The sequence below is a fragment of the Eptesicus fuscus genome, chromosome 11 (assembly GCF_027574615.1).
Source record: "Eptesicus fuscus isolate TK198812 chromosome 11, DD_ASM_mEF_20220401, whole genome shotgun sequence".
Classification (NCBI taxonomy): Eukaryota; Metazoa; Chordata; class Mammalia; order Chiroptera; family Vespertilionidae; genus Eptesicus; species Eptesicus fuscus.
The window spans coordinates 18,822,560-18,945,522 of record NC_072483.1 but is presented as its reverse complement, the minus strand read 5'-3'; the positions used below and the strand labels follow the sequence as shown (position 1 = coordinate 18,945,522).

Sequence of the window (122,963 nt, the reverse complement as noted above, 5' to 3'; positions counted from 1 at the left end):
GGTCACATAATTTCATGAACTCACATTTATAAATTGGTGGCAATTTAAAGTCAATATAAAGTTTTATTTACTGCTTATACATCAAATGATTTTTCATGGAGAATGAGCTCTATTTCTTAAAAGAAAATGACATTCCTCTCAAGAGCAATGATATCCAGTCATCCTATAAGCAATAGCATTCAAGCAGCAGTTAACATATTATCTGTCTTGATCTGGTCTTAAAATACCATCCTCCAGGAAAAACTGCTGATTCCAGGCTGGGTCAGAAAAAGTACAAGTTGACAAGCTGAGCCCAGAACATCCTGTTTTGCCAGAAAGTATGGAAGTACTCAAAGAATGAGGAGGATAGGTTCAAAGGATATAAACCAAACCAGCTTCAAGATCTACCATAGGCCTAATGTAGGACAATCTTAGCAGCAATAAAACAAGACAAACAAACAAACAAACAAAACCCAATGAGAGTATAAAATTATACCCTGTTGAATAAAATAGGAATCTAAGACTCCTTGCTGATATAATTAAAATAAATGAATAAACAGATAAATGGGAATCAGAGAAAATTCTTTCTCACAGCTAAATGCTAATCAGCAAATGTAAAAAATATGAAACTAGATAATAACCATTTGCCAATCATGGCAGTAGTAGTTAATATAAGCAGGAATATCAACGAATGCCAAACCTGGTCAGCGGAGGTTTGGCATAATATAGCAGTATCTTCCCACAAAATGCTAATAAAACACAAAGAAAAGTGGTCATTTTGAAAGGTGAGAAACCTACCAGATACCATATTGACCAGGTAATCAAGGTTAGCATCAGCAGTGATTCGATGGGTGAACGTTGTAAGTCTCCTGATTTTATGTACTGAAAAGAACACAGATTTATTTCTATAATAGCCTGTCTAGAATTCATGGCCTAAGTTTGGACTCTCTCTGCCCCTTCTGTTATGTCTCTCTGACTTCATCTTCTCCCATGTTACTCATATTGAGCTGGAGATAGTTCTCTTAAGGGCTCATGAGATTATATTGGGCCCCTTGGATAGTCTAGGACCATCTCCTTATTTAAGGACCATACCACTAATCAAATCTAAAAATAGAACATATGCACATGGATTAGAGTGTAAGCATCTTTTTGGAGCTATTATTTTACTACTACATAAATTATATCCTATCTAATAAAAGGGTAATATGCAAATTAAATATCACTCCGTCACAAAGATGGCGGTACCCACAGCCACAATATGGTGACATCCAGTCCTCTCAGCCCTGCTGGAGTCCCCCAGTCCTGGGGGAGTAGGGGGAGGTGGCTGCTGAGAGTGGGCAGCATGAGTGGCCTGGTGGAATGCTTGCTTTGTCGCCGTGGCAAGCGTTCTGAGCCTGGCTGCTGATGGGCCTCTGGCCAGGCCGGGGCGCAGAACACTTGCATAAGAAGAGAAGGAACCGGTGAGCTGAGCAGAGTAGAGTGGCCCCTGACTCCCAGGCAAGGTCAAGTCTGGGCAACCAGAGGGTGGAGGGGTGGAGGATAGTGTGACAGGAGGGGCTGGTGGCAGAGGCACAGGGGTGAAAGCCGGCTGAGAAAGAGGAAGGAAGCCCTTTATTGGAGTTCCTGAGAACAGGGAGGGAAGTTTGCATTTCCCAGCCGAGGATGGGCCTCTGGCCCGGCCGGGGCATGGAATGCTTGCCTCCTTGCTCTAGCAAGGAGGCAAGCGTTCTGCGCCCATCCGTGGATGGGCTGATGGGCCACAGAGAGCCTCTGGGCAGTGGGCACGGAGTGGCCAGGCCCCGCAGAGAGCTACTGGCGCACAAATTCGTGCGCAGGGCTACTAGTATATATATATACACTGAGTGGCCAGATTATTATGACTCTGAACGCATAATAATCTGGCCACTCAGTGTATATCCTATATAATAAAAGGTTAATATGCAAATTGTCCCCTCGACCAGGAGTTCGACCAGCAGGCAGGCCGGCCAACCGCCAATATCCCCTCCCCCTCGCCAGGCTGGCCGGACCCCACCCATGAACCCATGCACGAATTCATGCACTGGGCCTCTAATATATATATATATATATATATATATATATATATATATATATATATATATATACTGAGTGGCCAGATTATTATGTGTTCAGAGATCATAATAATCTGGCCACTCAGTGTATATTTGTTGCAGACTACATTATTGGCCTCAATTCTTCATCTTTCCCCATGGTTATTATACCTTCTGTCATTGACTTTGGTATTCCTCCTGAAAAGGCAGAATATATCTTTGCATCCCTTGACCTTGGGCTCAGCCAACATGAATTACTTTGTTTAATAGAGTCATAAATGATGCAAGACTAAGCCTTAATAAATTTTGAGTGTTTCCATTGTTCTCTTATTCCTCTCAAATCACCATGAGAAGAACATCCCTCTTTAGTTCCTGATTCAAGAAAGATGAGGGACACATGCAAAAAAAGCCACCACAACTGAGCCCAGGCAAGATCAGCTGATTGCCAGCTGACCCACAGACAAATAAGCAATAATAAGAGATAGTTGTTTTATGCCGCTGAATTGGAAGATGATTTGGAGGGATGGTAGCTAACACTACAGTGAGATAAATGCTAGCCTACACAAAGTAAAAGGAAAAGTTAAATAACAGAAAATATTATAAGAATTCATCCAGAATCCTTTCAAAGACAAAAGAGAAGTCAGCAGCAACAAGATGCAGTTAAAAGACATGGAGGGTAGAATGAAGGGTAGTATAATGTACGACCAAGAGTAGGTACAGAAAAAAAGAATAAGAGGAGTTATTAACAAGAATACTTACAGAGATAAGTAGATGAGAATTAGACATAATTTAGGAAAGACATGAATCCTCAGTATGTTGAGTTTAAAAAAATAAAATTAAATTTATACCTGGACATATAAAAAATCCACAAATAACAAATAAAAAAAAAAAGACTGTACACTTTAGGAATGAGAAGAGAAATTATTGTAATGGAACAATTATTCTCACAGCAGAGGTCTCATCAGCAACAAAAAACAATGGAGCAATATCTTTAAATGGTTGAGAAAATAAATTTAAACCTCTAATTTTATAATTGGATAAATTATCACTGCTGACTGAGCTCAATATAAAGATAATTTTAAACATACAAATACTAGGAAAATTAAGAAACCTGTTAAAGAATACACTTCAGAAAGAGGAAAAGTGAAAATAAAGAGAATATCCTACCTAATAAAAAGGCAATATGCAAATAGACCAAACGGCAGAACAACCAGAAAAACCAAACTGAGCAATCAGTCGCTATGACATGCGCTGACCACCAGGGGGTGTGTGTGGAACATGGCGGGCATTGGCCACAGTGGGATGGTGGAGTAGGTAAGCGGGGCTGCCAGACCAAGGTGGGGCGCCAGTTGCTGTCATAGGGGTGAGCCTCTGGTGGTTACTGAAAATTCTTTGCTCCTGCGCGCCGCGGTCCCTCCCGGAACTAACACCTGCTACTGGTGCCAGCCCCGCTTGCACCCGCTACTGGCACCAGAGCCACTGCTTGCACCCGCTACTAGTGCCCAGCACCAGTCCAATCACTCAGCGCCATCACGTGTGAGCGGCGGCTACAGGCCCTGATCATCCCTGAGGGCTTCTCCACCTCCCCCTGCTCCTGAGGTGCGATCGGGGCAGCAGTCGTCGCTTGCACCCTCTGATGGCGCAGAGCGATTGGGGCCTGCACCAGCGGTGGGTGCGAGCGAGGCTGGTGCTGTCAGTGCGTGGGAATGGCAGTGGCGGGAGTGGGGCTGCCAGCAGACAGGTGACGGGGGGGGGGGGGGGGGGGGGGCGTGATGGGAAGGGCTGGGCGGGTCACAGAGGATGGGCCGAGACCTGCCCCTGTGCCTATTGCAGCCTTGCGGCCCACAGCTCCTTTCAAGGTGCACAGATTCGTGCTCTGGGCTCCTAGTGTAAGATATAAGAAGTAATAGTGAGCCAAATATTGATAAAATTAAGTAATATATTTAAAATGTAATTTAACATTAGCTATAACACTTTTCAATGCATAAAAATAGATAAAGTCATCCTTTACCCATTACCAAGCAACATCTGAAAAAATGTTCAACATCACTGTTTAGGAAAATGAAAATTAAAACATATTAACATACCATTTTATATGCCCCAGATGGAAAAGGTTTTAAGTATCTAATATTATAGTCACACAATAAGGAACTCATAAGCTGCTAGTGGTAGCGTCCACTGTTACAACCCCTTTGGAAAACTGGCATTATCTAGGAAAATCAAAGATGCACATGCCCTGCACCCCTGCAGTTCCACTTCTAAAAGTCTTATGTTATTTGCTTTACCTTTCTTTTAGGCATAGTAGAAAAATCTTCCAAATATGCTCCAGGAGAAAAATATACAAAAATGTCACTACTTCGCTGAATTTAATAGCAAAATATGGAAACAAGCTAAATGGCCATTCAGAAGAGAATGGATAAATCAGCATTAGTGTACTCATACAATACAGCATTATGCAGTGTGAAAATCAATGAACTAAAATTACATTGATCAACATAAATATATCTCAAAAAATATAAGGTTGAGCAAACAGCAAATTGCAGAATAATGCATAAAGTATGAAATTATTTATGTAAAGTTTAAAAACATAAAACAGTAGAATATATTTTAATAAATGTATATAGATGCAATGATAGTATAATATATATAGTATATATGTATATAGTATATATGTATATATATATATTATAAACACCAAATATAGGCTATGTATATATATATTATAAACAACAAATATAGGCTAGTGATTAACTCAGAAGATGGGGGACAAAGAATTGGTTTGCAACAAAGAACATAAGGGGCTTCCAATGTTAAAAAAAATAAGTCAAGTAAAAAAATCTTCTGGAGTAAATATGAAAAATTATTACAATTTGATAAAGCTGGGTGCTATACACAGAAATGCTATATTATTTGCTTTAGCTTTATGGATTTCTCTAATACGCTGTAACAAAAATATCTGAACATTTTCTCAAAAGACCATTTGGCTTATTTCGGCAGAGAATGAGAGGCGGTCCGGGAGGGTATTTTAGTGCATTAGCCCTCCCTAGGGTGGATGCATTTGCAGGGGACAACTGAAGGGAGCAAGGCTGCATTTACAGTGATAAAACACTAATGGACAGACAGCAGGCTCGCCAGCCCCTGATGGTTTACCAGGGAGGCTGAGTGGGGACAGGATTTCCTCCTACCCACAACTCTCTCCAGCAAGACTTCCCGCTCTGCCCATGGGTAAGTCTGAACTAACCACAACAGTTGTCAACTTCAATAACATTTAAAACCATTTCAAGGCTTAGAGAAACACTGCTGTCTTGAAAAGAGTACATGCTTAGGAGGCAGAAAGACCTGGGTTCAAATACTGCTCTGAGAATTACTTAGCAGGCCCCTTACTCTCCTGAACTTTCAGAATTCTCATCCTTGAAATGAAGTTTTCATGACTTCACTTGCAGGGTATAGAGAGGAATTAATGAAATCACATCTCTAAAATATACAGCACCTACTAGGCACTCAACATGTGAGGGTCTTAAACTGCCTGCAAGCAATATTGACGTAAACAAAGACAAAATGCTTCAGAAACCAGATATATCATTTGTGGGATGGGGAGAAATGTGTTTCCTAATGGAGGAAATACAAATCTTTACAACCTAAACTATCAAATTGCATATGTATTTCAATAAGTTACATGGCATTTCTCAGTATCAATTCCCTCATCTGGAAAATAGGAATAAAAACATGTAACTTGCAGGGTTATCGGGAGACTTGGAGGCTCCGAATATTAACGTGCTAGGCACAAAAAGGCACTCAGCCATGCAATAAACAGTACCAGCTATTATTATTGCTGTTGTCAATGTTATTATTCTCTGAAAACTGAGAGAGAAGAACAAACTGAAGTTTGTGATCACAGAGTGAGGAATTAATTATGATTTTTGAAACCACTAAAACCCTTGTTCCATATAACATGTCTTTGCACAGCTTTCAGGAGAATTAAAACATTTCATCCTCAACAAAGCTTTGCATAACTAAAACCCCTATACCTTTCACAGAATGATTGGCAGACTTACTTCTTGGCAAAAAGTGAATTAAAAGACACTATATGTGCTTAGGTCTTAAGTCTTCATTGCTTTCAACAAATATATTCATAATAAAAAAAATTGAGATTTTCAGTGGAGACACATGCTTAAAAAAGTATTAGAATTCATATTGTATACTTAATTTACCATCTTTCTTTATATGATCCTTTCTAAAATTTTCCAATCTCAGGAACCATCCAAAACTACAGGTTATATTTGTTCTCCAAGTATAGTCTCCATAGGAGCAGCACCTGGGCACTTGTTAGAAATGCAAATTCTAGGGCTTCATCCCAGGCCTGCTGAGTAAAAACCTCCTGGGGTGGAGCCAGCAATGTGGCACAGCCTTCCAGGTGATTATGACACAGACTAGAGCTGAAAGCACTGGCTTACATAACAGGAGAGCCTCAGTTTCCAAATCCTGAGGAGAACAGCCCAGTGTTACGTGCAGTGCCCTGACCACGTCTGCCAGAGGCGTGCTGTGCAAGGAACTCATGAGGATTAGACCTGGATTAGACCTCTGAGCTCCCTCGCATCATTGGTGCTACAAATGAGGGTCTCTGTACTCACGTGCTTCAAAGCACAGAGCAGGGCATTCCACATGATCACCTTTCTAGTCCTAAGTTCCATGACAGACAACCCACATGGCCTGGGGAAACCCTCAAATGAACACTGTTATCTTACCAAACGTTTTCCTATAAGAATTGATGAATAAGGCTGAGTTGGGCTGCATGCTCTTACAAGTCCACATGGTTTGAATTTAACATATTCATTCAAACTAAATAAAAGCCTCAAGTAGAGAAATAACCCTGCCAGTGTCTCAAGTAATCAGAGACAAACATGAGATTCTCAAAAGACAAAGATCTGTTTCCATGCTCTTTGACATGGTTTTGAAGGGTGAGGCTTAAGTAGACAGACTTGTATGTGCCCTGACAGTAAGATTCTATCAAGTTCAAGGATTCTGTGCCTCTATTGAGAATCAGTTGACGATCATATACATGCACCCCCTTATTCAGACTTACTACAGGGAAACTTCTTAAAGAGCTGCGATTAATTTCTCAGTATCAATTCCCTCATCAAATATTTTACCATTTCAAACTCTGAACCCAGACATATATTCATCTGTTTCTAAACTGGCCACTAAAGTCTTCCTCTGAAAGGCATGGTGCCACTGCCAGGACTATCCATCCCCTTTGATCCAGGAGACAGAAAGCATCCCCCCTCCCTCCCCCCTAAATATTCTCTCTCAACCTATAATCCCTACACAACAAAAAGAGGTTTCTGATGACTCCAAAGGTTGCCTTCCAGAGAGTTCTAGATGGTGCTAAAATTAAGCAATCCTCAATGCATATTCATTTTCACCTTGGAAGGTCCACTCTCAGGTTCCAGGGACCGAACCTGACTTACTCATTCTGCGCATTTTCTCACTTCTCCATGACTTGAGCAGCAGCAGAGTGTTTTCCCAATAGGGGGCAGGTTTGCTTACCAGAGGGCTTGTTCCAAACCAAAGAGATTCTGTTTATTTCCATCCATAGTAACATGTGTTCACAATCCATCTTCATTCCTATATTTAATTCAGCAGTAAAAATCTTCCTCATGGGGGTGGGAGGGACCATAAGAAGATTGTATCAGATAGATGCCCTTTCAGATGTGTCTCCTGTGGCCAGAGCTAAGCTTTACCTACACTCTGAATAACCCATAAGGTTACATATAGATCCAGTAGGATGTATACAAATTGAAATCTTAACTTTTCACCAGCATTTATTGGTATTACTGTTGGTATTTATTGCATATCAATAGAGTCCTAGGAAAGAGAGTTGCCAGGAAACCTTAACACTGTCCTAAAGTTGCCACGGAATCTGTATATCATAAAACTCATCCAGTGCTTCAGTGTGTGATTTCCTTCCCCACATACCAAGCGCTGGACATACTCTCACAGAACTCTACATCATAGGAGTAAAACAGTAATATCCTAGTAGGGCAATTTTCAATGTATAATTATGATGATGCCTTTGTTGCTTGCACTCTGTCTGAATTACCAAGTAAGGTTAAAATGGAATCACGAAGTACTTCTTAATAAAACAAGGGCATCTATAAACGATTCTCATGTTGATTACTTAGCATCAGCTTAATAACTAAAGAAAATCAGGCAGGCACTGGGGTGTTGCTCCTGCTTCTTGCAGTATAGGTATATTTTATTATCGAATTACTGCTGCAGGAAGTGTTTTCATTTCTTTAATGAACAAAATGATCGCACTACCTAGTTATGGCTCCTTTCCCACACGACAATAAGCATAAAAGAGAATCCTGAGAGCACCTTTCAGACATTTGTCTCAGCAGCTGGAGGCTCCTTGGCCACCATGCTTATATCCCCATCAGAAGAGGCAACGGCACGGGAAGCTCTTTCTCTGAAGCCCACATCGCTGTGGATGGGTCTATGTGTGGCAACTAAGGCCTCGTTTTATTAGAAAGGCTTTCCACTTGTGAATTTTTCCCTGGTGATAAGCATCATCATTAATAAAAACTGAAATTTCCTAGTAGTTCTCGGGAATCTAGCCAGTATTCCCTGGGCCATGATGTGGGACAGTGACAAGAAGACATCTGACTACCTCCTACATTCACCAAAGTTCCCTCATTAGGCCAGCCACACCATGGCCAGTATTGAGGATGGTTCAAATACTCCTTTAGTATGCACACATATCCTAAGATTGTATAATATCCCAAGAAATGAGTAGGAACATTCAACTTAAGCTCCCAAATGTTCAGTAATAACTTTTGATGATACCCTTCTCTTCCTTAACATAGCTATAAAACAGTATTTGAATTTTCAGTATAGTCATTTTCTTTAGAAGCATGGTAAATTCATACTCGCCGACAACCTAAATCTATTCTAAAAGAACCAACAAACACATCTTGCCTTTGTGTACAAGCACAACGCCTTTCCTAAACTAAAGTTCATAGTAGGTTAGCACACCATTCCATTATGTAATTGCTTATAAAAGTGCCTTTCTGATTTTATTTCCTCCTAATGTGAAACCCCAGAAAATAAAAAAGAATTTGTAGTGAAACAATGATTTTTTTTTTCCTACCTGGTTCAATTATGCTTTTGTGATTAAAGCTTTGTATGGGGGAAAAATGAACCTGTACACAAAATCTTGTTAGAGAGCTTATTTAAAATCTGTATGCCTCTTTCTGCCACACTAAGAAATATGTTTCCCCAGATGCTGCAAACTTTAAAAGAAATTCCTCTTTCTCTATTTGTGGCTTCTAGTCCTTCCCTGGAGCAGAATTTGGTACCAATGCCAAGTCTTAAATTCTTGAACTACTTCTTTCACTAAACATAATAATTCCCACTGTTACACCTTTGATTGAGCCCTTCATCTCTTCCAGAATTCTCCCTTCACTGCCACCCACCTATTCAAATCCCCCAATCCTCCCACCTCCTCCTGGGTGACTTGCCCAGCTGATCCAATGCTCAAGGGACTTTCTCTTTCCTGCTGTTTCTTGTATCTATGAATAGAGTCAGCATCCTGTTTTCCCTCCCAGATCCGTAACCTTTCCTTTTTTCCCTCTGCCCTGGATCATGTCTGATGTTGGAGTTGACAAGTATGTCTGGGTCCAAGTTCAAATTATCTAGAAGCAAATGCTGAAATGGCATTGGGGGAGAAGACATTTACCTGTGAAAGAAAAAGGGAGGAAGTGGAATTAGGCAGAGAGAAATAAAACTGGTATTCAGGCTTGACAAAGTCTTGGCCCACACATCTGGGGGCTTTGGAGGGAACGCTGCTGTTAGAGCTGTGTTACCTGGAGCCTAGATGACCAGTCCTTTGTATGTTCTCCTAGCTCAGTCACCAGATGTGGGCTGCCACAGACTGGTCATGACCTCAGCCTCTCGGTAGCTGAGACAAATGGAAGGAGCTGACATTTGAAGGCGATCTGCTGGTCACACTTCCTACAGCTAGTTGTTCCCTGAAGGAAGGCTCATCTCCATGTTTGCCTAAGTAGTCATCACCTATTTGGGCTCAGATTTAATCCTGGACCTTCTCCTGCAAACTACCTTTCACCAGTCCCAAATTCCTTAAGTTTGGCCAATAGCAGGCAATTAGAGAGCAAGAACAAAGAGAAGCCAGGGTATTCTTTCCCTGTCACTCTGTTTGAGTGGCCTCACCTCCCTGCTTCCAGCTCCTGCTGGAATGCCTGCCCTCTGTAGATCGAGCATCTAATATGCAGGCCAGCCATAATTCTACCTTCCACCAAGTGGGCCCAGATCTGGGCTCTGGCAGTAACTCTCCCCCAACCTTGTTTCTCAAGACTATGGAATGGTCGTAGCTTCCAACTGACACTTCATAGTTATCACATTGTCCATTGGTCAGCTACTCAGCTCTTATCATCTGTGTTACCACCTCCCTGTGTTAAACTCTGTGTTTGAAATATCAAGAATGGTTTTTGTTTGCCTGACTGAACCCTAATACAACTCTGTCAGAAACAAAATCATATGCAGATACCCAACATTTAAAAAAGATCAGAGTGCCCTGCCTGACCAGCGTGGCTCAGTGGTTGAGCATCGACCTATGAACAAGGAGGTCCGGTTCAATTCCCAGTCAGGGCACATGCTTGGGTTGTGGGCTCGATCCCCAGTGTGGGGCACGCAAGAGGAAGCTGATCAATGATTCTCTCTCATCATTGATGTTTCTATCTCTCTATCCCTCTCCCTTCTCTTCTGAAATCAATAAAAATATATTTTAAAAAATAGTACATACATACATACAAACATACATAAAAAAGATCAGAGTCATGGAGATTTGGCCAATGGGGTTGAAAGCACTGTCCCAGTTAGGACTCTGGCCTCTCAGAGTACGGTCTGCAATCCACAATAGATGGCCCTCAATTACCACTTTACACATTGCCCCCACAGCTGGGGACAGTGCATGGCTGTTGGATCATGGAATCATGCAAACTGGAGAAAATCCCCAGAGCTCAAGGACAAAAGGATTACCCAAGAACCCAACCATGTGCAAAAGCACAGATAAGTAGCCCCCTCAGAACTGCCAGAGTGCCCTATTTTGGGTTCCTTCTCATCTGCTCAGTACAGAGAAACCACCTTACTAACACATGTACCTTTATCTGCACACCAGGTGATAAGTTCCTGCACATGCATCATCTTTAGAGATCTGCAATAATAGATGCATGCCTCCACATGGCACTGGGTTGCCACTGGTTTTTCATGTATCTGTCTCTCCCATTGGAGCATGTCAATAATTGTCTTATTTATCAAACTCCACTTGTAAGAAAGTGGATGGCATACAGCTAATTCTCATTATTTTCTCTTGAATGTTACATACGTTTTAGTATTTTTTAATACTAAATGTTTTTAGTATTTTTCTCCATTTTTTAATTTTTGGTTTTCCTATGCATGTGGGATAGTTATGATGCAGGACACTCATTAATATGATTCCATTATAAGGGATAAGCATGATAATATAAGTATCATCAGAGAGAATTTTAGATGAAGCAAGAATTCCTCTTGGGATATGTAAGAAATGTGATGTTTAAACAGACTTGATAAAATTCTAACTTGTCCCCCAATAGGCACCAATAAGTGTAACAATAGGCCATTACCTTACTTCAAAAGCATGATTACCCTTGACAACGGAAGTATAAACAGTTCTTTTAAATCTGTTAAGTTAAATGAAATAAAAGAAAGCAATATCTTAGTGAGAAGCAAAGGAAAAAAGCAAAACAAAAGAAACCACTTGGTATGAGTGAACAGTTATTTTGCTCAACTTCAAAATTCCAATAACAGTTTTTTTGAAAGGGGGACTATGCCAATGAGTACCTGATTAGAGACTATTATTCAGAAACATAAAAAGGATGTTTATGGAACAATTTACAGCACATGAAGGATTGTGCATGACACTTTCACATATATTTCTTGTTCAATTCCTAAAATAAGTCTGTGAAATATACTATCACCCCTTTCTTTCCTGGAGAAAAAAACAGAGACCTGTAAAGATTAAATCAAATAGTGAAGGGCGGGGTCAGGATTCAAAACTAAAGCAATCTGATGTCAAATACCCATATTTCTTCACCACTACTGCTCTGTGATTCGGGTGAAATTATCATTCCCTTTGTGAAAATATTTTATTATTTTCAGAAACATTTTCCCAAAGAGAAGAGAAATTGACACTGTGCTGTAATTCCACATGTCAATTTTAGGAACACAGCTCAGCTTTTAGTCTCCTAATAATACTGAAGTAGAACGTGAGGGTTTCATTTATGATATTTTTCACTGAAATCACCTCAGAATAATTTTTCTAATTATTGCCTCCTTTCTAAGATAATATCTGTTAAATGCATGCCTATCTGTGAACTGATACTCATCCACTTATTAAAATTAACCTATCTTTGACCCTGATAATGGGACCAGATTGATATAGTTGAGATTAATGAGTCAATTATTTTTGGACAAGGTACAAGGCACACAAAGTGTTTCACACTGTTAGTTCCTCATAGTTTTTTTACTTCCAGTGTAGCTTTTGAGATCCATAAAAATAATCTGGTATGGGTATTCCTTTTCCCAACTTAACAATGATGAATACTGCTATTTTCCCAAAAACACAGCAATCATTTGGATAAAAAGAAAAGTGATAAAGCAAGAGTGCAAGCTATTATTTAAAAACAATTGTCTTTAAATCCTTCTTTTCGACAAATTCATGCTTCTGTAGACAGCTTCCTCAGAGTATCATTTTTAGAGTTCAATTAGCCTGCAAAAATGACTTATGTCCCATATTGGTAAAGCAGGAGACACTGACAAATTAGCAACAGACTAACATAGGAAAACATTAGAAATCTCTAGAATCTTTGAGAAAACTTTATCATGATAATAAGTATCAGCATCTATACCAATCTGCCTGCACAAACTGATCCTTTCACTTCTTTATTTTCTTTGTAAGGAGTCAGGGTCCATACAGTTGCAAGAGTAAGGAAGGTTTTGTTGGCATGGTTCTTTTTTAAAAAGAATATATTTTCTCCATTTATATGATTTTCCTATCACCCATCCACTGACAATTTCCAAATGTGTTTCTCTCACTTTGATTGCTAACCTGAGATCCAGATTCATATATTCAACCCCAACTGTGTAACCTGTAGATGTCCTTCTGTCCCCACTGAAAGTTCACCCAGAACAATCAAGCCAAGACTTGGCTTTCTGTGTGTCAAGAGCCTACTTGGATGATCATTTCTCCTGTCCCTATTTTTAGATATTGTCGCATTTATATAACAAATGCTCATTAGATTTAAATTTAAATTATATTAAACATATAAATTTAAAATATTTTAAAGCCGACTATGGAGTCAGAATGGGTTCAGTTCTTGGCTCTGACATTTCCAATTGTATGACTTTGGCCAAGGCATCTAACTCCTTAGAGCTCAGGTTTCTGGTATGTAGACTTTAAGACAGTAATGATTCTTATCTCATAGGACCATTGAATAATGAAAGTGCGTGGCCCATAGCATGTGCTCAATAAATGCTACTTGCAGTGATGATAGCATAGGAAGCTCTTCTGGCTCTGCTCCCTTTTCTTTGTAGCACCACCAACTATCCAATCAAACAAACCCAAAGCTCTAGTCATTCCATATTTTCTCATTTCCACAGCCCCAATATCCATCCTATGCTATCACTTTATTATTGCATGCCTCTTTACTCTATACTCAAGTTCCCTGGAATACAAGTCAGATGATAGCCCCCCTGTGTTTAAAATCCTGGAATAGCCTTGGTCTTTAGGATAAAGTTCAAACTCTTTTACAAGATATCCAAGGCCATTGGTGATCTGAACCCTGTTTACTCTGATAGCCTCATTTCTTGTCAATTCCTCAGAATTCCTGTGCCTTAACTATATAAATTTACTTAGAGTCCCTGAAACTCACCATGTTTGCCTCAATGACTTGTGGTCTGTCTACCTGACAAGTTGTTCTTCAACCCCCACCTCAGTGGTAAACTTCCTCAAGGAGTCTTCCCTGATCTGACCTGCAACTGTCCAATAAAATTGGCAATTCCATATTCCATACTCTGTGTGTATTCTTATATGTACATTTACAGTACTGTCAATCTGCCTTATAATTATTTTTTATCTGCCTATTTCCTTTACTAGACTGGGTTTTCCTTAAATCTAAAATCCATGTCTTTTCCTTTTAATATCCCCAGACCATAATATAATATCAGGTACACTGTCGGCACTCAATAAATGCTTATTAAACACATGACCTTAAAATAAGATACATATATGACATATATACATACATATGAGGTGCCATTTTAAAGCCCATTGACTCAACTCAGGTACATGCATCTGTCTAGACCTGTTTGATTTCATTGATGGATATCATGAAATTAGCAAGAACGACATAAACAGGTGAGATCTAGATGCTTATCAGGCCCCATAGAACCAGCAGAAAAAAAGATAAATATAAAACATTTTAATGCAATAATATTATCAATGTGGTAAAGAGAGGCATTGATCTTTTCTTTGAAAGTCTTTTCCCTTTACACTCTACACTTTGAAAGTCAAGTATGTCCTAAGAAGAAAGGGGAAGGTTTTGCCTAGAGGAAGAATGTCAATGCTAAATATTGAGTCTCAAAGCTTATATTAATTAGTCCATAGTGAGACAATAATCTTGAAGGTCACAGTTTAGCAAAATAAACGTAAAGTTCTGAGTTTCTTTATTATCATTATGCTCTTTTGATTGCCTCTTAAATCAGTTGTGTCTCTATTCTAAAAGGATCAGAACATTGTTGCATATTCATAACAACAGAGATTGGGACATAGAGAGAGAGTTTAAATAATCACAAGGTGAAAAGTAGAGAATGGGTCAAGATATCAAGGAAGAGAGATGAACTTAATCATATCATTTATCCATTCACTCAAATAGATGCCAGATATCACTGCTGGAGAAACACAGAATACCATGTTCAAATGGAGCTTCCGTACTTTCCAAGAAGCCAATGAGCAAACAAATGAAATAACCAATATTATTTCAGGTAAGAAGAAGTACTATAAAATATTAAGCAACAATGGAGAGTGACAAGGTTGCTATTTTTAGTCAAAGAACAGAGTTCTGAATGAGATGAGGAAGGAAGACTGCAGGTACCTGGGGGAAAAGAAAGGAGTTCTGAATGATGGGAGGGAATAAGCAATACACATATCTGAAGGAAGTGCATTGCAAGCAGTGGGAACAGAGGCCCTGAGGAGGAGAGTTGATGAACAAGATAAGGGGCCAGTATAGTTAGAGCAAAGTGAATGAGGTGGAAGCAGAAGAGAAGTGGTAGAAAATGAATAAGGAGCAATAGTCAATGACCAGACCATGGTGGACCTTGAAGGCCATGGTAAAGACTTGAAATTACTTCTCAGTAGAGCAGAAAGCCTTTGAAAGATAGGGGCAACAGGATTAGTTTTATATTTTTGATGGTTTACTCTGAATAAGAGGGTAGATACTAACCACCATCAGGCTAACAGTAGACACAAAGAGATATTTAAAAAAGTTGAAGCCAGCCCAATTTCGGAAGAGCTGCTGGGATTTGTTTTGGAATATATGTGGGATATATCTGGAGAGTATAGGACTTGCTAATGGATTGAATGTGAAATGGATAAGAAAGACAAACTTCAAGACTAATCCCTCGGTTTTTTGTCCTGGGCAACTGCTTAAATGATAATGCCAATTGAGTTGGAGAAGACAAGAGAGGAACAAGGTAGGGAGGGATATGTGTGTAGCAAGAGGCAAAGTTGGTGTGAGATGAATTTACACTTCTAAGCAGACATCTCTCTCTCTCTCTCTCTCTCTCTCTCTCTCTCTCTCTATATATATATATATATATATATATATATATATATATATATATATATAAAAGCCAAGTGACGGGAATGACTGGAACAACCAGAACGACCGGTTGTTATGATACACACTGCGGCCAGCCAACAGGCCCGATCAGGGCGGGGCAGGCTGGCCAACCTCCCGCGTCCCCTCCCTGGGCCAGCCTGGCCCCAATTGGCCCTAATTGGGGTGGGGCCAGCTGGACCCCACCTGATCATCTGATCACGCGGACCCTCCCCCTGGCTGGCAGGACCCCATCAGCTGATCAGGCCAGGCCCCGGGCAGGGATGGAGAACAGAGGATGGGTGGTGGCAGATGCGGCCCTTTCTCTTGGGGGCCAAGGGCCGGCTTCCCCTTTGGAGCTGGCGGCCAACCTCCCATGGTCCCTTCCTTCATTCCTCCCCCAGCCAGCAGGCCCCATCCCTCCCTCCCAGCCAGCAGGCCCTGGTGGCAGTGCGGCAGTGAGGGAAGGAGGAGGGGGGGGGTTGGGGAACTGTGCAGTGGAGGGGCACCAAGGGCGGCATTGGCATCCAGCATCCATTCCTTCTGTGCCCAGCCCGGTGACCATCGCCTCCTCTCCCGACCCCATCAGGGCCTTCAGGCCTCAATCGGCTGCCGGCCAGGCCTAGAAACCCTACCTGTGCACGAATTTTGTGCACCGGGCCTCTAGCATACAATAAATCTTCTGCTAGGGCTGGAAATAAAAAGAAAATAGACATATTCACCATATAGATGGCATAAAGCCATGAGCTTGGATTAAATCACCTAAGTTGTGAGAGTGTTTGGATAAAAGGAGTAGTCCAAGAACTGAGTCCTCGAGCACCCAACATTCAGAGGCCAACAAATGATGGGATCTAGAAAAAATGATGGAGAAAGCACAACCTTGGAGGATTTTAGGTGGCAAGGTGGTTTTACCAATTGTTATACTATATAAATTGTTAATGCACAAAACTAATGAATCTCCTTCCTGCTAACCACAGAACTGAACAATATGAGATTTAAAATATTGTGCATGTGTGGGTGTGTGCACACACACACCTCCTCACAGTAAAGATGAAAAAAAGCTTTTAAATTCTATCATCTCAACTCAGGAAAAGGTTGTATATGTACCCACTCAAAAAAAAAAAAAAAGATGAAATTGATATCTTTATCCAACTTGTAGCTGAAGCTCAGCATCGGTGAAATTTTTGTTTGTGATTACACCCATAGGATGTTTGTACAGCAGCTCACATACATATTTTTGAATAAATATGTTTTGAATAATGTAATAACATTTCCAAAATGGCCTACACTGTTTTGCCTAGCAGTTCCTTTATCTGTGAAATTAACTTCAAATTCTTTAATTTCATATTTGGAAACAGACACCAGCTGAAAGCTCTTCCCACACGCAGTGATCGCCTTTTTAATAATGCAGGCTGCTGTTTTCTGAAACAAAGATTAAAGAGTACAGTCAGAAACTTCCTAAATAACTTTGATGAGATTAGTTTAATTTCTTCCCCCAAAGCAAAGATAAACAGACATTAATTCTCAGTCATTCTATGTTCTCAAACTACTGTGTTCTTTTATCAAGAGCAAGGGCAGAGACAGTCCTTTATCAAACATCTCAAATGCGTCCCAGGCTCTCATTTTGATCATGGAACATTCAGAAAGTATAGCATGTTCTTCAGAAAGAAAAAAGTGCACCTGTCTTTTATTTCACCATTGTTTGTGGGGAAACAAAAAGTCTGAGATAATACTTTGGATATTCTCCATGCCTAAGCATAAAAATGTTAAAAGAAATTACTGATAATGGGGTGACCTCCCCAAGAAGACCCAGGATGCCATTCAAAAGGTTGTCCACAGAGTGAAGAGGGGAAAGGGCACACAGGTCTTTTTGCCCAAGAGCCTCCTCCACTCCTGACATCAATAGAGGGACAGATGTGACAGCCAGAGCCTTCTCAGGGTGACAGAACTTAATGCATTCTCGTTCTACATCGTGGTAATTTACATCATCAATATTCCTAACTTAAAAGTTTCTCGACACTCGATCACATCTCCTGAGAAGTAAGCTAGCATGAATAATCCTATTTCAGTAACTAAAGAATATATGGTTTAGCAGTCACTACAGAATTATACCTCAACTCAATTAAAGAGCTCAAAATATTACTCTCTTTCTATGAATGATGCTGACACACAAGGACAGCATCTCCTCTCACATGTTTACAACAAACATTTTTGTTTCATTTTGTTTTGTTTCCTAACTTTTAAAGCGCCTTATTTGGAATACTGGTTTTTGTATGGAGACCCAGCCAGGATCAGAGTGCGGGGAGCAGTTTCCTGTGGGCTCAGGGTGTCTCGGCTTTTGCTCTCCTGCTCAGAGGCATCTGGCTACCCTCAAGTCACTTAATCTATAAAATACAGGCAGTAGCAACTTCTTATTGATTTTACGAGGATAAAATGAGACAATGGGTATATTTGAATATTTATTTACTAGTATACTCAACCTTATTTTATTAATGATTTAAAACATTTGATTGCTTTATAAAATACAGAAGGTAACATAAATGTGTCAGAAGCCACCAATTTGGTCTTCTTTTAATAAACCATGGAGTCCAAGCAATACAACACCCCATAGAATATATTGGTTTCTACACTCATAGAAATAAACTTATAACCTCCAATCCTAAATACCTCCAGCATAAAACTCTGAGAACTCCACAAATATTTCATACAGTCAACCTCCATGTGTTTCTTCAGAAAATAATGCTAATGACAAAACAAGAAAGCAAAGACAAGCATTGTTCCACTCACTTTTGCCTAGATATGTGTGGCTTTATTAAGGAATGGTATCTACCACTTGGAGGATTTCACTATCAATTTTAACCTGGAATGATGTCTGTGAAACACACACACACACACACACACACACACACACAGACACACACACACACACACACACACACACACACACCATTTATAAAGCAACTCTGAACTTGGAAAGGAGCAGGAAAGATCCAGGCCACTGAGATCCATATCTTGCATATTAAAGCAAAGAGTCTGTGTAACAACAGCCAAGGCTGAGATTCAAACCATTACCAACAACAGGATGAATGCAGAAGAGAGCAGGGTCTTTGGTGGTGTCTAATGTACTAGACAACGACTCTTTATCGCTTGGATTATGAGATGTTTCAGCAGGCTGGGACAGAGACTTTTATGAACCAACAAGGAAACACTTCAATATTTTGACAAGCAGCATGGCCATCCTGCTGTGTACCAGCTACATATTAGCCATGGGACAACTCAGCAGAAACAAGGTCTGGCTATACCAGTGAGTTCCAAAATTCCAGGATAAATGTCACAAAAACCTGTAGGGATCTGAAGGGTATGTCACACCTTTTAGACAAAGAGTAAAAACATGGTAATTTTTTATTATTTTAATATTAGTGAATTTTATACTTTTTATGAATCAAACTAGAGGCCTGATGCACGAAATTTGTGCAAAAGTAGGCCTTCTTTCCCTGGCTGCTGGCACTGGCTTCCCTCCAGCACCTGAGACCCGGGCTTCCCTTGTAGCCCCGGCTTCATCCGGAAGGTCATCTGGAAGGACGCCTGGTCTAATTAGAATATTACGCTTTTATTATTATAGATGACTTTCCATGTCTCAAGAAACTTTCCTCCCATCTGATCTCAAACTCTTTTCTTTCCTGCCCTCATCAAAGACTGAGCAAATGGATCTGTTACACATGAGAAAAGATAAGTGCTTCGTGATGGTCTAAATTATTCTACTTCACCTTTTGCACTATGCTTGAGTGAAAAACACTTCCTTCTATGAGCCAGACTCTAAATAAGCAATTTGAATTAGATACACAAAAGCAATTTGACTTGGATACACAAAAGCAAAATTATGACACAGGATATTCCTAACAACAGTCACTGCAAAGACCGTTTTGTTATGAGGCTCACACTTGATGCTTCATGAGCATCCAGCCAAGAGTACCTCTAATTATTGTCTTAAAACTAAAATGAAAAAAGATGGGTCATTAAGAGGTTATTAAAAAGTGATGGTTAAGTGAAATAAGCCAGTCAGTGAAAGATACATACCACATGATCTCACTCATTTATGGATAATAAAGAATATTACAAACTGTTGAACAAAAATAGAGGCAAAGAAGCATCAAACAGACTGTCCAACTACAGCGGGAAGGTAGGGGATGGTTGGGGAGCTAAGAGATCAACCGAAGGACTTGTATGCATGCATGTAAACACCACCAACAGAATCAAGACACTGGGGGCAGGGGGGGGGGGGGGACAAGGGCAAGTGCTGGGGGGTAGGGGAGGCAGGGGGAGGAGGTCAGGGGGGGAGAAAGAGACATATGTACTACTATTTGTAATACCTTAAACAATAAAATTTAAAAATAAATAAATAAATATTGGTTAAATAAGTGGAAAAATAAGTGATGGTTTTATTTGGAAAATCCACCAATTCTTAACTAGTTACCAATGTTCCCAGATACAAAGCAAAGGCAAAAGCAAGATTAAAGTTATATCTGGAGGATGGACAGTGGGCACACTTGAAGAGACAGCGTGGTGGAGAAAGAGTGCATCCCAAGTCTGCTACTTGCTGGGCAACCTTGAGCAAGTTACTTAACTTCCAGAGCTACTGTCTCTCAACTATAGAGTGGGGAGACTGCGGCTATAAAGTGGGGAGACTGCAGCTATAAAGTGGGGAGACTGCGACCATAAGGATTTAGCTAGCATAGCACCTGCGATATGCTAGATGCAAGACAAATGACAGCCATATTTTTAAAATGGTATGTGAAAGATTGGAGACTGGGACGGCCACTGGGGACAGAGCCATCCCACCCACTGTGGCCAAATTAGTAATACAAAAAAAAAAAATTATAAGCATGGCTTCATCCTCACCAGCCCTTGAATCCCGTTGAGGAAGTAGAGCATTTGCAAAAACAATAAGCTAGAACATTTGCTCAGTGCTAAATGAGTGGAGCAGACAATTATTTCAGGAGGCACAGAAAGAAAGAGATCCAAAGTGCTATGGGGATCATGGAGAAGACCCACAAGGAAGGCTGTGTCAGACTTTACAGAAGGAAAAGCTTTTATTCAAGAGAGCAAGGGCAGAAAAGGGGGATGGCATATCAAGGGACACCTGCCAATCTAAGCAGTGATATCTGATAGAGCCTCAAGTTCTCCTAAAGCCTCTGAAACATTTGACTCTAACTACCGAACCTTTCTCTTTGGGACAACTTTGGTTATTTTTTTATTATTTTTTGTTATCTTAATGTTACCCTGTGTCATGCCTACCAACAGCTGATGTTCAGGAATTACTAATCAAGTCTGTACTACAAGGAAAAATAGTGAAGAGATATGTCTTTATGATAAAGAGATGCCTTTAACAAGTATTTTGGGGAACTCCTCTTTGCATGGAACTTCAAGCATGCAGTGTCCACTCACAGGCTAGCTATTCTACCAAAGACATGGAGATGAACAGAGGAGTGCGCAAAGGAGCCGAAGGCAGCTGACAGGGTCGAAGCTCAAGCTCCGTTGTTTCATGGCTAGATGGCCTTTGCCTGATCCTTTTGCACTTCAGTTTCATCCTTCATAAAGAGAATATAAACATCTGCCTACCTATAGGATTGTGCGTTGTAAGGATCAAATGTAAAGATGAGTGAAAATATAAAAATACTAGAGGCCCAGTGCATGAAAATTCATGCACTGGAGGAGGGTGTCCCTCAGCTTACTCTGCCCCCTCTCACAGTCCAGTAGCCCTCGGGGTGGGAGGCGACCCGGCAATCAGGGGAAGGCGATGCCCCCATCACACCTCTGCTGCTGCCATTGCTGGCAGCGCAAGCCTTGGCTGACCCTGGTTACCTGAGCCTCGGACAGCTGCCATCTGAGGCTTGCCTGCGCCTCGGACCAGCCCTGGGAGGCTGGGGGGCTGAGGGAACTGGGCGCCGTTCTTGTGGTTGTGGGTGCTGCCATCTTTGAGGGCGTGGCAGTCAATTAGCATATTCCCTCCTTATTGACTGTGGACACTGCCATATTTGAGGGCAGGGCAGTCAATTAGCATATCCCCTCCTTATTGGCTGTGGGCACCGCCATCTTTGCAATGGTGTGAGGGTCAATTAGCATATTCCCTCTTTATTAGATAGGATTAGTTACTAAATATGTCTCTTTTTCATCTTTAGTTAAGATCCTGATTTCTTCTTAAAAGATATTATTAGGAAATAGCATCTTGAGTTGCCTCTGATTAGAAAAATATTTTTAAAACTCCTTTGGAAAAGAGGACATGCCTAGAAAGAACTATTTTGCAGGCCTAGAAGTTGCAGTACAATCCAAATAAGGCAAATGAGGCAATACGGGGCACAGTTCCAAAGACTGAAAGGAAAAATGCTGACTAGTTTTATTGATAGCAATTACCAGTTGATGATTGTTTTATGTATTTATAATTGCGCCACATATGTCATTTTCTGCTAAGTAATGTGGCTCCTTTCTTTTTTAAAAACAATCTAAAAAATGAATCAATGGGTATTTATGAATCACTTACATAAAATGTAACTTCTAATTTTGAGAGATCTATAATCAAAGGGGCATAAAAATTAGCAAACATTAAACAAAGAGCAATTCTGGACAAAGACTAAGTAAGTGACAAATTGTATATTGAGCTAAATTCAATGATAATAATACAGCCAATGAAACATATTTGGGGGGGGGGGGAAGCCATTGTTGATTTCAAATACTTAAGTAAAGGTGTTTAGGAAGGAAATGAGGTTTTGGAAACTGGGAGAACATGAGGAACCAAAGGTCTGGAAGGGTAAAGAGAAGAAAACGTTCACATTCACAGTAAAATTTGACATTGATGAAAGAAAACATTAGAGTATATTATTGAAACTCTATTTCCAAAACCTTTAAGGTTAGTGACACTCAAAACACCTTCCCACACTCTCTGTGTAAGCTGAATAATAGAGGAAGAAGCAAAGAATCCCCGAGAGGAAATAAAAATGAAATCTGAGACTTGGATAAACATAATCAGAAGATCCCTGACCTATTTGTTTGATTAAGTTTCCCATTTCATCCCTTTTCAATGGAAAGATATGTTCATTACAATATGCAGCTAATTTTCTCTCTTTTAACTTAATGTACTAAAACAGTTTTACATACAAAATTTCATTTGTCAAATGCCAAACATCTGCACCCTTGATTACAGCCCTGCTATTAAGACCCTGGATTTTCAAGGTACCATATGTCACAGTATTTACTTTCAGTGCAATCTTTGTCTATGCACATCCAGGTGTGTGTGTGTGTGTGTACACATGCGCACGTGTGAGCTCTCACACATGGGTGCACAAAAAATAAAATGACATCTGGTGCTTAGAAAAAGAAAAGGAGGAAAGGACCAAGAGGAAAGGCAGTGAGATTTGTGTGAAAATAAACTAAGCCACACACACAACCATTCACAGTTACAGACTGTGATACCCAGTGGAGTCACAATGCATGGCTTGTATAATAAATGTATAAAACTGAGAAAAGGAGGGAAGAGTAAAGGGGATTTTAAAGGGATGTTTTCATGTATAATCATTCTATAAATAAATGTTAAAGTAGCAAGGCATAAAGTAATTAGGTATGATGTATATGCTTCAAATAAAAATAAATTCTAAATAATGGTTTTCACCAAATATATAACCCATCTCTCTCACCTGACTTTGTCCGCACACCCATATGATCCCCCAGGATCTTCCTGGCTTTCCCCATCCCTATTAATTTCAATTCCCAGCATGTGTGCCTCATCCTATTAATGAGAGCTTATTTTTTTCCCCTCTAAATTTAAATGAAACAACCCCACAAAGAACAATGAGCCTGGAGTCAGGGGACCCAAGTGATGGCCACAGCTTTTCTTCTAATTAGTCAGGCAACCTAGTCCCACTTACCATGCACCTGCCTCATGGAAGGCAAAAGCCTCTCCTCTCCAGGTCTCACGCTCTGATCTGAAGGGTGAAGAGTTGAAGACTGCTCTCTCTCAGGCTCCATAAAGCTCCTGCAGAGACGGGGGTGCAAGTCAATGGTGCTACTTCCACTCCTCACCTGTCCCCACAAACTCCATATCTAAAGAGACTGAAGGAGAAAGCCAAGAAAAGCGGCAGCATGTGTAAAAGAATATGGCTGAACTTCCACATTTACTTATGAGCAAAGGTAAACCAATCCTCAAGTCTTGGTTCAAAACCTGCTTTGTGATCAGAATTACTTTGGGCATGTGGAGACTTCTTAAAGCTTAAGATGTGTTTCTAGTTCTCAGAGAATTTACCATATGTCCATATATGACTTCCTATCTAGTTAGAAGAACACCCCAATATACATGAAAAAAAGAGAACAAGGGAAGACTCACACTTAAGTGATGAACATTAGGGTAACCGAGAAACTGGAAAACTATATGGCATGAATACCTAATGAACACTTCATAGAGGAAGTAAGATTCTGTTCATTCAACAAATATTTACTGAGTGCACACTCTGTGTCAGGTGCAGAAATAGGCATAGCTCCTGCTCTCATGGAGCTTACAATCTAGTGGGGAATAGTCATTAATAGGAGGGGTCATGCTGCTATGTCAGACATAAAAGGGGAGGGAATCTAGTAAAGAAATTCAAAGGGAACTTCCAGAAGTGACACTCATGCTAAAAATCTAGTCAAAAAGGCATTAACCAGGTTGAATAGAATAGGCAAAGGATATAGCAAGCTGGGGGTATAGCATGTGCAAAGGCCCTATGGCAAGTTAGTGCTCAGCAGGTCCTAGGAACTGCAAAAAAGCCAGGTGGCTAGCCCTAACTGGTTTGGCACAGTGGATAGAGTGTCATCCTGCGGACTGAAGGGTCCCAGGTTTGATTCTGGTCAAGGGCATGTACCTTGGTTGCGGGCACATCCCCAGTAGGGAGTGTGCAGGAGGCAGCTGGTCAATGTTTCTAACTCTCTATCCTTCTCCCTTCCACTATGTAAAAAATCAATAAGAATAGTCTACCTAATAATAGACAAATATGCAAATTGACCATACCTCCGACACACCCACAAGCCACGCCCACCATCCAATCAGAGCGAGCATGCAAATTAACCCAAACCAAGATGGCTACAGCCACAGAGAGCAAGGTTTCCTAGGTAGCAGAGGAAGCCAAGCTTTCCGCCTGCTCTTGCCCGCCTAAGCCTCCACTCTTGCTACAAAGTTTCAATTATAGAAGGTAAACAAATTCAAACAAATGGCGGCAGAATGGAGCTTGAGAGAGCAGGCCAGGGTTGCCGCTGGCAACAGGGGAAGCAAAGCTTTCTGCACACCCTGGCCAGGCCCACCCGCTTAAGGCAACAAAGTTTCAATTATAACCCCAACACAAATGGCTGCCAGCCTCAGAAGGAGCCCCAGGCTTGGCTCTGCTCCAGGCTACAAAGTTTCAATTGTAGAAGGAAAATAAATTCCAGATACCAGGGCCTCCTCTTGGGTTGCCAGGGGGCGTGGCCAGCCTGCAAACCACCACAGGCCCCTCTCTCCGGCCGCCCCACGCCCCAAGGGAACCCCCACCTGATCCGGGACATCCTTCAGGGCAAACCAGCTGGCCCCCACCCCTGTACCAGTCCTCTATCCTATCTAATAAAAGAGTAATATACAGATTGATCATCACTGCAACACACAATATAGCTGCCCCCATGTGGTCAAAGATCCTGCCCTTATGTGGACACAAGATGGCCACCACAAGATGGCCAGCAGGAGAGGGCAGTTGGGAGGCACCCAGCCTGCAAGGGAGGGCAGTTGTGAAGGACCAGGCCTGCAAGGGAGGGCAGTTGGAGGTGATCAACCCTGCAGGAGAGGGCAGTTAGGGGTGACCAGGCCGGCAGAGGAGGGAAGTTGGTGGCAAACAGGCTGGCAGCAGAGTGGTTAGGTGGTGATCAGGCTGGCAGGCAGAAGCGGTTAGGGGCAATCAGGAAGGCAGGCAGGCAAGCAGTTGGGAGCCAGCTGCCCTGGATTGTGAGAGGGATGTCCAACTGCCCATTTAGGCCCGATCCCACTGGACATCCCTAAACGGGCAGTTGGACATCCCTCGAGGGGTCCCATATTGGAGAGGGTACAGGCTGGGCTGAGGGACAACCCCCCTCCATGCACGAATTTCGTGCACCGGGCCTCTAGTGTGTGTGTGTGTGTGTGTGTGTGTGTGTGTGTGTGTGTATGTGTGTATTTTTTTTAAGCCATGTGGCTAGTGTGCAAATAGCAAGGAGTGCAAGATGATGCGTCAGAGGAAGTCAAGACCAGGCATGCTGGGCTCTGTAGGCCATGTTAGCAGTTTCACTTTGAAATAATAACATCTTCAGATGCACATTTCTGGTAACTATATAGGTAAAGGAATAGAGCAAGACAAGAATGGATATAGGTAGATATTGTAAACATCATTGCAATAGACCAGATGAGAAGTGATAACATGCTGGACTAGGGTGGTGGCTGTGGAGATGGAAGAGGTAAAGATGACCAAATTTGCTGATGGATATTAAGAAAGGGGAGTGATCAAGGATAACTCTATGTTTCTGATTTGCATAAATGAATGAATGATTGTGCCATTAATTGAGAAGGGAACACAGGAAGGGTTGTTTTGAAAACAGGATGGTAAGTGCCAAGTGCTCTTGAGAGTTAAGTAAGATGAGGACTTTAGCTTAAAAACATGAAGGTGACCTTAGCAATCTGAGGTGGAGTGAGAGGTCAGGTGACAGATGAGTGTACACTTAGAGAAGAGCTGAAGATCAAGAAGTAAAGACAATAGAGTAAAAGTATATGTCAACCTTCACTCATCTGTTAGCATCGTCATGGTTGCTATGTTATGTTCACCAGTACAACACATAAGAACCAACATACACTCAAAAAAAACACACACACAACTCACATCACTTACTAGAAATTGGTGCAACCTTCCCTAAATAGTTAAAAAGGTTAAAAAATGGCTAGATTTAATTTCTGTAATCTGAAATAAAACAGAGTATAAAATGATTTCCTTATTTTATTCACTTGTGCTATCTCTATCTCTATCTCTATCTCTATCTCTATCTCTATCTCTATCTCTATCTCTATCTCTATCTCTATCTCTATCTCCCTATTTCTCCCTCTCATCTTCTTCCTTTCTCTGTAACTGTCTGGAAATATCTTATTTCTATTGGCAACTAATACAACTTGTAAATATCAACTCAAGAAATGTATCTGTATCTTATACTAATGGAAGTCATTCATGACATACTTTTGTTTTTTAATCCTCAGCTGAGGATATTTTTTTAAATTTATTTTTAGAGAGAGTGGAAAGGAAGGAGGAAGGGGAAGAGAAAGAGAGAAACATTGATGTGACACATAGATCGGTTGCCTCCTGCAAGAGCCCTGACCAGAGCCAGGGATCAAACCTGCAACTCAGGTATGTGCCCTTGACTGGGAATTGAACCTGAGACCCTTCAGTGCTTGGGCCAATGCTCTACCTACTGAGCCACACCAGCCAGGGCATGATACACTCTTGACACACCTTCTGGTTTGGTTTTCACTCCAGCACCTGAGGCTGTGCGGCCCTTTCTGGTACTCGTCACCCTCATCACCCTCCTGTCTGCCTCCACTAAACTGCACACACACCAGCAACAGAGGCTGGCCCTCTGAGGAAGGTTCTTTCCTCCCATAAAACTTCACTTTCATCCCTTAGCATATAGATGAATTGTTGACAATCGCCTGGCCTGGAGAACTACACTTTTATTTTTCTCTTCTTGCTGCTTAAGGCCACACGATTCTTGTTCTGTTTGTCCCAAACACTTTAGAAATATTACCAGTCTTTCTTTTCAGGATGTTGACCCACATAAGTCTGGACATCAGAATCCTATATAATAAAAAGGCTAATATGCAAATTGTCCCCATGGGCGGGAGTTCTACCGACTGGGAGTTAGACGTGCACTGGCCATCAGGGGGCGGTGTGGAACATGGCGGGCATCAGTGATGCAGTGCTGGCAGCGGGCAGCAGTGGAGGTGCTGCTGGCCCCAATGGGCCCCAACAAAAGCGGGACCGCGGCGGGATGGTGGAGCAGGTGAGTGGGCGGCTCCAGGCCAAGGCAGGTGCAAGTGGGGGCCCCAATTGCCCCACTGGTTGCCCCACAGATCAGCCCTGATTGCCAGCCAGGCCTAGGAATCCTACCCATGCATAGATTTTGTGCACCGGGCCTCTAGTAGTATAAGTAAGAGTTTTCTAAATATATTTTATATTGTGATACTTTATTAGGCTATGTATTCCAACTTGATGAGAGACACAGCTGCTCCTCCTGAAAAATTGAGTCAAAAATCCTGGAGAAGTCTGGAGCCGACCTAACATTGCAAGAGGGATTCCTGACTTCTCATGATTCTCTCAGCTATGATTATGATAAGGTCAAATCTGCTTGTTAATCAGAGAAACTGTATTAACTACACTACTATTTAGCATGTTCTTGTGCTGCTTTTTGAAATTCCAGGTTTCTATTTATCAGCCCAACCCTTTTGATAAGAAAACTCAGAAACTCTGTCCTCAAAGAGATGAGGATATAAATATATAAACTAACCAATGGCTCAATAAGTCTACTCAGATGTAGGGACTATGCTCCAGGCTCTTACTAAATACCTCATTCTTTTCCCTTCATTGGTCTTGGGGCAATGGAGACATCATCCAGTACAGAGAAGATAGGGAGTGTAATGTGATTTTGAGGACTAGCAGGAAAGTCTTTTTGTTCACTGATTTTAGAAAAGGAGAAAGAGAAGTGAGAATGAGAGAGAGAGAGAGAAAGAGAGAGAGAGAGAGAGAGAGAGAGAGAGAAATTTGGTTGTTCTACTTATTTATGCATTCATTGGTTGATTCTTGTATGTGCCCTGACCAGGGATTGAACTCAAAACCTTGGTGCATTAGGAAGATGCTCTAACCAATTGAGCAACCCAGCCAGAGTGGAACATCTTATTGCTAAAAATTAAAAAAAAAAATTCTTCTTCTATTTATTGGTTGCATCTGAGGTTCCATCACCTCCCTCTTTGAAAGATTTTATCACTATTACAATGCAAACTAACACATTTTGCCAGGCATCATGAGTGAAGAATTTAACAGCAGACTTTGCTAGGTCTAAAGGCTCTCTTACCTCCCAGAGGAAGCAAGATGGGACCGTCTGATATAGAAAGGAAGAGTGGAAGAAAGAGGCTGAAAGTGAAAAACAATCTGAGCCTCACCCATTCTGACCAGCCCTACTGAAGGTCCTTGGTAATCAAACCTCTCTTTAGCAGTAATCCACAGATGAACGAGAAACCGTGGGCTCAGCACTGAGCATGATCCTCTGAGGAGGAGAGGTTGGGTCGGATTCACCTTTAGTTTGCTTGGGAGCTACAGTGTATGTGGGAACTATAATGAACACACAAAGCAGTTTTAAACTACAGATGACCATACCAAATTTTCTCAATTATAATCCTAGGGAGCTGGCTTCTTAACCCCGTGGTTGGCAAACTGCGGCTCACGAGCCACATGTGGCTCTTTGGCCCCTTGAGTGTGGCTCTTCCACAAAATACCACGGCCTGGCCGAGTCTATTTTGAAGAAGTGGTGTTAGAAGTTTAAGTTTAAAAAATTTGGCTCTCAAAAGAAATTTCACTCATTGTACTGTTGATATTTGGCTCTGTTGACTAATGAGTTTGCCGACCACTGTCTTAACCTAAGGAAATTTAGTAAATAGAGCCTCCTTCTTTCATATCTTCCATTTCCTGAAATCTATTACATTGGAGTTCATTCAAATGATTATGAATTATGCTGTATTTCAGAAAGTCTACTGCAGAGTGTTTAAATTCATAACTAAAAGGATGACACTGACACTTATTTATAAGAAGTCCTTTCACAACCTGTGTCCTGACATTGGAGAACCTGAGAGAGGCAGAAGAATGCCCCCAGTCCCCAAGGTGTCCACGTCCCAATCCTCGGAATCTGTGAATGTTTAGTTTCCTTACACGGCACCGCCGCTGTCAGGATGGTGAGGTGGAGAGATTATTCTGGATTATCAAGGTGGAGCCAATCTAATCATGAGCCGTTAACAGCAGACACTTTGCTGGATGGGTTCAAGAGGTGAGAGGGAAGATGGGAGAGAGATCGGAAACATTACAGGTGCTGGGCTGCTGTTGCTGGACTTGAAGGTAAAGGAAAAGGGCAGCGCCTGGCAGTGGGGAGACCCCGGGGCCTCAAGGAAGGAATGCAGCCTTCCTTGATTTTAGCCCAGAGAAACCCAGGGCAGACTTTCAGGCTACAGGTCAGTAAGATAACAAATTTGTTCACTTTAAGCCATTGAGTTTGGGATAAAGTTTGTATAACATCCATAGAAAAATCACTTGTTTTTCTTTCTCTTCTGTCCACTGTAAAATGGCCAAACTGTCTTTTCATTTTTCTTTTAAATTGTTGCAAAAATTAAAAGACAAATAGTAGACAAAGATCTTTAAAGAAAAAAAGCTGAGTAGGAAGAAATAACATTTAAAAATTTTCTTCAATGCACTTGCTTTCCCTAAACCTTATAGGATCCAGTCAATCAGAAAATAAGCCAGAAACCTAATCTAGTTTAGCAGTTTCATGGCATCCCCAGGTAATCACAGGCAATCTTTCAGATTGATCATAATATGCAACTAGTTGAGTTATAGAGACACATATATTTTCAGTTCTTTGGCAAATCTAAAAACTCCCTTAGAAAAATACAGTAATAAAATATTCTCAAAGTCAGGATGCAGATCTCCAACTGCTGGCAAGTTAATGAGATGCATAGCTGGGGACTTAACATGCATCTCAAGCGCTGGCTCTGCATAAGAAACACAGTTGATTTTGATCTCATCACCTTATCCATTTTTTACAGAAACATCTATCAGCAAAGAGGAGACACACCATGTATTAAAAGTTTCCACATCCACCCTTAGCTATCAGAAACAGGACAGCAGGCCATGTATTAGAGTTTGCAAACCTTATAAAACATTTTTCAAGTAACATATTTAATCAGTCAAACACTGATTATATTTGGTACACTCAAAATACTGAAGCCCCACCACACAAAATGATTTGTCAACACTCTAGGAATAGCCCTTTAAAAGAAATTACTTTGGGGTTTATATATTACATGGGTACAAAAATAAACTTCAAGCTCACATAACAGGAAATCATCTGGTGGACATGAACATAAAACAAATCTTAGCCTCATATAATCCTATCTAATAAAAGGGTGATATGCAAATTAACCATCACTCTGTCACAACGATGGCAGCGCCTATAGCCACAAGATGGTGGCACCCAGTCCTCTCAGCCCCACTGGAGTCCCCCAGTCCCGGGGGGGTGGCCACTGAGATGGGCAGCATGAGAGGCCTGGCGGAATGCTTGCTTTGTTGCCGCAGCGATGAGGCAAGCTTTCCGCGCCTGGCCGCAGATGGGCCTCTGGGTCGCGGAGAGCCTCTGGGCAGAGGGCGTGGAGTGGCCAGGCCCTGCAGAGAGCTACTGGCACACGGATTCATGCACAGGGCTACTGGTATTAAATAATTAGAAATTACTTATATGCAACAAAGAATAAAAATGCCAAAACTAATATTTATATAGTTTCTTTAAAGAAAAGCAGGAAAGGGACAAAACATGTCCAAAACAACTTTCTACATTCAAATTTTGGCTACACTACATATTACATACTTTGTATTATGGGAAACTTTCTTAACTTCTTTTGTAAAAAGGAAAGTAATATAAAGGGAGCCACTTTAAAATGGAGTCAGAATCGCCATCCCAAAGAACTGCCATGCAGATCTATGTGAAACCTTCTCATTTATATTGTGTCATCAAAATACAAAAAGGACTGGTTAATTGCACTGTGGTTAACAGCAGCAGCACAATGATAAAAATCTATATTCCTATCTTCTCTGACACCCTGGAGCAGGAGTGAGGTGGACAGTGTAGAGGGGACCAGATGAAACAATCCCCCTGGCATCATCAGGCTAAATAGAGCTGAAAGTGACACCTATTCCTGGCTGTTCCCCCTAATGTGGTTCTGCCTTCACCTCTGGCCCCTCCTTCTCTTCCACAGCTCCACCACACACACACACACACACACACACACACACACACACACACACACAAAACAGTATTTTTTCTTTGTTTTCTTTCTCTAAAACACACAAAAAATACTAAGCTCAGCACATTGTTATGAAGAATAAAGGAGATGATAGGTGCAAAATGTTCAGCCCAATGCCTGAGCCACAGTAAGCATTTAACACACCTTAAGAATTATTTTCATCACTATGACCATCATCATCATGGTAGGAATAACCTACCACAAAATCTGCCAGAGAACCCAGTCAATAGGTCAATGTTCATCAGATCTATTGCTTTCCATGTGTTGGTCAATTTCTTATACCAATAGAGACAATTCAAAAGAAGGGACTTACTCAGACATTCTTTCTTAATTCAGTAAAGAATCACAGAGGAATCCCTTTGGGATAGAAATCTTAAAAGCAAGTACACATTGATAGGTTACAAACCCTGACAAAAGGAGGAGAAAAACCAGGAAGACAAGAGAAAACTTTAGAAAAAAAAAAGATTGCCCAAGTAATAAATTGGCTAAAATGAGAACTTTGTGAAAGGTAAAGAGCACATGGAATGTCATGAAAAGTAAAAGTTAGGCCAGGTTTTACAAAAAAAGTACATGTATGTAGATTTAAGTTTCAAAAATTCAAAAGAAAGTTACTGGGAAAAGACAGAAGACCTTCTAAAGCAGAGAGACATGAGAGGAAAGGTAAACTGATAATTGTAAGGAGGCAAGCTTGTATTTTCAATTATACGTTTAAAAGAAGTCTGCTGGGACTGCTGTAATAGAGAAAGAAAAAAGCACATAGGCATAAAGAATTAAAATGGCAATAAATAAGTACCTATCAATAATAAACCTTAAATGCAAATGGATTAAATGCTCCAATCAAAAGGCATAGGGTAGCTGAATGGATATGAAAACATGACCCATATATATGCTTTCTACAAGAGACCCACCTCAAGACAAAAGACACACACAGGATGAGAGTGAAGGGATGGACAAAAATTTTCCATGCAAATGAAAATGAAAAAAAGCTGGGGTAGCAATACTCATATCTGACAAAATAGACTTCAAAATAAAGGCTATTATAAGAGACAATAAAGGTCACTACATAATTCTAAAGGGATTTATCTAACAAGAGGATATAACCCTGGTAAACATATATGCACCCAATATAGGAGCACCTAAATATATAAAAAACACTTCTGGAGGGCTTTAAGGGAGAGATCAACAGCAATAAGGTCATAATAGGGGACTTTAACACCCCACTGACTTCACTGAATAGAACTTCCAGACAAAAAATTAACAAGGAAACAGTGACTCTTAAGGACATACTGGATAAGATAGATTTAGTTGACATTCATAGAACATTTCACCCCAAAGCTGTAGAATATACATTCTTCTTAAGTGCACATGGGTATTTCTCAAAGATAAACCAAATGTTAGGACACAAAACAAGTCTCTACAAGTTCAAGAAGATTGAAATTATATCAAGCATCTTCTCATATCACAATGGAATGAAATTATAAATTAACTCTAGTGAAAATACTCAAAACATTCAAATATATAGAGCCTAAATAGCATGTTATTAAACAATGAATGGGTTACCAATGAGATCAAGAAAGAAATGAAAAACTTCCTAGAAACAAATGAAAATGAACACACAACCCAAAATCTCTGGGGCACAGCAAAAGCAGTCCTGAGAGGGAAGTTCATAGTACTTCAGGCCTATCTCAAAAAGCAATAATAATAATAATAAAATAATAATAATAATAATAAACTATTCAATCCTACAACTTAAAGAATTGGAAAGAGAATAACAAGAAAAACCCAGAGTATATAGGAGGAAGGAAATAATAAAGATTAGAGCAGAAATAAATGATATAGAAACTAAAAAAACAAAAAAACAAATGAACAAACAAACAAAAGATCAATGAAACCAGGAGCTGGTTCTTTGAAAAGACAAACAAGATTGATGAACCATTAGCCAGAGTCATCAAGAAACAAAGAGAGAGGACCCAAGTAAATAAAATCAGAAACAAAAGCAGTGAAATAACAACTGACACCACAGCAATACAAAGGATTATAAGAAAATACTATGAGTCAGTATATGCCAAAAGGCTGGATAACGTGGATGAAATAGATAAATTCCTAGAAAAATACAATCTTCTAAAACTGGATCAGGAAGAATCAGAAAACCTGAATAGACAGAACAATAACTTGATGAAATTGTAGCATTAGTCAAAAAACTCCCAGCAAACAAAAAACAAAAGCCCTGGTCCAGATGGCTTCACAGGGGAGTTTTATCAAACATTCAAAGAACTAATACCTATCATCCTCAAATTATTTTAAACACACACACACACACACACACACACACACACACACACACAAAACAAACAAACAAAAAGAACAAGAGAAAGGAACACTTCCAAGTTCTTTTTATGAGGCCAGCATTATCCTATTTCCAAAAACAGATAAAGACACTACAAAGAAAGAGAATTACAGGCCAATATCACTGATGAACTTAGATGCTAAAATCCTCAACCAAATGTCAGTAAATCGGCTCCAGCAATAAATATATTAAAAAGATCATATACCATGACCAAGTGGGATTTATTCCAGAGATGCAAGGCTAGTACAATAGTCACAAATCAAAAAAAATGTGATATATCAGATAAAAATTTGAAAGACAAAAATCACATGATCATATTAATAGACACACAAAAAAGCATTCAACAAAATCCAACACCCATTTTTTAAAAATATATTTTATTGATTTTTTACAGAGAGGAAGGGAGAGGGATAGAGTGCTAGAAACATCGATGAGAGAGAAACATCAATCAGCTGCCTCCTGCACACCTCCCACTGGGGATGTGCCCGCAATCAAGGTACATGCCCTTGACCAGAATCAAACCTGGGATCTTTCAGTCCACAGGCCAATGCTCTATCCACTGAGCCAAACCGGTTAGGGCACCAACACCCATTTTTGATAACAACTCTCAGCAAAGTGGGAATAAAGGGATCATACCTTAACTTAATAAAAGCCTTATATGACAAACCTACAGCCAACATCATACTCAATGGGCAAAAACTAAAACCATTTCCCCTAAAAACAGGAACAAGACAGGGATGACAGCTTTCACAATTCTTATTTAAAACACGTTAAGCGCCATGTCAGTCACTGGTGTCTGACACTATACTTTCCATCCGGAAGACAAAACAGGCTGGGTACTTAATGTGTTAACACTAGAGGCTCAGTGCATGAAATTTGTGCAAGGGGTTTGGCCCTCACAGCCCCAGATGCCTCGGCTGGCCCTTACAGCCCCTTGCAGCCCCGGCCGGCCCTCACAGCCCCTTAAAGCCCCGGCCGGCCCTCACAGCTCCTGGCTGCCTTGGCCGGCCCTCACAGCCCTTCACAGTCTCTGCTGGCCCTCACAGCCCCGGCTTCATCCGGAAGGTCATCTGAATGGTTGTTCTGCTGTTCAGTCTAATTAGCATATTAGCTCTTTATTATATAGGATAGTACTGGAAGTGCTAGCCACAGGGCTCAGACAAGAAGAAAACATAAAAGGCATCCAAATTGGAGAGGAAGTAAAACTCTCATTATTCGCAGATTACATCATATTGTACATAGAAAACACTGAAGAATCCACCAAAAAATAATAGATTTAATAAATGAATTTTACAATGTAGCAGGATACAAAATTAACACCCATAAATCAATGGCATTTTTATACGGTAACTAGAGGCCCAGTGCACGAATTCGTGTACTGGTGGGGTCCCTTTGCCTGGCCTGTGGGGAACAGTGAACCTCCGCGCCACCACAGCCCGGCCTTACCCACCAGCTCATCGGGCTCCAGCCCGCTGTCCACGTCAATCCCACGCAGCATGTAGTAGTACATGAAGTGGCAGGCGGCTTGGGAGGAGCCCGAGCTTGGGCTGGGCACCACAATGCTTCTGTTCATCCAGGCCCTGCTGCGCCTGTCATTGTTGCTGCTTGGGCATATGGGGAGGGTTTGTGGGAGAAGCTCGCGCTGCCACAGCTGCACTCACCAGCCATTAGCCCAGCGTCTGGCACCTGTCTGTCAGCTGAGTGGCGCTCCTGCTCTGGGAGCACACTAACCACCAGGGGGCAGCTCCTTCATTGAGCATCTGCCCCCTGGTGGTCAGTGTATGTCATAGCTACTGGACAGTCATCAGGTTGTCCGGTTGCTTAGACTTTTATATATATAGATAGATAATGAATTCTCAGAAAAAGAAACTAAACAAACAATCCCATTTACCATTGTAACAAAAAAGAAATTTAAAATACTTAGGAATAAACTTAACCAAGGAGGTAAAAGACTTTACTCTGAATACTACAGGACATTGAAAAATAAGGTAGAGGAAGATATAAACAAGGGGAAGAATATACCATGCTCATGGATTGCTAATATTAACATCGTTAAGATGTCCATACTACCCAAATCAATCTATAGATTCAATGCAATCCATATTAAAATACCAAGGGCATATTTCACAGATATAGAACAAATACTCCAAAAATCTATATAGAACCAAAAAAGACCCTGAATAGCCTCAGCAATCTTGAGAAAGAAGAACAAAGTTAAAGGGATCACAATACCAGATATCAAGTTATACTACAAAGCCACTGCAATCAAAACAGCTTAATACTGGCACAAGAACAGGCATACGGATCAATGGAACAGAACAGATACTCCAGAAGTAGACCCAAGCCATTATACTCAATTAATATTTGACAAAGGAGGCAAGATCATACACTGGAGTCAAGACAGTCTTTTCAATAAATGGTGTTGGGAAAATTGGAGAGATACATGCAAAAAAAAAAAAAATGAAACTAGATCACCAACTTACACCATACACAAGAATTAACTCAAAATGGATAAAAGACTTAAATGTAAGTTGTGAAACCATAAAAATCCCAGAAGAAACCATAAGCAGCAAAATCTCAGACATCTCTCATAGCAATATGTTTGCGGATACATCTCCTAGGGCAAAGGAAACTAAGGAGAAAATAAACAAATGGGACTGCATCAAAATAAAAAGCTTTTGCACAGCAAAAGAAACCTTCAACAAAATGAAAAGAGAGCCCACTGTATGGGAGAACATATTTGGCATTGATACATCTGGTAAAGGTTTAATATCCAAAATACATAAGGAAATCATACAACTTAACCAAAGGAAGACAAACAATCCAATTAAAAAATGGACAAAGGACCTAAATAGACACTTAACCAAAGTGGACATACAGATGGCCAAGAGACATATGAAAAAATGCTCAAAGTCACTGACCATCAGAGAGATGCAAATTAAAACAACAATGAGGTATCACCTCACACCTGTCAGAATGGCTACCATCAAGAAATCAACCAATGACAAGGATGTGGAGAAAAGGGAACCCTAGTACACTGCTCTTGGGAATGCAGACTGGTGTAACCATTATGAAAAACAGCATGGAGTTTCCTCAAAAAATTAAATTTGAAACTGCTATTTGATCCAGTGACCCCACTTCTAGGAATATATCCTAAGAAACCCGAAAGACCAATCAGAAAGAATATATGCACCCCTAGCAGCACAATTTACAATAGCTAAGATCTGGAAATAGCCCAAGTGCCCATCAGTAGATGAGTGGATAAGAAATCTGTGGTACATTTATATCATGGAATACTATGCAGCTGTAAAAAGAAGGATCTCTTACCCATTGAGACAGCATGGAGGGACTTGAAGAGCATTATGCTAAGCGAAGTAAGCCAATCAGAGAAACACAAGTATCACATGATTTGACTCATATGTGGAATCTAATGAACAAAATAAACGAATGAACGAAATAGATTCAGAGACATAGAAGCATGGAATAGACTGTTGAATCTCAGAGGAAAGGCAGGGGTGAGTGGGTGGGAAGAGATCAAATAAAGAACTTGTATGCATATATACATAACCCATGGACACAGACAATTGGGTGGTGAAGGCCTGAGATAGGGGGTGAGAGGGCTAGAAGGGGTCAATGGGGGAAAAGGGTGACATATGTAATACTTTCAACAATAAAGATTTAAAAATAAATAAAAGAAGTCTGCTTTCTGCTAACCACAGCAAGTACTGTCTGTCACGAGAAAAAAGAGCAGGGAACCAGAATTCAGAGAGAACTTACTGAAATGTACTTTAGCTGCTGGATATCTTCAAATGAGCAGTCTTAATGGCCCACATTGGAGGAAAGTTGTGTAATTTCTAAATGTTATTACTAAGAGCCTCATTCTCCTTGGCTATCCATTATCCCTGCCTTTGTCTTTGAAAAGCCATCTTATACTAGGATATCCTAAAAGGTAATGCATCTCTTCCAGATGGTACACATCTCTTCCATATTAAATAACCAACCAACTAACAGAAAATGTGTTGTGCCCATTACTCTAAATACTATCCAAATCATAAAACAAGGTGCTTATTGATCATATTGCCTTATAATTAGATCCCAAACATCTTCAAGGTAAGATCCCCAACAATATTCCATAAAATGAAATGGAATTTACATGTTTCCCTAGAATAAAGTTTAATGAATGTCCAGGGCTAAATCTAGCTAACTCTCTAGGGCAGTAAGGACATCAGAATCACCTGGGGTGCTTTAAAAAGACTACACTCCCCATCCCATGGAATCCTGAGACAGGCATCTCCCTTTTAAACACTCTCTGTGGTGATGTTTAGAAATAGTAACCATATGCGTGGGCCATCTTCTACTCGCTCCTTCTTTGGGACACTTCCTCCTTTTTTAGACACTAGAGACCTGATGTACGAAATTCATGCAAGAGTAGACCTTCCTTCCCCCGGCTGCTGGCTCCTGCTTCCCTCTGGTACCTGGGACCCGGGCTTCCCTCCGGCCACCGGCAGACACCCAGGACCTGGGCTTTCCTTGCAGCCCCGGCTTCATCTGGAAGGTCATCCAGAAGGACATCCGGAAGGACGTAGGGTCTAATTAGCATATTACACTTTATTACTATAGATACTTATGCATATTTTAAGACAGGGCTTATGAGCAACAGACTTTGAACCAGGCAGAGCTAGAGTCAAAATCTCGCTATAGAATGTAATGGCCAAGTCACCTCCCTAAGTCAGTTTCTTCATCTGTAAAATGGGAATAGCGATCATTTCACAAATTTGTTCTGTTGATCTGAAGACCAAATGACTTGATGTTTCAGATGTTGAAAGAGTGCCTGGCCCTCATGCATCCTTTGCTGAAGGACAGTTAGCAGTCCCAGGTGGGAGCAGCAGCCGAAGTCATCCTGTGGGTGGGGATGTGACAGCTCCTAGGACAGAGTGCCCTGGGCTTTTGTATGTCAGCACACACACCTACACAAACAGCCTAAGGAATCTTTTGTGAAATTAAATTATCTTAAAGTGGGCTCAGTGGAGGCAGGCCTTTCGGGGGTTTTTAGCACTAGTCTTCCTAACGCTGACAAGGGAACTCACCAAGATGGCAGCGCACTGGTCTCAGCATCATTCAGGGAAATGCAGGAGGAGAGAGGGTTAAACAGCCTCTTTGTAACTCCCAGTTTGTCCTCCAATTATGCCCTGGTTACCTTGTCTTGTCTAGTGTGAACACGGCTCACTCTCCCTCTTCAGAGGGGCTTGAAATTGAGTGATGTACCTCGATTCATGATCCAGAGCCAAGCCATCTCATTATGTTGCTGGTCACTCATGTCTTGATATAATTTCCTGTGTTCTCTGTAGACAGTGCACATTTATTGAACTCTTATCTGGTCCCATGCACACTGCAAGGCTGCGCCCTGCTTAGGTTTGCAAGGGAGCAAAGAGATTCACAATCAAAGGTGGGCTGTGGCAGGCATCACTGCAAGAAGGTTATAAAAAGGCATAAAGGCTCCCCTAGAGGTCACTGAGTTTGGAGCCAGGGCAGAGCACCTGCACTGCCTGTGCTGAGAAGCCCCAGGCAGGAGGAACTCACAGCAGACCACAATCAAGAGGAGCAAGGAGACCCTGCAGAAGTCACGGCCATGTACCTTCAGCATCAGCCAGAGAAGCACGTGGTAGCAGAGAAAAGGAACCTCCTCCAGTTAGTCCAGCTGCTGTGCTTGTCACTCACATAGAGGCCTCTTTACCCACCTGTACCCTACACCCACCCAGCCACCAGCTGCTTAGGAGAATGGGCCTGGAGGAGAGAGGGTGGGAGGAGAGAAGAGAGTCCATGTGAGCCAGTCCCAGCAGACACATTCCAGATGAGCTAGGACCAGGAGGCTCGGAACTATTTGCACAGGGAGGAGTTTAGAGTTCCAAACTGATTATAAATGAATATCGATTATGACAAATTGTCAGGGGGCGGGGGGTGGGGGGGTGGGCATGGAGAAGCCACTAATCGGCAACTCTACATCTCCTTTCTTTCTTTCCCTCAGCAAGTACATGGAATATGGGATCTTAAAAAGTCAACCTGATATAAATTACTGGGTCCAATCCCGAGTAAACCCCTAAGGAGTGAAGGGAGAAGAGGAAGGGAAGAGTGTTTGGTCACAGACAAGGTCTGGATCACAAATCCACCCCCCGAGGTCAGGCCATTCCCACCCTAGGACACAGGGAGAGAATGAGTAAGTGCTGATTCTCTCTAGAAGTAGGTTAAGGTCCTAATTGTAAGAAAAGGAAGAAGGCGTACTGAGCAGAAAAACAACAACATACAGCATGGGGCAAAAGTGGGTTTTTAGTTATGGGTATGCAAGACAGAGTTTGGTTTTGTATTACTATTTATTAATTATTGTATTATTTTCCATACAAACAACTGTAAGCCTAATTTTTCCCCATCCTGGATGTATATTATTAGTGCATTGATATAATTATACATTGTATCCTTAAAAATAATAATAATAATCTTGACTTTCAAAGCCCATAATAAGTGACAATTTGACTGAGATTATTTTGCCCATCATTTTGTTTTTAAGGACACTAACTTGGATCCTTGTGTTCCCCGTGATGACACTCGAAGATTGAGAAGAAATAAGCAAAAGCAAAACAAAGTATTAAGCACACAGCTTCACAGTGCTTCTTGTGTTCATTAAATCTGCTTCCACCCGTGCATAAATACCTAATTCTTCACTGAGATGCTAGGATATCAAGAGCATAAAAGCTTGATAGCACCTAAAATGGCAATTCTCCTTTACGACAGCATCTTTTATTAGAGCTACAAGCAGCCAAATCCAGTCCCCTAAAAATCAACTTATTTGAAAGCCAATGGACATTGCTAAATGGAAAAAAAAAAAAGTAGCAATGAGGAATCAGTGGCATTTTACTATACCATTGACCTTAACATTCTGGTTAAACAATTTCACATAGAGGCTGAAAAACTAAATTAAAACATAAAAATTTTTTTAAGCTAAAAGAAGCAAGGAACTACAGCTATGCCCAAATCCATTCTGGATTCTTAATAATGCTGAACATAATTCAACTGTTTTCTAAGACTAATCATATTTTCTCTTTTTAAAACAAATTTGACAAGTAACACCAGACAAGACTTTCATATTTCTAAAAGTTCTACTCTTAAAGGGAAGCCTCCAAAATTATAGACTAACCCAGATGTATTCATCCAAATTAGATCAGTACTTTACTTATGATCATTGTTTTGGAGTTTAGGTAAGATTAACCAATAATAGAATCTTTTATGTGTATCTTTACAAAAAGAGAGAAAAGTTAAAAGATTTTCATTCCTAGGACCTCCTCTAACCTCTGTTGCCTAAATGCAAATGGAGACAATCATCTTAAATATTTTTAGAATGAATCTCAGTATTATAACCACTTACAAAATATACCAAAAATTACTGTTTTCCCATTGTACCAGCAAGTCAATGGAAAATAGTGAAATAAAGATTGTCATTCATCATAACAATAGATACATTTTTGGATATACTATTTATGAGAAATGTGCCAATTCTATATTTAAAAACTTATAAAACTTTTCTCAGATATAGGGATGTAGATCTATAAACAAACAAACAAACTTTGCATTCATGCACCTTCCCAGTGAAAATGTAAATTTGTACAACTTTTCTGGATGGCAATTGACATTACACATTAAATCTTACAAATGTGCATACCCTTTAAGCAAAGAACCCTGTATAAAAATCAATTCTAAGGAAATGATCAGAAATGTAACTAAGGATCAAGGTTGTTTATCTCAGTATTATTAATAATAGCAAAACAAAACAAAAATATAAAATTTTTAAGGAGAATTGATTAAACTATTTTCATTCATGCAATGGAACCCTACGCAGCTATTAAAATCCTTGTGTTCAAGCATATGAAATAGCCTTAAACAATAAACTATCAAACCAAGACACCAAACTGAAAAGGAAAAATATTTCATAAGATGCATGTAATAGACACAACATTATCAAAAGATATCTTTCAAGGTTTTCAATCCCCAAATCTGTAAGCATCCCATAAAATACAATCAGATATCTATAATAATAAAAGCACAATACGCTAATTAGACCGGATGTCCTTCTGGATGACCTTCCGGACCAAGCCAGGGCTGCGAGGGAAGCCCAGGGTCCCGGGTGCCAGAGGGAAGCCGGTGCTGGCAGCCAGAGGAAGGAAGGCCTACTCTTGCACAAATTTCCTGCATCAGGCCTCTAGTAATGAAATAATGTTAGCAATCTCTTCACTCAATCCCTGAATGAACTCTAAAGAGCATGGTGCAGAGAAATGCTTTCTTAATGTTCCAAATAATCCCAAAACCAAATTCTGACCTCTCTCCCCTGATCCTCTCTCCCTGGCTTTCCTCAGGGCATTCCCTCATCTCACTTCTTCAAAACTTACCTGTGTGTGTCTGGCATGCCCAGGATCTTTCAACTACATTCATAACCTAATTTGTTTTCATTTCTTTAAGTAGAGTTTTCTAAACTTCGGCCATTTGTTTACTAAGTTCGAAATATTTACCAAACTTACATATTATCTGTTACTCTCTATTTTTCTTTATACCAACTCATGGTTTTATGTAAATACTTTAATCTCATATCACCCATGAAATCAAAAGTTTGATGTGGTAACTGTTTTTTTTTATTATATCTTAAAATAAATATATTGATCACAGGAAAATAAGCCTCTAATAAAATATCTCATATGTTCCCATCATTGCTATTGATTCCAATGGGAAACTCCAACTTAATGAGCACTAATACACTAAGTGGCCAGATTATTATGATCTCTGAACGCATAATAATCTGGCCACTCAGTGTATTTGTATCTCAAATGGGTACCAAAAGTATTCTAGACTTTTGCTGGAGATCAACCACCTATTTGCCCTGGGCTTTCTATCAGCCAGTGCAAAGGGGAAAACTGATCAAATGCACAATTTATAGTTTCTTGGATATCAAATAAATGAGGTACTCAAGAGAAGTACACTGAGTGGCCAGATTATTACGCGTTCAGAGATCATAATAATCTGGCCACTCAGTGTAGATGAGCTGCATATAGTTTAACGGGGTTCATCAGGAGAAGCAATGTCTTAATCCACATTAGTGTCCCTGAAGGCTGGAGCAGGCAGCTTTTAGAAAAGGCCAAAAGTTTAACATCCTTTTACCTGTCTGGCTTACGTAAGTCAATTCTTCTGTAGGTCAATGAATACTATGCTTCCTCTTCCCCAAATCCAAGACACAACCCCTTTTATTTATGAAATAAAATATGTACTTAAAATAATGCAGATATACTTTCCTTTAGATCAAGAGTTGGCAAACTTTTCCTATAAAGAGCAAACTAGTAAACATTTTTGAGTTTATAGGCAAAACAGTCTGTCACAACTGCACGACTCTATCACTACAAAAGTAGTCACAGAAGATACACAAATAAATGAGCTGAATGTAGCTGTGTCCCCATAAAACTATTCATAGACACTGAAGTTTGAATATGAGATAGTCAAACTTTTGATTTATTTTCAACTATAAAATACTTTCTTAGCTCAAGAGCCATACAAATATAGATGGAAGACTAGATTTGGCTCACAGGCCACGGTTTGCCACCCCTTGCTTAGACCATCGGGCTTGGCAATCTTACTGCTCATGTAACTGGAAGCCAAAGGCTAAGTGTCAGTAATAATATTCCTGGAGGTTTCTTTGTATATACAAAATATTATTTATCAAGGCAAAAAGAACATGTATTTTATCCAAAATTTTTTTTTGAAAAAAGACTTATAAGAAGAACTATAATTGGTATCATTTAATCACACATACATAATCACCAGCGAGGCCTTTCTGAAACTAAATGAATGTACATTGATAATAAAGCTTTAACTTCCTCTCCTCTTCCCATTAAAAGCCTATTTTCATTTTATATGGGAATTTTGGCATCTTCATCTAGGAATAAATCAATGTAGGCAGTTCATGTAATTGCTATTCAATAATTACTCTAAGGGAATTCTAATTCAGTTCAAAGTTCAAAGAAAAATGGAAGTCAATGTTCCTGACTGGCAGTTCTAGAAAGCTTATACAACTGAACACTGGGAGGTACTGAGAAATTCAAGGGCCTGCTATAGCCCAAGTCGGAAAGCCTGAGGTCACAGTCCCCTCTGCACACACCAAGCTCAGACAGCAAATCACCCCGTCACCTGCTGAGCCGGAGATCTTTATGTATAAAATGAGGATCACTTAACTCACAAACTTTCCTGAGAATCAAAGGGGGAAAGCCCTCTATAAACTGAGGAGGTTAATGTGAAAATTAAGGAAATCCAAAAGAGAACTTTGGTAGTATTGGGAAGCATTGAAATAAGCTAATCATACTCATTACATAATATAACAAGCAATCTCACTTTGAAGGATATGGCCATCATTTCACTCTATGTCTGGAAACAACAAAAAAGTCATTCTGTGAAGCTTACAAAAAATTATAGAATAACACTTAAATTAAATCATGACATTTTCATAAATATTATTCTTAATGTTGTAGTTCATGTTCAAAGTTGTATAAGTTCAAATTTGAAAGCAGGAGTTAAAAACCTTCAACTGTCTCCAAACTAATACCAGTGTAAATATAGTCGAGCCGTTTGTCAATTCTGTGTGTGTGTTTAAGTCATCTCAAAAAACAGTCGATTCATTTTTCCTTCTCTTGGGAAGTGAGAGGTATCCATCATTAATTTTCCAACCAATGTGAGCTTTGTTATCACGCTGTGGAGCTAATCCAAAGGGTTTGAATGCGCAGCAGTCTCCAGTGAATCACAGCAGGTCTGAGGGCAGGTTAAATGGCTTTAATTAAGAGTAATAATAAAAAAGAAAAATCATTTGACACATAGGTCAATATTTTCTTCAAATCCAATGTAGGCATACTGTGAAAAGTTCATTGCATATTCATCAAAAAGAAGCAAGTGTAAGGCTTCAGAAAGGAAATTAATTAAAAAGAAAAAGACTAATTAAACAGAAGAAAAAGTGGTACACAAGACATACTTTTATCCAATCATAGTATTATTTGATCTTGAAAACCAACTGATTTAATAAGAGATGGGGGATTTAACTTGACAACTGGTACTGCTCTTTTGCATCCTCAGGTATATGGGAACCCATTCATATTCACCCAATACAGACTGCTTGTGTGAACTTTCAAAAAAACTGTACTATTAGAGCAAAACGTAACATAGTCCAAAAAACAATGGTACCCTAAATGAGAAGATTCAAGTGTGAAGGCTAATTCTGTAATTTATTAGTAGGATAACTTAGGGAGTGTGTGGTAGTGACATTAAAGCTAAACAGGCCTGAGGCTGAATTCCACTCTACCACCTATCTGTGTGACCTCCAGCAAACTGCTTCAAGTTTCTCAGCTTCGGTGTCTTCATCTAAGAACTGAAGATACTTACGCCTACTTCTTTGAGTTGCTCTGATGAACAAATAGAATAATGTATGCATTTAGCACTGTGCCTGGCACACAGAAACTTCTCAATACATAATAGTTGGTATTATTAATATTAACATCATGATAGTTTTGCTCAAATTCTGGGTTTTAGCTTACAGCTCTTTCACCAACATCTTATTAGAATCATAAGCTACAGCATAAAAATGTGCTTTTTATATTATAAATACAATATATTAATGTAAATTATTAAGGTTCGGGTCAAGTTAGTACTGTAAATTTGTTATATTCTTTTCAGATAATTCACTAATGTGTTATTAAAATTTTTCATTACCAACATTATGCAAATAACATGATAAGGTGTTGGCCAATTAAACAAGAAAGAAAAAATCACCATTGTAGGCTGAAATAAAAAGTGTGCTCAAAATGTTCTCCAGCAACCTTTGAAGGGCTCTAGAATGAGATTTCAAATTATTGATATTTTAAAACAAAGCTAGATTATATTTAGAATGAATAAATCACTTATATATGATTCATAAGATTCTAAAATGTTCAAAAATATTACTCTAATGAAGTAATTTCCTTCATATAGCCCATAATAATTCATCTTATGTTAGTTGAGAGGGGAGTAGGAAGTAAACTCTCAACTGCAAAGCCAAGTCCTGGCTCCTCACAGAGGAGGGTCTCTGATTTCCTTCTCTATTGTGCTCCCTGCTATTGGTCATCCCTGACATGGCCTGGACAAGATATCTATCTTCCTTTGGTTAAGAGTTAGAATTCATTTTCAAAAAGTTACTGAGTAGATGTAAGGAGTAATACTTTTCCCATTTGTAGACCCTCAGGCCTTAGAATACATGCACAGTACATGGAGGGTAATTGATTGCCAAGCGAGATAGATAGTGGAGGAATGAGAGTAAGGACTCACAGCTCTCTTACTATGGAGTTTTGCCCCCTGACTTCTTGGGATGATTTATTATCTAGATCACAGAATGCTCAGTAACTGCCATCGGGTTTCCTCTTCAGATTAAATACATTAATTCTACCGCTCATGAGAATTGTTTTTTTGTGAAAATTTCTTTTCCACAGCTCCTTTTCAGCTCATTAGCTTATCATTATTGTTAAAACACTTTATTTTGAGAATGTGGGATATTTACACACTAGGTTTGAACTTAAGAACAGCATTTCGGTGGCTGAATCTAACCATTAGACATGGTTTGCTTCGTCTAAAGCAATTGGTCTGAACAATGTGTAGAATCTTTTAAAATTGGTTTCCATTATCTAAAAACTGGGAGATGTTACAGAAGACTTGTAATTTCTGGCTTCTGTTGGAATGTCTCCAAATGGTCACTCAGGGACAGCATTTGTACGTGGTGACCACCAGCGTGTGCTCAGCAGTGGCCACCCTCAGCGGACGGCTGCATGCTCTCCAGGCTCCCACAGGCCTCCACACTCATCACTGTTGCATGGCTGATATCTGTTGGTATTGGGTGTTGACTCTTCTGCTCTAAAGAATAAATTCGTCCAAGACTGTGCTTTACAGATGAGACTTGGTTCCAATTCCTATCTAAATGAACACAAAATTAATTATGGATAGATCGTGCTGACAGACTCACATGCCACACTCATTATTGGCACTCAACATGTTGGTTTAGAAAGGAGTTGATGGATAGGATCCAGCTCAACAGAGGAGACCTGAGTAGCAAATGAGACTCACTAGGAATTGCTGCCTCTCCAACTTCTGTTGCCATGGTTCCTGTCACCTCATGTTCATGCACTAGTCAAGCATGATACCCCCCTGAAGAAACTCAATCCATGCCAGGAGCACTGCCAACCCAAGGGTTACAACAATATGATCACATTTATTCCTGTATCTTTCGAGCAGGTTTGGCACGGTGCCAATGTCTGATCTGCAGGAACATGTCTGAAGGATCAGACCATGTTGATCTACGTTAGTAAAAATGGCATACAAACCAACTAGAGGACATGGTCCCAGAGGATACCAGTGGGAAACATCCACGGCAGTGCCCACGACACTGCCAGGAGACCCAAAAGGGCAAGGCTGCCTTTGTGAAGGAACCCAGTGTAAGCACCATCCAACACCCAGCTTGATGAAGACATTCTCAGAGAAACCACCGCTTTTCAGCAGCAGCAGAACACACCATGCCTCTTTTTATGGTTTGGTTTTTGAACAAGATATATCTGCCGGCCGGGTTTGCAGTAGGGAGCAGGAGATTAACTACCAGACGAGCTTGGAAACTGGCATAGGTGGCTGGCTCTCTCCTTTTATATTTAGTGACCGCTTTTATAGTCGTATAGAGATGTTTTTCAGGAGATTTCACTCCTATGTACTCATGGAGAGAAGCCTGCAACAAATGACTCGCTGTGTTTTCCTCCTTCCCTGACAGGAGCAATTTCTTTGAAAGACTGCTCTCTGGAAAGTTCGAAGTTCAGCACAGCCCTCTGCGGCCGCTCTGCTCTCCAGGAACAGCTTTCATGGGCTGTGAACTCAGGCAGCAGCACCTGACCGTACAGGTGAAAGCTAAAGGAGGAAGGCTCCCGTCACACTCTTCTCTGCACGTCAACTACCCAGAGTCTGCGAAATGAAATCCGAGCACTGCTTACCCCAAGCACAGGCAGCACACCCTGCTTCTGCAGGAGTTACAAAGGCCACCCCTTACCGTCTGGGAGGAGGCATTGCAAAAAGGGCGTGGGGTGTCTTCCTCGCAGCTGCTGAGCCACAAAGTAAAAGGCTTAGTGTGAGGAATGCAGCTGGACTCCCAGCTCAACCTGCCTACTCTATGGTACCTTGGGCAGGGCACTAACTACACAACTGTGCTTCCTGGCATTCTCCTCATATGCCTCCACCACCACCCCAGACCGAGCACCAGAAGCTTTCCCCCAGACTACAGCAGTAGCCTCCTATCTGGTCCCTCGTCTTTGTTCCTCACTAACTCAGAGGTTTATCCACACACAAAGAGGAGACGAAATTTTCGATCAAATCACATCATTCCCAGGCTCAAAATTCTCCTCTGACTTTAAGTCTCATTTGAAATAAATCCATGACCAGAGTCTCCAACTTTGCTATTCATTATGTGGTCCATGGACCAGCAGCAGTGATATCACCCAGGTGCCCATTAGAAAGGAATAATCTTAGGTCCCAGCCCAGACCTTCTGAATCAGAACCTGTATTTCAACAAGATGCCCAGGCACATTCAAGTGTGAAAAACATTGATCTACAGAAACCAACAAGACCCAGCTCAACCTGCTCTCCAACTTCATGTCCTACCACCTTCACTTACTCAGCTCTAGCCACACTGCACTCCTCATTGCTCCTCAAACATGGCAAACACCCCGCCACTTCTGGGCATCTGTTTTCACTCTCCTCTCTGCCTGGGATGCTCAACCCTCTGCACATTTGTCTACCTCAATCCTCTGCACATCTGTCTACCTCATTCCCTCAGCACTTCCTGATACCTGCTCACAGTCATCTTCTGAGTGAGCCTTTCTCTGATAACCCCTCTCCACTCAAAGCTCCAGGGTTCTCTAAATTCCTAGACTCTGCTTTGGTCACAGCATTTATCACTACTTTATATTGTATTATGTTGCATTATATATGTTATGTTATATATTTATATGAAAAATTGCTCTCCCCCCCCCACAAATATAATTTCTATAACCACAAGGATCTTGTCATTTTTTTTCACTGCTCTATCCACAAGTCCCAATATACAATAGATATTCAATAAATATTTGATGAGTCAGTGACTATATGAAACTAGTGTTTCTAATGAACATTGGCTTAGTCAGGTATCCAAACTAGTTTTTTTAGACCTTGAAAAGGGACCTTAGGCACTTCTGACTTCTGAAAGAAAATTAGCTACAGTTGACAAGTAACCTGGTCAAACTTCAACACAAGGACACAGTTCTTAAAAAGGCCAGATGACCCTAGGTCATCTTAACTGTGGTCAGAAGCTATAGAATGGTTAAAAATGGGAAATACATGTGTTTAAATTTAGATATTTCTAGAAATAAAAAGAATTGGTAATACCAAGTGCTAGTGAGGATATGGAGCAATTAGAACTTGCATTCATCGCTGGTGGGAATGCAAAATGGTACAGCCTCTCTGATCACACACCTAGATATTTACCCAACTGATTGAACACATGTGTCCTAGGGACCAAGTATTATTCTCACATTTTACATAAGAAGACATAACAATTATATAAACTGTCTAGTGCCATGCAGCTGGGAAGTACTGGAGGCGGAATTCAAACCTATTGTTTTTCTGACTCCACAATCCATGCTCCATCCAGTAGATCATTCTAATGCCATAGTATAATTCCTAAAAATTCTAAAATACCATAGACTGAAAACAGCACACAAACAAACAAAAATATCTTGACTCCACAATTCTGAAAAAGTAGCTCCAAAATTATAACCTCCAAGAGAATGAGTCAACTCTGGCAATGCCGTAGCCAACTCAACATCTGTCTGGCCATATTTAGCAGACACCAGAGTCGTCCTGGGCCTGAATCTCCCTGGGGGCCTCTCACCCTCTCAGTGGCACCAGCAGTAAATGACAGAAGCATTCCAAGGCGCTGGCAGGCACGGGTAGCATACTGGAATTGGATAATCTGAGGAGAGTTCAATAAAGGTGTTATTTGCAAAGCTGTTGTCTGGTTATGAAGAAGCCACGAAGACTAATGCAGTGCCCAGAACTAGCAACAGCCAAATTACCCCCAACCTCAACCTAAAGACCACAGGACAGGGCCATTACCAAAGCCCAAGAGAAAGAGCGGGGTGAAGAAGGCCACTGAAAGGAATTATAGACTCCACAGGGAGGAAGCCAGAGGACTAAAGGCTCAAACCTCACTTTTCTCCCACCCCAGTTGTCCCCTATTAGCCAAACCTAGTCAGAAGCCTATGGACAAAGAAGACTAAAAAAGCAACCAGTGTGATTTTGTCTCCTGAAGTTCATAGCATCACAGCAGGATAAACAAAAAGGGGGAATGGGTCTGGAGGGGCAGACAACAGCTCTCCCACACACACGGGAAATTGGTTAGCTGCTCTACCTGCACACACAACTGACTCCGTGCTGAACTTAGGAAAGCTCTTCTCTCTGCTACCATTTTAAGAGTCAGAGCTGTCTGTTTAAACTCGCAAAACAGATCACCTGTCCCACCCCAGTGATCAGGTCACAAAAATGCTGTTTTAATATATTTCCCCCTCTGTTTCTAATTCAAAGGAACCTAAAAATATTCAAGTTTGATCACCATATTGTTTAACTGTTGCATATACAAGAGTCTATTCCAACAGAAATTCTGCAGCTGAAGGGAGCTGATAAGAGACATTGCTTGCTAATTGATCCATTCCCCCAAGATAAGGACTGAATGGAATCGCTTGCACTGAAAGCATTTTTCTAGGGAAAGGGAAAGAACAGCAGTCATGGCCTGAGTCCTTGATGATTTAGGTCCGTGTACCGGTTCGCTATGTGGACATGTGGATGCCACGCAATTCGAATTTGCTTGTTTAGCCACCAGCCTGAAAAGGGCCCTGGGTTGCCCACTCCTGGACCACTATTTGCATCAGTTGACTGTAGGAGGTACATCTCCCTAGATCAGAAAGTAAATCTGGAGTAGCCTAAAGTGCTGGCCCTGACTCAAGGACCCACGAAAATTTCTGACAGCACCATGACCTATCAGTCTTAATAATTAAACAAGTTTCTTTTTAAAAAACAGGTACCCAAACAGAAAGTACTTTCAATGTATTTTTAAGGTACCCAAACTAAAGGGTGACTTCAAGGAAAGGAATGCCAATTACAGCAGAGCTGCGGGTTGTCTGTAGGAAAGATGAGGCTGTGGACACCAGCTGAAGCTTTCAAAGAATGCCCACAATCTTAGCACTCTGCACTGTAACATTATCGAAAGACCTCCAGCTAACCTTTGATATTCATGTGGATCCTCATGGCCTTAAATTTAATAAGGCACCAGGTCTATTTTCCTCAGCATTAATATATTTAAGGATACATCTCAAGTGAAAAGCAGAGAGAGAGTGTGTCTGGTGGTGGTACAACCATCCATAACACTGGTGCTCAGGGGCCAAGGAATAAAGAGATGAACTGACAACGAACTTCAACCTCTACACACACACATTAGTTCATTATGCCCTTGCAACAATTCTACAAGGAAGGTCTTTGCAGATGAGGAAACTGAATATAAAAAGGTAATTGAATTACTGAAGATTACACAGTTATAAATGGGTAAACTAGTGGTCACATGCCCTACTAAGCTTTGTATAGGAGCATTTAATCTCATTTTTATTCTTTACTGAATGCTCAGGTACAACATTTCATCTGCATTTTTCTATCAAACAGCCACTGTTGACATTTAACCACACTCAAAGTCTTCTACACATGGTCCTGTGGAAAATACTTCTCTTAGAATTGCATGTGGACATACGTTCACCTTTAAAAGTTGACATGTTCCCTCCTTCTTGATAACCAGAATTTTGCAATCCACCATAACATGCCTCAGCCTAGGTTTGACTGCCAGGATCCAATTTAAAACTCATTCACAATAGCGCCATTAGGGTTTTGGTAGAGAATTTGTTTTTTCTTTCTCTTTATGGTCTCATATGTTTATTTTATATCAATTTGTTACATACTTACTAAAAATTTGGACAGAACAAATCAGTCTTTTAATATATGTTTTATATTTAGGAAATATGATTTGACCCATAACATTATCTAAATCCATGAAGTAGGAATCCATAACATTGAGAACATTACCAGATAGGTTATCAAAAGTTTTTATAAATAAGTACCTTTTTTCCTTATTTTTCTATGGCTCATAAAAGTTAAGAGCATAGATTTACTCTCTGAAAAACAACAGTATTGAATCTGTTGTTAGATATTAGCTCTATTTGTGCAGGACAAATTTTTCCTAGCATGCCCATTATTAGGTGATAATAAAGATCTAAATAATAATAAAGGCATTAATAATTTATTTGGTTATACAGCAGTGTCCCTCTAAGTGAAGCGGAAGGGCTCACGTTTCTAAACCACTCTGTTGCAGTTCAGCTGGTGAATTAAATATTTAGGGGGCTGCTTAATATTTCATTATAGACAAATCATAGTGGGTTTGACACACTCTTGGGTACAAAAACGGTGATCAAGTACCACATGTATATAAAAATTTAATTCATAAATCATTTTAAAAGGCATTACAGTCAACAGTACATGTGTAGCAGTGGTTAAAGACCACAACACTAGTTATCATAAGGCAATTACAGCATTTTCTTTGTGGAATATTGTGTTATCCTCTCAGGAGAAACGACCTTACGATAAGCAGACTTTACTCCTGCTCTGTGCATTACTGAAATCAAGAGAAACGATGCTCACTGCTCCTGTCACAAAGGAAGTCAGTACTTCAGCCAAGATAATTTGGCTTTCTTGCTAGTGCATAGCTTTCCTGTTTGCCTTCACTGTACATATATTGCTAAATCTATTTTGAAATGAAAGAAACTTAATTCTCCAAGGATTAATGAGATTCTATTGCCTCTGGCTATTCTCACTTCTTTTCCCACATGGTACATTTCTATCAGCTTTGAAACTCTCTGGTGATGGTAATTGGCAACTTACCCCTTTAGTGCTCCCCTTATATTTAAAGTGTTTTTCTCATTACTAGCTATATTTTATTCTGTCCCTAATAATTGAGAAGAATAATCCATCTCTACCCAGTTATAATGACTTAGGGGTTTATAAGGAATTGCTTATTAAACAATTATTAACTGTTTGGGAAACCACACATGCATTTGGTTACTGTAACATCCACTCATAATGATACAAGCAGCTCCCTAAATATGCATAAGCCATTTCTCTACAATATAACTACCATGTCTACATTATGCCACCACAATGAAATAATGCTCTGGTTTAAGTTACTATCATTTCCTTCCCTGAAGTCTCCTCTTAGTTCTAGCCCTCCATATCACAGCATGTACTGAAAATTACTGCCTCGTTTTAGCCATTCAAATCTACACAATCACAGCCCAGCCCTCAGACAACTCCACTCACTGCCTTGCCAATTGCATTAGAATACTATTCAAACCATCCTCCCTGCTTTCAAAATGCTCGCTTACACATGTTAGAGCCTTCTTAATAGGCTCTTCCTTTGCTTAACTGACATTTTTCTTCTCCTAATAAAGATGCCAACCAAAGAACATTGAGACAGAGAGCAGAAGGAGGAAGAGCACACTCTGTGAACCTTACCTGAAGAGGTGATCTAAACTACCTCCAGCTGAAATCCACCTTATGAAAAGCTAGAGAAGAAACCAAGCTAGCCAGCCCCATCATTCCTCTTCCTTAAAATTGGTTTTATTCCAACGTGTCCATCCAATGCAATCAAATAATTCTCGGTACAACCAAGTCTACAGAATGGAAATAGAACTTTGGGAGTCCTCATTTTTTTCTTATCTGTAAAACTAGAGGCCTGGTGCACAAAATTCATGCACAAGGGAGGGGTGTCCCTCAGCCCAGCCTCCACCCTTTCCAATCTGGGACCCCTCAAGGGATGTGGGACATCCCTCTCACAATCCAGGATTGCTGGCTCCCAACTGCTCACCTGCCTGCCTTCCTGATTGCCCCTAACCACTTTTGCCTTCCAGCCTGATCACCCCCTAACCACTGCCCTGCCAGCCTGATTGATGTCTAACTGCTCCCCTGCCAGCCTGTTTGCCCCCAACTTCCCTCCTCTGCCTACCTGGTCACCCCTAACTGCCCTCCCCTGCAGGCTTGATTGCCCCCAACTGCCCTCCCTTGCAGGCCTGGTCCCTACCAAATGCTCTCCCCTGCTGGCCATCTTGTGGTGGCCATCTTGTGTCCACATGGGGGCAGCTATCTTGATCTTGTGTGTTGGAGTGATGGTCAATCTGCATATTACTCTTTTATTAGGATAGAGGCCTGGTTCATGGGTGGGGGCCAGCTGGTTTGCCCTGAAGGGTGTCCCGGATCAGGGTGGGGATTCCCTTGGGGCGTGGGGCAGCCTGGGCTAGGGGCCTGTGGTGGTTTGCAGGCTGGCCACACTGCCTGGTGACCCAAGGGGAGGCCGTGGTATCTGGGATATATTTATCTTCTACAATTGAAACTTTGTAGCCTGGAGCAAAGCCAAGCCTTCTGCTCACTCTGTGGCTGCCACCATTTCTGTTTGGATTTGTTTACCTTCTATAATTGAAACTTTGTAGCCTTAAGCAGAGGCCTGGGCCGGCCAGGGCAGGTTGAAAGCTTGGATTCCTCTGTCACTGGGGGCAACCCTAGCCTGCTCTTTCCAGCTCCGTGGCTGCCACCATTTTTCTTGGGATTTATCTTCTATAATTGAAACTTTGTATTCTTGAGTGGAGGCCTGGGCCCACCAGGGTGTGTCGAAAGCTTGGCTTCCTCTATTGCTAGGGAAACCCAAGCCTCCCTCCTGCTCTCTGTGGTGGCAGCCACCTTGGTTGGGGTTTATTTGAATATTGCTCCTGATTGGCTTGTGGGCGTGGCTTGTGGGCGTGGCTTGTGGGTGTAGTGGAGTTAGGGTCAATTTGCATATTACTCTTTTATTAGGTAGGGTGAGAAATCTGATCTAAAAAGGTTATTTGTGCCCATTTCTCCATCAGTCATGACAGACCGCTACAGGGTACATCATTTGTCAGAATAAACTTATCTGCCTTCCAAGTGATAAATTATACTGGGGGGCAGAGCCATGTAAACCAACAAGATTCAAGCCCATTCCAAGAATGAACATGTGTACAGAGGATGAGGAAGAACTAGGAGAAAAAAAAATTCCAGGTCTACTGGGAAAGTTAGGAAAGACTTCACGAGTGAGGTGGCTCTAGGTGTGTTTTAAAGGATGAGTCGGAGTTTACGTACCAGAAAAACAGGGTAAGCTTATTGTAAGCTGAGGGAACTGCATTGGTCAAAATATTAAAGACTTCAAGATTCTAGTGGATGCATAGAGCTACAAAAGTTCTGTGCTATTGGAGATGATATAAAGTTCAGGATAAGAAAATTTAGAAGGTTGATATGTCTCTATCTTTATCTTTCTGTCTCTTTCTCTTTCCCTCCCTCTCTCTGTCCTACCTCTTTCTCTCAGTGGATGCCTATAGGGGCTTAGCCTATCATCCCAAATGTTAAGGTGAAAAAAATACGGAAGCTCACACAAATCTGATTCCAGTTTTAAAATAGCTCATCTTGCAAACATTTTGATACAGTTTTGATTAGCTAGTTATTAACAACTAGAGGTCCAGTGCACAAAATTCTTGCATGAGGGTGTGTGTGTGTGTGTGTGTGTCCCTCAGCCCACCCTGAACTCTCTCCAATCTGGGACCCCTCGAGGGATATCCGACTGCCTGTTTAGGCCTGATCCCAGTGAGACTGGGCCTAAACGAGCAGTCGGACATCCCTCTCACAATCCAGGATGCTGACTCCCAACAGCTCACCTGCCTGCCTGCCTGATTGCCCCTAACTGCTTCTGCCTGACAGCCTGATCACCCCTGCTGGCTCCCAACCACTCCCCTGCCAGCCTGATTGATGTGTAACTGCTTCCCTGCTGGCCTGATTGCCCCTAACTGCCCTCCCCTGCAAGCCTGGTCCCCCCAAGTGCCCTCCCCTGCAGGCCTGGTCCCCCCACTTCCCTCCCCTGCAGGCCTGGTCCCCCCCAACTGCCCTTACCTGCAGGCCTGATCGCCCACAACTGCCCTCCCCTGCAGGCCATCTTGTGTCCACATGGAGGCAGCCATCTTTGACCACATGGGAGCGGCTATCTTGTGTGTTGGAGTGACAGTCAATTTGCATATTACCTCTTTATTAGACAGGATAGGAAAGGAGCAAAAGGGAGGCTAGACATTACAGGCATGTCATTTGGGCAGCTTCACCAGGACGCTACAACTTTGCACTCCCCATGCAGCTAGCAGCCCATTCCCCACAGGTCACTGGGGGGAGGGGACCAACACACAGGAGATAGATGCTTGTGCCGTGAAGTAGGGGTGGCATAGGGAAGGTGCTTGGCTATCAGTAAGACCTGGGGTCAGAGATAGTTGGCCAGAATGGGTGTGGCCACTGCAAGCCCATGAAAATTTGAGAATACATAATCCCTAAGCAGAGAAATCCTCTCTCTTGTGATGTTTGGCTTTTGTTGCTCTTTAGGTCTTGGCCCATGGGGCTCTCTCATCCCTGCTTCCTTGCATTCACCCATGTTCCTCCACAGCCATGTCACCCTGTGAACCCCACATTCAATGGACTGATGGACTGCAATGGGGAACATAAACTAAACTAACCTGATGCTGGACTGGAGTATGAAGGCATGGAATGAAACCTCTGAACACTGACTCTATTGAAACTACAGCTGCACTTCTTTTATGGCAGGGCTGAGGGAGAGGGGACCTTAAAAACTCGGGGATTTAATTCCACACAAATAAAACTCATTCCTTCTCCAATGCAAGTCTCCGAATATTCCTTTTCTTGGTATATCACAAGAATTCCACTCCCACAGGCAAAAGTTAGGGATGAGGACCCACCCATTTCCACCGGCAACAATTTTATTTCCAAAATACAATTTCAGCAGGTTTGATACCAGTTGAACAAGATATTACTCTAAGCAGATTCACATAGCTGTGTAATTAACAGATGAAAACACCCACTTTTTCTCTTGATTACAGGTTTTAAATTTTCTATTCTGATTTGGCAGCAATAAGTCACACAATACTATAACCCACTTTGTGGGGGATATACCACAAAAATAATCACCTACTGATAGATACTGAATATAAGGCACAGAAAGATAAAATAAACCATGAGATACTGGAGATGGGTTTCAAATTCAGTCAAAGCCAACAATCTACATTCTTAATATGATATTTATAGAAGGTAGCCACACAAAAAATAGTTATTGTAAAAATAGTTGAACCTGATGCAAATAAAATGGATGGACAATATTTTGGAATAAAAAATACATTTAAGACTATACCACATAAAAGATTATAGAACCTAATATAATATCAAAAATTATGTGCAAGTTCAGTACAAATAGGTTAGATTTCTTAAATCATCCTATAATAAAAGCCTAATATGCAAATTGTTCCCTCAGGCATTTGTTCAACCAGGAGTTCAACTGGGAGATCAGGAGTTTGACCGCTCGCTATGATGTGCGCTGACCACCAGGGGATGGCAACCAACCTCCCACGGCACCTGGGCGGGGGTGGAGGGTGCAACCTCTCACCAGCTATCTGGGGGCAGTGGTGACAGGGACGGAGGTGCAGTGAGAATGCAGGGTGTCCGCCAAGCTCGCTCTCAATCCACCTGCTAGCCTCCCCGCGGGATGCCAGGGCTCGCGCGACAAGGAAGCCCCCATGCTCAGGTGCCGGGCGCCTGCGAGGAGCCGCCCCGCATCCATGTAGCCTCTTCTGTGTGAACTGGGCACAGCCTCCGGAACCACAGGGACCAGTCGGGCTCCCCATGGGTTAGTGCAGGAGCCGGTCTACAGGCCAGTCGGGAGAGAGCATGCTGCCTGCCTGGCTACCATGCAGTGCTGCTGGGCGGCCCAGAGGCCCATGCTGCTCCCCGACCCATGGTGTCCAGCTACGTTCACTGCATCTCCGCATCTCTGTGTGCAGACTGGAGCACCATGACTCAGGCAGAGGAGGGCGCGCAGGGGCCCGGGGCCCAGGTGCTGATCAGGGCCCAGAGGTCAGCTGGGACCTGTCCTTCCATGCCAGATGCTCACACTTCAATCACCAGCCAGGCCTAGGGACCACACCCATGCACAAATTTTGTGCACAGACTTCTAGTGGTACATAAAATTGTTTTTCAAATGAAATCAAATTTCTATATACCAGCACTTATCAGAATATCTTGGTGGATATATATTTCAAAGAAACTCTATTTTTAAAAGCTTTCTTCTTTTAAATACATTTTTAAAATAATACTTAGTTATTTTATTTGCACACTCAATCATGTTCATGCTTTTCAGGGCAGAGGTGAAATCAAAGTGACTCATCTTGGAATCTAGAACAATGGAGACACCCTCCTGTGTAAAGAGATAAATTAAATAGAATGGGCCTCTTAAGAATAACTTACTTTGGGATATAAAAATTTCTGTTGATGCCTTTAAAAAAGCAATATTCCTATTTATGAAGGTTCTGTATTTCTTTCAAAGTAACACTGATCCAGAAGAAGTACTCCACAGTGACAAGAAGAGTATGTATAATATACAAATAAAAATGTGTTTGGATATGTTGGTGTTTGTGTATGGTGTGTGTGCATTCAGAGAAATTAAAAAGTGACTTTGAAAAATCAAATGCTGATTGACTGGAAAGGAGGTAATGCCTTACAATATATCTGAACTGACCTGAATTAAATTACAGACATGCTTGGAACACAGGTCAGTGAATTTGAAGGTGAAATCAGGCTACACACACACAAAAAAAGCAATTCATGGAAGCTATTGATGAATAAATCAAGGACTTTTTTTTTTGTCACTGCGCTAAAATAAATAGGCCCTAGTTAATGGTTCCAACTGTTCAAAAGGAAACATTTGTAACATTTATAAAACTTAAATGTTAAAATTATTTTTTCAATCTCCTAAAACACTTCCAAAACATATTTTGTACTAAGAAATTGGACTATTATAGTGTAGGTCAAGGATGACATTACAGTAAAATCCCAGAGCCAGCCCGTGTCTTTCTTGCTATATGTAAATAAATCCTTTTTCTTATTCAGCTAACAGGTAAGTGTTGAGCACTATCCTACATGAGAAGTTTAGATGGAAGATATTCTTTTGTTTGGTAAAGAAGCGTAGGAAAAATACTTCCTTCATCAAGGAAGCTTGTAAAAGGGAACTTTAGACAAACCCCCCAAAATCTCTGATTCACATTGAAAGTAGCTATAAGGAAGCCTAGTAGGGCAAGATGTCAAACACTGAGAAGTGAAACTCTAGGTCAGTGGTCGGCAAACTCATTAGTCAACAGAGCGGCAAACCGCGGCTCGCGAGCCGCATGTGGCTCGCGAGCCGCAGTTTGCCAACCTATACAACCATCCTAAAAGTACAAGTCAGGGTGTGTCATTTATGATGGAGAAAAGTTAAAGGGACTGCATAGAGCAGATAATTATGGAACCATGTGCGGACCCTGGACTGATCTCAAAAGTAGCAATAGGTGGTGTTTGCAGATACTTCACTTTTGTTTCCTTATGATTCTAGTAGTTCCTTCCTGGAAAGGTTTGCATGTTTTGACATGGCATTGATTCCTGCTGGGAACTGGATCTTCAACAGAAGACTATATGGTTATCTTATTCACACTGACCTGAGAGGTTCTACTTGGAAACTAGTTGTACCCAAGTCCCATAGAAATCTTTTAAGAGTGGATTGTAAGAGGTGAGGACTATCTGTAGGTGGCAATAGAGAGGTATTTAATTATAGAATATAATTCAAGCTCTTCAGTGATTAATTATTACTAAATTATAAAATTGAAATATCCCCAGTACTTTAAAATTTATACTGCCAAAATTCTGGGATTTTTGAGATTTTAATACGTATCCATGACATTATAGTCCATTTTTTAATGATGACTTTTATCACATACCTTAAAGTTAATATTCTATCAAGACCAAGGTTATGAACTTGTCTTTTTCCTTGAAGAGTTTCCATTTTGAATGTTAGGGTTTTTTAAATAGCAATTTAAAATTATACATGGAACTTGCTCTACTTCTATATCTTGGACATTTATGAAGAAACCCTAGTTAAATTTGGGAAGTATTTGGCAGAATATAACATTGTCAATTTTACTGGTCAAAATATTAAGATACCATATTTGATGACCTGCCAAAAATGGAAATGAAGATTCATTTGTTTTTATCACACACAAGAGAAAGAATCTCAGTAATAAGTGAAGTGTCTGGGACATTTTTTGTAGAAATCAAATTTTGTTCACTGAAGAGCCTTTGAAGAATAATGGAGTGATTACTCCTGTATGTTACTGACCTTCAGATACTGGAACAGGTTGTTAAGAGAGGATGAGAAATTTTATTCCTGGGAAATTATGCCAGTCTTTATTGGCTGGTTTGGATACTCATCACTTCCCTTCACTCCCAAGTCAAGGGAAAGATTTAAACGACCACTTTCTTTAGCCCTCTCAAGGCCATGAATCCCTAAGATGCACAAATTAATTATATAACCTCTCTGCATTTTGGATTAATGGACTTAAAAACAATTGTTGAGCACATAAGTCTTTCCGTAGGCAACTTCATGATGAACAACCTTAGGGCAGCCATCATTCTAGTGAAGACTCAATAGTGTAGATGAAGCATCAGAGTACTAGTAAAGGCCACAGAGTAGGGCTTATTAAAAATGGGCCTGTTCATGTATTGCAGATGAATAGGCCATTGATTACACATAATGATTGTTCATGATCGTTTTGAGACTGGTCAGATAGAATGCAATACAATTCTGCACACATTTTAATAATTTTTATTGAGTGACAGCACTTCTATTTTCCTGAACCTTTAGGGGGACAGTTCATGGTTTTCTTTTTAGTTAGCCTAGTCCAGTGGTCGGAAAACTCATTAGTCAACAGAGCGGCAAACTGCGGCTCGCGAGCCGCAGTTTGCCGACCACTGGTATAGGACATGGACACTTGTTGAGGTCCTGCTGCAGCTACTATAACAAAGGATAATTTTCAAAAATAACATTTAAAAAAAACACACATATAAAAAGCTTTTGGAGAAATGAAGTCTAGATGAACTAAAATTACAGAAATGGAAGGACACTTTCCAGGTGAGAAGACAGTAAATGAGGGTACGATATTATGCGTGTATTCAATATACAAATGAGACTGGTAATCAAAAGAACTAGAAGCAGATTCATGTGCGATCCAGGTATTAGAGTTAGCATATGAGAACTTTAAAAAATGCATGTAAAGGCAGGATAACAGCTCCCCCAAAGACGACCATGGCCTAATCCCCTGAACTGGTGAATATGTTATCAAACATGGCAAACTTAAGGATCTTAAAACAGGAATATTATCCTAGAACGTCCAGGCGGCCTAATATAATCAGAAGTGTCTTTATAAGCAAAAGGGGGATTCAGAAGAGTCAGCAGCAGACTGGCAATTGCTGGCCTTAAATATGGAGATGGGCCATGAGCCAAGGAATGTGGACAGCCTCCAGAAGCTGGAAAAGGCAGGGAAATGGATTTTTCGCTAGAGACTCCAGCAGTAATGCAGCCCTGCCAACACCTTTATTTTAGTCCATTGAGACCTATTTTGAACTTCTAACCTCTAGAACTGTAAGAAAATAGATTTGTGCTTGTTTCAAGTCAATAAGTTTATGGTAAATATTTTCAGCAGCATTAGGACACTAAAATAGTTGGTTATAAGAGAAACATCTTAAATATAAATATATGGATAAGTCAAAAGTAAAAGATAGTAAGAGATAATGTCAAGCAAATACTAAAAGAAGCAAGTATGGCTATATTAATACTAGACAAATTAGACTATTTCACAAGATGTTTTAAAGCAAATAAATGGGGACATTTCATAAACATAAAAGTGCCAGTTAAAACCGGAAGACATAGCAGTCCTAAATATCTAAACTCAAGGAAAAACAAAAATTATATAAGGAGCTAGACAAACCCACTATATAAGGAGCTAGACAAATCCAGTTTATCTATTGGAGAATTTAACAATCTTCCCTCAATAACTGAAAGAAGTGCAGACAAAATCAGTAAGGGTGTACAAGACATAACATCACAATGAAGTAAACTGATCTAATCAAAAGTTTATAGAATAATGCCCAGCAACTGCAGAATACACATTCTTTTCAGTGCACATTGAACTGCAAAGGAGATCATACATTGGGTCATAAAGCAAAACTCAACAAGTCCCAAGGAATTAAATCATATAGACAATGTGTTCTGATCCTAGAGGAAATAATTTAGAAATAAAAAGAAGAAAGATAACTAGAAAACTCCATCAACTGTTTCAAAATTAATAGGAAAAAGTAGAGATGAGAAAATATTTTTAAGTGAAAGATAATGAAAATGTAACCTATCTAAACTTACGCTAGGCAACTAAAATAGTATTTAGAGGAAATTTTTAACTACATGTATATATTACATAGCATAAAGATGGAAAATCCATTATTTAAGCTTACCAAAAATAACAAAAAATTAAAATTGAACAAAGTATAAAAAAGGAAATAAGAAAGATAAGACAAAAATTAGTGAACCAGAAAGAAGATATACAGAAGTCAATAGATCCCAAAAGCTGCTTAATGTAAAAGATTTGTAAAATTGATATACTTAGCAAGACTGAATGAGAAAAAAAGAGAAAATACAAAACACCTAGCAGGAATTAATGAGAGGTATCACTACAGACAAAAAGATAAGTAAATATTACAAACAAATTTATAGCAATAAACTTGTCAACCTAAATGAAAAGGAAAAATTAAAAGTGAAAAATACAAATCACCAAAATGTATGGAAACATAAATGAAAATCTGAATCCATAATTAAAAGCCTTTCCACAAAAGCCCAGAGGCTTTACTAATAAATGCCTTCAAACATCTCAGGAGTATACAATACCAAACTTAAATATATTCCTTTATGGAATAAATAAAGTAGAAATAATTTTCCATTTATTTTATGAGGCTATGATAATTTCCATACTGAAACTCAAGAAGGATAGTACAAGAAAAAAAATTACAAACCATTATCCTGCATAAACATACATACAAAATTTTAGTAAATTAACAATATATAAAATAGGTGATCTAACATTTCATTCCACAAATGTAAGATTGGTTTAATATTCAAAAATCAATCAATGGAGCATGAGAAATATGACAAAATTTGTGAATGGCACTGCATCAAATGTAAATAATTCCCTTTTCAAAAGACACTGTTAATCAAAGGAAAGACAAACTGGACAGTAGAAAAAATACATATTTTATAGTTTTCTACCCAGGATTTATAAAGAGCCCTTTTAAGTCAATAATAAGAATACAAAAAAAAAAAAAAAACCAAAAACCCTCAGTTTTTAAATGTGCCAACTTTTAAGACACTGCTAAACACTCTTCCAAAGTAGCAGTACCACTTTACATTCTCAACTTTTAACAAACACTTCACAAAGAAGATATAATAGGAAATAAGCACATGAAAAGATGCTTAACTTCATTAGTCATCAGGAAAATTTAAATCAAAACCAAGCGAAATGCCACCACATACCCATAAGAATAGCTAAAGTTGAAATGATAGGCATTATCAGGTATTAGCAAGGATGTGAAGAAACTGGAAACCCCACATATTACTGATGAGAATGTAAAGTGGTACTGCTACTTTGGGAGAGTGTTTAGCAGTGTCTTAAAAGTTAAACATATACTACTACACAGCACAAGAATTCCACTCATATATTAATTATTAACTTAATGAATTGAAAACATGCCCACAAAAAAGACTTGTACCCAAATATTAATAGCAGCAGTATTCATGATAGTTAAAAAAGAGAAATAATTTAAATGTTAAAATAATAATTAAAATGTGGTATATAATCTAATAATAGACAAATATGCAAATTGACCGCACCTTCGCTACACCTAAGCCACGCCCACCAGCCAAGCCACGCCCACCAACCAATCAGGACGAGTATGCAAATTGCCCCAACAAAGATGGCGGCTGATTTGCATATCAAGACAGTGTCGAAAGAAGCCAAGAGCTGCAAAGGGGAGTAAAGCTTCGAAGAAGCAAGCAAGCCAGGGGGGCGGGGGGAGGAAAAGGGAGGAGCGAAGTCAGGGCCGTGGGCGAAGGGAAACGAAGGCGGGCTGGAGGAGAAGGCAGGGCCGGCGGCAAGGGCGGAGCGGAGGCGGGGCCGGGGGCGAAGGGAAACGCGGGCGGGCTGGAGGAGAAGGCGGGGCCGGTGACAAGGGCGGGGCGGAGGCGGGGCCGGGGGCGAAGGGAAACACAGGCGGGCTGGAGAAGGCGAGGTGGGCGGCAAGGGCGGGGTGGAGGCGGGGCCGGGGGCGAAGGGAAAAGCAGGCGGGCCGGAGGAGAAGGCGAGGCGGGCGGCAAGGGCGGGGCGGAGGCGGGCGACAATGGCGGAGCAAAGGGAAACGCGGGCGGGCTGGAGGAGAAGGCGGGGCGGGCGGCAAGGGCGGGGCGGAGGCGGGCGACAATGGCGGAGCAAAGGGAAATGCGGGCGGGCTGGAGGAGAAGGTGAGGCGGGTGATAAAGGCGGAGCGGAGGCGGGGCCGGGGGCAAAGGGAAATGCGGGAGGGCCGGAGGAGAAGGCGAGGCAGGCGGCAAGGGAGGAACGGAGGCGGGGTAGAGTGCAGCAGGAAATCCCATTGCAGGAATTTTCCTGCAACGGGAAAGCTAGTATCAATATAATGAAATACTACTCAGCAATAAAAGGCATTAACTATTGAACATGAATTTCAAAAATATCTTGGTAAGAATAAAGGAGCCTAACAGGCAATAGTATGCTTGTATGATTCTATTTATACTAGTGGCCCAGTGCACAAAATTAGTGCACGGGGGAGGGGGTGTCCCTCAGCCCGGCCTGCACCCTCTCTAATTTGGGACCCCTAGGGGATGTCCAACTGCCGGTTTCGGACATCCCTCTTGCAATCCAGAACCGCTGGCTCCTAACCACTCACCTGCCTGCCTGCTTGATCGCCCCTAACCACTCTGCCTGCTTGCCTGCTCGACCCCAACTACTGCCCCCCAGCATTCTTGCCCCAACTGCCTCCCCTTGCAGGCTTGATCGCTCCCAACTGCCCCCCCCACTGGCCTGATTGCCCCCAACTGCCTCCACCCCACCGGCCTGCTCACCCCCAACTGCCTCCCCTCACTGGCCTGCTTGCCCCCAACTGCCCCCCACTGCTGGCCTGATCACCCCCAACTGCCCTCCCATCCTGGCCTGATCGCCCCTAACTGCCTTTGCCTTGGCCCCACCACCATGGCTTTGTCTGGAAGGACGTCCAGAAAGTCTCCCGGTCTAATTAGCATATTATCCTTTTATTAGTATAGATAAAATTTCTAAGATAGACAATATAACTATGGAGATATAAAAAATATCAATGGTTGCTTACCTTTGGAATGGGGATTTATTAAAAATAAACAGATACTTTTTAAAAAAGAAACTATTTTTTAGAGGAATTTTGGGTTCACAGCAAACTTGAGAGGAAAGTACCAAGAATCCCCATAGACTCCCTGCCTCCACACATGCACAGCCCCTCCCACCACATCACATTACCAACATCCCTCACCACAGGGACTCATTTGTCACAATGGATGAACTTACATTCACATGTCATTATCACCCAAAATCCATACATTACATTGGAGTTCGTTTTTATAAACTCTATGGGTTTTGACAAATGTGTGGTGACATATATCCTGCATTATAATATCATACACAAGAGTTACACTACCCTAAAAATCCTATGCTCTGCCTCTTCATACTTCCCTCTCCTAACTCCTGACAACCACTGATCTTATTACCACCCCATATCAGAATGTCATAGAGTTGGAATCATACAGTATATAGCCTTCACAGCTTGGCTTCTTTCACTTAGTAGTATGCATTTAAGTTCCTCACAGAAGAATATTTGAGAAATGATGGAGGTGTTCTAACCCTACGTCCTGACATGAAAAAGTGTTCAGCATCATTAGCCATCAGGAAAATGCAAGTCCAAGACATAAGATACCACTTCATACCCAGTAGGATCAAAATGACAGATAATAACAAAGATTGGCGAGCACATGAAAAAATTAAAACCTGATGCACTGCTAGTGGGAATGCAATGTCGTGTTTTGGAAAACAGTCTGGCAGTTTGAATGGATAAAGGTACAGTTAGTTACCCTATGATCCAGCAACTCTACTCCTAGGAATACCCAAGAGAAATTCAAAAGGCCACACAAAACCTTGTATATTGATGTTCATAGCAGCATTACTACGCATAAGAGTTAAAAAATAAAAACACCTAAATGGCCACTAACTGACTAATAAAATGTGGTATATCCATCCAAAGGGATATTACAAATGAATACTGATAGATCTTGATGAACATGGATGGATAAACCTTGAAAGACTGTGCTAAGTGAAAGAAACCAGACATAAAAGATAATATACTGAATGGTTTATTTACATAAAATTTTCAGAATAGGAAAACCTATAGTGAAAGAATGTAGATTAGGGTTGCCAAGGGCAAAGACAGGAGAAGATGGAGAAGGAGAGGAGTTGATAAAAACTGAGAAATTAATGGAAATAGTTAATTCTTCGGGGGATCATGAAAATTCTCTAAAATTTATTGTGGTGATGGCTACACAACTCTCTATACTAAAAACCACTGATTGGTACACTTAAATGGGTTAATTATATGGTATATGAATTGCATCTCAATAAATTTGTTATATTTTATTTTATTTTTTTAAATATATTTTATTGATTTTTTACAGAGAGGAAGGGAGAGGGATAGAGAGTTAGAAACATCAATGAGAGAGAGACATCAATCAGCTGCCTCCTGCACACCCCCTACTGGGGATGTGCCCGCAACCAAGGTACATGCCCTTGACCGGAATCGAACCTGGAACCCTTCAGTCTGTAGGCCGACGCTCTATCCACTGAGCCAAACCAACCAGGGCAAATTTGTTATATTTTAAAAATAAAGAATCAACCTATTGTTTTGATAAAGTTAAAAATAAAACAACTAGCTTGTAGAGATGGTTGTATAATTATTCATCACCAGGTTTCTTTGTCCAAGAGCAGGAAGAGAAATGCCCAGGCATTGCTACATCTTCTGATTTTGTGATTTTGATTCTCTACAGTGCTTAATGTCTCCCTCTTTCTTCCTTTTTCCTATTACTGCCCAGTCTCCAATGGATGTCCCCACCCAGGCCAGGCCAAGCCATGCCCTTCTCCACCAGATGTAATGCCTCCTTGAGACAGCCCTGTCTGTTCAAATAAACACTCATTGCTTCTTTTTAATTTCCCAGTTGCCAACACTAATCTACCAAGGCTTTAGAGCTCCTCTTAAAATCTCCAGTTTAGGTGGTACTTCCACTTTGGCCAGTGAGTTTGTCTTTTCCATCAACCCTCCTATTTACCTTCTTTTCTTTTCTGAGTTTTCTCTGCTGGACTTGGGTGTTTCTCTAATCAGAGGTAATTTGAAGTTTGTAGTATCTTAGGTCTCTTTTTAAAGAGTATTCTTTCTTTGGTAGATGTGTAGGTAGATTTGGAATTACCTAAATACCATTATCCAATGGGATCCTAGAAGTCCTACAAAACATGTTTACTCATGGTAGAGATAGTGTAAATTACAGCCCTTGAAATCTCCAAGGACCTTCATTGTTTTAAGGAGAAAATGTTTAAACACAGACAGTAGGAAACCAGATACAAGGCAATATATAATTGAAGTTCTATTACCTACAAAAATTGTAAATGTTATAGAAATTTGGAATAAAAGTAAAGATAACAGTGAAATAAATTATTGATAAGAACTTCAGAAAGAAGGTAGGATTTTATTTTAATGAAAAACAGAATTTGTTATAGAATTAAAATCAATACTATAACAATAGTTCCATAAAAGTAGCCAGATATTATTTTAACAATTTGAGAAATTAAATAGGTGTTATTTTCTCCCACATTTTTTTCTCTTATTCTCTATTTTTTCCCCCATTCAGTCTGTGGGATTTATTGCCTGTGGGGAAGCGTAATTCATTAAAAGTGAGGTAGAAAGACAAACTGAATTTCTTTTTTTTTAAATCTTTATAGTTATAAGTATTACATATGTCCCCATTGACCCTTTCTAGCCTGCCCCTACTCCCCACCCCACAAATTGAGTTTCAAAAGCCTGGTCTCCAAAGAAACCCAGGGCAAGTAGTATGGATCATACACACACACACACACACACACACACACACACACACACGCACGCACACACCCCACTAGGAAAGAGTCCTGGGCACTAGGGGGTGGCAGAGAGTTAGACAGGAAGGCAGGAAGGGTGAGCTTAGAATATGGTAAGTTCCTGAGATCAAAGCCCCTCCTCTTCTCCAGACCATGAAAGATCCCCAGATAGATGCATAGGATACCTCTGCAGAGGGCTCCATGCTTTCTGTTACTTGAAATGGGAGGATTCATGGCTCATACAATGTCACATGCTGTAAAATGGAATAAAATAAGGTTATATATTTTTTCATTCTCCAAACTATCCCCTCCACAAAGATGTTATAATGTTCATTTTTACATTGTTGTTGTTTAGATGCAGAAGCCAATTTTGAAAATAATATGGGTTTCATAATGTTGTATTAATTTTCCCTACTCCCCCATAATAAAATGAATTACTCTCTCCTCTATATACCAATTACATATAAAGCTATCTCCTGTTTTTTAAGTGTCTATCTCCTGTTTTAGGTTGTAAGCCTCTAGAGGGTAGGGGACAAGTCTCTTAATCTTTATATCACCAGCTTAGCACAGGGACCAACACACAGGAGTTGCTCAGTGACCTGAATGAAAATCATTTATTCAAATTAAAACTAAGTAGTGATTATCACTTCTTTAGAACTGGAAAATTTGTGTATGTGTGTGTGTGTTTTATGTTAAAAGATTACTTTTTACTGAGGACTGAAGTGTGGGAGGAAATGGCCTAGAAGCAATTCAAAGGCTATCAAAACTTTTAAAACCAAATTGTCACTTTAATTATTAAATCTTCATAATAATAACCCTTAAAGTAGTGATTTAAAACATCCTTACACCTCCAAGAACCTATTTTGTACTGAATATGCAAACCTAGCAGTCATTTCATTTAATAACTACATAAGTCCTAATCAGCTGCATACTAATGAAGTTAATCTGAAGGCTATATTTCAATTATAAATTATAGAGCCTGAATTAAATCTATCTGGAAATGTCCAATATCTGGCAAAATAATCTGCTGAGAAAAATATTATCTTGAAGATCAAACTTCACTAAACTAAGTGAGGTGAAAAGTGATGTCTCTGATTCCTAATTTTTATTTAACTCTCCTTATGCAAAATAATGATTTATAACCACCTAGTAGATAACTTGACTAATATAAGGCATGCCGCACAGATTGGCATGTTCAAAATGAGCCATAGAACCTAAGATCCCTGAGGTTTGTAATTACAGCACACACTTCAGCAGAAGTATTTATCCTGCTTCAGTTCTGAGAAATTAATTTGAATTGAAGAGAGATTGGTTTTTCCTCTCAATTCATAGCTTTCACAGTTTACTCTGAGCATGTTTTCTCTTAAAGAAAAAAAATCAAATATAAAGGCATTTCTTTCTAAGCTGAGTATGACAGACATCAGCTGACATTTATACTTAAGTTGAAAATTAATTTGTACGACTATAAAAGCAGCAGATTGTGTTATTTCATAATGTGACACTGCAATTCAAATAACTCTCTCAAATAGCATATCTGAAAGAAAAATAATTAAAAAGTCTCAGCTCACTTTTAGTTAATTGTTCGAACAGATCACTAGACCTAACCTCAGAGTTGAATAATGTTCCAATCAGAGAGAGTTATTTCTCATTCTTGCAATCAGCTGCTATTTGCAGTGCGAGACATGACTCTGGCAGTTTACGGTATCTCCCAGTGGGCACTTGAAGCCCATTCTGGCTTGGCAGCTTACTTCATTAAGTCACAGAGCTGAATGGAAAAGCCAGGTGCCTTCAAATCAACTATGTAAAGTGGATGCTCACTGACTTTAAAATTCTCAGCCTTACACTGTGATTTGTGTCAGCACAATCCTGTATTATATTCATGCAGGTCTTTCTCCTCTGAAGCAGTCAGTGTAGGCTAAGTTAGGTTGCAATAACAAGAAACCAAAATTTTAGTGGCTTCCAACCACAAACAGGTTCATTTCTCAAAGATGCTACACATTCATCACAGATCTAAGAGCCAGGTTGAAAGAGCCACTGCTATGTAAGACACCCAAGACTCAGGGAAGAGAAAGAAAAATAGTGTTGGTTGAACCACACAATGGTTCCTAAAACTTCAACTTGAAAATAATGAAACGGGAATTTTTAGGGGTGAAAAAGACAGGTTTAGGAAATTTTGGAAATTAAGGGGACCATGGAGGAAGCACTGGGCTGCAGAGCAGCAAAAGGTATATTTCCATAGAATAGGGAAGCTGAAAAGCTGCAACAGATACACTTCCATGGAATGAGGGAGCTGGGAACAGCAGAAGGTCTATATTTACAAAATAAAGAGAAGGAAGCCCTTCATCCAGAAGAAGAAGAAAGCCCCAAGGGAATAGGAAAACAATAAAGAAGGAGGGGAGGAAAACCTCAGGTGTCCCAAGTGAGGTTCACCTTTGAGCCCAGGAGTTACTATAGTAACCAGCCTCAGGGAATAGTGACCAATCAGAGGGAATATCAAGGCACAAAGGTCTACAGCCTTTATAAGCCACTAGAGGCCTGGTGCACAAAATTCATGCACGGGGGTGGGGGGGGGATGGGGTGTGTGTCCCTCAGCCCAGCCTGCACCCTCTCCAATCTGGGACCCCTCGAGGGATGTCCGACTGCCCATTTAGGCCTGATCCCACCTCTCACTTGCTTGCCTGCCTGATTGCCCCTAACCGCTTCTGCCTGCCAGCCTGATCACCTCCTAACCACTCCCCGGCCAGCCTGATTGATGCCTAACTGCTCCCCTTCCGACCTGATTGCCCCTAACTGTCCTCCCCTGCTGGCCTGGTCACCCCTAACTGCCCTCCCTGCTGGCCTGATCGCCCCCAACTGCTCTCCCTTGCAGGTCTAGTCCCTCCCAGCAGTCCTCCCCTGCTGGCCTGATCACCTACAACTGCCCTCCCATACCGGCCATCTTGTGGCAACCATCTTGTGTCCACATGGGAGCAGCCATTTTTGACCACATGGGGGTGGCCATCTTGTGTGTTGGAGTGATGGTCAATTTGCATACTACTCTTTTATTAGATAGGATAGGTAAAAGGAACTCAGTGGGACCCTTTCCCCTCCCCACGTGGTAGTCCATTCTGTGGGACTCTTTCTCTCTCCCCATGTGGGAGTCTGTACTTGTTCTTCAATAAATCTCCACCTTTGATATACGACCCTCTGTCCTTGGATTCATTCTTCAACTCTAGCGGACAAAGTGTGCAGGAACCAGTCTGCCCAGGGGAACACCACGTGTTCCAGTCCAAAAATTCCGTATCAATAGGACTTATAATTTCATTGGCCAAGGCATGTCACTTGGTCAAACTATGTGTAAGAAGCCGCTGGAACAAGGAACAGCAATGGTTTATAATCCTATCTAATAAAGAGGGAATATGCTAATTGACCCTCATGCCATCACAAAGATGGAGGTGCCCACAGCCAATAAGGAGGGAATATGCTAATTGCTGCCCCGCCCTCAAAGATGGTGGTGCCCACAGCCATAAGATGCCAGCGCCCAGTCCCCTCAGCCCCACCGCGGGGCGGCAGGCGCGCAGCAAGGCTGGGCCCACCCCCAGGCGGACCCAGCTGCTCCGTGCACCTGCCTCCGGAGTCCCCCACTCCCCTCAGCACCCCAGCCACCCAGGGCTGGCCCGAGGTGCAGGCAAGCCTCGGATGGTGGCTGCCCAGCCACCCAGGGCCTCCCAAGGCTCAGGTAACCAGGGTCAGCCGAGGCTTGTGCTGCCGGCAGTGGCAGCAGCAGAGGTGTGATGGGGCATTGCCTTCCTCTGATTGCTGGGTCACCTCCCACCCCTGAGGGCTCCTGGACTGAGAGAGAGGGCAGGCCGGGCTGAGGGACCCCCCTCCAGTGCATGAATTTTCATGCACCAGGCCTCTAGTAATATAAATAATAATAAGGAAATAATACACTAATATATTTATCATACCTTCTAAAACCATCACCTTTATAATTCTGAAGGAAAACATTAATTTCTACTCCAACTCTCCAAGGGATTTTGAACCCTGTCATCAAAGGCAACAAACAGAACAGCCAACAGGTTCCTCTTCTAAACTTCTACTCCAGGAACATTTTATAAAGTAGTCTGTTCCTAAAAACTAGACTTTGAAACTCTTTAAGAATCCAACACCACCTAATTCTCACAGCAGCCTGCATGTGGTCATTGTGCTAGAGCAGAGGGTAATTTACTCCTGGCAAACAGAAAAGGATAATTTACATCTGAAGAGCTGAAAAGAGAAGACTATGAACAAATTGTCAGAGTTCATAAAAATCTGGAACTTAAAAGTGTACTATGCAGATACTTTTTAAAATGTATTCCAACTCAAGACTTTTCCTTGAAAAAAACAAAAAGTCATCCAATTTCAATTTTACAAGCACCTTACATATAATTTTTAGGGTGCCTTAAATACTTTGAATATATTAGACTATGAATTCCATCATTCTCTAAACTTACACCCTCCCCTTATACTCATCCGAGGCACAATCTCAGCCTCATTCTTATTTAAAAGAACCCCTATATATATACGCCTAACCAGTGGTCACGGGCAACAGGGGGGTGGGGGCATACGTGGGGAGGGTTTTGGGATAGGAATGGGGGGATGAGGACAAATGAGTGATACCTTAATCAATAAAGAAATTTATAAAAATAAAATAAAATAAAAAACCCTATACTTTCTTCTGAATTTTGGGCTCAATGCTTGACACTTCTGACAATCATGTGTTGTCCTGGCCACCAAGATACATCTCATCTAAAGACTACTGAGATCTGACCACCTTCCTAAATTAAACAGAAAAAAGCTTAGGTAGCTACTTTTTAATTAATATTTGTCATGTCAATCTCAATCTCTATAACATGCCTAGTCATTTCTTCTTATTCAAAATACCTTTATTCAGTATGATTGATGCTAAAACTCTTAGGTGAATGGATGACGGGGAATTAGACGTTCATGTAATGTGAAAATAACCCCATACACATTGCTAATTAGACAGGGGGAAACATATAGTTGTACTATGGAAGTATCAAGAATCACCACTCTAATCCAACCTTAATTTTAGAATTGCTAAAATTATGTCTTTTGATACCATGCAATCTGAAGCATCGCCAATGAAGCAAAGTTAAACAACAATAAACACTTTAGACAAAATGTCCCATTAAAAACCTGGAGAACAAGCTAAACAACACCTTAAAGAATCAATTAGACACACCTAGAAGGTGAGAAATTTCAATAAGCCAATGACATTAAAAATAGATGCTCTTAGATGACATAACAAACAGAAAGAATATGTGATCCTCTTTTGGATGCTGACTGGGATAACCAGCAATAAAACACTTTGGGGACAACTGGAAAAATTAAAACATTCTTTGGTTCTGAATGAGATAAAAATTAACTTATAAATTTATATTATACATATATGTATATGTACAGAGAGAAATTAAGTGAATATACACAATGACATGTTAAAAGTAGTCATCTCTACATGTTGGGGTGAGTGGATGGGAAGAAATTTACCAAAGAACTTATGTGCATATATGTGTAACCCATGAACATAGACAATAGTGTGGTGAAGGCCCTGAGGGGTCTGCGGTGGAGGGAGGTCAATGGGGAAAAAAGGCTGGACATCTTTAATACTTTCAACAACAAAGATAAATTTTAAAAAATATTTTGGATTATAGTCTGCAGTTGGCTTTCTTGACTGATCACTGGGTTTGGCACTTGACCTAATCTGCTACATTTAATTTTTATAATAACTATATAAACAGAATATTATAATTCTTCTTTCACAGGTGGGAAAATAGGCTCCCAAGAGTAACATATCATGCTTTAAGAAAGTGCATTGGGAGATATGTCAGCAAAAATATTGCTATGAGATATGTCTGAGATTTTACTGCCTATGTTTTCTTCTAGCATTTTTATGGTTTCACAACTTACATTTAAGCCACTTAACCATTTTGAGTTTATTCTTGGGTATGGTGTAGGTTGGTGGTCCAGTTTCATTTTTTTGCATGTACCTGTCCAATTTTCCCAACACCATTTATTGAAGAGAATGTCTTTACTCCATTGTATGCTCTTGCCTCCTTTGTCATATATTAATTGACTATAAAGACATAGATTTGTTTCTGGGCTCTCTGTTCTGTTCTACTAATTTATATGCCTGTTCTTATTCTAGTACCAGGCTGTTTTGATGACAATGGCTTTGCAGTATATCTTGATATCTGGTATTGTGATGCCTATAATTTTGTTCTTCTTTCTCAAGATTGCTGAGGTTATTCAGGGTCTTTTTAGGTTCCACATAAAATTTTGGAATATTTGTTCTAGATCTGTGAAATATGCCATATTTTTGCCAATATATCTCCTAGGAAAAGGTAAACAAAGAAAAAAATAAACAAATGGGACTATATCAAATTAAAAACCTTCTGCACAGCAAAAGAAACCATCAACAAAATGAAAATGGAACCCACTTTATGGGAGAACATATTTGTCAATGATACATCTGATAAGGGGTTAATTTCCAAGATATATAAAGAACTTACGCAACTCAACACCAAGAAGACAAATAATCCAATTAAAAATGGGCAAAGGACCTAGACACTTCTCCAAAGAGGACATACAGATGGCCAATAAACATATGAAAAAATGCTCAACGTCACTAATCAGCAGAGAGATGCAAATTAAAATTACAATGAGATATCTCATACCTGCCAGAATGGCTACTACCAATAAATCAATAAACAGCAAGTGCTAGCCAGGATGTGGAGAAAGGAAACTCTTCGCACTGTTGGTGGGAATAGTGATCGGTGTAGCCACTGTGGGAAACATTATAAAGTTTCCACAAAAAATTAAAAGTGCGACTGCCTTTTGACCCAGAGATCTCACTTCTGGAAATATATCCAAAGAAATCCGAAACACTAATTCAAAGAATATATTCACCCCTATCTTCTTAGCAGCTTTATTCACAATAGCCAAGATCTGAAAACAGCCCAAGTAGATAAAAATGCTGTGGTACACAATGGCATACTACATGCAACGGCATGGAGGGACCTGGAGGACATTATACTAAGTGAAATAAGCCAGTCAGAGAAAAACAAATACCATATGATCTCACCCATATGTGGGATCTAATGACCATGAAATAGAAACAGGAGCATGGATATGTGGAACAGACTGATAGCTATCAGAGGAGTGGGGAGTGGGGAGAGACTGGATGAAAGAAGGTGAAGAAATTAACCAAAAACCCCATAATCCAAAGACACGGATAACAGTGTGGTGATGGCCAGAGGGAAGGAAGGGTGAGGGCAGGGGGGAGGGGTGTAAGGTGGGCAAAGGAGAGGGAAATGAGGACATCTATAATAGTGTCAACAATAAAAATAAAGTTTAAAAAAAGTACACTGAGGCCCAGCCGGTGTTGCTCAGTGGTTGGGCATCGACCCATGAACCAGGAGGTCTCCACAGTTCAATTCTTGGTCAGGGCATGTGCTTGGGTTGTGGGCTCGATCCCAGTGAGCATTGTGCTGGAGGTAGCTGATCAATGATTCTCTCATCATTGGTGTTTCTATTTTTCTGTTCCTCTCTCTTCCTCTCTCTAAAATCAATTTAAAAAGGCTTTTTTTTTTTTTTAAAGTGCACTGGGTGTTAACTGAGGCTCCCTCACCCAAGCTTTATTGAATTTCTTACTTGGGATTGTAAGACCTTTTCTCCCAGTCCCAAGGCCTTCTACTGAATTGCTCATTGCCTTAAGGGACAATGAGAGAATCAGGAAACAGAAATCTCAAATCTTTGATTTTTAGGCTTAAAAATTGGCCTTATATGTTTGTTCAGGAAAATAAAAAAGGATGAAACATTTAAAGGGAAACAGAACAGTTAGATACAGTTTGGGTTCCTACGAAATGGGGTAGAAGAGAATAGTAAGTCCCTCTGAAGTCAGGTCCTGCTTTCCTTCTGGGGCCCTGGGCAATGGCAAGTGGTCCCTACCCCCACATTTCACTGTCCCCATGGTGCCAGGGCCCAGAAGTCCGGGTAGCAATGGCAGCAAGGGACTAGGCAAAGAAGCTAATGTGCCTCATGGAGTTCTGCATGAACCGATGAAACAGGGAGCAGGCACCACCTTCATGACCAAGAGGGGCAAGGCTGGGACAGGAAGGGCAAGACAGCAGACACGAAGGGCCTCCCCCAGTGATAGAGGATGCTGTGTGGAGGGCAGGAAGACCTGATCAAGAGAGAGCAGGTGGGAACGGGAATATTCTGCAGAGGCCAGTATGAGGAAGGCCTAACAATGCCCAAGGACCAGCAAAGGGTTCACATCTCAGAAGATGCCAGCTCAGCCCATGACAGACCCCCGAGGGCCAGGTACCTATCCCACAACAGGTACCATCCAGGGGAGAAAAGTAAGAGAAATATTCGGAATTGAATGAGGGGGAAAAAAAAAACAGACACAAGGAAGTTAACCCATAATTCTGCTATTAGGCTGAAAGGCTTCTGAAAATAGAGATTGTCACACAAGAGTAAAATAAAAAAAAAATCTACTTATTTGCACTTTTAACTCTGTGGCTTAAACATAATATAGCTAGTGGAATTTATCCTCATTTACAGAGCCAGTGGATGGCAGGGTAACATGCCTTGTAAATTGCACTTCACAGAGCTACTAACAGAGGAAAGGCTATCAAATAATTCACCGTGATGCCAATTTTATAGACCAAGAATAAAAAAGGTATCTTGCTTATAAGGCCTTGGAAATTCAGAACTAAATGTTAGTTCTAAAATAGAACTACAGAACATGTAGAAAGAAATTCAATAATTTTTGAAATTTAAGATGCATTTATTAAAATTAAATTGCATTTTTTATTTCAATAATAACTCCCCCTTTTAAGGGAGAATTATCAATGACTTTTAAAGCCTCTGCTTTGTGCATTTTACATTTCTTCCTATATTTACAAAAGCAAAGAATGGAGCCTACAAAGTAAGTATAGTCTTTTCACTGGCCTGGGCCTTCAATATCTTACTAAAAAAATATGTTCCTAGCCATTTCTGCAGTGTATGGCATTGTTGTGCTAAATAATACAAGGAATGAGCTAAATAAAAAGGCAACCCAAATAGGATGTTCTCATTCTCAGGGAAAATCTGTGCTCAAAATCATTATTTGTAAAAGCGCCATTTTGATTACTTTTGTTTTGCCCTGGAGAATACTTTAATATGCAGCTGGAAATATAATTTCTGGAGGACAATATTGCCAAAAACTGCAAGGAAAATAATTCGGGGTAAAGGTGAGAGGCACTGTATTGCTGCTGTGATTTGAAGCTAGAGAGAGACTTGAGTTTTTAACAAATATTTTGCATTACGACTCATTAGGAACAAAATTTCATCCTGACAGACATTGTTTCCCTCTGGTTAGCTGGATCTCTGTGGCCCACGCTTCACATGTTAATGTGAGCAATCTCTTAACCAGTAAGTTTTCTCAAGGAAACTCTAATAGTAAAGTCCTAACCGCTGTGTATTTCTCGGAATGAATTGATGGAGAAGCCTTTCACCAAGTGATCCGTAGGCAGCACTGATACCACTGACTGACTGATTTGGTGAAAAGGGGGTAGTGATGAAACAGTGGGTCCACGCCAACCATTTGCCCTCTTGCTCACCACCTCAGCCCTGCTCCGCTCTGTGGGGCAGGGAGCTGATTCCTGCAAACTGCACTCCAGGATTCCCTGGCCAACTGGCTCTGCTTAAATTCTTTTTTTAAAAGATATTTTTATTGATTTCAGAGAAGAAGGGAGAAGGAGAGAGAGATAGAAACATCAATGATAAGAGAGAATCATTGATTGGCTGCCTCCTGCACGCCTCCTACTGGGGATTGAGCCCACAACCCAGGCACGTGCCCTTGACCAGAATCAAACCTGGGACCCTTCAGTCACCAGGTCAACGCTCTATCCACTGAGCCAAACCAGCCAGGGCTGGTTAAATTCTTACGAGAGAGGCACTGGCAGGAGATGGGGGTAGGACTGGAGAAACTGGGTATTTTTTTTACCCCCAACACCACTTGGGCAGCATTTTCATCAATGGCTATGACTTCTGTGGTTGCAGGTGCTTCTGGGTGGCTCTGCCCAGGCTCCATTGAGACCACTTCACACAGCGGTCCCTCCAGCCCCACAGTGGGCAGCAGCTTCCTGCTACAGGCAAGCTCTGAACTGCTTCACCATCGCTTGTTTCTGATTTCAATAAAAATTGTATATATTTGAGGGCTACAACATGATTATTTCATGTACGTATACATAGTATAATGATTACTACAGTCAGGCTAATTAACATATCTTCTCACAGTGACTGTGTGTATCTGATGAGAGCACCTGAAACCTCCCTCCTCAAATTCCCAGTATTCAATACAGTCTCATTAACTACAGTCATCATGCTGCTCATTAGACCTCTAGACTTATTCACCCATTATCCATCTCCTCACTTCCCCCACCTTGCTGCCCCTGGTAACCATGGTTCTACTCTCTGCTTCTACATATTTGACTTTTCTAGATTCCAATATAAGTGAGATATGCAGTTTCTTTCTCTGTCTGGCTTGTTACAGTTAACATATTATCTCCCAGGTTCATCCATGTTGTTTCAATGGCAGAATCGCCCTTCTTAAGGTGGAATAATATTTCATTTTGTACACATACCACAATTTCTTTATCCATCCATGCATGGACAGACATTTAGGTTATTTTAGCTTTAAAAAGCACCCTCGGAATGAATGCCTATCTTTAATTCCCTCCACTGAACAACCTGGCAAGAGCTCTGATTTTCCAGCTCAATTCTGCCTGATACAGGGACCATGTGTATAATTAAGAAACTATCCCAAAATTTTTCTCTCTATGTAGAAAAACACACTAAGCCCTAGTCAGCCATAAACCTTTCACTCATAGCGTATGCCCCAGGCATGAGCGTCCTGAGAAAGTGGAAGATGAGAGGAAAAGATTCACTCATTCCCTCATCAGGTGCCTACCACTGACCAGGCGACATGCTAGGTGACAGGCTGCAAAGATGAACGTGAGCAGGCCCTGCCTTTCTAGTGCCCAATCTGATGGGGAATATAGGCATTCATGGAAAATAACACAAATAAGTGCAAGTTTAAGTTTACAACAGTGCACAGTGCGTTCCGTTTTAATAGTTGTTTAAAATTGTGAAGTCAACGTATTAGGGAACATTTTGAGCACAACAGGATTTTGTGTTTGCTTATACAGCACTTTCATCTGTGAGGAACTCTAGATGAACGGGCGGAAATCTGCACCTGGCTGAACAGAGCCATGTAGGGACGCACGTGGAACACAGGCCAGGGGCCTTCTTCCAGGGACCTCAGGTCACCTCTGGTGGTACAACTCTCCAAAGGGTTTCCGACAGCCCTCCTTCCTCCACTTCACCCCTCACAAGCAGCAGCCTTTCCAAAGCCCACTTCCGCAAGTAAACGTCATGTCTTTTTCAATGGAAAAGACAGCATTTTGAAGTCTTTATGCATTAATGATTTTACATGTGCAAAAGGATACTACCACTTCGTATTAGATTCTGATCTCTTTTTTTTTCTCACCTGAGGACATGTTTTCATTGATTTTAGAGGGAGTGGTGGGGGAGGAGGAGGGGAGAGAGAGAGAGAGGAACATCAATGTGAGAGAGAAACATTGATCAGTTGCCTCCCATATGAGCCCTACCTGGGATTGAACCCACAATCTAGGTATGTGACTGACTAGGAATCGAATATGCAACCTTTTTGGTGTATGGGATGACACTCCAACCCACTAAACCACCCAGCCAGGGCTATCTTTTTTTTTTTTTTTTAATGTGTCACCTGGTGAGTTTTGAATGTTATACTCCCACCCCATTTTCCCATAAGCCCTGTGGTTTTTATGGTACCATTTTGCATGACATGGTAATTTTTTAAATGCACATGTTGCATAGTAACTCCACTGACTATATTTTTAAGGAAAAGGCACTGGTGCTATGAAAGCATGCACTAAAATAAAAGGGGGCTTGCGGCAGGGCCACTGTCCTGGAAAGAGAGAGCAGGGCATAGGGACCTGGAGGCAAGCCAGGCAGGATAACTGGAAACCAGGAAGACTGGTCTGAGAGGAGGCCAGAGAGCTGGAGAGGTAGACACGGGCTGCATGTGGAGCCTGCCAGGCGTGGGAAGTGGTGAGGGGCCACAGTGTACTAACAGGAGGGAGCTGGGCGCTTGGACAAGTCTCCAAAGGAAGTGAAGTAGAATCTGCTACTTGAGGCAAAGTAGAATCTGCTAAGCCTGCATAAAGGAAATCAAATTCAGTTGGGATGAGATTTGGGGACATAGAGATCAAAACAGGCCACACACACGCGCGCGCGCGCGCACACACGCACACACACACACACACACACACACACACACACGTGTCTATCTGGTAGTCAGCCAGTCTGCATCCTTTACCAATCGACCTCTTTAACTCTGACCTTTAAATTTCACCCAGATTCAGGCCAGTCTCCCGGGCTCTTCTATAACTTCTCTCCATTGTATTCTGAGTTCACCACCTTTTGCAGCAGGTCTGACATCAGTCCCTCCATAGGATTGGCACCATTTGCATCCATAGCTAGTCTGTTTGCATTCTGCCATAGGATTGTTGTTGACTGAATGAATCCATGTGCATGCATATCTATCCTTATATATAATAAAATTCCATTTATGATATGTCTAAAACCCCAGAAACCCTAAATAAACACAATTTGTAGTGCCATTCAATGGTAATTGATTTTCTTAGTGTTTCTGGGAATACTCCAAGTTCCTAAAGGAATGCTAAATCATCAAAGCAAGAATTACCTGTGTTCAATAAGGTTTCCAAGTTTGTTTTTTTCTTACTTTAATATGATTCATTTAAGAAGAGCTTAAATTAGCTCCTACTATATATACAGTAATGTGCTCAGCATAATGGAGAGAATCCAAATATAATACAAGGTTTGGGACCATAAAGCACTTATAATACTCATATGAAAAGAAAAGCCAGAACACAAATTAAGCTGCACTATAACAGTATTTATATTAATGCCATTTGCCAACAAAGACACTTTTCTTTCTGCTCTAATGTGTACTGAGAAACTGGGCCATAAATTGGATTATATTTCCCAAAGGAAACATGTTATAAATTATAAGTAGAGGTTGTTTTCCTGATCAAGGACTTGATATTTTAAAGAACACACACACACACACACACACACACGCACAAATGCACACACATGAACCATACATGCACACACATAAACATATATATGCATACACACATATTAAATAACATTACATTGAATAGCATAACATATTCAAACAAAAATTACAAGATAGTCTGGTAACCATTTAACACAAGTGTCCCACAAATGAGATAATAATTATGTAGAAATTATACATTGAGATCCAGTGTACTCAAGTGTACACAAAGCACAAAAATAAAACTCTAATGTAAACTCCAACATTTCATAAATTTTCTTTAATGCTATAATGTCAGCTCTGGCAAACACAAGCATATCATTAACCATAGTTTGCTTGACTTGTTGGATTTGAAAGGGTGCTTTGGGGATGCCTTGATGCCTGAGTCTTTTTTAAAGATGAGCTAATGCATTCTTTTTCTCTAGACACATTTCCCTGCAGAGTGTCTGAGCACTCAGAATTTCTCACTGACCTTAGAGACAACTTAAAGGACTAGGGCAGGTGTTTAATAAACGTCTGCTCCTGATCGTGGTGGTGGTGTTAGTGTGTCTTTCTCTTTAAAAAGGACTGGCCTAATATTTATCCCCTTCCATCTCTCCTCTCCCTTGAATTTTTTTTAAGTGGCAGTTTCTGAACAAATAAAAAAATAAGGAAAAAGTAAATATGAAATAAACCTAGAAGTCTGTAAACTGTTATCTTTGAATTTAGTTGGGAAACCCTACCCACCAGCAATTATTAGGTAGGGGACTGAAGTGGTCTTTGAAAGATGCCAATCAGAATATTCTACAAGCATATCCTTCATTTTCTCCGCACTCTGGATCAATGTATCTGAGTGCATGTTCATCTTTATGTATTCCTTAAAACTTCACCCTTTGAACTTCTTTAGGCTTCAAAGACTTCTAGGAAGAGGAACACATCTGTGTACTGAGCAATGTTTCTCTTCATCTCTGTGGAGTATACAGAGGATCTTTCATAAATGATTGTTATATTTTCTACTAATAAATCCTAATTAAATTTCCTTTTACTTACCCATGTCTTGCTCAATTTTGAAGGCTGATATTCCAATTTCAACTTTATTTCGGAGCTATTCTCTTTGGCAAAGTGCCATACATTTCAATCTTTTCCAGTTTACATTTGGTCCAAAATTGCCCATTTTGCTTGTCTAAATCTTCAGTAGTTATTTTGGCAGCTTTAAAAGGGAGAATCAAAATGGCAAGATCATGGGAACTTTGCCAGTCCGTTCTTGGCTCCTCTAACATACCAAGATTCTTCTTTTAATCATTACAATAAAAAGAGACTGGAAAGTGTCCATTGGAGTTGACAACTGGGAAGTAATCCGTGACTTTGGCAAGAACCATTTACGTTGGAGAAGTGGGGGGCACAATCAGGGGGAAAAGGGACAAATCCGACTAGTTTGGAAAGGTATAATTTGAAAGGAAGGCAAGTAGATGAAGAGGTAAGTAGAAGGGGAGTCAAGAGTAGATGTTTTGTTTTAAATGGGAAAGACTTGCACTTCCATATTCTACATATGAACTTATAATGGTACATTATACCTAGCATTAAATTTCGCTGTGTCACGCACTGCTTCATTGCCCTGCCATTTGTTGTTGCTCTCTTTAATAAAGTTTCTCTAAGTCCAAGAGAATGCATAACCTGAGTTATACAGATTTCTGCCACTTTTGCAATTGGCTCAACCTCCGGGGTAGTATGCACTCTTTCCCAAGGCATTTCCCCCACTCCCTTCTAATCGGCTCATCTTTGATTTCAATTAAATGACATTTCCGAACACATGTCTAGTCACAACAGCTGAGAATGTTTTTCCCCTTTCAGTTGAATAATTCCCTTCCTCTGTTCCACTCTTCCTGTCATTTCTCATCTTGCATTTGCTATCACTTTCCTATCATTCAAATATGCATGTTTTCTTTTAGGGGGGAAGGAATGCTTACACGTGCACCCTACCAAATTTCCATCATTCTATGTTCCCATCTTAAGCCTTCACAACAGGAATGATTTCATACTATTTTGAGCATCTCTTAGCTTTCAGTTCTTGAGGCTGATTGACTACTTTGCTATTTCAGATGCTTTTATCTTGCAGGCATTTACCAAACATTTATGCTTGCCAACCCTGTTGCCAAATCAATGGATAACTCTGTCCCTGTGTACATTTCCCCGCCACTCACTGACACATGCCAGGACAAAACTGTTTACCTTAGATTATAAGGATTTGGGCCTCACTTTATTTAGACTGTGAGCATCACAAGTTTTCAAAACACAGAATTTGAGAATGGGATAAAGTTCTATACAGACCAGTAAACCAGAGATAAGCCAATCTGCCCACATTGCAGGCTGCAGGAGAGCTTATTGTTGTTTTTAATGAATCTTGAAGAGGATTCGTAAGCCATGGGCTTCAAAACACTACATGACATAAGATGTTATATTAAAGAGAATACATATAACCAGTCTTAGTGACTAGCATATATAACACAGAATCAGAAATAATGTTGGGGAAACTATAAGAAAAAAACAAGCAGGTTTATAGGGAACCCAATTTCTTCCTTCCCATTAGTAGACTCTACTAATCTATAAAACTCCACAGGTGCAATTTTATCTTTGAAATATCCTTCTCTTTTCTCCTTCTTTCACATGAATCCATGAAAAGTCCTCAGGGGTATGACCAGTTCTCAGGATTGGCTGCACACCCCACTGGGCCAAGCATAGTGCCTTGCACATCATAGAAAACACTACATAACCATTGGCTAAATTTTCCTTGAGGAAAATTATATGCTGAAAAGAATTATTTTACTCTATCAAAGTAGATGGAAGGCCTTGCTTATAAAATGCTAAAGAAATACCTTCCTGATGAGCAGATGCCCTCACTGTCTATGTCAAATTTTTTGTAGCTGGCCAAATTGCCAAACTAGCAATGCAGCACATTCTATCACTGATGAGATACTCATAACCACCTCTGTAGGTTATGTAGCCTTGCCAATCATTCACTGATTCCTCTTGCTCACACACACAAAGTGCTCGTCCTGATCGTGGTTAGCTCTATATTCGTCAATAGTCATTGGAAGCCCTATGCAGGCATATGTAAACATATTTCTTATTCCATCCTACTCCCCATCTCTCATATGCACACTTACAAGGATTATTTAGCCTTAGTGAATGTCAAGGTTCTTCATCCACAAAACAAAATAGATTTTTTTGGTACACTGAAGGACTCTGTAACTGAGGCTAACACCTGGTAGAACCCTGGCATGCTGAAAAGAGAGGCCCACACTCCCTTCAAGTTAGAACCATCTTTTTCAACTGCAGCTAAGCTGCTAGGAGTTACCAACTGGAGTTAGCAGAGCAGGTCCAGCCAGGGAATAGCAAAAGGACTGGGATGAGACTTTATTCATCCTCATTATTTAAAATGAGATTTTATATAGGTGCTCCCATTATAAAGATGGTGTGAAAGCTATATTTTAATTCACATATATAAATTAAATCAATGCACCACTTTCATTTAATCCAACACATAGCTATTGTGCAGTTATTCTCTGCAAGGTGCTGAAGATCCAAATATAAATAAGAAGCATTCTCTGCTCTTAGTTGGGAAAATCTCATACATATCTCACAAGGCGATTCTGCTTTGCCAAGGGCAGGGGAAGTGCATGCTACATCTTCCCAGTGAGACTTCAAATTCCTGGAAATTGGGGCTGGCATCACATACTTGCTTTCATCCACTCTGCACCCTGGACACAGCAGGTGCTCAATAAATCCTCTTTGAATGTATTCATACAGCTAACAAACAAATGCACCTTGCAATTTCCATTGGTTTGTCTTGCTGTGTGAAAACTGCTTAGTTATAAAGTAATAGTAATAATAAACAGCTGAAAGATGGGCTGCACTGGGGATATATCTGTCCACAAGCATGATGTTTTAATTCAAGCAACTCCATAATCCAACTGAAATATCTAATATTCATGTACATGATATTAGATGACACATCCTTGGAGTCTGTCTTAGGAAATTCCTCCCTAAGAAGTTTAACATTTTTCTTTATTTGTAACTGAAACCTTGTTCTTAATACTTTCCTTTTAATAAGCAACTGAAGTCAGATTTAAGCTAATCATGTAATATGTCCCTCACCTCCAGACAGAGACTTGGAATTATTAAAATGTTTCACACTATCATGTATAGCTGAATAGAGTTTGCCTTACAAAGGAAACACAGGACGTTTTTATATGTAACACACAATAAAAGGCATGTCACATTCTGCTTTTTCAATTGAAGCCTTCTACAGCCCAGAGGGTCAGTTACTGCCAGAAATTCAACTTGAGAAAAGCCCTTCGGATAACTGAGAAGAATTCTACCTGCCAGGAAATGAATCAAGCCTACCAAAAAATTACTATAATTTGATCAGAAACATCACTTTGGTGAGCCACATGCCATTTCTGACTACCGTAATCACAATTCGGATATAGAAAAGAGGACTGAGTAATACACACCAAGTGTAAATGAGAAAAACTGGTGACGTTCAACCTTAGTTAAAGGTTATTTTTTTCCTTCTCATTCTTATTAGAGGTAAGTACATCATAGGATATGCCCATTTCATGTGCACCAGGCTTCACATATATGCTAGCAAACAAAAACAAAAATGACAAAAGAAACTGGGATTAGTTAGCCTGTAAATAAAAAGGGCACAGTGATTCCATAGTGTGTACAAATAGTTATAAAGTGGAAACTATCCAGATGTGCTCCATCTTCACAAACAAAAGGCATATAGGACTTATTTTTTACATATAATATACAGAGAAATCTTCCTATCTTGTAGGTTTTAAGTTGCCCTGGCTGGTTTGGCTCAGTTGGTTGAGCATCCTCTCATCCACCCAAAGGTAGCCAGTTCAATTCCTGGTCAGGGCACAGCTCAGATTTCCATCTACATCCCCAATAGGGGGTGTGCAGGAGGCAGCCAATCAATGTTTCTCATCCATGTTACTCTCTCTTCCTCTCCCTCCTCTCTCTCTAAAATAAATAAAAACATATTCTTTAAAAAAATGAAATAAAATAAAAGTAAGTGTGTTCCTGAGAGAAGTCATAAAAGTGTTTTAAGTCTTTTACTTAAGAGATCATTCATGCTGATATTTAAAGGTGGAGTTAATAAATAGATGAACTGTATTATATATGCAAAGACTGATGATATAAGCCTTGTAAGGAAAGTGGCAGGCAACAGACAGCCAGTAGAGTAGAAATATTCATGGTGCAAGTTCTAGGCATGTCCCATATGGTAGCCACCAGCCATGTGCTGCTATTAAGCATTTGAAACAAGGCTAGTCTGAACTGAGAGGTGCTTGCAAGTGTAAAATGCAGATTGGATTTCAAGGACTTAGTACAAAAAATATAGTCCTAACCAGTTTGACTCAGTAGATAGAGCATCAGCCTGTAGACTGAAGGGTCCAAGTTTGATTCTGGTCAAGGGCATGTACCTTAGTTGTGGGCATATCCCCAGTAGGGGGTTTGCAGGAGGCAGCTGATTGATGTTTCTCTCTCATTGATGTTTCTAACTCTCTATCCCTCTCCCTACCTCTCTGTAAAAAATCAATCCTATCTAATAAAACGGTAATATGCAAATTAACAATCACTTCATCACAAAGATGGTGGCACCCATAGCCACAAGATGGCAGCTCCCAGTCCTCTCAGCCCTGCGGGAGTCCCCCAGTCCTGGGGGAGTGGGGGTGGCCACTGACTGCAGGTAGCATGAGCGGCCTGGCAGAATGCTTGCTTCGTCACCGCAGCAATGAGGCAAGCATTCTGCGCCCATCCACGGATGGGCCTCTGGGCCACGGAGGGCCTCTGGGAAGTGGGTGAGGAGCGGCCAGGCCCTGCAGAGAGCTACTGGTGCATGAATTCGTGCACAGGGCTACTAGTAAAATATATTTAAATATATATATATATATATATATATATATATATATATATATAATCTCTTAATAAATTTTTCATAATCAATACATGTAAAAATTTCAATATCCTGGATACATTAGATTATTAAAATATATTATTAAATGTAACCTAATTTTTTTCTTTCACAATGCTACTACTAGAAAATTTAAGACTTTATATATGAATTGTATTTGCAACTCATGCTCAATTTCTGTTGAAGAAAGCTGCTCTAGAATCAGACTGAGTGCAGATCCTGACCTGTGAGACTGCAAGTCACTGACTATTTCTGCATCTGTAAATGGGAATAATACAATGGACTCCAAGCTTTTTGAGAGGACTTCATATGTAGAACAGTATCTGGCACATAGCATAAGCTCAATAAATCTGTTATTAATATCCAATGCGCACGTTCTCTCTGTAGAATACCCTAACATGTACTTGTTTGTCTTCTGTTTAAATACCCCCAAAGATGGGAACCCACATTTCCTAGAGATAGCCTACCACATTCCTAGATAGCTCTGAATGTAAAGAAGTTCATTCCTGGGAATAAGTATAAATATCTCTTTACAATTTCAAATCGTCTAAGCTTTTTCAAAATATGATTGTGCCAGAGGCAAGGAGAAAAGCTGGTCATACTCCAACAGTACATTGCTATAGAAATTGTTACAAAACTTTGTTATCAGAACCTGGGATATTATATATTCCTATGGAAGTTCATATCAAGAGACCTCATGCTGACCCAGCAAAACACTTTTAAGAGACAGACCTTCAGAAATGCGACTTCTCATGCAGACTTAACCAAAGAACCATCCTTCTCTTCTTAGTAAAGCTGTCCCCTTCCACCAAGGACACTTTCCTGTCCAGATGTACCTGGAGCAAAGAGGACAGAGAAGGGCACTCACCTGACCAGACCCTCAGCCCAATCACGGGAGTGACCAAGGCCACCACCAGCCCACTCACACTCACAACTGAAGACTGCTCTTCCCCCTTTCCTGCTCTTTGTGCTAATTTCAAAGCTAATGCTATGCATAGTCAGAACAGTTCTACCTTAATGGTAAGCTAATAGTGAAAAGGAATATGATGAGGTTTCCTTAAGTATGCCTGGATTTTCTGAATTCCAGTGATTCCTCAGGAAGTCAACACTTTTATATACAAATGTCTCAAGCTCTTTACAAATCTAAGATATTATAATTTTCATGCACCAGGTCTGTGTCAAATCAAAATACAGCCTTTTCTCATATTTCCAAATAACCCGTCTATGTCCAGGGAGAAGTGACTCAGCAATTCTCTGCCAGTCATCTCCACTGTGTGAGAGGCTCTGGCAGTGAGTGAGTGTGTGTGTGTGTGTGTATGTGTGTGTGTGTGTGTGTGTGCATGTTTGTCTGTGTGCACGTGCACATATGCATGTGCACTCTTGCATCTGGGAGAAATTCCTGCCAAGGGTAAGACTAAACCTGATGATCCAAACTTCAGTCTCTAGGGCAGTCTGGTGTATCAGAAGCAAAATGGGCCTAGCAGTCAACAGACTGCAATGCAAATCTTGGCTCTGTAGTTAACCAGCTGCACTGGCCTCATACCAGGTGCCAAAGGTCCCTCAGCCTCTGTTTCCTAGTACATAAAATGGGACTACATAATCGAACCCACTTTGCAACTTTATTATGAGGATTAGATACACTGATGCAGCATGGCCTAGATAACCACTCTCGTTGCCTACCTGGCTATTGTTAAGTCTTGCCTTACAGATCCTCAAAGGGCTGCTCTACCCAGGCCCCACTCTGCATCACATTCTCCTCTCAAACATTTTCCAGAATTCTCAGTAGAGAGTGATGCCCTTTCTCATTCCAAGCCTTTACTATCAGAGTTCCACAAGTAGATGCTAATAAGAAAATACATTTAATCAGCCATTAAAATTAGAATTTACCACCTGAGTTCTTCAGATAGAAGACTTTGTGAATTGGTGTAATCAGAGAAAACTCAATGGAAGTATAATTAAAACTGAGTCTTGCCTAACAGATAAAACTTGGATAACTGGAGTCTGGGGGCCCAAAGCAGCAGTATGGGCCTTTTAAAATAAGTGTGGGTCACCCTGGCCAGTGTTGCTCAATTGGTTGAGCATTGTGCTATGTACTGAAAAGTCACTGGTTCTAGTCCAGGTCAGGGCATATACCCAAGTTGCAGGTTTAATCCCTGGTTGGAGTGCAGGAAGTAACCAATTGATCTCTCTCTCTCTCTCTCTCTCTCTCTCTCTCTCTCTCTCTGTCTCTCTCTCTTCCTTCCTCTTTCTTCCTCTCTCTCTTAAAAAATCAATAAAAACATATTAAAAAATAAGTGGAGGTCTTGAGAGCCACTTAAAGGAGACAGACTTCACAGAAGAAGAAGGGGGTAATAGGAAGTTAATGGCTGGCATGAGTAAGTTTAATGTAAAATCTGGAACACTATTTTTTCTGTTTAACCCTTTGCACTTGCTTGCTTTTTTCTCGAGCTGCTACCGATGCTAACCGTGTCGAGTCACACTCGACATCCGAGTGCAAAAGGTTAAGAAAGAAAGAAAGTATGGAGTTTCCTCAAAAAAACTAAAAATGGACCTCCCATTTGACACAGTGATCCCACTTCTAGGAATATATCCCAAGAAACTAGAAACACCAATCAGAAAGGATATATGCACCCCTATGTTCATAGCAGCACAATTCACCATAGCTAAGATTTGGAAACAGCCTAAGTGCCCATCAGCAGATGAGTGGATTAAAAAACTGTGGTACATCTACACAATGGAATACTATGCTGCGGTAAAAAAGAAGGAATTCTTACCATTTGCAACAGCATGGATGGAACTGAAGAGCATTATGCTAAGTGAAATAAGCCAGTCAGAGAAAGATAAATATCACATGATCTCACTCATTTGTGGAATGTAATGAACAACATAAATTGATGAACAAAAACAGATCCAGAGACAGAGAAGCATCAATGAGACTTTCAAACCTCAGAGGGAAGGTTGGGGAGGGTGGGGGTAAAGGGGAGAGATCAACCAAAGGACTTATATGCATGCATATAAGCCTAACCAATGGACACAGACAATAGGGGGGTGAGGGCATGAGTGGGGGAGGTTGGGAGGATAATGGGGGGGATAAGGACACATATGTAATACCTTAATCAATAAAGAAATTTTTGAAAAAGAAAAAGAAACAGAACTTTGCCACTAAAAAAAAAAGAAAGAAGCAAAACTTTAATAGTATTTCTCAGGGCCCCCTCTAGCAGTGTTTGCTTTTAGTTTTAGCTAGAAGAGATTCAAAAGAAACAACCAAAGGATTTTCCTTAAAGAGCCTTAAAGTTATCAACATTCCTTTCTTCTCCGTGACTGGCCAGAAGATATTCCAGTTCACAGAAAGGGTCAATTTGGGTGAAACAAAACCCTGTTAACAATATTGAATCGCAAAAATGAATGAAAGTAGATACAAATAACTAAGTTACTTCTGAGGACTAGAAATGGAGATGGAAAAAATAATAATTGCTTCCCCCCCCCAAAAAAAATAGCCTGTTGAACTACTCCAATATACATGCATTTTAATTAGGTGGGGTAGAAAGGTGTATATAGTTCTGGCAGATGACTTAGCTGAGAAATTTGGCTCTGCCCCTTTCCATTATGACTTTAGTATGGTTAGTTTATGTTTGGGGGGAAAACAAATGAAATTGAAAGTAGAGTGGCTTTAAATGAAAGGTATCTAGGTAACCTTGGGCTTTTTAGTAATATAAGTATATGCAAATAATATTTAATAGATATAAATCTTAAACATAAAAAATTAAAATGTAAAGTTAAGCAGATTTCAAGTTCAACTACTTAATAATTCCAATGCTTGCATTTATTCAGGTTATGGATAAAAATATCAAGGGACAATATAAAAAAAATATTCACCAAGTGATAGAGCTCAAGCACCAACCAATCAGAACAGGCTCCAACAATAGCCCTGGAGCAGGTCCCCAGCCCCCCTGCCATACCAAGTGGCTGCAACAAGAAAAGATCTATGAGGTCTCAGTGGGTTGGCCAGCAGGCCTGAGGTGGCAGTAGGCCCTTCAGGAGGCTCGAAACAGCACTCATTTACCTAGTGGTGCAGAGGTATTTCTATATTTTTATAGTCAGTAAGGCTGTATCAGTGCACACTGGCCAAATCACCCTGAAAATGTCTAACATAAGCACGAAAGGTAGAAATCAATAGAGAGCCCAGAAGCAAACTCTGCAAGGAGAGATTCCACAAGCCTTAGTCTTACTATAATTAAAATCTTTCATTAATGTGTACTACATGGTGTGCTTTTAAAAATAAGCACCTGAAAAACGTGAAATTAAAATATGCATTGCTGCAAAACTACAGTCTAAGACCGTGGCGATGGTGCCTAACTGCCATGAACTTGAGTGCTTTTCTCAACATTGTGATTCTTCCAGAAGTAATGAGCTGTTCCCTAACACAACAGTAGACTACAAATCTGCAGTCAAACCCTCACGCAGGCAGAACGCAGCAAAGAGCTCCTCCCCAGTCAAGGCACTGAGGAATTGTTTGTGCATTAGTTACTTAGGACTCTCTTTTTAGCTGCCGTGTATTTAATTATGAGAGGCTCATAATTAGAATATGCCTAGAGAGGCAAAATCAAAAGCAGACATCGTGTCTCTTGCTGCAAAATACCTACGTGCAACAATGAGAGCCTTTTGTTCCCCGCAGGAACATTTCCACCTTTTCACAGATCCTTACATCTAGGTCAATGTCCAACCCTCTTTGATATAAGGACCTCTTTTATTTTAACTTCAAAAATTTCTACAGATTTCCACATCGCAGTGGAGAGTTACATTTTTAGAAGCCATTAATTGCAAACATGCCTAATGACCAATAGCTAGTAGGAATAGGGATGCTTTTAAATGTAATGTGTTTTATTCATCACAAAAGCATATACACAAACTCTTAAAATGTAGAGTAGTTAGTGCATGTGCTGGAGGTCATAACTATTTGGAGTGTAAACCACGCTTGCATTGAACTGTCCACCCTGCAGTAACTGAGCCCCCTCCAGCAGTGAGGGGCATCTCCAAGGTTGATGTTAGAAGTCAACCAAAAGACTTGGAGCAAATGATTTCCTAATATTCTAGTTTCCTCTTCAAATGAGTTGCTTGATCTGGTAGCTATAGAATGCTCATAACAAATCCCAGGAGGATTACAACTGAAAAAAATAACTAAGTATTTACATTTTGTACAACTGGCCTACTCCAGGCAACATGGCTCAGAATGAAAGCCTAATCCTAGGAACTCAGTGACTGATCCCATTTCCCCCTCAGTCAAGAGCTACGTACAAATCGACAGGGAACTGCTCCTAATCTTTGTTGCTTGCTTTCTTCAGTAGCTACTGTGAGCTATGAAAAACCACCCATGAAAATGCTAGTAAAACACCAACAAAATAATCCCAATTAATGGAGAAATTTTAAAGGTTGAATAAAATGACATCTGCTACACCACTCATCCCACTCAAACCCACAACTTCCAAAACTCCTAAAATTGAGAGTGGAATTTAAAATTCTTCTCCTTTCACAGGTTTAACATGTTAATTATCACTTAGATATTAATCCCATTAGCAGCTCTAAATTAAGGATCTGTGCTATATTTAGAAAGCTACCTGGGGTTAAAGTGGATGTACCTGCTTCCTGTATAGTTACATAGTGGAGAAAGTCTTCTTTTAAAAACATAAAGCACTTATGAGTAATTCATATTTTAAAAATCCAAAAGCATATCTAAATGGCTTATAGAAAAAGTTTCTAACTGAAATGCCCTCCAGTCAGTCAAAGACCATCTCACACTTTTTCTGCAGAGCGTCTGTGAAGCTGCTGCGTTGTTAACGGTGCTATTCTTTTCTCCACCAAGTAGTACAGTAATCACTACTTAGACTCCTTTAATCCGTTTGTCTTGATTGTGTACTTAATATATTGTATCATTTGTCATTTTGACTCTTAACTCAATGGGACCAGTCAACTATTCTTCATCATTCTATTCAAACCTTTGAAATGATGTTATTACTTTAATAATCTTTATACAGTTGTGCAGAACAGAAAAAATTGCAGTTTGGGCAGGATTTTGTTTTTCTTTGAAGAAATCATATGACTCCAGCTTCAGTTGGTAGAGTATAATTAAAATGAATTGACATACTTTGGAAATTTTTTTGTTTGGACAGTCCTCTTCTGTTAACTCCTAATTTCTTATTCTGCTTTTTCAGTCTGTTATTTAAAGTTAAACGTTTTTTTTTTAAATATCAATAAAAGTATTATTCCCTCAGAAACAGGACCTGCAGCAAACAGACAAGGTCCTAATGGCCTTCCTGATAGAGTACATTATAGACATACCATTTCTCTTTAAATCTTTACCTTCTTTCTCTCAAAAGGCACACTCAGCAAAGAACAGAAAGGTACCTTTAGTTGACAATTAATTAATGTCAACCCTCAAACTGTATAGTCTGTGTTAATATTTTTTATGATAAGTAATTACTGTCTACTTGTCTAACAGTCTTTCTGCTTCTCAGCCCTTCAATTCTTTAACAAGCAAACACTTTAAAGATTAAGAAACATTATAAAGATCATTTTCAAGCATCGATTTAATATTAAGGTAGATATAAAGTAATCCAACATGTCATGAACCCTCAGAATGGGCCATCAGAGTCCTCCGGCAGCAGGCAGTCCTTTCCTGGACCACACATCTCCAAGCACTTAGCACGGATCATCGCCAATCCTCAGAACCCCAAATGGTTTGTAGGTGTCAGCGCTGCTGGAACTGTCTGTGCTAAGTCTGTGCTAATGTGCAAGCCTAACCCACATTTTTGAAGTCAACTATTGTATCTGTGTATGTGCTAACAGGGACAGGAGAATTATCTTTGTAGTTCTTAAATTTGCATGAAGAAGAGTTTCCAGTCCTCAAATCCCAGCTGGTAGGTGGAATATCAAACAGATAACAACAAAAAACCACAATGCCCTGGCATAGTAGAAAGCTAATTCCAAAGAATCTACTCAGTTGGCTTATCTACCCACACAAAGCAGAAAACTTTATGTAGCTTTCAACCCACAAACGCATGAGCTTTTCACTCTCTCCTGGATAGTACTTCTTGATTTGGTTAGTAACATCCTCAATGGCTTTCATGAAGCCTTAAGAAAAAAAAGCTGCAGTATACCTAGAGCACAGAAAGGCTTCCCTGGAGATCACTGCCCCCCAGCAAACACAGACTGTCCTCACACGGCCTGGGAGATAAGTGCATCCCTTTGACATCTAAAAATTGCCTGCCAAAAAGACACTCCGTGTGCACGTGTGTGTTTGTGCATGCACAGGCACACACACAAACTCCCCCCCCCCCCCCCCCCAGACTGGCTGCCCTGCACCCAGCCTGCATGGGTCACCATTTCTGTGATAACAGAGCACCCACAGGTACACTCCTGGAAAACACCAAGGCTCCTCCCGCCTACTGTCACGCACAAGAGCACAAATGCACATAAAGATGGGAACTGCAGGCTACTAGCAGACCACCCTGGCCATGAACAGGGCACCAAATAGCCCGGAGTCTTCCAGGGAACATGCCCAGGTACCATAATCTTAGTTGAACTCCACCTTGACCATACGGAATGGAACTGAACTGTAATCGCTTAAGGAAGGCTCTGAATGATTTCCCAAAAAAGTACCATTAGCTCGATCACCCTTCCCCTGAAATATAGCACACACCCCCCATTTCAAAAAGAGATTGAGAGAGCATAATGACCCCCTCCCCAAAAACACACCCACGCTTTCCAACTCCAAAGACTCAAACTATCAGGACTCCTAAAAGTGGGGGTTTCACTTGCATATTCAAATAACTGAAATACTACCTGAGATGTTAGATAGGAGAGGTGACAGGAGCCCATGGGTAAGGCTTTAAAATTTACACGTGTCCTCCTCCTTGCCCCTCACTCTCAGGCTCCGTTGACAGTTTTCTCTTGATAAACAGCCAAATGTCACACCAGACCTGAATCCCATTCTCCCCGGCATGCCCCTCGCCCACCACAGGGACAGTGGCAATGTAAACTGTTGCTGCAGCCTCCTGACATTCCCTGATAAAGCAGGGGAAGCTGCAAAACTTCTGGGCTAGCTCAGCCACCCTCCGGAGCACTGAACGCCCACTCGCAGGTATGCAGTCTGCATCCGCCCTACGGAAAGGGAACCCTCTGTCAACCTGTTTGCAAAGCCACAGCCCGCAGAACTCCCCGCCCTTCCATCCTGGGCTCCGAGGTTCCCCGTTCAGGATGGGGACCCAGACTCCCTTCTTCAGTACCTGCCAAAGCAGCTGGAAGTGGAGCAAACAGAGCTCCCGCCTCCCAAATCAGACCACTCAGTCCCACCGCCTGAGGTCTGTGCCCAAGTCTCTAAGTGGGGCATTTCTGCTCCCCAATCCCGGGTCTGGGCGCGCGCCCCGGGCAGCCCATCCCTCCGCAGCCCCTGCCGCTGGCTGCCAGAAGCGCCCTAGAAGCTCGGCTAGCAAGTTCCGGCGTCTGGCTAGGAGAAGGGGTGAGGCAGGCTGTCCAGGGAGGAAAGAGCAAAGTCCGTGCCCGCGGTGCACCCGCCCGCCCCGGTCGCTGCCTCTGATCGCCCCCGCTGGCTAGCGGCCCGCATCGCGCTCCGGGCGCGCCCGCCGCACTCACCCGCCTCGCCCGAGACGCCGCAGCCTCCGGGAGCCACCTCGCCCCGAGCTTCCCGAGCGCCAGAAAGAGGGTGATGTGTGTCGGGAGACCACCCATTCCAGCTTCTGGCAACCCGGTGGCGACTCTGGCTCCTCAGCACTGAAGCGAGAGGAGGAGGAGGAGGAGGACGAGGAAGGAACAGCGCAGTCGGACGCCATCTGCTGTACAACTCTGCTCAGCCATTGGCTGCCTGGTGCGTCCCCAGAGCCGGCTCCCAGGCTGCGGGGTGCCACCTTGCTCCCGGCCTCCCCAGCAGCTGGTCCCCACTCCCCCACCCACTCCCCTCCTCCCCTCCACCTCCGCTGCCCCTTCTAAGAGCCGGTGCACCCTCTCCCCCAGGGGAGAGCCGCTGGCACGGCTGGCCTCAACCTTGGCTCCTCTGCTCCCAGACGCTGTTTTTCACAACTTTGAAGCTTGGGGTGCAGGTGCGGACCCGTTGAGTGGGGATCCTCCAGCTGACCTGAGCCTGGGATGCCCAAGCCGCTGAGGCCAGAAACAGGGGCGAGCACTTTGCGCCTCAAGAACCATGAAGTGATGGGCTGCGAGGGGCGGGGAAGGGGGGACGGGGCGGGGGGGGGGGGTGTTAGGAGGAAGACAGAGTGGGGATGCTTTACTCCCAGTTTCTAACCCCTCCACTCCTTCACACGCTAGAGTCAGACACTGAGACACACCATAAGGGTACCGTGTCCCTCTGCAGTCCCTGGCAGGTATGAGAGGGCTTCAGCGTTACAGGGGAAAAACACAGATCCTAGTGGAATATGTAGAAAAGGGAGAAACGGGAAAATTGGGGGTGATTCTGGGGGGACACCAGGAGCTGGGTCCTCACCTGTCTGGACTTCCCCTTGTTCAGGGGCGCCCAGAGACTGCCAGTCCTCACAGACCAGAACCTGGGCAAACCTCTTCTTCCCAGGGTTTGCAGTCCCTGGATGTGGGAGGTGCCAGGGAAGTGGAGGTGGGAGGGAGAACTCCTTTGGCTCCTGGGTGGTAGTATGTGTATGTGTATGTGTGTGGGGGGGGGGGGGGGGCGCAGGTAACTGCTGAGCAGGTGGAGAGGGAGCCTGCCCAGGTGAGGCAGGAGGGCAGGAGTGCAGAGAGCAAGCGGGCAGGCTGGGAGCAGAGTCAGACTCCGAGAGTCCTCTGCTTACTCTCTGACACTGGTTCCAAACCCTCCTGGGTTTTGATAACTTTGATCTAGGGAACTTCTTAGGCTTATTCAGAGAAACAAGGTTTCTTTCAAAGGGAGAACGGGAAAAAAGCATAAGGACTACCCCTTGCCAATGGCGGGATATTTTGCCTGTCATGTTGCTTTTAATGTGTGAGTCCAGGGACAGCAAGGTTTGTATCTTTTCTATTTTATCTAGTGCTTGGCGCGCCATGGGTGCTTAAAAGGAAGCAAAATACTCATGAGAAAATTAAAGCTTGGTGTCACAGAGCAAATTAAATTAAAGAGATAAATAGAACAGTGAGGGCTGTCACACACAAAAAAAAAAAAATCAAAAGAAGGTGCGTGCCATTGAAAAGGGAAACAAAAATACCATGGTGAGGGATTCGGATCCATTTTGCTGTGAGAATGGATTCAGAGAGTGGGAAAGGGAACCCACCTTACTTCATATTTAAATCCTCACCTGAGGTTATGTGATTGTTCTGGTTTTTTTTAGAGAGAAAGGATGGAAGAGGGAAGGAGAGAGAAACATCGATGTGAGGAAGAAACATGGATCAGTTACCTCCAGGAGGCACCCTGAACCCACAACCGGGGTATGTACCCTGACCAGGAATCAAACATTTGACCCTCTGGTGCATAGAACAATGCTCCCACCAACTGAGCCACAGGCCCAGGGCCTGCTTTACTTAATATTTTAAAAAGCCATTGCTGTTCTCCCAGGGAGCTATTGCCATCCCACTCCAGTTATGCTTTTCTTTCTGACATCACTGTTGAAAATAAATCAGCTGCCATCCAGATCCTAGACTATTTCCCCAAATCCTAGACCATGATTTAGTACTCCTAAGAAATAAAGTGACAATCCTGTTAGCCCGAGGAAAGAAAAACTGGTCCAATATGTGTTATTGTAAGCTCAATATACATGGATCAATAGTCAATGAGTCTCATTTAAGTAATTTCAGGAACAACAGCCAAAAACAAACAAACAAAAAAAAAACAATTCTGTTTACCTGAACTGTTACATCCAGGATTCCCAGATTTCAGTCTTCCCAGAATCAAGGCAGCATTTTCAGACCACATCCTGTGCACCAACAGCCATATGGTGTTTGCAGCCCTTCTGGAAAGAGGCCACCACGGGCGTCTGAGTATGTCATTTATGGACATATATCCCCTTCCCTCTTCAGAGGCAGTGATATGCATAGTTTTTTTCAGATTGGCAATTAGATTTCAACCTAAGTTCTAATTTAATATCTCAGCCCATTCTCATTAACCCTTGCTCTGTGTCAGTGATCACTTATGGTGCTCACAAGAATAGTTTGATTCTTAAGATGTAGCTCTCCTCCTCCATCACATGGTTTGTATTTGGTCTCTTGTTTTTTTGTATCTGGATAATAGCTATATGGTAATTATGTCCTAGACATTGGGATTCTTAAAGTCAAAAATAAGTAATTTATAAGAATGAAATCTAAATTATTTCTAAAATACAAAGAGCCATGAACTTTAAACATTGCTACCTTTTGTTAGCTTGCTGACTCCTCGAATCTACAGAAGAGTGGCTTTTCCTTAAGGCACTCTGCCAACCACAGGTATCTCAGTATAGTCAAATAGTGTAAGGTGCCCGAACTTTCCCTGGCATTGTTCAACTGCATACAAATCTGGGAGAAGGAAAGGCAGAAGTTACTGGCTCAAACTCCCCATTTAAGTTTTAAATACATATTATACTAATAATATGAGTTTCTTGCCAAGATAGTTAACTTTGCTCCTTAATAAAAGCACTGTCCTCAATATGTAGGTTAGGTTAGAAACATTAAAAGGATAACCTAGGCAGGGAAAGAGACTGTGCCAATGAAAATTGGTTGAGGGTGGATAGGGGGATTTTATAAAATAAGTGAAGAAATGATTTGGAAGAAGGTAGCCCTAAAAAAAAAAAATAGTTAACATTACAACGTGTAAGGAATAGATCAATGTCCCAATGTGAAAAACAAGCTGGAGATTATAAATTTCCAAAACCCTCTACACACAGTTGCCAAAGGCCTCAATCACCAGCAGGCTTCCTGTGAGTATGGAACAAAACAACAGAACAATGGAAGAGGAGAGGGGGTGGGAGGAGGTCTCTTGGGACACAGTTACCAGTTAGGACCAAGGGGAAGCCACAGAGGAAAGTAACCCTATACTCCCCAAATATCACTGGAGTTTAAAGTTTCTTTAAGGCTGTATTTGTCATTGATCTTGCAAACACCATGTTCTCCATACAGTCTAACAAGGTTGGATAGGAAAGTGCTGTATAACTAAAATAGACAAACATTAGCACTAAACAAATAAGAGATAAAGAAGGCTTGTTGATAAAGAAGCCCAAATTAAAACAGAATTGAGAAATTCATCCTGAGCCAATATCTTGGGCCTACCACCCAGGAAATCACTACCCAGGTCCACACTGACCCAACTGAGTAGGGGGGATAAACCATGACTATCTCATTTACACAATTTATCCAGGCCAATTCCAGGTTGGATGAGATTCTATGGTGAATCTGAAAATTTTTTTTCTGCCAGAAAAGAGCATTTAATCCTGGCATACAAATGTAAGTTTTGAGCTTGGTCCAGTAATTTGATTTTGATGTGTCAACATCTTGAAATACAATGTAAAGATAATGTATTGAAAAATAGTGAAGTGGAACTGCACTGGCCTCTGGCCCAGATCAGGCCCTCTGAGGGGCCAAGGCTTTCCCAGCAGACACTCAGCTTTCGCAAACTTAGGCCTAAACCACAGCTTCAGTCATACATTCAGCAAGGTGTTTATTGAATGTCTGCTATGATGCTGGCACTCTACATGTTGGGTGTTCAGGGCACAGTGGTCTGAGTCCTTGCTATCATGGAGTTTACAACCTTACAGGAGCATCTGACAATAAACAGATACACAAATGATTATAAACCTACAGGATGAAGGAAAAGAGTTTTGCGGAAAAGGAATGCAATCGAGGGGAGTAGAAAGAAAGGATCAGGTCCAGGCAACGCTTCTCAGAGAAAATGATGTTTAGGCAGAGGCCCAAATACAATAACAGGTAACCTTGGTTGAAAATTGTCTAGATGTTGAGCATTGGGCTAAGTTTTTTACATGTATCATTTAATCCTAACTAGCCATGTGTCGGGTACTATTATCAACTCCATTTTACAACAGGGGCATAGAGAGTCAACGACTCAAAGTCACACAGATGATAGGTAGAAAAGCTAGGATCTGGCCAGGCAGTCTGTAGTGTGTACATTTGTAACCACTAAGTTAGCATTGCATCTCACATAAGTAAACATCAACTAAGAAGGGGAGATACAGGGATAACATGACTAAAGACCCTGTGGCTTTAAGAGCTTGGTTCACAAAGAACCTATCAGAACCCAAAGTAGCCGGAGACTAGTGAGCCTGGGGAAGAGTGACAAGAAGGGAGAGGAAGAGGGGCAGGCCAAGATTTTGACGTGTCAATATCAAAATCAGAGCTCTCTTGTCCTTTTAGGACAATGGGTAGTTTTAACTCTGTGAGTGATGTGATCTAATTTGGCATTTTTAAGGGGTTGGTAATGTTCTGTGTTTTAATTTTAGTTGTAATTACAATAATGTATAAATTTTTCATCACTCAAACTGTACAATTTTAAATGGGTGCAATATGTATATGTGTGTGTGGGTATATATATGTATGTGTGTGTGTGTGTGTGTGTGTGTGTGTATATATATATATATATATAAACATTAGCACTAAACAAATAAGAGATAAAGAAGGCGTGTTGATAATACATACAATATATATACATGTTCTTGAAGGTGGTACATGGGATAGAACAAATGGAAGAGGTTTTTCTTATTGATATGTTATGTTAATCATAACAAATGATATGTTAATTTCAATTTTTAAAAGATCATCTGCCTGCTGTTCAGAGACAACAGTCAAAGCAGAAAGAGTGGAACAGTCATCCAGGCAAGAGATGATGGTGGCTTCATGGAGAGGGAGAGAACCATGCATGTTGATGGCTATCTGTTTACCTCGTCATTTCTGCTTCTGCCTTCCCACCTCTCCCCTAATTCTCTGTCTCAGTTATTGGACCTTAGGTCTGTTTCTTTTCATACATGTGTATTGTGGATAAGCTGAGCTCCGCATCTGGCCAGCTCTGGGACCTCAGTGTCTGTGCCCTGTTTTAGAATACCCTTCCAGGCACAGCAATTGAGTTCTTCATTTTGCTGCTAATCCTCCAATAATATTGAGTGACCAAGAGATCGAGGGTTACCACAATCCCTTCTTCCCCACTGCTCTCTACCATCACCGAGCCATGGCAAAATCAGGAGAGGCAGTCACCAGATTCACACTCCACAAGGGAACACAGGCGGGCAATTCCATATATATAAGAAACAACTCTGACTAATTTGGAAATAATCAAACCCCTGGAGTGACAACTTGGATCATATTCATAATGACTGGGGTTTGTAAAGACCAGGTGTTATGTAGATTGGAGCTTGTTATTATACAAAGATTTGGCAACCCTGCTCCTCTTCTGCTGGGCTCAAAGCCACGCAATACTCACAGGCCTGACTTTGACAAGATGGGCAGGAGAGCCCATACCTTCTATATTTGTTTGCCAAGGACACCCATCTATCTGATGGGCAGCAGGTCCCTTTACAGGAGGAAGGATAAAAACATTGGAAACTGACAGCGCTGTTAGCAGATCGCAAGCTACAGTGTTCTTGAAGGTGGTACATGGGATAGAACAAATGGAAGAGGTTTTTCTTATTTCTTAATCATTTAAACTATAATATCCCATTATCGAGGAAATAAAAAATCTCCAATACATATATTGAAAGGAAACTTTATATAAGGGAAACTTGTGTAACTAAAGCTTTCTAGCATATTCTTCTTGGATTCTGAATTATACCGTGTTCTTGCTGCAAGCTAACTGACTTTCCTGCCTTTCTCTGTATTTGTTATCTTCCTGATATACTCTGTCACATCACTTTGATTCCCAGGAACCTACTATTCTCTTTATCTTGTCACTTGCCCCTTCATAATTATCAGCTCCTTCCAAAAGCCTTTCCTGACCTTCTCCTATAGAAAATGGCATGTTCGATTTCTCCGTATCTCCTCCTATCTTACTTTGCTTCATAGCACTATCACAATCTGAAATTTTACTAGGTAGTTGTTTCAATGCTTATTATCTATCCTCTCATCAAAACTATAAGCCCCATGAGGCCAGGACTATGTGCAAGCACACATACACACATGCATACTCCCTGCTTATAATAGTGCTTGGCATATGTCAGACACTCCATAAATGTTGAATGAATGAATGAATGAATGAATGACATAAATGACTAGTTTACTGACTTTTGAAATCCTTTCTAATCTGGCCCCACCTTACCTTTTCATCCATGTTTCTTGCCATTGTCCAATAACATCCTTTCCTCTGTTTTCTGGGATCTCCTCATTTCTCCTTTCAGTCAATTACACTCTAATTCAGGACCTCTCCATGTCTCCCTCCACAGCCTTGCAGACATGACCTCCCCTTAAACTCCCACCTTCTCTAAGAAATTTTCCTAAATCTAATTTCCTTTCACATTTATCTATTGCTTTCCTTTACCAAGCTCTTATAATGCTCATTGTCTGTGCCATTTCAATGAACTGTTCTCAAATGTTTTCATAGCCTTAGCCTAGCCTTCCTTACTGCACTGTTCCTTCCCGGAGTGTAGAAACTAAGATAGGTAATTCCTTTCTTCCCCTTCAATGCACATTTTTGGTGCACAGCAGGCATTCAGTAAGTACCTGTTGATGGAGGAGGTAATATGCAAAGAGGAGGTATGTGAGAATCTGCACCTGGGGTTAGGCATCCGTTGGTCATGTGACATTAACAGAAACACGTATCACCTTATGTTTGTGACAACCAACACGCTTATCACTTTGCGTTCCTGGGAGTTGATCTTGCCAGGTGCCAGGCAAGGCTGTTCATTCATTGAACTAACCCACAGGATCTGCTTTGTGGCAGATACCACTGTAAGCACTGGGGAGAAGCCTGGAGGAGATGATTATCTGAGGAAACAGACACGTAAATTGCAATATAATAAGCCTTAGATGCATCCTGTGGACACAGTGGAAATATCAAGGGGGGACATCTAACCGCATGTGGAGTGAATCAGGAAAAGCTTCCCAATTTGGAGTTGTCTGCATGTGCCCAAATTCAGAACCTGGAAAAAATCCCTCTGGCTGTGGGACCTGCTGGCTGGAAATATTTTATCAATATAGTGTTTTACAGTGGGCTGTGCTCCACCCATGACTTCCTTCTAAGAAATCACAACACAGGCTCCCTCTTACAGCCAGCAATCTAGGGAAACACTCTCATCGCCATGTCTACGCATGCTGCAAAGCAGCCCTTATGGTCAGGTATTCAGGATTTGAACTCTGAGGATCCTATTTGTAAAGCTTTTTTATTTTTGCAATGTATTTTATTGATTTCAGAGAAGAAAGGAGAGGAGAGAGAGAGATGGAAACATCAATGATGAGAGCCTGCAATCCGGGGATGTGCCCTTGGTCAGAATCGAACCTAGGGCCCTTCAGTCTGCAGGCAGACGCTCTATCCACTGAGCCAAACCAGCTAGGGCAGGATCCTATTTTTAAACCTCATCTTCTTCTCTTAGCATCCTAGGTACCGCACTATTCTGGCTTTCCTCTTTTGTTGAACCCTTGTGTCTTAGAGCAGTGGTCGGCAAACACATTAGTCAACAGAGCCAAATATCAACAGTACAATGATGGAAATTTCTTTTGAGAGTCAAATATTTTAAACTTAAACTATATAGTTAGGTACATTGTTATTATCTTAATTAGGGTACTCCTAAGCTGGCCTTTGCTAAAAACTCAAAGGGGCCAAAGAGCTGCATGTGGCTCTCGAGCTGCAGTTTGCCGACCACTGTTTAGAGCATATGAGAATGTTCTAGACTGGGATCCCTTTTCCTCTCCATCTATACTTTCTCCTTAAATGAATATGTCCATTCCCACGATCTCAGGTAGTATCTTTTTACTGAAAATGCTTAAATCCATTGTTCTGGCTGCAGTTGTATAGGCTAAATTGTGCTGTAGTAACATATGAACCCCCAGGTCTCAGTGGCTTAACACAAGGTTTATTTCCCTCTCATCCTGAGTGACGAGCACAGGTAGCAGAGGGAATGGTGACTCTGCTCCACGTGCGCAGCTCAGGGCCTGGCCTGAAAGGCTCTGCCATGTGGGACATTGCTGGTTGTTATGGCAGCAGAGGGGAGATCACAGAACGCTTCTAATTGCTTTTCTGTGCCTCAGCCCAAAGTGATATTCCTACTGGCCAGAGCAGCCACAGGACTCTCACCAAAATGCAAAGTGGTTGAGCCCAGGCCAGTGTTGCTCAGTTGGTTGGGAGCATCATTCATACACCCAAAGGTTGTGGTTCCATTTCTGCTCAGGGCACATACCTAGGTTGTGGGTTTGATCCCCAGTCAGGGAATGTACAGATGTACAGGAGGCAGCGGATCAGTGTTTCTCACATCGATATTTCTCTCTCTCTCTCTCTCTCTCTCTCTCTCTCTCTCTCTCTCTCTCTCTCTCTCTCTCTCTCTCTCTCTTCCTCCCTCCCTCCCTTCTCCCCCCCCTTTCTCTCTCTAAAATCAATAAAAGTATATCATCAGGTGAGGATTAAACAAAAAAAAAAACCAAAATAGTTGAAAATATATAAAAGCACTGAGCATCCTCGGTGCCCCTGCTCCATATTCAAGAGCTTGCTTGACATCTTTTTGACATCACCTGTACTTCAAAGTGAACATTGATTTGTTTTCCCTCCAAACCTGTGTTCTTCAGTAGAAACACTGATTTCCCCTCTCCCAAACCTGCTTCTCTTCCAGTCTTCCTTGTCTCAATATATATCACCATCCATTTAATTGCCCCACCCACAACTCTAAGAATACTGGTAACCCTTCATTCTTTCTCACACTTCACCCACATGGAAATAACTAGTGCTGTTATTTCTACCCCCCTCCCATATAAATCCTACATACATCCACTTCTCTCCTTCGCCACCACCACAACCCTGATCTATGCCACTGAAATCTTTTGTGGTGGGTGATCATAGGAGCTTCCCAAATGACCCATTTTACACTCTTGTCCTTAAAACAATCCATTTTCTACAGAGCAGCCAGGATGACATTTTCCCTGCTTAAAACCTTCCAGTGATTTCCTAATACACGAGACTAAATCTCAGATTCCTTATGTCTGGCTCCTATCTTTCTCTGGGAAGTCACCTGCTCCTTCTCTACTGAGTTGTCACTACACCCTTACAGGCTGTTGTAGGGCTGCCTTAGAGTCTTCGGGCCAACTCTGTCCAGTGCCTGGAACGCTCACCCCCAGACCTCCACGTGGCTGCCTCTTTCTGTCATTCAAACCCAGCATTAATGTTATTTTCTCAGGGAGGCCTTCCTGAACTCCCAAATAAAGTAGCCACCAGTCACTCTCTTCCACACCCCACACACCCTGATTGGTTTTTTGCATAGTACTTGTCACTATTTGACATTTTGCTCTTTCCGTAACTGTTTATCCACTGAAATGTAGGCTGCATTAGAGCCAAACCGGGTCTACCTGTTCACTCCTGGACCCCTCAGTGCCCAGAGGATCAGTGTAAAGCACACAGATCAACTGCCAGCTCATTAAGAGACTCTGGGGCAGTGCTCACTGTCACCTTTGTCGTCAGCGTGAGCACTCGCTTCTTTTCCATATGTCCTTTAAATACAAAAGACTCAGGCTGAGATTCTTATTTCTAACTCATGAAGACAAATCTAAAGAAGGGAAGGAGTGAGCATCCATGTGTTGGTGATCTGCAGTCTTCTGCTTGCCAATCAGAAGGAGGAATTTAACTAAGGAGGCAGCTACTTGTCACATCTAGGAGTTCTTTTGACCTCAGTGATTAAGATGATGTGCCTGACGTGATGAACTTTTCTATTATGTTGCAAGAGAACTGTGAAAACAGCCCTTTTGTCACACTGAGTTCTCAATTTTGGTGATGGCTGTCACTGTTCTGGAAGGATGACTCAACCAAGACAAGGGAAGCGGGAGGGGCGGGGCAGGCGAGGGGACAGTGATGGAGTGAGAAACAGGACTGATCTGAGGGTCTATTTCCAAGTCTACTGAAAGAAATAGAAAGTAAAGGTGCCATGATACAAGGCACATCTTGATGCCACAGCATTACATAACTTTGATCTAATTTCTAAAGCCCCCAGGAGAAAAGACATCTCTATTCCTTAGCAGTCTCCTCTCCCTAGACTGAGGCTGCCCAGAGACTAAAGGCAGTTTGTCTTCTAATGTCTGGTTCTACATGGCTTCTCAAAACTGTCAGGACATGTAGGGGGCCTCATAGTGTATCAACCTTTATCCAGCACTGATATCCCTTAATATATTCTCACTAGAGGCCCAATGCACGAAATTCATGCAAGAGTAGGCCTTCCTTCCCCCAGCTGCCAGCACCAGCTTCCCTAAGGCACCTGGGACCCAGGCTTCCCTCGCAGCCCTGGCTTCGTCCAGAAGGACATCCGGAAGGACGTCTGGTCTAATTAGCATATTACACTTTTATTATTATAGATATCTTGCTTCTGTACTTCCTCCTGGCCCTCCCAGCACTAACTTCCTGTTTATGGCCTCCCTTTGAGACATTATCTCAGTGCCTTTTGGCATGCTTCTCCTTCTAGGACAATATGCCTTCTGGGTCAACCATAATTTGGTTCATCTCTCAAGTGATATTGCTTCCAATGTTTTAGGACAACACCTACACAGTCCAGTCTCATCTATGTGAGACCATATTTGTCAAAGCAAATAAGGGCTGAGCCCCACTTTGTTTTTACCCCACTTTAAGTTGTAGATCAGAGCTACAACTTCCTCTGCAAGATAGTTGCTATGGATGGAATGTGTGCCCCCTGAAATTCATAGGTTAAAGCCCTAAATGCCAGTGTGACTGACATTTGGAGGAAGAGCCCTTAGGAGACCATTAGGTTTAGATGAGGTCATGAGAGTGGGGGTCCCATCATCTCCATGAAGGAATTAGTGCTCATGTATAGAGAGATCAAAGATCTCACTCATTCTGTTTCTCTGCCATGTGAGGAAACAGCAAAGAAATGGCCACCTTCAAGTCAGGAACCTGAACACACTGATACCCTGATCGCAGAGGTTCCAGCCTCCCAAACTGTGAGAACTAAATGTCTGGGGTTTAAACCATCCAGACTGTGCTATTTTGTTATAGCAGCCTGAGACAAGACAACAGTTATTCACCTTTCTTAAAAGTCTGTACATTTTCCAAAAACCATGTTCCATTATTTCATAACCTTTAGAATCAGTGGGAGGGAGAAAAGTCTTCTATGATTCTTGTCTATATTTCTCATGATTTAATTGAATTAGAGCTCATACCAAACTGGAGGGTTAGACCTCATGAAAAATGAAATGTGTCTCACTTCATTTCTATAACGAGAACTTTTTCAATCTTTAAGGAACCTTATTTCAATGGTATTTGATCTATCCTTGATTATACAATTATTAGCCTTTTGGTGATCTAACCAATGACATTTAAATGGCATTTATGTGCAGGGCTTGAATTATGGAATCACAAAACTTTTGAGCTGAAAGATACCTCAGAGAAAATATAGTGCAATTCCTGTATTTTAAAGATAAGGCAAGTTGAGCCCCAGATAGCTGAAGAGTGTTGTACAAGGTCACCCAGCTTGTCAAAAAACAGAAGGGGAGATTAACATGTAAGATGGCCTTCTTACCATTCTACCTGCAGTTGAAGAAAGTGTTTTAAAAGATAAAAAGGAAAAGTTTTAGGCTGTTAAAAAAACAAAACAAGCAAACCACACAAAAATCAAACAAAACAAACACCAACTTGATGCCTTCCCTCTGTATTTTATCACAAGTCAAGGATGGTATGCCATTAACACAGAGACTTTCTTCAGAACATCAGAACATTGGAAAAGTCATAATTCTAAAAAGAGGGGTTAATTCCCAGATCATTGGGGCGAAGGGGCATGGGAGGGAGTGGGAGGAAAGGCCTTAAGGATACCAACCTAAATCATAGTCCCTGGAACTGGTTTCTCCTGCTTTCTGTCCTATTGGGAGCCTTTTGTAAGAGAAAACTAAAAATGTTCAGCTGCACACAGATTGCTTTATTTAGCAGACAACCTAAAAAAACAACACAAAAAACAGCATGTTCTCTTGTGATTTGAGACTTGATTATCTAATTTTCTCTTTGTGGTGCTCCTCCTCCAGCAACCACCTGCTAAATGGCCGGAACAGACACGACTGCCCTGTGAATGGTCCTTGGCTCTAGTCTTGTCCCCCTCCTGCTCTCCATGGGAGCTTCCATACACTCCCGTTGCTCCCACTGAAGAGAACTCAACTCATTCTCCAGTTCTGACCTTTCTTTCAAACTTCAAACTGATTTCTAACCGCCCGAGGTGTATCGCTACCTTGATGTGGCATAGGTACTTCAAACACAGCAAGTCTAAAACAAAATCCATTACTTCCCTTCCCATGACCCCAAATTATTCTCTCTTTATAACCTAGCCAGGTTAATAGTGTCACCAGGCACTCAGTTTCCTAAGCTGAGCCCTAAGAAATATCCCTGACTCTTTCTTCTACCTTACCCACCACACCCAGCTGAACACTAGTCTCTTCTGCCTACCTTTTAGGTAGCTCTGGAATCTGTCTCCTGTACTCTCTCTTCTCCCTTATCATCTGCCCAAAGTTTAGACTCTTTCATCTTTTGCTTAGACTATTATAACAATCTTCTAATAACATAAAAACTTATTTTTTCTACCTTTACTAATCCAATTCGGTCTTGCTAAAAACGACCTCCATGGCTCCCTACTGAGAAAGAATAAATTCTAAATTCTTTACCATAGAATATAGATTACTTCAAATTGACTTACTTTAAATTTAAACATACTGAGCCTAACTATGCACCCTGAAACTTTGATCCATTAGTAATGAACCTATTTTCAAGAACTCTATGTGGCATAAGAATCAACCTATGCCCCATTCACAAAGAGGGCTACGCATTGTGATGGAGAAAATGGCACTAAAAGCAGGTGGAACTGGATGAAGTCCTGACTCCACCCTGAGCCACCATTGTAACCTATTTCCTTACCTGTAAAATGAGGGTGATAACAGTATATACAGCTTCAAGTTGTTGTGGGAATTACATCAGGTGTGTGCAATGTGCCTACTACCTAGAGGTGTTATAAAGAGTAGATATTATTACTATAACAGTTCTTTAAATATTTCAAGGTAACTATAGTAGACCACACACAATTCTCTTGTTCAGTCCAAACACTCCCATTTCTTACAATTCATTTCAAAATCAGATTGTTCTGAGGATGGTTCTCTACTGGTTAACTCCTCTAGACCACCAAGAAATTAACCAGGACTTTACAACAAGACTTGAAGATAAAAAGGACAGTGGTTTGAAGGTGATTAATAAATACAAAGTCTCTTTTTCCAAGAGTGTTTTCTCTTTTAATCATTACAACTCGAAAGAATTGAACTCCTCTTTAGTGTATACTTTTGCTTCCTAATTGGGGCTTTCAAGGAAACTTTAGAGTGACTGTCTCAGACCACAAATTAGTCTCTCCTTTCTAAAAATGCACCGTCCAGGTTTCGGTCAGAGATTATGGGCAGGAAGCGAATGAAAGGTTTACGCTTCCTTTCTGTGGCTTCCTAGAGCAGTGCTATCAATCTAACACTTTCACCACCTCTGATTTACAGTCATTTTAATAAGTAAGAGAGTAGTTGATTGAGCAGCAAATTAGTCTTCTCTTGCTATAAAAATGTAAACAGATAGCAAACACAGTAATCTGTTAAAGGAATTTAAGTACTCCTAAGAAGTCAAGATAGTGTTAGAGATGTCTTAAAAATGTAAAAAGATAATAAAATTGGGCAGTGACCCAATGATACCCATGCAGAATATACGCATTTGTTTCTTACATTAATTAAATAATTCTTCAGCCAAAAGAATGGAAACTTCACATTTTACATATTCAGAGTGTAGTTACTGTTATCTAGAATATGAATATTGAGAAAGTTTTAAAACAAATTACTGCAAAATCTTGATAGAGGTAGCATCACAAGGAAAAGCTCTTAAGTTTGAATACCTCAGTCCAGCTCTGGCCAAGTGACTCAGTTGGTTGGAGCACAGTCCCATATTCAAATGTTGTGGGTTTGCTTTTCAGTCAGGGCACATACCTAGGTTGTGGGTTTGATCCCAGTAGGGGCACGAATGAGAGGCAACCAATCAATGTTTCTCTCTCTCTGCCCTCCCCTTTCCTCTCTCTAAATCAATAAACATATCTTTGGGTGAGGATTATAATAATTGATAAATATTATTAATAATTATAAATACCTCAGTTCTAATAATGACCTGTCACTTACTAGCCCTGGGCAAGATTCTTAATCTCTCTACACCTCTATGAAATGAGGAAGGATAAATAAAAACATACTGTTTTGAAATGAGGATCAAGTCAAGATCATTCACATCAGGTGCCTAACAGCACCTATCATACTGTAAGCACTCAACTGTTGGCCACATGTGAGTATGGTTGGATAGCAAGTAAGGTTGCTATGAATCTCACTTTATTTTTGCTTAGAGACCCAATGCGGTGATAGCAAGTAAAACATTCAGTCAACAATTTAAAATTTTATCTTCTCATCCATTTGTTTTTGATCTACATAAAATCAAACACCAGTGGGCTTTTTCCCACTGAAATGAACAGCTGTTCTATCACCATGTAGAAATGCCCTAAGTGAATATTACTTTGGCATACTGTACTTTCTTGTCCCATAATCTTACATAGAGATCTGTAAACTCTAAAGAAATCTTATGCTTAAGTTTCTGTGCAAGGTCAGGGAGTGATATATGATTTAAAATAATAATACAAATATCATGATTGAGAGAGTTCTACAAAGTAAACTATTTGCCATCCTCACAGAAGTGTTCACAATTTTGAAAGGAAAGACTTCGGAAGAACCCTACCAGGCAAGCAGGTGGTTTTAATTAGGTGTTAAATAGAGAAACACGAATAACTAAATCAAGTGATAGCCCTGTCAACCTGGAAAATATTACTATGTTTATTGCAACCGGAAGAGATGTACACAGTAAGCTCTGAGAGAATGTTGGGAGACTGCAGGACAATTATCCAAAATATCAGAATTCTTTGGATTGCATGGTAGTTAGATTAGCCACAGTTTTGTTAAGAGTCAAAAGCAGAGGCATACTATTACACCCCCCCCCCCATTGCTATATGAGATTCAAGTGGCATTAATTAGACAGTGAATACCAAAATCATGATTAACTGAATTAAGTAAATACAAAATGCCAAGATGTGTGTGTAATGAGCTGTCTTCCCAGTATTAATCTGGATAAGTAAATAAACTACATTGTCTTCAAGTATATGTAAAACTTACATTTTTTGATTGATCAAAATACATTCTTAGAGAGTAAATTGGCATTCTGTAATGAAAAGGCCAGTGCAGAGCAAAATGTTGATAATATTTGCTAACACTTATTAATTTCCTGATACGTACATACATATACTTCTAAGCACTTTATGGAAATTTAATCACTTAATCCTCCCAGCAATTCCATGAATACCTAACACAAATACTTTTATCATCTCTATTTTATAGAAGAGAAAACTGAGGCATAGTAAAGTTAAGTACATTGTCCATGGCCACTCATTCAGTAAATAGGTGATCCAGAATTTGAATTCAAGCATTCTAACCCAGAGCCTTTATTAATAACCTCTCCACCAGTGTTTTTCAACCAGGGGTGGTTTTACCCCTGGGAGTATTCAGCAGTCTGAAGATATGCAGTTTTGATGGTCATGACTGGGAAGGGAGAACACTATTGGCACACAGTGGGTAGAAACCAGGGATAGTGCTAACGTTTCTATAAGGCACAGAACAACCCCCCGAAATGAAGAATTATCTGACCCAAACTACCAATAGAATAGAGGTTGAAAACCCTTGCTCTAGATTATACTGCCTCAGGGATCAGTTATACTCTTGCTATGAAAAATGTGAAACATAGACCACCAACATTATTATATCACCTAAGAGTTTCTTAGAAAAACCCACCCCAGATCTACTGAATTAGTATCTGCATTAAATAAGACCTTCAGATGATTCATCTACATGTTGAAGTTTAAGAGGCAGGGACTTATACTCTTAGCTCCATAATGCTGTGGTAGGTCTCAAATAAGACAAATACACTTGGTCCCATACACTTGGTCCCATGCACAAGCACAGAGAGGAAATGTTAGGGGGCTGGCAAAGAGGATAGATAGACATATCAGGGATGGGATATTAGTGGTTGGAATTTTCTTTGGCAGATGGTTACTTGAAGTAGCAGATACAATAAGAAGGCAAGTATAATCTGGATCTATGAAAGAAGGACAAAAATAAAATAAACTCAAAATACAACTCTGGCAGATGGCCAGGAGCCAAGTAAATGCAGGCATGAAGTAGAGGTGAAAGAAGCTAACACAACTAGAACAGGGACAATTGTCACCAATACAAAAGCCAGCTAGGATGGCAAAGCTCTTTGCTTCTGGGGATCAGCTGTGTGGACTGGGCATTGGCCTGGTTTAAAGGCACAAGTCCAGGGAAAGCCCATCCATCTGATGAGATTTGGATGTATTTCCACAAAAGGAAACTTTTCTAGAAGACCTCTTTAACACTCACTGAGGCAAAAGCACCACCAAAATACAAAACTCCAACAACAATGCAACAATGCGGTATCATTTTAAGAAAAGGTTCAGTCCTTTGAAGAAATCAAGCCACAGCAGCTAATGAAGAAGAAATTTAGGAAGAGTTCCTGCTCCCAGTGGCCCTCAGATTTGACCACAAAGTCCTTTAGCACCAACACTGATGCATAAACCATTACACAATTTCACATTTGGAGATTTAAGACTATGCTTTTGTCAAAACACGTTTCCTCCCCCACAGGCCTCTCAAAGCATTAGCAAAACAACATTCTCTTGTGTGTTTTACCAAATGTTAATTGGGAAGCCCTACTGTTTTTAATTGTGCTTGAATAAATGCAGACCAGGACCTATGAGTGCAAATATAGCGGTTTCCCTCCCTCTCTCTCTGCCTCCAAGTCATCTTTGCTTGAATGGGTGGGCATTCCCAAAGGCAACGGTTAGGTGAGGGCAACACTGAGGCAAAATCCTGGGAGCCCAATCACTGGGAAAGCCATTTCATGGTAAACTAATCATCTAAGAATATTATGGTTGTGGTTATCCAAATAATTTCCTTTTCTATCATACTCTATTCCTAAAGTACCACTCTAACTGTTGCATTAAAATCATAGGATTTGGGGATGAATTGGATCTTAAAAGATTTTCTAGCACAATAGTTTCTAAATATGGGGTCCTCTCACCTGGGAAGAGAGAGCTCTGTGAGTCAGACCAGAGCCTTTTAAATTCCCTGGGCCCCACCTTGGGGCTTTCTAATTCAGCAGGTGTCAAGGGGGCCTGAGGAATTTGTGCTTTTAACAAACTCAGATTAGTGTGATGCCCAACTGGGAATCACTATCTACTTCAACTCTCCCATTTTGCAAGTCAGGAAACAGAGTCAGACAGGTAATTCATTGTAATGCCAGAGCTAGCATCCTAATCTCCAGACTGAATTTATTTTGATGACCTAATCCTATTATTTGTTTTCATTTTATCAACAACACTGCATAATAGTAAAATATCGTGTTCCAAGTATAAGCCACCAAATGCAGAAGAACCCAGAATTTGGACATAGGATCTCCCCTATTTTTCCACTTCCAATTTCTGCTCATTTTAACCCATGTAAAAAATGAAACAGCCTCCCAGATGTTCCTAAACAACAGCCTCCCCTTCACAGGGGAGGACAGGAATGCTTTCCAAGCAACAGTCTGCAAATTAGCTGTGAAATCAATGACATTCCATAACTGCATCACTTCCCTTTTAATCTCTTACAGCTTTAATGTTCGGAAGATTGCAGGGAATCCTCAGTTACACCCCAGAAGAAAAATTGCATTATCATAACTCAGGCCCTACTGACTGGTCAGTATCAACTATTATAATTGCCATCTTACCTACATATATACATACTTTTTAAGAGGCAGTTCATTTTAAGAACATATCCACTGTTTGTTTTTAATTTTTCTCACTGCATTCTTGATTTTCTAAGAAGTGACTCATGTAACTTATTCATAAAACAAATAGCATTAACAAAGAAAAAGTACAACCATTAAGCTAGTGGTATTGTTTTGTTTTGGTCTTTTAAGGTGTAAGGAACACTAAAAAAATCAGAGGTTAGTTGTTTCTTTTTAGACAAAGCCCACTCCTGTTTGTAAAAATATATCCAAATTCTGGTTGAGTTACCTAGTTTGTAATTTGCTCTGGCATACAGGTGTACTGTTACCACATCTGTTTATTTTTCAGGCATTAAGATTGAAAGAAAAGAAGAGCAGGTGATCCTAAGAGCCATGGCTTTCCTACACAGTGTGCCTGGTGTTAAGTCCAGAATATCTATACTCTTATTTTGAATCTTAATAGTCACATTAATTTCCTTGGTATCATCATAATAAAAGGCTAATATGCAAATGGTTGTCACACCATGATGCCCTAATGCCGTGACGCCTTAAGGACTGATCAGCAGGGACCTGAGGCTGCCTGGCATTGGGCCAGGGCTGAGGGACCTGAGACCGTGCTCGCCTGAGGCTGCACCCCTCCCCCCCCCCCCGCCCCGCTCCAGCACCAGGGTCGGGGGACCTGAGGCCATGCCCCCCTGAGGCCGCACTCCCTATCCTGGCAACCGGGGCCAGGGGACCTGAGGCTGCACCCCTGAGGCCACGCCCCCTAAGGCCACGCCCCCACCCAGTGGGGCTTGAAGGGGGTGGGGGTGGCTGGGTCTTGGTGTCGCCCAATGGGGGTGGGGCCGGCCAGACACTTCTAATATAGAGAAAGGGCAAATAGCACTACTAAAATATTTCCTCTAATTAATTCTCTTTTAATGTGCATGAATTTCGTGCACCGGGCCACTAGTTATCAAATAAAGCATATATTTTGTCTCCTCCATCTATCAAAATCCTACAAGCTTTGGGGCCCACACAGTACCCTGCCACCTGTGGGAAGCACTCCAGAATGATTTAGTTTTCATTCTTCCTACAGGTTTAGCTTCACATAGGGTCTCTGCCCTCCTTACACAAAGTATGGCCTTCATACCAGCAACATCAGCATCTCCTGGAAACTTGTCAGAGGTGACAAGTCTTGGCCCTACTCTAGACCTACTCTATCAGATTTTTGTAAGATCCCCAAGTGATTCATATGTCCATTCAAGGTTGAGAAGCACTGCTGTATGCCCCATAAGACTCCATTAGAGTTTGCTTCAAATCTCGTATCTCCTCCAACTCAATTCTTATACCTTATGGGAGCAACTTTCAGCATTTGGCACCATGACAAGTCTATGGTGAAGTTTAAAATAATATTTGCATAGCAGACTCTGTTGGTTGCCTGTCCAATAGCTATTTCTCACTTTAAATCTTGCTAACAGTACCTAGACTTCAATCAGGTAGGCATGTCCAGGTGCCCCAAAGGAAGTGAGCACCAGCCCCATCTCCAGTCCCTGGCTCAGGGGAAAATCACAATTGGTTTATGCTGATCATGATGATCCTATTTCTCTTCTCAGTGACTAGACAGCAGGGAGTATGGGCATAGGATACAAGTGTAGCCAAGTTATTGATGAAGGAAACAGATGGAGAAAGTTTCCAGAACAATTACAAGTGCTAGATGAACGAAAAACACCCATTTTCTGACTCTGGACATTTCTTAATGAAGATATGATCTCTAAAACTAAAACACGTGACCTTGTGAAAGGAATTAGCCCAATGAGAATATTAAGAATGGTCCAGTGGGATGTGGGAAGAATCTGAACCTCAGCCGGCATCACTGTGCAATTTAATTCACTAACCTTGGACCTGCTTTACTTTCAGATTTCTTGTAACACGGCATATAAATCATCTTATTAAGCCATTTGAGTTGGATTTTCATGACTGAAATACAAGTATTCTAACTGATAAAACTGTTGACTGAAATACTGACCAATAATTGAAGATGTCCATTTACCCTTTGCATATACTATCTCATACAATTATTATTCTGGTTCAATGAGGAAGGCACTGTTGTCCCATTTTACTGATGCAGAGAAATATAAAGTTCAGAGAGATCTGTTGGATCCCTAGCTCAGGCATCTGTTTTCATTCTCCTTCCATGGTCTGAGAGATTAATAGCCATGATAATTAACTTACATAATTTTCTTGGGCCTGAATAAGAGTTGATTTTAGGGAGGATTATGCTCCAGCTCGGGATGGGGAGGAGAGCCTTTTATAGGTTTTGTTGAGCGTGGTTTATTATTTGCTTTACTGATGACATTGCATGAACAGATGCATGGGTTATTTAAAATAGGAGTCGTCTCATCCTACAAACCTCTATCCCCAAAGATTCCTGCAGCATGCCAAGCAGGCTCAGGATGAATAACAAAGCTCTCAGTTTGCGGAACCGTTCACTGTAAAGAGATGTTGTGTTATAAAATTAATGAATCCTTCCAAGAGGTTGATGACAATGAGCTGATAACCAATTCCTGACACGTACACATGGGTCTGGAGGGAGATGAAACCTCTACAAGTAGTGCCAGAGGAAAACATAATACTGCACTTCTTTTAATCCACCAGTTCACTTTGAAAGTATGTGGCTCAGATTTCAAATGGGCCCAATATAAGAGAACATCTGCATTCATTTGTTCAGATGTTTGTCTAAAAGAGGAGATAAAAAAATATCCAAATAGATGAAATTCTCCAAAAACACCACCTAAATATTTCATTTGCCAGTCCCATGTGATAGACTGATAGAGACACAGCTCTTGAAATGAGGCCAACAGTTTACTCAGGCTGAACTCCAAAATTATAGGAGATGAAAGGCTTTTTGACCAATCTTTAGCGCCCAAAGGAATACCATTCTTAGTCATAGAAATGTCATTTCCCAGGTGCATATAGATACATAACAAGCAGCAACCTTTCTGAAATAAAAGGAGAATACAAGCTTAGACACAATTAGCAACATTAAAGAAACAAAGCTGGCTGTCCACCCACAGAAGGCCCTGTCCTCACTCAAAATAGATGTCTTGGGACACTGGCCTTTCACTTCCCATGTGCAAGCTATGCTTGGAAGGTCACCTTTATGTAGACAGACGCTAAACTTAGCTCTTAATTAGGTCATTTAGTCAATACAGTGGAAAATTCAGTCTCAATGGTTATGTAATGCATGTAAGCAATGTTTGTCTTTTTTCATCTTAACCTCACAGAATCTTTCAAATCTGTTGTTGGAAGTGACCAATTATTTCAGTGAAAAAAGATGAACTAATAATTTTGTGCAGACACAGGTATTGCTGATTAAATCTAGAAATAGCATTAATTCACTCAGCATTTTTTTCAAAATATTGACTTTCTTTTAAAACAAACAGAAATAAACTTTGACTTGAGAGAAACATCAATGTGAAGAGAGAAATGTTGATCAATTACCTCCCATATGTGCCCCCACCAAAAATAGAGCCCCCAACCTAGGTATGTGCCCTGACCTGGAATCAAAACCTCAACCTTTTTGGTGTATGGAAGGATGCTCCAACCAACTGAGCCACTTGGCCAGGGCTTCACTTTATTTCTTAAAATAAGAACTCTGACTCATGATTGTGAGAATCAGAAAACTGTTTCTCATTCTTAAGTCAACAGAACAATAATAAAAAAGATATTTCAATATTTCATCTTCTGATTGAATTTCTGAGTTTTGTCCAGGCATTCAAGTAATTTGGAGGAAAACAAAAGATGTCTTGGAAAAGAGGAAAATGAACCATCCCAATTGCTAACATTAATCATGTTCTACCAGTTTTTCATTAATACAACTATGGATTTTTAAAATTTTTCTTCCTAATTAAGTATTAATTAAAACCCATCTTTTTTTGGTAGATCGATTCCTGTTAGTCAAAGTAGACCTAAGATATGATTGATGATTTAGTTATTTTTGAAAGAGGGTCTCCAAAATATTAAATAGTCTAATCATGGCAGATTCTCTTAAACTATAGAAATTTAGGGGAAGTTAGAATTTCACTATTTTCAGCCAATCCTTAGCTCTTAAATTCTTACTAAGTAATAAAGGCATGTCATTCTTAAATTTTTCACTAAGTAATATAAAACCATGACTCTTCCATTGTTTAGATTAGATATGCTCCCAACTCAGAAGTATATAATTATATGTCTGAGTAGATTATTTTTTAAATGATGAGCATATCTTATTAGTGAATTTTTATTTCTTTTGTACGATGTTCAAAGCAAAACTGAATGGCAGTTGGGTGACAGCCTCAAATTTTCTCCCATTGTAAGTGTTTCCTCTGGTACCAAATCTCTGCCCTCACACTTGCAGACTACAGAACTATAGAAGTCCTTGATAGCAGCTTACCAGGAAAGCCACGAAGGCTAATATTACACTGACTATTCTCACAGGTGAATAAAGGTTTTCTTCTGGAGAGGACAAAAGTCGCTTTAAATGTCAATTCTAATAGCTGTGAAGGGATGAGAATAGAAGTCATCTCTCTCACTCTCCTTTTAAAAACATTTTCCACCAATTGGTAAAGATTAAACAATTTTTTGGGTTCAAAAAACGTGTAAAGAGGACCCTTCTTCTGACTTGAGCTACAATGCTACAATTCAAGACATCTGTATTTCATTTTCCTCATCTAGGTCAAGATTTGAGACTAACTTAAAACTGAGAGGTTCTGTTCGTGGAGGTCTGCTTTGGGAGAATGGGTTGAACAATATTAGAAAGTGGGAAGAGACAGCAAAAATGATCTACTCCAGAGTTTTTATTATATTTCAAGGTTGGGAACCTTCTGCATTATTTTTATTCCCCAAACTCAACAGCTGATATGATATGAGAACAGGGTTCAAAGGATGTGTAGCAGGCACAAATGAAATATGCCTACTGCGACCAGCAGATCCTTGAGCTCCGGCTTGAAATTGAGTTTATTAATTCCTTTAAATGCATTTTATACTTTACAGGTGTGTGTGTCTCTTCCTAGATTAGCATGCAGTGCAACCATCTCGTATTTTTCCTCGGAGAAGATCTCTATTCACCATTCCATATTCGTTTGACCCCGCCCCTTGCTTAAGGCACTGTAATAACTGGTTTTCTGAGCAATCAGCTTCACTCTGGTGCTGCACCCCAAGCCAAAACTGGAGCCCCACACCTCTTCCTTTCGCACCTCTATTGCCTGGGAGACATTGAATAAATACTTCCTGTGATGGTCCATATTATAGGCCAGCTCCACTGACCAACAGGTGCCCAGAAACATTATTTCTGTGTGTGTCTGTGAAGGTGTTTCTGGATGAGATTAGCATTTGAATTGGTGGACTCAGTAATTACCCTCCGTGATGTGGGTGGACATCATCCAATCCATTCCTGGCCTGAATAGAGCAAAGGCAAAGGAAGGAGGAATTCACCATTTTCTTGCTCGCTGTTGAGCTGGGGCATCTCATCTCCTGCCCTCAGACTGGGATTTACATCATCAGCTCCCCTATTTCTCAGGCTGGCACACCAGACTGAATTGCACCCCTGGCTTTCCTGGGTCTCCAGCTTATAAAGAGCATATCATGGGACTTTTCCGTAATTGTGCAAGCCAACCCCTCATACTTAATCTCCTTTTATATTGTATTCATTCTGTTTTTTTCTGGAGAACCTTGACTAATACACTTCCGTTTTTAGACAACTTTGAGACACATTCCATAAGGCCTCCAGAAAGTTAACAAGAGTGGATATGTCACTTGTAGCAGTGGCCAGCTCAGTCACTTACATAAGTTTCCTTCCCTATCCCATTCCCCAACCCCCACTCCTGGACTCACTTCCCAAGTCATCTACCTACATTCAAGGTTCTGATTCTGGCTCTGCCTTGAGGAGGACCCAGCCTAACACAGCTAGAACCCTTTAATCATAACCATCATTTCCTTTGATAAGAGCCTGCCATGAGCTAGCTGCTTCACTCAGAGCTGAGAGTCTGAAATAAGAAAACTGAAAATGATGTAGTGAGGATGTGAGTAGGATTCAACCCCAGATCTGCTGGAGACTCAGCATTGCCTTCCATGTAGTACCATTTAGAACAACACTCTGTAGACACTGAGAACTTGACATCAATAAAACATTACAGTTCAAAGTTCTTTCATGTTGTCTAGGAGCTTCCTATTACTGACAATAAATACTACTATGGACCTTCTATGTGCCAGGCTCTGGGCATACTTGCCATCTTATTGCATCTTTAGAACAAACCAGTGAAATAAGCCAGACCGTATTCCCTCATTTTTGTACCACAGTACCTGCCAAATAAATAGACTCTCACTATTTGTTTATCAATTTAAAATGAATTGAAATAAAGTTTGGAAACCACAGATTTGTTCCATATTCCCTCTTCCTTTGAGATAAATGAAGTGAACCTCATGCTCACAAATTTTCTAAAAATTTCCACTTTGTTCTTTGATAATATATTCTGATATCTCAGGAACAAAAAGAAGCATATTTTCAAATCACAGGGAAGTAGTATCTTCAAAGGCGGAATGAAAATGCTGGGTTCACTCAAAGAGATTAGTATCGTGGAACTACGGAGTTATAGGGAACCACGGGAGGTTATCTAGTTTGTAGCCTTGCCTCCAGGCAGAATTACAACAAAGCTGCCATGAACACATTTCTGTCTGTGTCTACAGGTCAACCTTATTAGAACCCATGATAATTCCCATCTCCAAATGATAAAAAGATCCCTCTGATCCAACAATCGGCCAGTTTATTTCAAGCAGTGTTTGATAAGGCAAAATCCCAACAAAATATATTTTAGTGGGCCAGAAAATGAAAACTCAAACAGGAGGAGAATTTCAAAAAGCTATGTAAAGGCCAACGACTCTGGAATTTTCACCAATATGTTCTTTTTATTTTTTGAAGCTGAAAGCCCTGGACTCAAAGAGAAATTAAAGAGCAAAATATTCTGAAACCATAAAACTTCATTACACCAATAAAATAAATATCTATTTCTTATAGGTCAGAAGAAGATGAGTATCATTACATGTATTCCTTTATTGGATTAATAAACATGTTCTTGTTCAAGAGCCCCTGGGAAAATGTACAATAAAATGTGAACAAGAAGAGAAAGAGAAACATAATATGTTTGAGCACCTTCTAACCCAAAAGTGAGTGTTTATGTACACTTTTTTCCCCATTAAAAATGCAAAGGTCACTTATGAAAAGGGGATGGTAACAATGGGGCCTAAAGTGTATGCATCAGAACTCCATTAGAGCCTAGCTCATTATTAGATGTGTTTTGCATGCTGCAGGGGTCAGGACATCTCCTTGGGGCCATCGGGACTACATTCAGCAAAACACACTATCAGGTTTTCTCACACTATCAGGTTTATTAAAACACAGAGGCAAATATCTTCAATCACTACAAAATGAATGACGATAACAAATGAAGAATTTAATTACTTAGCTGAGTTATTAATTAATTAAAGATATCCTAAAACTACTGGTACGTTGTCCACTAAGGATAAAAATGCTGATTTGGTGGAGAGTTACTTATATAGAGGTAGCAGAAATTGGCTTTTCCATGATGAATTAAGAAGATGAGTATTAGATTTCCCATTTCCCCTCATGCCCAGGTGCCACTAATGCTTTCAATGATGCCTCATTGTTACTCAGATCAAGGAATCTGTGTATCCAATATTATACAATTTGTGTGTCTTTAGACTCTGCTCTTTTTATTTGCAGCCACCCCTCCTTGAGCCACAACCAAATGTACACATTTCTGACCAGTACAGACTGCAGGGCTATCCTGCTATTGAACACCCCTAGGTCATGTGTCTTCTGGATACCTAACCAAAGTTCTTCTGTTGTTGTTGTTTTAATTTTAAGAATTACATTTGGGTGTCTTCCTAAAAGATATGTGTTTTTGTCTTAATACATTA

General features: G+C 40.9%; 1 long non-coding RNA gene across 3 annotated transcripts; it reads left to right on the top strand.

Annotated features, from left to right (window-relative positions):
• Positions 1-1,386: 1,386 nt before the first annotated feature.
• LOC114232171 (uncharacterized) lies at positions 1,387-57,325 on the top strand. 3 transcript variants are annotated; one of them, XR_008557508.1, is made up of 4 exons: positions 1,387-1,481; positions 15,038-15,146; positions 26,192-26,327; positions 57,082-57,325. It is a non-coding gene; the product is annotated as an uncharacterized LOC114232171 (long non-coding RNA). The 3 variants fall into 3 exon arrangements; XR_008557507.1 differs by lacking the exon at positions 57,082-57,325 and adding an exon at positions 41,012-41,129; XR_008557509.1 differs by lacking the exon at positions 57,082-57,325 and adding an exon at positions 41,012-41,129 and having other exon boundaries at positions 26,192-26,339.
• The last annotated feature ends 65,638 nt before the right edge of the window (positions 57,326-122,963 follow it).